The sequence below is a fragment of the Erinaceus europaeus genome, chromosome 10 (genome assembly GCF_950295315.1).
Source record: "Erinaceus europaeus chromosome 10, mEriEur2.1, whole genome shotgun sequence".
Classification (NCBI taxonomy): domain Eukaryota; kingdom Metazoa; phylum Chordata; class Mammalia; order Eulipotyphla; family Erinaceidae; genus Erinaceus; species Erinaceus europaeus.
Genome location: NC_080171.1, coordinates 47,356,129 through 47,500,307, shown reverse-complemented (window position 1 = coordinate 47,500,307; position 144,179 = coordinate 47,356,129).

Genomic DNA, 144,179 nt, shown 5'->3' with positions numbered 1-144,179 from the left:
ACCTTAAAATTATAGCCACCTGCAAAGCGCAAGGGCTGGCACCTGGTTGAGTGCACATGTTACAATACGCAAGGACCCAGTTCGAGCCACCAGCTCCCCACCTGCAGGGGGTTGGCTTCACAGGCGGTGAAGCAGGTCTGCAGGTGTCTATCTTTTTCTCCCCCTCTCTGTCTTCCCTTCCTCTCTCCATTTCTCTCTGTCCTATCCAACAATAACAACAATAATAACAACTACAACAAGAAAAAACAAGGGCAACTAAAAGGGAATAAATAAATTTTAAAAAATTACAACCACCTATAGGCAACATTCTAGTGTTCAAGAGTATAGTCATCAAATACATTCTAGAAATTATGGAATTCTAAATTTCTATTTTGGAAAATTATATAGCTCATTTATATAGTAAGGCTTTCAGAATTCCTAGACATATACAACATTGGTTGTGTCCTCCTCTCTTTACTTTCCTGACCTCGCCTTCTCTATCACTCTCTTTCTTCTGCCCATTTTAGCATTCAGGCAGCAATATAAGCTAACAAAACAGTCCTTGAGTGAAAAGAAATAATAATAATAATAAAATTCAGAATGAACTCAAAACTTCATGAATACAGGATACCACTGTGTACTTATGGACCCAACTTTCCACGTGTGTGTGTATGTGTATGTGAATTTTTTTTGTTTTTAATAAGGAAAGGGGGAAGAGGGAAAGAACAGTAGAAATGCCACAGCACTGCTCCACCACCCATGGAGCTACCTTGGTACCTTCCATAGAGTCCCATATGGAGCCAGGAATTGTACTCAGGTCTTCATACATGGGTAAGCAAATGGTCTGATGGATAAGCTGTCTGCCACACACCTTCCCCAAATCATCCTTATAATAGTTTGTCCCAGAAAAAAAACATCTCACTCAAGTAACTCTCCGTTAAGATTCTATGTATTATAAGAAAAATGGCAACAATATCCAATATGTAAAGAAAATAATCTAGAAAAAAAGTTGCTGGGAAGTGAGTAAAATATACTACATAATATTTCAAAGTTAATTTTAACTCATATAAAAAGAAACATGGCAAATAAAAATGTATATGCAGATATCTGAAGGCGGTTGTTAGTCCTTGATTTTTTTATTTCAACTTACAAGCTATCATGCATTTATATATAAATAATGCGGGGGTCGGGTGGTGGCGCAGTGGGTTAAGCACCCATGGCAAAGCACAAGGACGGGGAGCTCAAGGCTTCCCACCTGCAGGGGAGTTGCTTCACAGGCGGTGAAGCAGGTTTGCCGGTGTCTATCTTTCTCTCCCCCTCTCTGTCTTCTCCTCCTCTCTCCATTTCTCTCTGTCCTATCCAACAACGAACAACATCAACAATGGTAATAATGATAACCACAACGAGGTTACAACAACAAGGGCAACAAAAAAGGGGGGAGAAATGGCCTCCAGGAGCGGTATATTAATGGTGCAGGCCCCGAGCCCAGCAGTAACCCTGGAGGAAAAAAAAATTATATATATATTATAAAATATATATATAGCATTCCCTATTACCTATTAGCCTTTTCACTTTATATTTCTCTATCACACTTTTTTATAATCACCACAATAATATACATCTACAAATTAAGCTTTGAATGAATAGTACTATTTAGTCTGTCCTGAACTTACAACTCTGTGTATGAACAAATGTTGGGTTATCTAAGTCATTCTTCAAAATAGATCAGGCTCTTTCACGTATTTGTGCATCTCCTGGATGTTAGCTAGACTGGGAAGACCCCAGTGAGATGATTGGAATACCTTTGTTCTGCTTCATGTATTTTTCACCCTTAAATATTGCCAGACAAAGCATAATTTGCTGTCACCAAACAGTAAGAACCAGCTTGCCTTTCAGTGCATTTGCATTGACATGCTAATGTCCCATTGGCCAAAGAAGGTCATATGCCCTGCACAGAATCAGTGATGTGAATGCAAAAGGTGAACAATTTGTTTTATTTTTTTTTAATTTTCATATATTGGGACCTTTTAAAAAACTGCTTTGCTATCTTTTACCACCATGGAACCTCTGTGGCATAAGCAATCTTTTAAAAATATTTTAATTAGGGGAGAAAGAAAAAAATTATTATCTGTACTATTTTTATGTGTGCTTTAAAACCAATTCCATTTTTAGTGGAAAGTAAAATAGAACCTCATTTGAAACCAGAGTCTTCAGATCACTCATTCCTTTTTTACTGAGAATATAAATTTCAGCTTAAGGATAAAGTATAATCTTTACAGTAGAAAAATCTGTCAGTTAACTACCAGGTGGTTTCACTCATATGTGGAACCTAGACATCAGAAACACATGAACTTGCAAAAAACAAAACAAAACAGCAGAAGCAAACAAGCTGTTTCTAAGACTGTAAGGACTATGGTAGTTATCACTAGGAAAAGGGGGACACAGAACTGTGGCAGTGGGTGCAGTGTGGAATTATACCCTGCAACCTTACAATCCTGTAAGCCACTACTAATAGCAAAAAATTATCAGAACTTTTCTTCCTTGTATTCATCTACCTAAAGTTTACTAAATATGTATTATGAAGCAGGTTATATACTAGGTGCTAGTGGTTATGGAGAGTATTACCTGCGTGTAGGAAATCTTAGATGAGTTGAAGAACAAATTTATGAAGCAAAACTTAGAGCAATATGATATACAGTATTCTAATGTCCAGATAGTTCTCAGGTGCACAAAGGAAGAAGTATTTAAATATGCCATTAAATGCTAGAAAATTTTAATCTAATTTTGACCTCCATATCTATTTAGACAGATAAAATCTACTTTCTAATACAACATACTTATTTCCAAAAAATATTTTATATAATAATACTATTTAATAGTGGTTAACAAATTATAAAATTTTTCAAGAGTGTAGTTCCATATACATGTATTTGTATGTAATTAACCATATTTACCATCAGAGTTCCTGAGTTCCCACCTTCACCCTTGATAATCACCATAGTTTTCATAAAGTCTAAGACAGTTTATTTGCTATTTCTTTTGTCAGTTTGTTGGCTTCATTCCAGTCCGTATTCCACCTATGAGCAAACCCATTCAGTAGGGTTTTAAACATATATATATATATATATGTGAAGAGGAAAGGGAGAATCAGAATATTTTAGTAAATGTGATCCCAGAGATCAAATCTGGAATCCATCCTTGAGAATTCAATGTTTTATTCACTGTGTTACCTCCTGAGTCACATTTTACTTGGCATAGTCATCTGTAGGTCTACCCACCTATGTCCCAAACAATATACTATCCTTTTTCAAATCTCCTACCTCTGTAGGAGTAGTAGTCTATTAATTATAAATCCGACAAATTCTTTTTTTTATTTGTTTTTTTATTGGGGAATTAATGTTTTACATTCAACAGTAAATACAATAGTTTGTACATGCATAACATTCCCCAGTTTCCCATATAATAATACAACCCCCACTAGGTCCTCTGTCATCCAATCCCACAAATTCTTTCTTTCTTTTTTTTTTTTCCTCTAGGGTTATTGTTTGGGTTCGGTGCCTACACTAAGAATCCACTGCTCCTGGAGGCTATTTTTTCCAATTTTGTTGCCTTTGTTGTTGTATTTATTGTTATTGCTCTTGTTGGATAGGGCAGAGAGAAATCAAGAGAAGAAGGGAAGACAGAGAGGGGAAGAGAAAAACAGACATGAAAACCTGCATCACCACCTGTGAAACGACCCCACTGCAGGTAGAGAGCCAGGGTCTCAATCTTTACGCCAGTCCTTGTACCCGCTGTGCTACTGCTTCCTTCCCGCCTCAACACAACTTCTTTATCCAGCAATCTGTTGATAGGCATCTAGATTGATTTCATTTTTTGTTTTTAACATTTTGTTCACACCATTTAACTTCATTACCCATTTACACATCTGTTCTTTACCTCTTTCTGAATTCTTTTTTTTTATTTTTTATTTTTTATTAAAGAAAGGATTAATTAACAAAACCATAGGGTAGGAGGGGTACAACTCCACACAATTCCCACCACCCAATCTCCATATCCCACCCCCTCCCCTGATAGCTTTCCCATTCTCTATCCCTCTGGGAGCATGGACCCAGGGTCATTGTGGGTTGCAGAAGGTAGAAGGTCTGGCTTCTGTAATTGCTTCCCTGCTGAACATGGACGTTGACTGGTCGGTCCATACTCCCAGTCTGCCTCTCTCTTTCCCTAGTAGGATGGGTCTCTGGGGAAGCTGAGCTCCAGGACACATTGGTGGGGTCTTCAATCCAGAGAAGCCTGGCCGGCATCCTGATGACATCTGGAACCTGGTGACTGAAAAGAGAGTTAACATACGAAGCCAAACAAATTGTTGAGCAATCATGGACCCAAAGCTTGGAATAGTGGAGAGGAAGTGTTAGGGGGGTACTCACTGCAAACTCTAGTGTACTTCTGCTTTCAGGTATATATTTTGCAGTAGTTTATATATACGTGTGAACATATGCTCTCTCTCTCTCACAGAAACTGGTGTATATCTAGGTTTTGGGACTTTGTTAGAAAGTGAACCACCTGAGATGGAATTAGAGTATACTATGAAAGGAAAGGTCTCACCCGAGTAATGAAGCTGAAGGGTTGTTATTCCACACGTGAAGTCTCTGGACACAGTCTGAAGTGAAGCATGTTGAGGTGGCAATCGTTGCATTGGTTAGGTTGTGATCGGCAGATGCAATATTATTTGATATGGATTGGGAGAGGCATACGGGAAAGTGGGCCCTAACCAAGGGTTCCAGGACTGGGGGAAGTAGGGGCTCTATAGTGGAGATGTGAGGTTCCTGCTGTCTTAGGGTTCAAAAAGACAATGGATAGTTATTGTTATCATCGCATTATTTGGTAATTGGGTTAACTTTGAAAAGTCCTTTTCTTAGGGTTTGCTGTACAGTACCCAGTATCTTGTATGTAGCTGTGCTATTTCTTTCTGAATTCTAACTAACCCTTGACAGGAACATTATCATAATTACTTTACTTATACTTATCCCTGTATAAATTGCATAGCATTTATTGTATGTATCGTATTGATGTGAAATGCCTAGAAACATTCTGTGTGTGTGTGTGTGTTGTCACCAGAATTATCACTGGAACTTAATGGATACAGGAATCTACTAGTCCACTATTTCTGGTGACCAGGGTATATGTCAAGGTCTGCTTTCTACTAGGTAAATTATCCACTGGCATCCCTATTGTACAGTTTTTAAATATTGTATCAGAAAAATCATGATGCATTCTTTTTTGCATAGAAAAATATGACTTGGCTTATCTAATAATCCAGTAGATTGTTTAATTCTCCTATTATTTATATTTGTGTGTATAAATGTTTTGAGATTTTGTTTGTCACTTAGTTATGGTGAAGTCTAACAATTTCTGTGTGAGTTGGTTGGTTGTACAGAAATATCTCTATACTTAAAACTGGAATTTATGTACTATAATTAAGTAGGTGGGAAATAAAGGACTGTTTTATATAAAGCTGCAACAACAAACCTATGTTTTTAACAAGTTAAAATGAAACTGAAATTTTTAAGAGGGTTTATAAATGAATATAGGAATATTTTTTAATGCCAGGCTATAAATATATAGGAAATAAAAAGATTTTTCTATAGGTAAAGGAAATGTTGGAAAATTTCATAAAGAAAAAAAGCAAATATGTTTTACCTGCTGTTCTATGACTCCAAGGCAGAACAGTGAGCATTTATTATCTTTCAATTAGTTTTGTGATCTTTACACACCTGCATATCCTATCCATGAGTTCCACAAAACTTCCCTTTAGGGGTAAACTTTGCTTAACATACTTCTTGATGTGTGGGAAACCCCACCAAAGAAACTACAAAACCAGTAAGTCAATTAATTTTGATCTAAAGATTCTGAATCTTACATTTAATGTGGATACCTTTGAAAAAGGTGAAAAACAACTCATCAAATAACCCAGGTATTTACTGAGAAAGGCATGCTAAAAATCATACAAAGTGGTAATAAGAGAAGACAAATTGTTAGCAAGGTAACTAAATCATAATAATTCATTCAGATCCTATATAAAGGGCCTGACTGTAATTCACCTGGTTGAACATACATATTATCATATGCAAAGACTTGGGTTTAAGCCCCTGGTCTCTCCCTATGGCTTCACATTCCCACCAGCAATGCAGGAGGGCTTCTTTACCCCCACAATCTCTCCAGCATTTGTTGTTGCTATTTTTTCTAATGTACAATATTCTAACAGGTGAAATGGTATCTCATTGTGTTAGAATCCATGACTTTGAAAAAATGTTGAATTTGCCATATTCTTTTTTTTTTCTAACATTTTTTCCTTTATTGGGGGATTAATGTCTTACAGTTGCCAATAAATACAATAGTTTGTACATGCATGACATTTCTCAGTTTTCCACATAACAATACAACCCCCACTAGGTCCTCTGTCATCCTTTTCCAGGACCTGTATCTCCATATGTACTTGCCATATTCTATTGAACTCAAAACTTTAAATTTTTTCCTTTTCTTTATGCTACTTTTAAATACTATAAAGGAATGTAGAGGAGATAACATAATGGTTATACAAATGATTTTCATGCAAGAGACTCTGAAGGTCCATATTCACTCCCCCGTACCACCCTAAGCCAGAGATGAGCAGTTTTCTGATAAAAAAAAAAATGAAATAAAAGGATAGCACTAGACCTTATTTGAGCAGGGTAGATAGCATAATGGTTATACAGAAAGACTCTCATACCTGAGGCTCTTGGAACTCCCCGGTTCAATCCTTTCTACCACCATAAACCGGAGTTGAGCAGTGCTCTGGAAAACAAAAACAAAAATAATACAGGTTAGCAGTGAGCTAAGGACATTAGCAGAAACTTAACCAGTGAAGATTTACTGGCGGCAAATAAGCATATAGAAAGATGCTACTCATCAAATGCCATCAGAAAAATACAAATTAAAACATTATATTGCTACATAACTACCTGAATCACCACAATCTGTAACTCTGATAACATCAAATGCAGATGAGAACATGGCACAATAGCAAATAATATTCATTGCTTGTGAAAATGAAAAAATGTTATAGCTATTTTAGAAAACAGTTTTTAGTTTCTTGCCCATTTGAACATATTCTTTACTATAGGGTACAGTAAATATACACCTTATATAAAAGAGTTGTAAGTTAATGTCTATACAAAAGTCTGCATGTGAATATTTATAGTAATTTTAATTGCCAAAGCTTGAAAACAACCAAAATGCTATTAAGAGGGTAAGTAAACCATAGTACACATAGTTGAATATTATTCTGCAACAAAAAAAGGAAAGTATTGTCAAACTGTGGAAGAGAGCCTGAAATGAAAGAAGTCAATCTGAAATGATACATATTTTCTTATTTAAATTACATGATATTATAGAAATGTCATAATCATAGTGATGATATAAAAATCAGTCGTTATCCCAGAGCTAATCAATGCTCTAGTAAAATAAGAAAAAACAGCAGGAGTAGATAGCATAATGGTTATGCAAAAAGACTCTCATGTCTGAGGCTCTGAAGTCCCAGTTTCAATACTCTGAAACACCATAAATCAGAGCTGATCAGTGCTCTGGCAAAAAAAAAAAAAAAACAAAAAAACAGTAGTTATCTAGTATTAGCTGCTGAGAAGGAGTAAAGAATAATAACACAAAGAAATTTTATGGTTCTTAAATTACTCCAAATGATATCATAATGATGGATACTTCTCATAATATATTACATTTGTCAGAATTCATAGGCTGTACAACACAAATATTAAAATATATATATTGTGGGGGTCAGACAGTAGCTCAGTGGGTTAAGCGCATGTGGCACAGAGCGTAGGGACCTGCGTGGGGATCCCTGTTCGAGCCCCGGGTTTCCCACCTGCAGGAGAGTTGCTTCACAGGTAGTGAAGCAGGTCTGCAGGTGTCTTTCTCTCCCCTTCTCTGTCTTCCCCTCCTCTCTCGATTTCTCTCTGTCCTATCCAACAATGAATGACATCCACAACAACAATAATAACCACAACAAGGCTACAACAGGGTAACAAAAGGGAAAAAAAGAAATGGCCCCCCAGGAGCAGTGGATTCATGGTGCAGGCACTGAGCCCCAGCAATAACCCTGGAGGGAAAAAAAAAAAAAAATATATATATATATATATATACACACACATATGTAGTTTTGGGGTGATTATGATATGTCAATATCACATGTAATAAATGTTACCAGAGTTATGTCTGATGCTGGATATTGATAATTGGAATATATAGGAAATCCCATATTTGCAGTGAGCCTAAATGTCTTTTTTTAAAAAATCATTCCATTTTAAGCAGCTATGAATAAAATGAACTATTAGAAAGATATTTTCAACATAAAACACTTACATGGTTGTGTAAGAAAAAGAAATGCATGGTCCAGAAGGTGGCATGGTGGATAAAGCATTAGATTCTCAACCATGAGGTCCTGAGTTTGATCCCGGACAGCACATGTACCAGAGTGATGTCTGGTTCTTTCTCTCCTCCTGTCTTTCTCATGAATAAATAAATAAATTCTTTAAAAAAAAAGAGAAAGAAAGAATGAAAGAATGAAAGAAAGAAAGAAAGAAAGAAAGAAAGGAAGGAAGGAAGGAAGGAAGAAAGGAAGAAAGAAAGAAAGAAAGAAAGAAAGAAAGAAAGAAAGAAAGAAAAGAAAGAAAGAAAGAAAGGAAAAGAAATGCTGGGTCCCAGTGGTGGCGCATCTGACTGAGAATACATTTACAATGTGCCAGGATCTAGGTTTGAGCCCCAGGTCCCCACCTGCATGGGGAAAGCTTTGCAAGTGGTCAAGCAGAGCTGCAGGTGTCTCTCTTCCTCTCTACCATTTCCTTCCCTCTCAATTTCTGGCTGTCTCTATCTAATAAATAAATAAATATTTTTTTAAAAATGAAAAGAAAAAAAAGAAATGCTCTACTCCCTTCTGAGGCCAAATGATGTTTGCTTTTTGTAGGGATAAAGATTCCATTCTGATAGACTTAATGTTTTTATTTTTCAGATTCTTTTGCACTTTTCATTAATAGTACAGGACAGAAACTGGCAACTTAACAGCCCTTTGGTTGCTATAGCCAAATAAATTTGGAACTCCTGGAGAGGAGAGATATTCTACTGGAACAAAACTATATGCAGATGTGAAAGGACTATCAGAATTACAGAAATGCATGTATCTCAGATTATTGTGTATCAACAGTTTCTAATCATATTTGATCAATTTGAATGACATAGACTATTATCCATCAGATGTAAGATCTTCTTGACAGCTACCTAATCCCGATTTTTGAAAAGAGAAGTAATTTTAGAAAATTGGAGTTATCAGGAGAGAGAGAGATGATTATTGCCTAATCTAGACATTTCCTTAATCAGCATTCTTAAATTACAATTGTTCTTTGTATTATTCTGGCATTCATCATTGTTGGAAAAATTTCTTAATTGGAAAGTAAAGTATAAATATTGTCAGAAAAAAATATTCTCAAGAATTTGTGGTGCTTTCCTCACAAATTATATCGGGACAAATCAGTACCAAAACTTACCAATAATTTTAAGTAAATTGTCCATGATGTGGGGGGATGGTGGTGGAAGTGTATTTAATTAAGTTTCATGTGATGTATATTGTAGGTTTAATTTAGAGGTAGGAAAGTGCAGACATTAATGCAGTCCTCAAATACATCACCATCTAGAAACTATGTGCTAAGTGCCTAGCATAAATCTTACCCACAGAAAGCTAACCGGCTGCTCTAAAATTAACTTTTGTCTTTCAAGGAGCAAGTAATGTCCTGGGAATTTTTGAGAAAAACTAAACAAAAAGGATGGAAGTATTTTAAGGAAGGGACTTATGGGTCTCTTGGGGGGAGAAAAAAAGTTTTAAAAAATCCACACTGTAAGTCAACAGACAAAACCACATAAAAATGATAAGAGGAAATACCATGAACTTTTTTTTTTTTTACTTGACCACTGATTAACTGTATGTGAGATTAATATCCTCCTATCTGTAACCAGTAGTACCCCTTTGAAAATAGGACTAGGGGTCAGGAAGCAGCAGGCATGAGTCCGAAATATTTCCCTTTAAATGAAGAAGGAAAAGGCTAGTCTGGATGCAAATATCTATATCCTCTGCTTTACTTAGACAAGATAATTTTCTAAAAATCACTTTGCTCTTCTGTTTCTTTTTTACGTATACAACTAAAAGTCTTCTTTAAGTGACAGTCTATAAAGATATTGAAGTATTTTGGAATATCTAAATACTTCCAGCTGCTATCTTAATTTAAAACTATTTCCTAGAGGGGATTTCCAGCCTATTAGGAGAAAGGAAAAAACATTTTTTCCTTGTTTTTGTTTCTATTATTGGATCTCACAGTGTATTATATAATTTACTTTGAAGTGATGCTAAAATGCAGTTGCCTACAAATTTATAATGTTAATTACTGTTTAAGAGGATATATTTACATTAGTTTGGTATTATTCAAGTTGGTAGAGAATGATATGTACAATTACGCTCCCTACTGAAGCTAGAAAATTGGGACTATTTTGCCAAAGATACAGTCACAGAGATTAAACTAGGGTTAGAAATCAGATGTCTTGCCTTGAGCTCAGAGACTCTCCACAATTCAGTCTTTGTAGTAGCCAACAGTGGAAACTGGGCAGTGGAGGGGGGGGGGGCATAGAGTTCTCAGATTCTCCTTTGTAAAAAAATAAATAAATAAATAAATAACAGAGAAATGCAATTCAATCAATTTCCTCTAATCTAGGCCCTAAATCTCTGATAAACAAACCTGAAGACTAAAGATAGTGCTGGGCTGGGGAGATAGCATAATATTTATATAAAAGTATCATGCCTGAGGCTCTAAAGTCCCAAATCCACCCCCTTGTAAGTCAAAGTTGCCAGTACTCTAACAACAACATATATATGTGTGTGTGTGTGTGTGTGTGTGTGTATCTCAAAAATTAGAGAAACATAGAGCAGATTTTTTTTTTTTTTTTACTATATTAAAGGTACTAGTTGTGTTTCCTCCCAAGCCACCAGCCTAGATAAAAATCTGTAAGATTTATAATCCTGGTCTCTTCCTGTTCACCTAAATTACCTTCACAAGTAGTGAATGCCCAACACAAAGGATGGATTAAATAAAGTCATACATTTTGAAAAAAATGTCATTGAATGAATGAATTTGTAATGTGTAAAGAGGCAAAATAGAATGTCATGTATTCTCTAAGAGAAGGCTGCCATGTGGGATTGGCTTTGTGAGCAGAAAAAAGTTCACAGAAGAGGAAATGTCTCAAGAGAAACAGAGGTGAAAGGTATTACAGCTAGAGAGACAAAAACAAATACTAATTTCAAGAAGTTCCTGAGAGCCTATTGTGTTCTAAGGACTGTGTTCCAATCTGGGAAAGGGTTGGGATATGTAGTAGGATGGTACAACTTCCAAAGATAGGTCTTTGTCCTAATTTATGGAACATGTAAAAGCTATCTTCTTATAAAAAAATGGTACTTGAAAATCTTAGGTAGATCAACTTGAATTACCTGCATGAGTCCTAAAATGTCCTTATGAGAAGAGAAAAAGATTAGACACATAGAAACTGGATCAAAAAGCTGTAATAACAAGGGCAGTGGTTAGAGTGATGTGGCCAAAAGTCAAACTGTCACCAGAAGCTGGAAAGATCAGGGGATGAACTATGTCCTACAAATTCAGATGGAGGTGCAACCATAGAGATAATTTTATTTTTGTTTCTGTGAAACTGATTTCATATGTGTCATATCTAGAACTTCAGGATACTAAATTTCTGACAACTTAAGCTACAGTGCTGTACTAAACAACTATGGTAGCCATAGGAAACCAATACAAGATTTTTACTAGCATGAATAATGCTTTCTGTTCCAATGTAGTTCAAAATCAGTAAGGTAAGGAAAAATGAAACACCCAATTAACTATAAAAAATAACAAATTCCAGATTAAAAGGATCAGTTAACAAAAGACACCAAATTGAAAGGAGAATGAACATATAACACATTCAATTGTAAGTTCTAAGATTTTGTCAAAGAGATGGCATTATAGCTGGGTCATAAAATCAAATATAGTTGTAACTAAAAATATTTTCAAATTCCAGATGGCAAAGTTCACATGTATGAATAATACATTATATCTTCTTCTGTCCTCAAATAAAAATAGTAGTCAGCAGCTAGAAGATGGTTTACCTGAATCTTCTCATGTACAAGGCCTTATAGTTATATCCTGGCAGAGGGTGTGAGCAGCAATAACAAATAACACAACACAACGCAACCACTCCAAGACGAAAAAAATAAAACATTAGCTCTGCTAGACTTTATAATGCTTAACAACATCTAGTTTATCTTTCCTTCCTGAGCACAAAAGGATCTCTCTGACACCTTGCATTTAAGTAGAATCTTGACTAGTTTTTTGTTCATGAAATATATATATAGAAAAGTGTTTCTACTGTGTGCTACTACTGTTTCATTTGGAAACTACTTTTTTTTTTTTCCTATGGTGAACTTCCATGAACCATAGACTATATAAAGCAAAGTACTATTGTATTAAACTTCCACCATTAAGAAATACCTTTTGTTTTGAGTTTCTCCGAAGGGAGGTTGGATAGCATATTCTGCCTATCACCTGAGGATGATAGGTCCTATTATTGGTGCAGCCTGGAATGTTCCTAGCCCTCACCCCGGAATGTAAGCTCAGACAACAGGGATGCAGAGGTTATACTGGCTCCTGTGCTGACTATGAACCACAGATGAAATTGATGGGGGTTGCAGTTAACACTATTTATATACTTTTCCCATATTTGGGAGCTACTCTCTTCCTGATCCAGCTTCCTGGTCCTTTTCCCAGCTATGACTATCCCCCCAGACAATAACTTAGGTTACTTGCATATTAGATGTCAGGCGCAGGCAAAAACTGGTAGGGTCATAGGTCCCTTGGAATATACTTAAAGTAGATCTACTAGCTTTCTCTAAAACAGAGAGCCCAAATCTTTATCCACAATATCCCAGCCTTTAGGTTCATGATTACTCAACAATTTATTCTGCTTTATATCTTAATGCTTTTTTAGCCACCAAGTTCCAGATGCTACCATGTTGCCAGCTGGACTTCCCAGGGCAGAGGACTCTAGCATTGTGTCCTGAAGCTCCTCTTCCCCAGAACCCTGCCCCACTAGGGAAAGAGAGAGACAGGCTGGGAATATGGATCGACCTGTCAGTGCTCATGTTCAGTGGGGAAACAATTACAGAAGCCAGACCTTCCACTTTCTGCACCCCATAATGACTCTGGGTCCATACTCCCAGAGGGATAAAGAATAGGAAAGCTATTAGGGGAGGGAATGGAATATGGTGTTCTGGTGATGGGAATTGTGTGGAATTGTACCCCTCTTATTCTATGGTCTTCTTAGTGTTTCCATTTTATAAATAAATTTAAAAAAACCTTTTGTTGAATTAAGGCATTTAGATATCAGAGCTAATATATTGCTCAAGCATAAAATTATTAATATATAAATCAACCAAGTAAAATATAGAAATTTTGCTTTGGTGGCTAGCAAGATAGTTCATCTGAGAAGGTGATGGCTTTGTCCCTTGCATAAGCCATGTTCAAGCCCAGAGGTCATGGTACTGGGGGAAGCTAAGGTGCTGTGGAGTCTCTCTCTCTCTCTCTCTCTTTCTCTTTCTCTGTCTTTCTAATAACTCAGCCCCAAACAGTGAAATATCAAGGAGAGAAGTTGGTAAAGGGAAAAGAATGCAGTGCCATAAGGCTGAGCTGAAGAAAATTGACCCCTTTTACACTTTATGGAATCTTCTTGCCTGGTATAACTTCCCCCCATCAGTATTACACTTGAGTAAGGTAAGCCATGCTAAAGAAAAATTAGAATACAGAGAATGATAGGAATAAATGAGGATGGGAGTGGCTGAAGCCACTTTAATTAATCAAGAAGATCTAGTAAGTCATAAATAAGATATAAATCTTTGGGTGGAGGTAGATAGCATAATTGTTTTGCAGACTCTCATGCCTGAGGCTTTGAAGTCCCAGGTTCAATCCCCTACATAAGCCAGAGTTGAGCAGTGCTCTGGTTAAAAAAAAAAGATATAAATGTTTATATGATATGTTGTTTTATCTCATGTATTTTGGGGGTCTAAGTATATTTGTCCTGTAGTCAATGTTCTCTGTATTAATGAAGACAAATGTTATATACTTTACACATGTTTAACATATTCAGTCTCTGTTTTGTTTCATAAGTAGTCCAGAGATTATACTCAGGGTCTTCAACATATATTATACTGCTGAGTCACCTCTCTGGCCCAATTTTTATTTTGTATTTTGAGAACGAGAAAGCAATGTATTACTCCATTATCCATGGAGTTACACCTGTGTTTTTTTTTTTTAATTTTATTTATTTTATTTTTGAGAGAGATGCAAAGAGAGACACACATATACAGAGAAACACCAGAGCACTGCTCAGGTCTGGTTTATGGTGGTGTGGGGGATTGAACCTGGGATTAGGAGCCTCTGTTTGCATAACCATTATGCTGTCTCCCAGCCCCACCTGTTTGTTTTTCTTTGGTGCTTTCATGCACTGCAGGGAATTGAACCCCAACCTCAAGTATGGAGAGTATGCTCTACTCTCTGAGGCACTTCCTTTTCAGTTTTTGTTCTTAAAGTCTAGCACAAGTATAAAAGTGTAGTTTATATGGCAAAATAAATCCAAATCTAAAACTTGGATTTGAACTGTGGGAACTTAGGTTGCCAAAGTGGGTTAGGATGCAAGAGACACAAACAGTGGAAGGGGCCCAAATAGATGGAAATGGTGCGATATCTCCACTATTACTTTTGAAGTATGTAAAAGCACTCCTGAAATTCATACACTGATGTAAATCAATGTTAGTTCACTAACAATAGACAAAAAATAAACAAATAACAAGATTGTTCACATTTATGGGGTGTTACCAGAAAAAGTCAACTGTCCATATCTCCATAATTAAGTATAAAAATTATCTTTTTTTATTGTTTTAATACTGTATTATGCACAGAAAGCCAGATAGTGGCTCAAGATAAAGAAATAATATATAGCCTTTTCTAGTTAAATGTAAAGCATAGGTATAATAGAAGGCTACTAGTGTGGTCCGGGTGGTGGCACAGTGGATAAAGCATCGGACTGTCAAGCATGAGGTCCTGAGTACTCAGTACCCAGCAGCATATGTACCAGAGTGATGTCTGGTTCTTTCTCTCTCACCTCCTTTCTCATAAATAAATAAATAAATAAGTAAACAAATAAATTCTTTTTTAAAAAAGAAGGCTACTAGTAATGTCAATGTTGTATTCAAAGTTAATAGGGTTCACAAAGTAGTTTCCAGCTAACTGGTGTGGAAAATCCTCTAAGAAATTCAAACTTCTCTGATAGGGAGCTAACCTAGTCACTAAGCAGACACATTGATGCTTTTTATCCTTAGGTTTTATGCATTTCAAAATTCTCCAGGCACCTAGCACAAGTCTTTGAGGGTTCCCTTGTCCTTAGGCTTATCAACTCTTGCAAATCAATGCCTAAGGCCTTTCTCACCAGAAGCCAGCAAGTCAGCTGGGGCTTTGCATCTCAAAGCCAGTAGAACTCAGCTGGGACCAACCTGCCACACTCAGCTTATAATGATAAAGCTTCTGAGGGTATTTCTGCTGTTATTTAGGATAAATTCATATAAACTGTTCCAAACTATTCCTGCATACATTTGTAGAAAGATGTAGGTCAGAAATATTTAGGAAACATCATGTATCACTTGCTATTATATTTTCTTTTTCAGAAAACTGACATGAAAACTTCAGAATAGGCTGAAATTGTCTAAAAATTTCTGAAATTTCCATTCATAAATGTCTCCTTTTCTTCCCCCTCATATGAATTTCTGTTCTCATCTTTTTTAAAGTTAAAAATTTGATGTTATAAATACAGAAATGGCCAATGACAATGGAAACATATTTTCAATAGGAGAGATGAATTACAAGGGGAATTGTTTTAGATGGATTCCTTTCTCAGAAAAAAAAAATAGCAGGTAAGTCTTGTGAATTCATATATTACTCCCTTTAGAATACTCTTGTTATTTCAATTTAAACCAAAGTTTAGTGAACTATTTCCTATGATTCTGGACTTTCAGTTTAGTCTCACATAAATGATATTATATTGTAATATGTCCGTATTCTAGATAGAGCTAGCTGCTCTATTTATGCATACAGAATTTCCTTGCAAGAGAAGAACTCATTCAGTGATTATTATCTATCCCCAAATATCCAAGAGGAGGAGTCCTTGAGAGGAAGACTCAGGAATAGAGCTTTGACTTTTCTCTTCCTCTAGAATGGTAAGATATGGAAGAATTTGTCTATAGGAACATCACTACCATTCAGATGCTAATCAGGGAAATTCCAAGAGAATTAAAGGCATAAATGAAACTGCCTTAAAAAGTAGGATATGACCCTTTCTGCAAGCCCAAAGGAGTGAGCTTTAGCCACCGGTAAAACTCCTCTGTAGAGTTATTGGAATAGAACTTGGTGAGAGTTCTCATGGAAGAAACCAATATGTATCTTGAGCAGTTTAGGAACATAATTTATATCAATACCTCTTTTTAGGTAAAGAAGTAGTAACAGGAGAAACAGTTGTGAAGAGAGGGGCTGTACACTATGATGGCCAAGAAGCTGTGGGTGTGAGATTATTATTATTGTTATTATTATTACCTCCAAGGTTATTGCTTGGTGCCTGCACTATGACTCCACTGCTCCTGGAGGTCATTTTTCTCATTTGGTTGCCCTTGTTCTTGTTATTGTTGCCATTGCTGCTGTTCTTGAATAGGATAGAAAGAAATCGAGAGAGGAGGGGAAAACAGAGGGGGGGGGAATATAAACACCTGCAGACCTGCTTCACCGCTTGTGAAGCAACATCCCGACAGGTGAGGAGCCAGGGGCTCAAATGGGGATGCTTCCGGGTCCTTGCGCTTGGCTCCTTGTATGCTTAACCCGCAGCGCTACCGCCTGGTCCTCCTACAATTATTATTTTTTAATTGCCAGTAGGGTTACCCTTGGGGCTTGGTACTTGCAGTAAGAATCCACTGTTCCTGCTAGCTTCCTCTCCCCTCCCCTTTCCTCCCCTTTCCTCCCAGCAGGCGGGAGGTAGACTTTGCATATGTAATGTGTGCACTCAATGAGGTGTGAATCTTTAGAGAATCCTACCAGAGGATGCTTTGCAGGGTCTTTCCCCAAACACCTACACACATTATAGGATGAAAAGTTGTCTTATTCCTAAGGTGTGGAGAAAGGAGTAAGTGCAGATCAGTGATGTGAGATGGGGAAAAGGTTGTCATCTGTGTTTACCCCCATCACAGCCATTATTGTTGCTGTTTACGGTCACATTACCATTTGGAGAGTCATCTGGGAGGTTTTACCTAGTCTTCTGGGAAGCAGGTTTGCTTTTAGTATCCTAGGCATTTTGTGAACAAACATCAGAAGGTTTGGTGAAAAAGAGGTTTATGAACAAAGCAATGAATATAAGTTAGGAGAGTTAACAGTGGCATAGGAAATAGACTCCACATGACTGGGTAGTTAGAAAGAAACTGCAGAGATTTGAAAATAAAACTTTGTTTTATTTTCCACTGTCCTATATCCCACACTTCCTAGAGCTGGTCATTGGTCAGATTGTATTCAAACTAGGGACTCTTCTTTCTAATTGGCTGGACTGATTCAGGGGAGGGTCCCTGAACGTGAGAGAGTAGCCAGAGGTTGGTCTCTGACTACTTCTAGGTGTTTTTGATTGTTGTGGCTGATTTAAGCTGGTTTTAGAGACTGCCCCTTGTGAGTGTCACCCCTGACGATGGGGAGCCTGGGCTCCAACCGGGATCCTAGCACTGTCCTTGTGCTTAGTACTATGTGTGCTTAAATGGTCTCACCCCCAGCCCCCCAGACATCTTTTCTATGTAAAATTGTATAATTCACCATGCTCTGGGCACAAGTCTACTTTCATTAACTTTGTAACATTAACTGAGTTACAAAAATACACTTGTTTGAAAACTGCCTTAAAGATTTTACCTTGGCAGTCACACGGGATTAAAAAAAAAAAAAATAGCTTGGGCTGGGTGGTGGCGCATCTGGTTGAGTGCACATGTTGCAGTACACAAGGACTTGGGTTTGAGTCCCCAGTCCCCACTTGGCAGGGAAAAGCTTTGCGAGTGGAGAAGCAAGGCTGCAGGTGTCTCTGTCTCTCTCCCTTCTCTTCCACACCCCTCCCCTCTCAATTTCTGGCAGTCTCTATCCAATAAATAAATGAAGATAATAAAAAATTAAAAAAAAAACTTTTACCTTGGGGACAGGTGGTGGTATGCCTGTTTGCATGTGCATGCTACAGTGCACAAAGACCTGGGTTCAAGTCCCCAGACCCCACCTGCAGGGGGAAAGCATAGCAAGTGGTGAAGCAGTGTTGCAGGTGTCTATGTCTATCTCTCTTCATCTTTATCTCCCTACTTGGTTCCTATTTTCTTTGTTTCTACCCAAATAAATAAAATATTAAAAAAAACTCTGACTAAAATCACTAACCTTAGAAGTTAGTGATTAGAGCTCAATGTTTTGATTTTTCCCAGCTCACTTGAATAGAAAATAAAACCACCTGTTCATCTGCATCTGCAGCCTAAAAAAAATCAGTTAAATCAGTTGATATGCAGCTGTACAAAAACACCTGGAGGAACAAAGGCTCATCAGGTGACAGGAGGAGGTGCCAGTCTTTGTTTCCATCTGTTCTTAGTTATCTGTCTCAACATTTCTGTCAGGCTTCTGTGTCTTCAGTTTGCCTTTGGTTCCAAAACCAGTACTCTTGCATATTTCTTGTGTGAGCATTAGAGTAGAAAATTAGAGTAGAAATCTCTATCATTTCTGACCTACTGCAAGTCAGTGCCGAATTTTTCCCACAACTTCACACAGCTGCCTTGTTATTAAGTGAAAATTTGGATGATTTTGTGGTCTGAGGTTAAGGAGAGCTGCAGTTCTATGACTGAGATGGGAAAATCACATTGACTGTGCAAAGATAATGTTGTTTTTCTGCTGCTGCTGAAACTGGACTTTGGAGCCTCAGGCATGAAAGTCTCTTTGCATAACCATTATGCTATCTACCCCTACCCCTGCTGCTTTCATTGTTAAGAAAACAAAATAAAAAACAGAAACCCAGCCCATCCTGTGAGTTGTTTATTTATTCACTTCTGGTCTTGCTTTCTGGAATGCAAGCTCCCTGAGGGCACTATCTGTTCTCTCTGAAAAATCAGAACTTTGCAAAAGATGAACTGGAAGAAGCCAGCTGAATCCAAGATAGCAACTGAAATGTCCCTTATGTGGATTCTTAGCCTCATTATACCTTCACTGAAATAAAATTTCCATGACAGTTAGGAAGAGTCCCATCTTGCACCTAAGGACAGGACAGTTCTAAAAGAGACAAACATGGTCAGAAAAGAAGAGGGCCTCAAACTTGGTGCCAAATTCCACCTTTTCTCCAAGGTCCTTTTCTCTTCCAGTCCTCTGATGATTAACAATTAACCTGTTGGGTCTAGCCAGTAGTGTGCCTAGCTGAACAAACATGTTACCATGTGCAAGGTCCTGAATTCACGCACCTGCTTCCCACCTGCAGGGGTGAAGTTTCAGGAGCAGTGAAGCAGATCTGCATGTTTCTATCTTTCCTCTCTTGCCCATCTCAATTTCTTTCTGTCCTAGCAAATAAAATAGAAAAAAAAAAAGGGGGAGGGGGATTCATAGTGCTGGCATGGAGTCCCAGGGAATAAAAAACAGAAACAGGGGCCAGGTTGTGGTGCACCTGGTTGAGTGCATACATTACAGTGTGCAAAGACCTGGCATCCAAGCCCTGGGCATCCCCACCTGCAGGGGGCAAGCTTCACAAGTGGTGAAGCAGGGCTGCAGGTGTCTCTCTGTATCTCCCTCTCTATCTCCCCCTTCCTCTCAATTTCTGGCTATCTCTGTCCAATAAATAAATAAATAAAGATAATATATTTTTTAAACTAACCCATTTTCCCCAGGACCACCTCACCTATTTCAGACAGAGTCTATATTATCTGCCTTCCCCACCCCCAAGTGGGAAATGTAGTTCATCCTGGAATCTGCCCACACTCCTTGAGTGTGTCTATTAGCTCCCTTTCCCCCAAATAAATCTGGTCAGTGTGATTCAACCTAGAATCTACTTGCACTCTCCCTTAAATGTACACTGTATATGGTCTTCTGCCCCAATAAAACTGACCTGTCACTTACTTGTGGTGTCTTTGTCCTTGACTTTTTTTTTCTGTTCCATTTTGTTGTTGTTGCTGTTCTTTGCTTTGTTTTTGGCTGAGGCTCTCTGTGTGCACAATTACAGTACTCTCAAAGAGAAAGAGAAGGGGAGACACCATAGCATTGGTTCCACCTGTTGTAAAGCCTCCCCTTTCTGCATTCCGGTAAGAATCTGCATCTGGGCTTGAGGTATACTTTCTCTTGTCTCCCTAGACCCTATCATTTTTCACACTGCAAGCCAGCCTGAGTCCCCATTTGGCAACAGACACAAAACATGTATCCATAAGATGGTGGTTGGTTGACTGGTTGGTTTGTTTCAATGAAGGACTAAAGGGATAAAGAATAGGAAAGTTTTCAAGGGAAGGGATGGGATATGGAGCTCTGGTGGTAGGAATTGTACTATGGTCTTGTCAATATTTCCATTTTATAAGTAAACTAAAAAAATTTTTCATAGGAGTCACAACTACAAAATCCTGGAATTTTATTAAATTTTTATTGAATACTTATTATCATGTTAGCATTGAAGTATTGTGCTAGGTACCTTCTATATGTGGAGGATTTTGTTTAATTTACAAAACTTCAGTAGACTGGGCTGGGTGGTGGCGCACCTGGCTGAGCACATGTATTACAATGCACAAGGACCTGGGTTCAAGACCCCTACAGGGGGCAAGCTTTGTGAGTGGTGAAATAAAGCTGCAGGTCTCTCCCTCTCTCCCTCTCCCTCTCTCTCTCTCTGTCTTTTTATCTCTCTCTCTCCCTATCACCCTCTTGATTTCTGGTGGTCTCTATCCAATAAATAAAGATAATAATTTAAAAAACATTAAAAAGAACTTAAAAAAATAAATAAAAAACTTCAGCAGAGTCAGTGGGAAAATTGTATTTCTGTTTTAGCTGATAAAAGGGAGGATGACAAGAACAAGTAATTTGCTTCAGATTTAGCAAGAGGAATAGATGGGAAAATCCAGCTATATTTTTCCCACAGATCATGCTGCTTTTGTATTGCAAACAATTAATTACTTGTTTGTTTCTACCACTTAAGAGGGTTTCATGAAGTCTAGTAATTGTAAGGAATTAGAAATGAAAACTCAACAAAGACACAGAATTTGGGGACATATATTACATACTAGATAGATTCATAAAATAATAAATAAGCAATATCAGTGTTTTTATTCATAGCTTGGTCTTTTGCTTTGTGATTTAATAAAATTAAATGTCTCAGCCATAACTACTCAAAATGAATTATTTTTTGACATTTGCTAATATAAAAATTATACATACATCTTCTATTGTGGTTACTAGAAAATATACATACATTAACTTGACATACCTTTGCAATTTTTGCTCAGGCCATCAAAATATTTAATAATCAGCTAGTAATACAAGACTGATTGCCACCTGATAGCCTGCTTATAATAAGTTTAGTTGTCTCTTGCTTATCGTTTAAAAGCAGGTCTGTAAGTTCTTTAAGTTACAACAGTTCTTTAATAATTCTATAAGTTCTTATCTAATACTTCTGAAGGAAAAAGTACTATCTTATACTTCATAGCATATAAAAACAATGCTGCTAGTGTAAAGTTTCAACTGTTTTTTGATAAAGAATTTCCTAATTTTTTACTTCACTACTTTTCTTTGTTGATTTTAAGCCTTTCATTCTAAACTTGAAATCACTTTCAAATATATATGTGTGAGGATGCCATGTGTTTTTTTTTTCCCCTTTTAAACCCAAATTTCCTGTATATGGAAACCCTTTAATGTATAGCTTAAATGGTGGTAAGTGAATAGACTTTTTGTGTGTATGTGCAGCATGATAAACCATGAAAATCCTCTTTTCAAGAATAAAACTATGTAAGTTTTAACTTTATTCCATACTGTTGGAAACTAATAATTTACTCTGTGTACTTGTTTTTTGAAATATGTGTTCAAAGTTGATAGAGAAATACAAAATTACTGGTAATGATAGCAAATTACAGATAATGATAGCATCAATTTGACTTCATAAAAAGTATATTAATCATTACACAATAAATATCCTGGTCATATTAAGTGAGATAATCTCAGAAAGCTTTCTATCCAACTTTTTTCTAGTTCTGTGTGTCCAGTTCTCTTCTTTCTTTCTTTCTTTCTTTCTTTCTTTCTTTCTTTCTTTCTTTCTTTCTTTCTTCTTTCTTTTATATTTTTTGCCTCCAGGTTTATTGCCTGCACCTTGAATCCACTGCTCCTGGAGACTTTTTTTTCATGTTTGTTGCCCTTGTTGTTTTATCGTTGTTGTGGTTATTATCATTGTTGTTATTGATGTCGTTGTTGGGTAGGACAGAGAGAGAGGAGGAGAAGACAGAGAGGGGAAGAGAAAGACACCTACAGAACTGCTTCACAACTTGTGAACTGACCCCCTGCAGATGGGGAGCCTAGGGCTCAAACTGGGATCTTTATGCTGGTCCTTGTGCTTGACACCATGTACATTTAACCCAGCTGCGCCACCGCCCAACCCGACCCCCTATTTATTTATTTTTAACCTGAGCACTGCTCAACTCTGGTTTATGTTGGTGCAGGGGATTGAACCTACGATTTTGAAGCCTCAAACATGAGAGTCTCTTTGCATAATTATTATGCTATCTAGTCCCACCCTCTCTTCCCTATTCACAAATCACTTCCTGTTGACTCCAGAATGAACCTCCGAAAGTTTCATTCAGCACTTTTAATTCAAGAATTTGACTCCAACTTATTTATTTATTTATTCCCTTTTGTTGCCCCTTTTTATTGTTGTTGTTATTGATGTCCTGGTTGTTGGATAGGACAGAAAGAAATGGAGAGAGGAGGGGAAGCAGAGAGGGGGAGAGAAAGATAGTCACCTACAGACCTGTTTCACCGCTTGTGAAGCGACTCCCCTTCAGGTGGGAAGCCAAGACTCGAACCGAGATCCTTACGCTGGTCCTTGGGCTTTGTGCCGCCTGTGCTTTAACCCACTGAGCTACCACCCGACTCCGGTCCAACTTATTATCTTAAGGTGAATTCCTTATGTTGTCTATAGTGTGATCTCAGATCCCATGTGTTATGGTTGGACCATGGCCTTTCTCCCATAGAAAGGTAAGGTCTATGCTCCTTATAAAATGGGTCAGCCTTTGTGACTTCAGTCACTTGAATACAGTGGATGTGAAGTTAGGTGACTCCTAAGATTAGACCACAAAAATTCTAGTCTGTCCTTGGAGTGCGCAAGTCTTGAAATGAGCAAGTCCAACTAGTTCATGTGGAACTACCACATAGGAAGGCTGTATTTAGATGTTCTAGCTGACAGCAGACAGAAACCCTTAACCAACAGCCAAGGCTGCATCTTTCCTCAGATTTTGATGGTGACACCTCCAGATGATTTCAGCCTCCAGATACTGACCATATAGCTTTCAAGTTTTCCTAGCTGAGATTTTTTTGGGTATTGTGAAGCAGAGGTAAATAATCACACTGTGCCTTGTTTAAATTCCTGACTCAGAATCTGTAAATAATACAAGATGATTGTTTTATGCCTCTAAGCTTGGGGATAATTTCTTACACAGCAGTAATAACTAGAATTGTTTCTTTCTGCAAATAGCATAACCGCATTTCAACCTAACTCAACCTAGGGAGGGGAATTCTTGTGAGGATACAAGTGCATCTTATCAGAAGGTCTTGAAAGCAGAAACTATTAGTTAAATTTTTCCAGAACAAACTCCAATTGTCTGTGGGTCAGTCTATTTCTGAGAAACCTGAAGGCCTCTACTCTCTCTCTCTGATGAATTTTTCTCTCTTAGCATGTCAACTTTCTCTGTTCTTGTTGTACATAGTGTACTATGATACTTCAATTTTCTCTGCAAGAAAATCGGATTAGTGTTTATTAGTCTAGTTTTATATTTCTGGAAGAGAGGTATTCTTTCAATGTTTTTTTCTGGTCTATTTTTGTTAGTAGGTCAAATATTGATTTACAGGTTTTCACCTCTCTGGGAGTGTTCAGTTAGAAAAGGAATGTTAGTCAGTGGTCTCTGGGTAGTAGAGCCTCAGGCAAGGTTTATAATGTTTTCTTTAGCATGCAGAAGACCAGAATAGCTGGGGAATAAGGAATAAAAGGAGGGGTTTGGGCAGTGGTGCACCCAGTTAAGCACACACTGTACAAGTAAGTGCAAGGACACAAGCTAGGATGGGAGTTCAAGCTTCCAGCTCCCCCACCTGCAGGGGGCATGTTTCACAAGCTGCAGAACAGATCTGCCAGTGTCTTTCTTTGTCATTCCCTCTTTATCTCCCCCTCCTCCCTCAGTTTCTCTCTGTCCTAGCCAATAAAATGGAAAAAAAAAGTGACCACCAGGAACCAGGGGCGGTGAATTTGTAGTGCCAAAACTGAGCTCTAGCAATAACAATGGAGACAAAAAAAAAGAAAGAGAAAAGGACAGTAAGTTAATAAAGATATGAGGAAACCTTACCAAGCTATCACTTTTCATAGGTTGGATGGAGATCACATAAGGCCATTTAGCAGGTAAATTGTCTGCACTGGTGACTTCCTTAGAAGATTCACCCTGGTGGTCTGGGAGGTGCCACAGTCGCTAAGGTGCTGAACTCTCAAGCATGAGGTACTAAGTTCCATCCCTGGCAGCACATGTACCAGAGCAATGTCTGTTCTTTCTCTCTCCTCTTATCCCTCTCATTAATACATAAATAAAACATTTTTTTTAAAAAAAGAAAAAGATTCACCCTGTGAGGAAAACACTTCCTCACACTTAAGGTTAAATCATGAGTTCTCAGTGGTCATTCAGGAAGCCTGATATCAATGACTAACCTCAGAGTGTCATTTCTTTTAATCCAAACATGTAAGGATTATCTAAATGAACAGGATACAAGCAAGAAGGGAGGGGAAAGGAGGCAACCTATGGAATTTAGAAGGTATTTATGATAAGACAGTGGCATTTTAAAGATGTCTATGGCAAAATACTTGAAAACCTAATATGAGGAATTTTTGCACATTTGAATCTTAAAATGGGAAGTGTATTTTGGATTATCTGGGTTGACTCATTCTAACCAGATGAACTCATTAAAGTAGAATGGTTTCTCTGATTGGACTCAGAGGACTGTGCAAGAGACTTAAATTACCTTGCCACTTATAGAGAAGGCACGACAGAGGCATGAGCCCAGGAACAAGGGCAGACTCCTGTCTAAACCCTAGCATGAAGAAGAATCTCAGAACTGCAATTTCAAGGAGTGGAATTTATCCAAAAACTTAGATGAACCAATATACAGATGTACACACAAGCATCCAAAAATGGAGCACAGCTTGCCAACACTTTGGTTTTAGTCACTGAGTCTTTTTTTTTTTTTTTTTTCCTCCTCCAGGGTTATTGCTGGGCTCGGTGCCTGCACCATGAATCCACTGCTCCTGGAGGCCTTTTTTTTTTTCACCCTTTTGTTGCCCTTGTTTGTAGCTTCCTTGTGGCTATTATTATTGCCCTTGTTGACGCAATTCGTTGTTGGATAGGACAGAGAGAAATGGAGAGAGGAGGGGAAGACAGAGAAGGGGAGAGAAAGATAGACACCTGCAGACCTGCTTCACTGCCTGTGAAGCGACTCCCCTGCAGGTGGGGAGCCGGGGGCTCGAACCGGGTTCCTTATGCCGGTCCCTGCGCTTTGCGCCACATGCGCTTAACCCACTGCACCACCGCCCGACCCCCCACTGAGTCTTTTAACAGAGGACCCTGTCAAACGATACTGTACATGAGTTTATGACCTACAAATATATGAAATAATAACTGGATTTTGCCTTAGGTCACTAAAGTTGTAGTCATACATTAAAATTCAAGTGAAAAATTAATGTACTGCATGAGATTCAAATCCCCAAATAGGGTTCTTCCTTTACTGTTCCCCTTCTCTTTTTGTGTGTGCCTGAATCAGTTAAAGGAGTGTGGTTTCTTTGCTCATTGTTAACCAGATTAGCTGCTATATCCTTTTAAAAAATTCTTTGACCTACAATCTCTCACAAACTTATAATGACCTCTATGATTCCTATCTTTTATTTGAAGCCTACTATGCCATTTGGTTACACGTAACTTCCAATTTTTAATAGACTTTACACAGTGTAATTAGTAGTGAGGAAGACTGAATTAAGAGAGAAGCAAAAAACTTAAATCAGGGCTTGAATCTGAAATTTATTTTTTATTAATTCATTTTTAATTAGTGATTTAATATTGATTTACAAAATTATGAGACAAGGGTGTAATCCCATACCATTCTCACCACCAGAGTTCTATGTCTCCATTCTCTCTATGAATCTAAAAATTTTACAAGAAAACAGATAAATATGTTTTAATAAATTTCCATATTTATTATTATACATTTGCTAGATAAAAATACTCTTAATGCACTAAATTCCATTCCAGTTCTTCTCTTTTTATTTTTGTATTTCTTTTTCCTTCCCTTATTTCTTCTCTCCTACTTTTCCTGTATATAGAAAAATTCATGGAAGTACATTAACTACCATGAGCTTCCATATCAATTTACTATGAGAAATTTTGACTAATAAAACTTCTTTCACAGATAATTTCTAAGATTATATTTATTTATTTATGAGAAATGATAGGAGAGAGAAAGAACTAGACATCACTCGGTACATGTGCTGCCAGGGATTGAACTGAAAACTTCAAGCTTGAGAGTCCAGTGCCTTATCCATTGTGCCACCTCCCAGACCACAATAATTTCTTACTATACATGTGAATAAGTGGTATAATAAATTGGTATGATTAAAAGAGTTTAGTTGAAAAAAAAACAGTTGTGTTGGCACCAATCGTAACAGGGATCGTAAGAAGCCCTGAGTTCTTTCAAATGTTTGCTTGCCTAGTTCTTTCTCTCCTATATCTTGTTGAAAAATTGCTGAAGTATGTTACCTGCCTATGAAGTGTTCAAAGGAGAACAGCTCTCTTGGCCTGAGAGTTACTGTTAATTCTCAGGTGTTAGCATCATTGTTACTCTAGGCTTCATGTTGGAAATGCTCTGAAGGAAGATCTTATGTCTTTCTATGGCATAGTCAACACATAAAGTATTCAAAGACTCTCCCAAATTTACTTTTACATTTCTAAATACTGTCAGGTATCAAGCTAGTATCTAGAGGGGTTAACTGTTGAGGCACAGGGGGGAGATTCTCCCACCTACCCCCTGGATTCTTCTTTGACTGGATTAGCAAACCAAACATTAGGCTGATTCATAGGATAGAAGGACTAAAATTTTAATGACTCATATCTAGAGGATTTACATGGGTATACGTTCTTAAGTAATGGATGGGGGTAGAACCAAGAGAATGTTCAGCTGATAAAACATAGCCTTTACCATACACAAAGACCGGACTCCAGCTCCTGGAGCATGTAAGCATCATACAAAGTGGGAGCATTACAACTAGTGAAGTGTTGTGGTGCCACTCTTTATCTTTCTTCCACTCTATCTCTCACTGTCTTACTGTCTTTCTAGGAAAAAGAAAAAGAAAAAGAATTCTAAAGGAAATGGGACAAACCAAGGGTTTATGTTCTGAACTAAGAATTGCGATAGGGACCTGGGGCCACCAAGGAAAGGGTTGGGGTATCTCACATAAAGAGATGGGGAATGGGTTCATAGGACAAAATTTGTCTCTAAATGTTTGCCCTGCCTTAAAATAAATCCTTCTTGATTGGAGAAATAGTTCCCTAGGTAGGGTGCTTGCTTTACATGGACACGGCCCAGCTGTGAGTCCATCATGGGTGGTGCTGTGGCACCAGAGGTTCTGTAGTGTCTAATACTCTCAACTTCTCTCCTTATCTATTTGAATGAAAAAGCAGTCTTGGATCTGTGAAGTTCTAGCTCCTTCAGCAGAGAAAAAGGAAGGAAGAAAGAAAGATATAGAAGAAGAAGGAGAGAAAGAAAGAAATGAAGGATGGAAGGAAGGAAGGATGGAAGGAAGGAAGATAAAGAAGAAAAGAGAAAGGTAGAAAGAAAGGGGGCCTGGTTGGTGGTGCACTTGGTTGATTGAAGCACAGGTCCTTTCCTCCTTCCCTCCCTTCAACCCTCCCCCCCATTGCCCCCTTCCTTCTTTATTTTTCTCTGTATCTATCCAATAAATAATAACTAAAATGTTAAAAAAAGAGGAAGTACTTTAAAAAAGAAAGGAAGGAAGCAGTATCTCCTGCCTCCTTCCCTCCCTCCCTCCCTTCCTTCCTTCCTTTCTTCCTTCCTTTCTCTTTCTTTTGCCTCCAGGGTTATCGCTGAGGCTCAGTGCCTATACTACAAATCCACTGCTCCTAAAGGCCATCTTTTTTTCCCCATTGTTGTTTGTGTTGCTGTTATTATTGTTGTTGCTGCTTCTGGATAGGACAGGTGTGCATACAGCCTGGCCCCTGGAAGCAATCTTTTTTTGATAAAGAAGTTATTTGTGGGCATTACCCTAAATCTAAGTAATTTGCATTTTGCTAAAGGTAACAGTTTTTCCAGAAATACAGAAGGGTTCAGTTAACTTTGGTTCCATGTATCTACCTGATACATTCTGGAAAAAGCAAACTCTTATTTATGTTGGAAAAAAGCTTATCTAAACATTTTGAGGGAGATCAATACTACATAACAAAAAGTCCTTTTCAATTAGTTGCCTGCCACTGTAACTGTTTAGCTTTTTTTTTTTTTAAAGATTTTATTTATTGATTGATAAGAAAGACAGGAGGAGAAAGAGAAAGAACCAGACATCACTCTGGTACATGTGCTGCCAGGGCTTGAACTCAGAACCTCACACTTGAGAGTCAAGTCCTTTATCCACTGCACCACCTCCTGCACCACTGTTCAGCTTTTTCTTTTTGACAAGTTTTGACTCTTCTTTTCAAATGTTTATAGTATTCCAAGGGAAAACAGCTAGTGAATATATAAGGCACAATTCGATGCACAACATCAAAGTTGAAATGTTCATACTTCAGAAACAATTTTATTTATTTATTTATTTATTATCTTTATTTATTTATTGGATAGAGGCAGCCAGAAATTGAGAGGGATGGGGGTGATAGAGAGGGAGAGAGACAGAGAGATACCTGCAACACTGCTTCACCGCTTGTGAAGCTTTCCCCCTGCAGGTCGAAACAATTTTATTTATTAGTTTAACACTGTATGTGGCAGAAGCAAAGCAAGTGTGATGAAAAGTTGTTGTTTTATTTTACAAAAATTCAAACCAAACATATCAGATTGACAACAAAGCTAAAAAATTTCTTGTGCTGTCATAAGGTACGTTTCTTAAACCTGTCACATGAAGCATTCTATATGCTTTAGACTGTTGGAAATAATTTCATGCATAAAATTTTAGGCATAGTCACCCGAGGCAATTTTGTTGTTCAGCAATAGCCTTAGGACAAATACACAGCTAGTAGGCTAAAAAAATAGGTTATCATGTAATTGTAATCACTACTTAGATTGAATAATAGTGCCTCAGTAGAGGGAGAACTACAGTTATGTGGATTAACCTACTTTCACTTTTTAATGCCTATCTCTTCTACCTCAGAGATCAAAAAGTATTTGTCATTGAGAAAATTTCAAACATTCTTTATAAAAAGCACATATCTTCTGAAAAAGTTTATCTGTTTTATATTTATATCACAAGTTTTTCAGAGATAAGAATGCTTTTTTTTTTTTTTTTTTTAACAAACTCAATTATCTAGGAAAGAGACAGTTAAAGAATTCATGGAAATCCAATGCTTTTATGCAGACATGAAAAGAAAAGGCTTTAGTCATCTAGGCATTAGCATAAAGATTTCTTGTGATTCCTCTGTGCCTAAGTGTTTTCTTGAATAGTGACCTTGAGAAAAGAAGTGGAATTGAAGGTCTAGAGGAAGCCAGAGACTCAGACAAAACAATTGTGCTAGATTTCTGCCTCAGAGAATTTCCATTTTTCCTATGGGTGTACTAGTAATTTTGACCCCCAAGTGTTTTTTTTTTTTTTTTCCAGTTTAGGTTGGTTGCTTGAGTTACTGGAATATGATCAGAATCAAAATAAATTCAAACAAGTGTAGAGTTAAATAGAAACAAGGAGAAGTTGTCTAATACTCTTTTTTTCCCCAGTATTTAGTTACTGAGAAGAAAAACTGTACAGAGCACAACTTCACAAAATACAAACAACAAGAACAAAACATTGGGAGAAACACACACACACACACACATTTAGACTGGGTAAAATTTATTTTAACCCTAGATAACATGGAAGAACAAGCTGAGGAAGTTTATTTCCATACTAAATTTTATTTTTTCTGAGGACCTTTTCTACTAATGCTCAGTTTTTCTTTCTTCCTTCCTTCCGTTTTTTTTAATTTATAAAAAGGAAACACTGACAAAATCATAGGATAAGAGGGGTACAACTCCACACAATTCCCACCACCAGAACTCCATATCCCATCCCCTCCTTGATAGCTTTCCTATTTTTTTCTTTCTTTCTTTTTTTAAATCAAAATTATACCCTTTTAAAAAATTATTTATTCCCTTTTGTTGCCCTTGTTGTTATATTGTTATATAGTCGTTGTTGGATAGGACAGAGAGAAATGGAGAGAGGAGGAGCAGACAGAGGGAGGAGAGAAAGACACCTGCAAACCTGCTTCACTGCTTTTGAAGTGACTCCCCTGCAGGTGGGGAGCCAGAGGCTCGGAACAGGGATTCTTAAGCAGGTGCTTGTTCTTTGTGCCATGTGTGCTTAACCTGCTGTGCTACTGTACACCTCCCAGCTTTCCTATTCTTTTTTTTAATTTAATTTTTTATTTATAAAAAGGAAACATTGACTAAACCATAGGATAAGAGGAGTACAACTCCACACATTTCCCACCACCAGAACTCGGTATCCCATCCCCTTCCCTGATAGCTTTCCTATTCTTTAACCCTCTAGGAGTATAGACCCAAGATCATTGTGGGTTGCAGAAGGTTGAAGGTCTGGCTTCTGTAATTGCTTTCCCGATGAACATGGGCGTTGACAGGTCGATCCATACTCCCAGCCTGCCTCTCTCTTTCCCTAGTGTGTGGGGTTCTGCACTACCTTCTGACCCCCACAAGAACCATTTTGAATGCTTCCTTGTCTTCAAAGTCTCCTGTTCAGATCATCTTGTTAAAAATATGGATACTTAATTTTTCTTAGAAGAAATGCTAACTTATTAGACTTGACCTTATGGTACAGTTTCACATCACCCCAACATAGTTGTCAGCACATCTCACTCTCTACCAAATTGTCCTTGAGCATGCAGTGCTGGAGCCCTCACCCTTCACACCCCTATTACCTCCATCTTTTTGTGTCCTTGGATCTGCTGAAATAAACCACAGGTTATTATTGTTTCTAATTGTGTTTTTTCTTTGTTTCATAAGTTCCACCTGTGAGTGACATCATCTGGTATTTGATCTAAAAAGATCAAATTATCTTATTATCTTAGTATTGTTCCCCCAACTCTATCCATGTTGTGGCAAAAGTGATGATCTCACCTTTTCTTAAGGTTGACTTATATTCCACTCTGTGTGGAATTGGTAGCTTCCTTTACCACATACCTATCTTTGGACAATTTAGTTGCTACCAAATTTTGGCTGTTACTAATTGTGCTTCAATGAATGTAGGTATACATAAATCTATCTCTTCAGATGAGTGTTTTGTGTTCTTTGAATAGGTGCTTAGGAGAAGAACTTCTAGGTCATATGGTAGGTCTATTTTTAACATTTTAAGTATGTTATATTAATCTCCAGACTGCTTTCCAGAGGGGCTATACTAATTTAAATTCATATCAGTAGTGGAACAATGCTTCTTTTTGCACCACATCCTTGTCAGCATTTGTTTTTCCTGTCTTTAATTATGACACTCAAACATGTCAAACTATAAATGTATCTCAATTTGACACTGTATGCCACAGTATTACATGGAATGCTTAATTGCACAAACCTTTTCTTTATTCATACTTGCACATTGTATATTTTGTTTAAATCTTGCAGTAAATTTAAATGTGGATCAGAATATTATTATCTGCATTGCTTTAATTCATTAAGAAAAATATGCTATAGATCCCAACAAATACATATTAGAGAGCTGCAAATTGTATTTGAAATTACTGAGATATAATTGCAGTGGACATTGGAGACACTAGAATCTTTTTTTTTTTTTTTTTTTTTTTTACCAGAGCACTTCTCAGCTATGGCTTATAGTGGTGTGGGGGATTGAACCTGGGACCTTAGAGCCTCAGGCATGAGAGTCTGTTTGCATAACCACTGTGTTATTTCCCCCGACCATAGACACTAAAATCTTAACTCCAGCTAGGAAAATGAAGAAAGACTTTGTGAAAAGGTATGGGAATTCAAAGAATATAATTCCAAGAGTTGGCAAGTATTGAGATAATGAAGTAAGTAATACTAAACATATCAAAGAACAGATTTTACTGAGTTACATTATAGAAATGTCTTTATAATCTTTAGAAAGATTTGTTTTCAAATGCTAGTCTTTAGTGGTGAGTATGGTGATGAACACACACATGAATATGTGGGTGTGGAATTATACCCCTGAAATTTTATAATTTTGCAAACCACTTTTAGAGTACTAATAGTAAGAATTACTTTTTAAAATGCAAGGTCTGAAGTTAATGTTCTCTAAGATAGCAATACTGCTGAAATACATAGGCTTCTGTTTATTGACTACTTTGTTGTATCTCTTGTTCTCTGTCAACTCCTCTTGACACATGTGACTTGTCCTTGCTCTTATATAAGACACACAGTCCTACTGACTACAGACTCTCACTCACATATACTTATTGAAGCAAAGAATTACTCTTAAAATTGTCCTCCCTTTTACTTTTCTCTTTTTTTAATCTTCTTTCTTTTCAACAACATTATATAACTATATTATAGCAAACACCAACAAAAAACAACCACATTCCCCACCCCACCCCCATATCACTTTAGTTTCACTCTGCTTCCAAAAATCAGTAGCTTAAACTAGCCGGCATGCTTTTAGCTCATGATTCTGTCAAGTGGCTATTTAGATTTGACTCTGATAGTTCTGCTCTTGATTGAGCTCAGCTATGCATTATGTTTAATTGTCATTTGACTAGGTGACTTTGAAACAATCGATTGCCTGTCTTCTGAATAATAGAGTGAGGTCAACTGTGGAAAAGGAGTGACTAGGACACATGTATTTAGCATCTTCTAGCACACTAATTTGGACTTTTTAAATTTTTTGAAAATTTTATTTTTATTTATTTATTCATTGGATATAGACCACCATAAACAAAAAGGAAGGGGGAGCTAGAGAGGGAAACAGAGTAGTACTGCTTCATCACTCATGAAGATTTTCCCCTGCAGAGGCTCGAACCTGGGTCCTTGCATATTATAACGTGTGCTCAACCAGGTGTGCCACCAATGGCCCCTAATTTGGCATTCTTAACTTTATCATAGGCCAGGTTTCAAGGATATTTGGGGTTAATATGATAAAATTTTATCCTATAATGTGATAATGTGTTTTATGATTATGCAATTTGAATACCTTGTATCTATTCTCTCTTTTTAAAATTTTATTTATCTTTTTTTATTATCGTTACTTATTGGATAGAGACAGCCAGAAATTGAGAGGGAAGGGGAGATAGGGAGACAGAGAGACACATGCAGCTCTGCTTCACCACTCGTGAAGCTTTCCCCCTGCAGGTGGGGACCAGGGGCTTGAACCTGGGATAAAGAGCTCTGGTGGTGGGAATTGTACCCCTCTTATCCTATGGTCTTGTCAGTGTTTCCATTTTATAAATAAATTAATTAAAAATTTTATTAATAGAATAAAAGTCAAATAGTAGTCCTATAGAAGACATTTTAATATAACAAACCATTTCTTAGGTTACTTAGAAGGTGACATTGCAGCTTCTACAAAATCACACAGTGCCATGAGGGATAATTTGCTTAGGGATAATTTACAATTATTTACCTTGTGAAATTTCCCCTGACAGTCCTATAAGATTGAATATAAACGTTCTTCAAAAAGGCATTTAAAAGTCTGAACTTTCTCTAGTACTTCTATTCTAAAAGCAAGTATAAGCTGCATATTCTTTGAAAACAAGAACAGGTGGTATAAAAGTTCCAGAGGAGGGCAGCAAAGATAAAAAGGCAGTAGAATCAGTCAGGTGTTAGAGAATCTTAGTTTTTATAAATATTTTTTCCCCCCAGAACAGTAATCATATCTGTGGTAGAGCATCCTTTTGCTAAATTATTCATTGGTTTTCTAAAATAAGGATAAACAAAGCATGCATAATTGATCTGTCTCTTTGGTTCTGTTTCTTTCATCTCTTTGAAAAGCTTACAGTTGTTTTTACTTCTAAAGAGTATTATGATAAGTTTTCCCAGTTGAAACTAATACTATTTCAACTGTATTTGAAACACATTTAATATTAGTTATCTGTCTTATTTTACACAGGGTTAGGTGGTAAGGATATGACAAAATTTTATTGATGAAATAATACCTGCTTTTCTAAAATTTCTACCTGGTCAGTAAATTATTTACTTTAGTTATATACTGAAATAGATTAATCATTATAACCATGACAACATTGTCCTTGTTCTCTTCTACTCTGACCTCTGACATGAGAATGGAATGAATCTGCCTGAGAAACCAGAATTTGGGCTTAACTTTAGGATGTTTCTAATGGCAAAGCATAGTATTTAGGGACCTTTTTATAACAGTCAGCACATAAAGTTTAAGAACAGAGTTTTATAAATGGCTTTACCTTTCATTCTAGTTAGTATCAGTGTCATTAGGCAACAGATGGGTTATGATAAACAATAGACAAAATTATTGCTAAAGAAAAAGTGGTAAGGCTAAGTTTTAATTTGTTTCTCCATTCTTATTAGAAAGCTGATACTTGGGATATGCCATACTTTATTTTCAGTCTTTAATTTGTTAACTTATTTTAAATTAAAAGGCTAGTTAAAATTTTTGACTGGGGCTGGGGAAATATTGTACTGGTTATGCAAGTAACTTTTATGCCTGACGCTTTGAGTCGCCTGTCCATTTCTAGCACCAACAGAAGTCAGAGCTGATTAAGTGCTCTGACAAAAATAAACAAACAGCATGTACAAACTATTGTATTTACTGTTGAGTGTAAAACATTGATTCCCCAATAAAGAAATTAAAAACAAACAAACAAATATTAGAAGATTCGTCTCATTGTAAGAAGCAAACGTCTTAGTCTGTGATATTTGTAGCATGCACTCAACTGGATGTGCCACCACCCAGCCTTGGCTGTAATGTTTGTATATTGTTATCCAGCTAAAGATAATTACTTATCTTTAATTATGGTGGTGGCTGGGTCATGGCACACCAGGTTGAGCACACACTTTACATTGTGCAAGGACCTGGGTTCAAGCCCCCAGACCCCATCTGCGAGGGGAAAGCTTCATAAGTGGTTAGGCAGTATTATAGGTGTCTATCTCTCTCCCTTTCTATTCCTCCTTTCCTCTCAATTTCTGACTGTCTCTATCCAAAAAATAAATAAATATAATAATTTTTAAAAAAAGATAATTATTTATGAAATAGAGCTATAAAATACTGTACAGTCATAAGGCCTGGAAACATGCTAATATAACATTATTAACTGAACAGTGTGTAATTATATCAATTAACATCCATATGTATTTGTATCATGTATAATGAATGATATGTTATATATGTTATATGTAATGATACAAACATATATGTTCATATATATTTTCATCTATATTTCCAAACTTTATAGTAAAAATGTATAATGTTTTAAATTTAATCATTCTGTGCTATTCTGCTCTTCTTTTGTGTACATGAAGACTAATAATAGCTTGTCAAAACCTACATGTTAAATTGAAATTTACAAAGTAAATGAAATAAATTTAGTAGGTATAGGTACAGTTAACATAATGTAAGAGAGAAACATTTAGTAGAAAACATTAGGGTATATAGTTTATTTAATAATAATACAAATGTTTTGTGACTGGTATAGATTGCATACATAGCTACATATGTATTTTTGATAGATAAGCTTAGTTCCTTAGTTCCTTGTTCCTTAGTTCCTTATTGCTTACAGAATCCTTATCTGCATGATATAAAAGATAAGTTAGTACTGGGTCAGAGATATCCCACTGGGTAAGGCACCTGCCTTGCCATGCACATGACTTAGGCTTGAGCTCAGACAGCACATAGGGGGAAATTTTCCATGGCACTAAGAGATGCTTTGGTTCTTAGGTGTTTTTAATTCTCTGTCTCTGTCTCTCTGAATGAAAAAGTTGACCTGGAATGGGTGAAATTACACATGCATAAGGCACGAACTACACACACACACACACACACATACACACACACACACAGTACTTAATATATGCTTTCTCTCAGAAGTAATCATATGACAAAGGATTACACAGCACTTAGTGGTTAAGCTATACACTGATAGGAAATACTAAAAGTACTTGAGAGCATGAGACTTTTCAAGTTAAAAATACATTGTGCACAATTTAATTTTAATTTTTTGATCATCCGCTGACCTTTTATAAACTCTGTAGACCATAGTTATGATTATCATTTATTAGTGTACAGCAGTGTTTTTAGGAAGATCCAGTTAATAGTGTACTTTAGCTAATAAAAGACTGAAACATGGACGTCGGCAGTAGCGAAGTGGGTTAAGTGCACGCACGCACATGACACGCAGCGCAAGGACCAGCATGAGGATCTCTGTTCACTTGCGGGGGGGGGGGGGGGGGATGGGGGGTCGATTCACAGGCGCAGGTCTGCAGGTGTCTTTCTTTCTCTCCCCTTCTCTGTCTCCTCTCCACTCTCCATTTCTTTCTGTCCTATCCAAAAACAATAACATCAATTGCAACAACAAGGGCAACAAAATGGCAAAAAATGGCCTCTAGGAGCAGTGGATTTTCAGTGCTAGAACCAAGCCCCAGTACTAACCCCGGAGGCAAAAATAAATAGATAAACAAATAAAAAATAAAAAGACGGAAACATTTTCTGTATGTGTATGTAAGCTAGGTTAAAATAAAAGAATTATTATTTTCCATATAGCTCATAGAGGGTATGTTCCATTTTCCCAAAAGACAGAGGGGAAGACTAGTTAAAAATGAGAATTTAAGCCCTCTTTGCTTCAAAACACTGAAAATATCAGATAGTGAAAGACTTGTTTTAGATCAGAAGTTCTTAATTAGGGATCAATGAGTCATACTCAATTTGTATACTTTTAAGTGAGAATTATTTCTTAAACCAACTTAATAACAAATCATTCCATAAAACATCTTTTCACTCGATTATAGTGTTCTAGGAATAGGTATTCTATAATTTAGATAGTTTTAATCATCATGTTATGATGCTACAAGGTCTGAAATATATTTCTGTTTGAAAAAACTAAATAATATTCCATATCAGGTAGAGTACAAATAATACAGTTCCCAACTTTTATGGCTGAGGCTTAGAATTCAGGTTCAACCTTTGTCACACCATAAGCCAAAACTTATGAGCAGAATGAGCAGGCTTTATTCCCCCCCGCACCATTAAAAAACAAATTTAAACACCAATATATATATCACTACATTATACTCGTGGACATGTGTCCTTACCTGCTGACCAACTACAGAGGAAGAGAAGAGAAACTTACATAGTCTATAACCAAAAACATTCTTGTTAGTCATTTGACATGAGCCCTGTGGTAAAGATTCTTGAGAATGGCAAAAGGAAGTTATAAACTTACATGTATTTATCATATATTCCTACCTTGAAAAGTATGTTGACTTGTACATACCTACTGCATAAAAATAATTTTCAATTGAAAAGAATGAAATTTGAAAATCATTCATATTTGTTCATCACTAAATAATACTCAGAGTGGGGTCTGCTGGTGGCACACTCAGTAAAGTGTATATGTTACCATGCATAAATAACTGGGTTTAAGCCTCTGTACTCATCTGCAGGGGGAAGCTTCATAAGTGTGGAGTTGTGATACCAGTTTTACTCTCTCTTTACTCTCTTCTTTTTTCTCTCTCCTGTCTTGTGGGACTATGTGAAAGCTTGGTAGAGCTTAGGGGAGCTCTCCCATCCTTGGATGGAGGTCTGGAAAGACACCCCACTTGTTAGCCTCTCTCCTTATAGAGATGAGCCAAGAGGGAAAAGTCTCCCAGACTCAGTTTCTCCTTGTTAGTCCCTCAAGCTCACAGAAAGCCTTCAAGCCTCTCACACTTAGTTCCCCCTGCTAGCAGGCCAAATGGATACCTGCTTGAGGGTTCATTCAAAGTTCACACATCCACTATAACTTCATCTTTTGATCATATAGGAGAACACACTCTATCATACACCCCTGTCAGTACCAGACAATGAGACCCCATGTTCTATTTCCTTGTGCCCTTTGATATCTGTGATTCACACCAAGTTTTGTTTTTCTTCTTCTCTACCTCACCTTACTGGTTTAACCCCTATGCTTATCTCAAATACCTTTGGATAATTAACTTGCCTGTATCATGGAAACTAATTGTCTTGACCTTTATGTATCTCATCAATTCTTGTTATACCAACCCCCTACCATGGGGGCAAACTGACCTTTAAGAAACCTGTAATTTCTGACATATGTGAAAATGTTCTTTGTTTTACTCAGTATAAAATCCTGTATTCATCTCCAAATAAAAGATATTCGTACCAGAATGTCTCCCCATGCCTCTTTCTAATTCATGCAGCTACTAGAGCTGGTGAGGGAGGGTCGGAAGCTTACCCCCCTCCCCAGTTAGAACCACTCCACATGAGCACCAGCTCTCTCTCTTCCTCTCTATCTTTATCAGAAAAACAAAACAAATGAACAAACAAAAAAGAGGAATTGGGGGAAATGACCACCAGAAGCAGTGGAATAGACATGCAGGCACCCACCCAGTCCCAGTGATAACTCTGGAGGCAAAAAAAAAAAAAGGTAATGAAATGGATGAATTGTAACTAGGAGAAAATATGAGTGAAAATATGAAGCAGTACTCTATACTGCCAGTGTCCTCAAATCCAGAACTATTGACTTTTCTTTTCCAACTTAGAAGAAGACCATGGAAGAACTGATAATGATAGGAAGAAAGTGCTCTTGTCCCTGACAGAAGCCAGCTTTTGGTTTTCACCTGTTTGCATACAGGAAGAAATCCTGTTTTTGTGCATCTCTTTGGGAATATTCAAAGGTCCTTAACTGGTGTAAAATTCTTTGCCAAGCAAAGTTTTCTCTGGATGAAGCATTTGGTATTTTGTAGGTAACAGAACACCTCAAGAGCTTGCAGTCTTTATTCTCCATGGCTTTTGTGAAGAAAATAACTTCACTCACCATTGTGATTTAAGACTTTTCTACATCAGTATACATTTTAATAAAACTAAGCCAGAAATCTTAAACCTCTTTCTTTTTGTGAAAATTGCTGACAATGTGAGAGCTAGCAAATAAATCATTGTTTTGTCACTAAATGGGACTAAATAAATATTTTTAAAATCTAATTCAGAGAAATTTACTAACTTCTTATAGGTCAGATCATGATGTGCTTCACTGGTTTTTGGGCAAAAGATTCACTCATTCTGAATCCCATAAAATGCCTCTGAATAATTTGGAAATAATTACTTACTTCATTAATATGACATATGCACAGATTAGGCCTCATGAATGCACAGTTCAGTGCATTTAAAAATGACTAATGAGATAATTCTCTCATGGTTGTATAACAATCAGGGTGAACATTGCTAAACACTCTGATTTTTTTTGCTAAATGACACTTTGTGATTAGCGGATCATCCTTTAGGATTTCTAGTGCTATGAACATGCTTTCTTGGCTGACTCAGAGGAAATATTGTTTTTTCAATTTCTTTGCAAATATAAATCTGCAGAGCTGTACAAATAGGCAGCACACTTGAAATTTACTGCTTCATTAGTTTCAAAATCTGAGTTTTGTTCCTAATTCGCCAACATAGTAAGCCATGAACAGGCTAACATCATCAAAGACTTCACTGCAAAGCCAGTGTGCATAGTAGTATGTAGTATCTTCTTGGAAAATTGAATCAGAGGAAATTAATTTAAGTCAAATTGTTTTGAAGAGTTCTAGAGTCCTTTAAGTCAGTCTCTCTTGCATGATAAAGTGAACTGTAGGAGATTTACTTCCCTTTGTTCTTTTATTCTTTTTTGGGTCCAGGCATTGAAGACTCACTGACATCAATTTATAAAATTCAATTAGAAAAATATATAATGTAACACAAAAGATAACATATTTTGCCAAAATTGTTATATTTTAAATTTACTGTTTAGATTTGAAGAACTCCTCCCCTATACTTCTTTTTCTTTCTTTTTTTCAGATAATTCAGACACTAGTAGAATAGTGGATCAATAACTTACAATTACTAAAAATATACTTGACATTGGGTATATAACTATATAACATTGTAAAATAACACATAAAGTGTGGTGGCATCACAAATATTACTGTAATTTTAGTGTCTGATTTCTGAGATAATTTGGTAGATTAATTGCTGAAATGACCCCTATTGTTTGCTTCTATTTGTACCTGTGATATTGCAGTTTAATTTCATAGTTTTTCCCACCTAAAGGTGAGATCTATTTCCTCATTTTTTAAATCTAGTCTGATCTCATGACTTTTTCACACTAAGGCATATGGTGAAAATGATGGAATACCAGTTTTGAATTGAGTCTAAATGACATTGCACATTTCCATTCAGCCTTTGGACTCTGGTTTTTTCCTTTTCTTTCTTTTCCCTCAGGCCTGCATTATGACTCCACCGTTCCTGGTAATTACTTTTCCTTCTCTTCCTCCTCTTCCTTCTTTTAATGAAAGAGAAATAGAGAGCAGTGAGAGGGAGAGAGAAAGGGAGAGACTAAGTGTTCAAGATTCTCCCCTGCAGGTAAGGACTGGGGGTTTAAGCTTGGGTACTGGTGCATGGTAATGTATTTCCCCTACTAAATGTGCCATCATCTAGCTCCAGACCCTTATTTTTGCCATGAGGAAATTTGGGCTAAGAAGATAGGGGTTGAGAGACCATGTAACTAAAGCCATATCTTGTATTTTAGGCCATTCTAGTGCACTAAGTATTCAGATAACCTGTTAGCTGCAAGCAGATACCTAAGCAAAACCAACTGAAATGAACTGAGTGCAGCCTAGTTTAGCCAATTTAAACAGTTGCCCCATAAACCAAAGAGAAATAGTGAATAGTGTTTAAGCCTCTGCATTTTGAGGTGGTTTGTTATTCAACTATAGCTATATGATACAAAAGTTTAAGTAAATAGTAGCTCCTTAAAAATAAGAGAATTGTATCTGGGAAAATAGCTCAAATAGTAGAGCTCAAGATTTTCATACCAGAGGCTCCCAGTTCAATCTCCTGTACCACATGTACAGGAGTGGTGTTCTGGTGCCTAGTTCTATGTCTCATGTGAAACTCTATTTATTTCATAATTAATTTTTCAGAAATTAAAAAGGGGCCAGAAGAAATTACACAGACTTCTATGCCTGAGGCACTGGAGGTCTTGGGTGCAAAGCTTGGCACTAATATAAGCCAAACCTGAACAGTGCACTGATTTGAAAAATTACTAATTTTAAAAATAGGAGAGGTAGTAATAATAGCAAATACTATTTATGCCATCTATAAGGCGCTTTGTATATATCATTCTTTTTACCCATAGGCAACATGTTTTTTCTAGTGTACTATGTTACATCTCTAGAGTAACCTACCTGAAATCTTAAGAACTATCTGGCTAGTTCCCACAAATTAGATATATAATTTTCATTTTATTGTTTTTATATTTTATAGGACAGAGAAAATTGGGAGGCAAGGGGGGATGTAGAGGGAGAGAGAAAGAGAGACACCTGCAGCACTGCTTCACTGTTCATGAAGATGCCACCTTCAGGTAGGGACCAGGGGCTTGAGTCTGTGTCCTTGTGCATTGTTATGTGTGCGCTCAACAAAGTGCACCACTACCCAGCCACCTACAAGTGATAATTATTTTTATTTTAATCTTTTATTTGTTTATTATTGGCTAGAGACAGAGATATTGAGGGGGAGTGGTGATATAGAGAGGGAAAGAGACAGACATCTGCAACCCTGCTTCACTTATGAAGCTTTCCCCCTGCAGGTGGGGACCAGGGCCTTGAACCTTGGTCCCTGCACACTGTAATGTGTACATTTGACCACGTGCACCATTGCCTGGTCCCCCTGACAATATTTTAAAAGGAAAAATCTTACCTAGCCACATTTCCTGAATTCATCAAGAAATCGAAATGTGTTGAGGAATGTGAGGGGAAAAAAAAACTGATTAAATGTTTGATCCATTTTTATAGCCTCTGTACAGTCTTTTCCCCCTTTAACAATAATTCTAGTCATACATATGGAATTGTTTCTCACTTCTTATACATATGCATGTAAGAAGTAAGATTAAATAAGTCATCCAAAGAAAAAATGACTCAGGAAAGCTTTTTTATACACTTAATTAACTTCCAAAGAATCTTTATATTTCTCCCTACTAGTCATACTTAATTGCTGTAAACATAAATAGTGGCTTAACTTACTATAATTTACTACACATCTAACAATTGAACAAGCATAGTGGAGATTTTCCAGTATTGAATGACTAGAGATACAGTACTAAATAGAATGAACAAAAGATGATTTTCCAAATTCTTTAATAAATACTAACTGATTTTGGAAGATGAGGCAAATAATCTAATTCTTTACAGCAAGAGGGAGAAATTTGTGTCTGCTTATAACGTTCCCCTCAGTTTGTCTTTAAAATATTTTCTTAGTATAGTATGAACTGGAGGAATCCAGAAACTCTTGAAAATGCTAGAGATTAGAAGGAAAGTGGAAAAAGAAAATAGAGGAGAGAAACCAAATGCATGAATTTTCTTAAAATGTTCTCAGAAGGAGGTATTTGACTTGACACTGGAGCTGTAATGATAAGCTAGATTTCAAGGAGAATTCTTCCCCTTCATACAATCCAATACTAAAGCCATAGGCTTCATTTTAAATTAGATATCACACTAAGGTGTTCTCTGGTACACCTTATGACTAGGATTGTACACTTGCCAATATGAAGAGATAGAGGTCTACCTGCAGGAGGAAGCTTCACAAGTGGTAAAGCAGTCAACACTGCTTTCTCTCTACCTCTCTCTCTCTCCTTAGTCCTTCTCTCTCTAATAGATAAATGAATATAAACAAGTTAAAAAAGAGAGATAAATGTCTTGAGTATTCACATTATCTATTGAGTTCTGAAAACCTAGAACACTGGTTATCTGAGAAAGTACTTTTTTTTGTCTTAACTTTCATAGTTTGCACAGTTTTTCTGTCTTAACTTTCATAGTTTGCACAGTCCTATGCATAGTTTGCATAGGACTTTCCCAGGTTATGCATGGGCATAATGATTATGTAAGTAGGCATGCCTATGTATAAATACCTTGGAACTTGTAAATTTAGTCTTCATTGTTAAACTTCTTGAATCACCTCACTTCTTCCTGACCAGGGGAAAGGCATTAGAATTGGAATCGACTTTGTGGTGTGTGCACTCTACCAGGTGCAGCACTACCCAGCCCCTGTATCCACTTTGTAACCACATCTGTGTAATTATTGAATCTGAGATGTGTATGTGATTTTTGGATTTGTATTTTGCTTTTGAATCCAGACCATTGAAATGAATGGGGATTCTGTCTGGAGCAGTCAAATTCCACTTAATGCCAGTGTTTTTTTTTTTTTTTTTTAGCTTACTTAGGCAGACTCAGCAATTTGAATTATCATTCATTTAACAGAAGCTAGAGTAACCAATTTAGATCCAGACAAGTTAAATATCTTGCTCTGGAAATCTAAATCCAAATTGGGGATTATGTCTTAACTTGATAGTTATTCCAGCCCTTGCTCAGGGTTTTGAGTTACACTGCTTCTGCAGAGCTCTTTCTGGTGTTGGAAGAGTATAAATATATTTGTCAAGTAGTTAATGAACTATTTCTGTTTTAAATTCTTGAAGAGCTCTTGAGAGAAAACATACATTATTATAAAGAGTGGAAAATACACTTTGAGAAGTACTCATCAAATTGGAGTCTTAGCTGTTTGTTACTTGTGGTGCTTTCTTTAAAAAAGTCTAAACATCTTGAGCTCTATCAGTTTCACTCATAAAAATGTATAAACTAGTGCCCACCTTTAAAAGTTATTGTGAAGATTAAATAACACACTGTGTATGCAGTCCTGTCACAATGATTTATATTTAATAGAGAGTTAAAGCAAGTTATATTTTTAGTTTTTAAATCTAGTTTGATTTTCAGCTTTTATCTTTTATCTATAAAGAAATTTATGAACCACTACTGTAATTTCTACACTTTTAGTATTGGGTTTTACTTCTTTCACATTTTGTAGTATTATTTTATTTGTGAAATTGCTATATGCTATTTAGATTTCAGGCTGTGCTGCTCTAGAGGAACGCTGGTTTAAATGGGAGAGAAGAAGTTCTTTTTTTTTTTTTTTCTTTTCTCCCATGCATCACAGTTTAGGGTAGCAAATAATGGCTTAATGAAATTAGGAGACACGATCATTCCATGTTATGATTATGCCCTCCTAGTATGTCATCTTCAGTCAGTGTTAAGGAGATCATTTAGCACACATATCTTCAGTGAAAAATAGGAAGATAAATGTGTGAGTATGTATATTTCTTTTTAAGGATAACATCTGTTTGTTTTTCTGAATCTTGGACCTCATACTTGTATGATTTCACAGTGTCTAAGCCAACATTCTCATTCAGATAGAGACAGAGAAAGAGGAGAAGACACTATGAGAGCATCTCTTGATACCTTGGAATTCCTATGTGGTGGTAGGGTTTGAACCTGGGCTGAAACATGGCAAAGCCGGTGTGCAATATTTCTAGCTTTGGAAAATTATATTTAAATTATTCACATACACACACACACACACACACACACACACACACACCTCCTTCTAAACTCTTATTCACAAGGTTATGTCAAAATGCAAAGGATGCTGGAAACAGTGAGCTGGGGTTTTCCACCAGGTTCAGTTAAAACAATAATTATAGAGGAAGAAATAAATACAATGTGGTATACACAAGGAGTAGGAGTATGGTAATTAGTCTCTACCAAAATATGTTTGAGAGATTATATTTATGAATGGGATAATATGTAATCTTGAGCCAGCAAGATATCTCGTTTACATAATGTATTGCTTTGCCATGCACACTACCCAGATTCTGGCCTGGAGCTTGCATTGAAGAAAGTTTTGGTGCTGTAATTGGTCTCTGTCTATGTCTATCTCTCTCCCTTTATTTCTCTCCCTCCTTTCCTCTTCCCTTTCCTCTCTCTATCCTTCTCCCTCTTTTTCTCTGTTAATGAAAATTCACCCTAGGGACCAGGTGGTGGCACACCTGCTTGAGTGCACATATTAAAATGTTGAACAATGTTTTCCCCTGGTCCGGCCTGCAGGGAAAAAGCTTTGCTAGTGGTGAAGCACACTACAGGCGTCCCTCTGTCTCTCTCCTTCTCTATTGCCCCCTCTCTTCATAATTTCTCTCTGTCTCTATCCAATAGATAAAGATAATAAAATATTTTTAAGAAGATGCTTAGTCACTGAAGTTTAAAAAACACTGTGTTCTGCATATATTAAAAATAAAATTCACCCTGGAGCTGTGAAGCCCCGGTGATGACCAAAAAACATCTGATTCCATAGTGTCATTGAACTATCCTTAGCAAAGTGCACTAACTGTTCTGAAATACTTCACTACCAAGCAGTTGTTTAAAAGTGTTTTTCAATGATTTTTTTACTTATTTAACATCTAAGTTTTTTAAAATGTATACTTTTATTCAGCAACTATTTCTTTTATAGAGGACAACACAGATAGTGAGGAAGAGGGCTTAATAGTAACATTAACATATAATGCTTGTGTGGATGAGGTCCCACATCTCGGAAAGCACCACTAGTCATAGCTCTATGATGTGCTGGCTACAAAAAATGTGAGTTTCAAGATTCGAAAATGAGATGCATCATGCTCTGCATTTGGATTAGGGAACATTTAGAACATTGGTTTTGCAAGCTAGAGGATTTAGAAACCATGGGTTCAATTCCCAATACTACCTGTTGCCAAAGCTGAGCAATATTCTGGGTTCTCTTTTCCTCTTCTCTCATTTTCTCCTTCTCTTTATGATCATTTATGTGTGTGTGTGTGTGTGTGTGTGTGTTATAAATACATGGTGTACATTGTAATAGATGTGCTAGATAACATGGAGAAAAAAACCAAAATAAATAAAGAAAATTGCAGTTGTAGCTATGATGACTAGGATGGGACTCACTGAGAAATGTTATCTGAGTAAGGAAGTGTGGAAGTAAGCTGTGTTCAGAACGAATACCCCAGATAGAAGTCTTGACTAACCCCAATATTCTGTTCTTGGCATGATGAACAGCAAGGTCAATGTGTATTTATTCAGTGAAACAAGATAGCTAGAGAGCAGTGGGAAATTACTTTATAGTGTCAGAAAAAAGCTAGGCCACATGAGGCCTTGTAGACCACAGTAAAGTCCTCAGCTTTGGCTATAGTTTTATATAGAGGCGTGAAGTGACCTATTTGTGTTTCGAAATACTTGTTTTATACCACAGGTCTCAAATTCAACCCCTAGAATCAGAGCAGAGCAATATCCTGATAGAAATAAATAAAAATAAGCAAACAAATAAATTGTAGTACACCATAATTAAAGAGCTCCACATGCATTTTCCTAAAATGTGGAAATGTTAACATTATACTAATTAATATGGTTGGTAAATACTATCTGAGCTATTCTCTACCTTCAGTTAAATGTAGAATTTATTTTCATTTTCTCTGTTATTTTTTTTTATTTTGCTGACTATCTCAGATTTTATTTGTAAAGATATAATTAATGTAAGCAGTCAATAAAATTGGTTTTATATGTTCTTAAATATTTATAGAAAGGTAACATATTTTATTGTGTTCCTATTAAAATGTAGCATTAATACTGGATTCATTTATTAAAAAATTAAGGAAAAATGTTACCATAATCTTTCTAATCTAAAGACTAAGAATTTGCACGCTTTTTCTGAGTTGAGAGTTTACAAATTTAGGTAATTTCAAGAAATTGTCTATGCACTATTGGTAATCATCATGTAGGAATTTTCTTAGTAGGCTCCTATTATACTTAACAAAATTCTTGAATTTCAAAGTTTTAGTTTGAGCAGTTACTCAATATATCTGCAAATGCTATTAAGGCTGTAAAGTCCATTTCTCAATTTCCATCTGCAGATTACTTGTCAGTAAAATGTATATGACCCATAACATATATTTGGTGACATAATGGAGTGCAATTTAATCATGTGGAAAAATGGAACACTATGCATACTTATTTTTGCTTTATGGGTAGAGGTTAGCACATTTTAAAAATGAAAAGTGACAATGACTTGAATTTTACTTGAAATATAATATCTATGCTGCATATTGCAGGTAATATTGACCTCTCTATTCTTTTTATTTTTCTTTGATTCTAGGAGAGTTGTGTTTTTAAGAAAAATGGAAAAGTATATCTTTTCAAACCTGAAATTTCTCCTCTTCAATGTTTCTTACCCAAGGTATTTGCTAATAACATTTTGCATAGTATTTTAATGAAAATTTTCAATGTCATATCTCAACTTATGTATTTGGGCTTTAAATTTGACTCTGTGCTCAATCCAAAGTTTACCTCATTTAAAATGAATTAAAAACAAATATATGGGGAGTTGGGCAGTAGCGCAGTGGGTTAAGCGCATGTGGCGCAAAGCGCAAGGACCAGGTAAGGATCCCAGTTCGAGCCCCCTGCTCCCCACCTGCAGGGGAGTCGCTTCACAGGCGGTGAAGCAGGTCTGCAGGTGTCTATCTTTCTCTCCCCCTCTCTGTCTTCCCCTCCTCTCTACATTTCCATTTCTCTCTGTTGTATGCAACAACAACGACATCAGTAATGACTGCAACAATAAAACAGCAAGGGCCAGCTATCAAGAACAATGAACCCACCTTCTCTGACCCATCTTGGACAGAGCTAGAAGGAATTATGTTAAGTGAACTAAGTCAGAAAGTTAAAGATGAGTATGGGATGATCCCACTCATCAACAGAAGCTGACTTAGAAGATCTGAAAGGGAAACTAAAAGCAGGACCTGATCAAATTGTAAGTAGGGCACCAAAGTAAAAACCCAGTGGTGAGGGGTAGACATGTAGCTTCCTGGGCCAGTGGGGGGGTGGGAGTGGGCGGGAGGGATGGGTCACAGTCCTTTGGTGGTGGGAATGGTGTTTATGTACACTCCTAGCAAAATGTAGACATATAAATCAGTAGTTAATTAATATGAGAGGGGGAAATCAATTGTATGTCTCAAAGTTTCTCAAAAGGCAAACTGAATCTTTTTAATATATAGGCTACGTATTTGATATGCGGACTCTCTCAAAAGCCTAGACCAAGTAGATTAGAAGCTTCCAATAGCACAGCTATATACAAGATACTGGGTACTGTACAGCAAACCATAACAAAGGGACTTTTCAAAGTTAACCCAATTAACAAATAATGTGATAATAATATTAACTATTGATTGTCTTTTTGAACCCTAAGACAGCAGGAACCTCACATCTTCACTATAGAGCCCCTACTTCCCCCAGTCCTGGCACCCTTGGATAGGGCCCACTTTCCCGTATGCATCTCCCAATCCAAAGCAAATAATATTGCATCCGCTGATCACAACCTAACCAAAGCAACGATTGCCATCTCAACATGCTTCACCTCAGACTGTATCCAGAGACATCACGTGTGGAATGACAACCCTTCAGCTTCATTACTCGGGTGAGACCTTTCCTTTAATAGTACACTCTAATTTCATCTCAGGTAGTTCACTTTCTAACAAAGTCCCATAACCTAGATATACACCAGTTTCTGTGAGAGAGAGCTTATGTGCACACGTATCCATAAACTACTGCAAAATATATACCTGAAAGCAGAAGTACACTAGAGTTTGCAGTGAGTACCTCCCTAACACTTCCTCTCCACTATTCCAAGCTTGGGATCCATGATTGCTCAACAAATTGTTTGGCTTCATATGTTAACTCTCTTTTCAATCACCAGGTTCCAGATGCCACCAGGATGCTGGCTAGGCTTCCCTGGATTGAAGACCCCACCAATGTGTCCTGGAGCTCCGCTTCCCCAGAGACACACCCTACTATGGAAAGATAGAGGCAGACTGGGGGTATGGACCAACCAGTCAACGCCCATGTTCAGCGGGGAAGCAATTACAGAAGCCAGACCTTCTACCTTCTGCAACCCTCAACGACCCTAGGTCCATGCTCCCAGAGGGATAGAGAATGGGAAAGCTACCATGGGAGGGGGTGGGTTATGGGGATTGGGTGGTGGGAATTGTGTGGAGTTGTACCCCTCCTACCTTATGCTTTTGTTCACTAATCCTTTCTTAAATAAAAAATTTAAAAATAAAAAAATAAAAAATAAAAATAAAAAAAAAAACAGCAAGGGCAACGAAAGGGAATAAATAAATATTAAAAAAAAACATTAAAAAATAAATATATGGCTTAAGTTTCTGTTTTTTATAATCCATCTTTTATAGTTAATGAGTATAATCATAGAGTTATAAAAAGCAAGAAGAAATGGGATATAGAGTTGTGTTACCACAATAACAATATATTGACATATATGGACCCAGTCTTACCAAGGTTCTTATAAAAATTCTTGACTCATTTTTTAAAAATATACACTATTGGGTCATGAATGACATACAAGAATGTGTATGTTTAGTGAACACAACTGAATGATTTTGCAGATAGTATACATCTGTGAAAACATCATCACAACTCTGCCATAAAGATATCTATCATTTTCTTTTTTTTAATTTTTAAAGAAGTTTTTTAAAATTTATTTTTATTATCTTTATTTATTGGTTAGAGACAGTCAGAAATCCAGAGGGAAGGGGCAGATAGAGAGGGAGAGACACCTCCAGCACTGCTTCACTGCTTGAGAGGCTTTCCCCCCGGAGGTGGGGGTCAAGGGTCTTGAATCTGGATACTTGTACATTGTAACATGTGCGCTCACCTATTGTGCCACCCCCACCCCCACTTTCTTTTAAAATTTATTTTTTATTTAAGAAAGGATAAATTAACAAAACCATAGGGTAGAAGGGGTACAACTCTACACAATTCCCACCACCCAATATCCATATCCCATCCCCTCCCCTGATAGCTTTCCCATTCTCTATCCCTCTGGGAGCATGGACCCAGGGTCATTGTGGGTTGCAGAAGGTAGAAGGTCTGGCTTCTGTAATTGCTTCCCCGCTGAACATGGACGTTGAATGGTTGGTCTATATTCCCAGTCTGCCTCTCTCTTTTCCTAGTAGGGTGGGTCTCTGGGGAAGCGGAGCTCCAGGACACATTGGTGGAGTCTTCAGTCTAGGGAAGCCTGGCCGGCATCCTGATGGCATCTGAAACCTGGTGGCTGAAAAGAGAGTTAACATACAAAGCCAAACAAATTGTTGAGCAATCATGGACCCAAAGGTTGGAATAGTGGAGAGGAAGTGTTGGGGGTGATACTCACTGCAAACTCTAGTGTACTTCTGTTTTCAGGTATATATTTTGCACTTGTTTATGGATATGTGTGAAATACATATGCTCTCTCACACAGAGCCTGGTGTATATCTAGGTTTTGGGACTTTGTTAGAAAGTGATTCAACTGGGATGGAATTAGAGAATGCTATGAAAGGAAAGGTCTCACCCGAGTAATGAAGCTGAAGGGTTGTCATTCCACACCTGGATACAGTCTGAGCTGAAGCATGTTGAGGTAGCAATCATTGCATTGATTAGGTTGCGATTGGCAGATGCAATATTACTTGATATGGATTGGGAGAGGCATGCGGGAAAGTGGGCCCTATCCTAAGGTTCCAGGACTGGGGGAAATATAGGCTCTATAGTGGAGATGTTCCTGCTGTCTTAGGCTTCAAAAAGACAATGTATAGTTAATGTTATCATCACATTATTTGGTAATTGGGTTAACTTTGAAAGGTCCTTTTGTTAGGGTTTGCTGTATAGTACCCAGTATCTTGTAAATAGCTGTGCCACCGGTTGCCTCTGATCTACTTGGTCTAGGCTTTTGAGAGAGTCCGCATATAAAATACACAGCTTATATATTAAGAAGACTCAGTCTGTGTTTTAAAAACTTTGAGACATACAATTAATTTTTCTCCTCTCACATTAATGAACTAGTGATTTATATGACTATACTTTACTAGGAGTGTACATAAACACCATTCCCACCACCAAAAGACTGTGTCCCATCCCTCCCACCCACCGGTCCAGGAAGCCGCAGGTCTACCCCTCACCACAGGGTTTTTACTTCAATTTAGTCAGATCCTGCTTTTAGTTTCCCTTTCAGATCTTCTTTCTCAACTTCTGTTGATGAGTGGGATCATTCCATACTCATCTTTATCTTTCTGACTTAGCTCACTTGACATAATTCCTTCTAGCTCTGTCCAAGATGGGTCAGAGAAGGTGGGTTCATTGTTCTTGATAGCTGCATAGTATTCCATTGTGTATATATACCACAGCTTTCTCAGTCACTCATCTGTTGTTGGGCACCTGGGTTGCTTCCAGGTTTTAGCTATTATGAATTGTGCTGCTATGAACATAGGAGTACACACCTCTTTTTGGTTGGGTGTTATGGAGTCCTTGGGGTATAACCCCAGGAGAGGAATTACTGAATCATATGGAAGGTCCATGTCTAGCCTTCTGAGAGTTTTCCAGACTGCTCTCCACAGAGGCTGGACCAATTTATATTCCCACCAGCAGTGCAGAAGGGTTCCTCTGTCCCCACAGCCTCTCCAGCATTTGTTGCTGCTGTCCTTTTTGATGTATGCCATTCTTACAGGAGTGAGGTGGTACCTCAATGTTGTCTTAATTTGCATTTCTCTGACAATCAGTTTTTCATATGTTTGTTAGTCTTTTGGATCTCCTCTGAGGTGAATGTTTTGTTCATATCCTCTGCTCATTTTTGGATGGGGTCGTTTGCTTTTTTGGTGCTAAGTTTGCTGAGCTCTTTATATATTTTCGTCATTAGTTTCTTGTCTGATGTATGGCATATGAAGATCTTCTCCCATTCTGTGAGAGGTCTCTTTGTTTGTTTAATAGTTTCTTTGGATGTGCAGAATCTTTTCAATTTGATGTAGTCACATTGGTTTGTTTCTGCTTTAGTCTTCAAATTACATCTACAATCATTTATCTGGAACCTGAAAACACTAGAATTGACAAAACCATCTTGAGGAAAAGAAACAGAAATGGAGGCATCACACTCCCAGATCTCAAACTATATTATAAATTCATCATCATCAAAACAGCCTGGTACTGGAACAAAGTTAGGCACACAGACCATTGGAACAGAATTGAAAGCCCAGAAATAAATCCCCACACCTATGGACATCTAATCTTTGATAAGGGAGCCCAAAGGATTAAATGGAAGAAGGAGGCTGTCTTCCATAAATGGTGCTGGGAAAACTGGGTTGTGACATGCAGAAGAATGATATTGAACTGCCTTATCTCACCAGAAACAAAAATCAACTCCAAATGGATCAAAGACCTGGATGTTAGACCAGAAACAATCAAATACTTAGAGGAAAACATTGGCAAAACACTTTCCCACCTACACCCCAAGGACATCTTTTTGAAATAAATTGCAAGGAAGACATCTTGTTCTCTGTTATTTAAGATTCTTACTCTTTCTAACAATGTCCCAAAACCTAGATATACACCAGTTTCTGTGAGAGAGAGCATATGTTCACACGTATCCGTAAACTACTGCAAAATATATACCTGAAAGCAGAAGTACACTAGAGTTTGCAGTGAGTAACCCCCTAACACTTCCTCTCCACAATTCCAAGCTTTGGGTCCATGATTGCTCAACAATTTGTTTGGCTTCGTATGTTAACTCTCTTTTCAGTCACCAGGTTCCAGATGTCATCAGGATGCCGGCCAGGCTTCCCTAGACTGAAGACCCCACCAATGTGTCCTGGAGCTCTGCTTCCCCAAAGACCCACCCTACTAGGGAAAGAGAGAGGCAGACTGGGAGTATGGACTGACCATTCAACGCCCATGTTCAGCGGGGAAGCAATTACAGAAGCCAGACCTTCCACCTTCTGCAACCCACAATGACCCTGGGTCCATGCTCCCAGAGGGATAGAGAATGGGAAATCTATCAGGGGAGGGGGTGGGAAATGGAGATTGGGTGGTGGGAATTGTGTGGAATTGTACCCCTCCTACCCTACGGTTTTGTTAATTAATCCTTTCTTAAATAATAAATAAATAAATAAATAGAATGCACAAGGACACAGGTTTGAGCCCCTGGTCCCCACCTGCAGGGGGAAAGCTTTGTGAGTGGTGAAGCAGGGTTGCAGGTGTCTTTCTTTCTCTCTCCCTCTCTATCATCCCCTCCCATCTCAATTTATGGCTATCTCTATCAAACAAAGTAAACATAATAAAAAATAAATAAAATTAAATATGTGAAAAAAAAAGATTCTTACTCTTGAAATCAAGATTCCATGTTATTAGGAAGTTCAGGTTTACATGGAAGGGCCTTGTGTAGATTTAGAGGCAGATAGAACCAGCTGAGTTTATAGCCGGCATCAGCATCAGTCACCAAACAGGTGAATGAACCCTTCCTTCTTTAAGATAATGTATGCATTACAATTATATGACACCAACTGCATGAGAGACTCTAATGGGGGAGAGAGGGAGAAAGAGAAGGCCCTCTATTTCTGAGTCCACTCCACATCTCGAATTAGGAGAGATAATAATAATGTATGATTATTTCTAATTATACCACTTAATTTGTGCTGATAATATAAGCAGCTAATGATAACTACAGAAGTATGATATTCAAATTATTATTATTATTATTATTATTATTATTATTATTATTATTATTATTATTATTACCAGGTCTATGCTGGGACTCAGTGCTGTGCTGACACTAAGAATCCAGTGGCCATTTTTTCTTTCTTTCTATTTTATTTGACAGGCCAGAGAAAAATTGAGATGGGAGAGGAATATAGAGAGGGAGAAAGACCACCTGCAGCTCTGCTCTATCACTGATGATATGCCCACCCTACATTTGGGGTGTGGGGGCTCAAACCCAAGTCCTAAAGCATGGTGACATGTGCACTCAAGTTGGTGTGCCACTGCCTGGTCCTGCTATTTAAATTTTTAAAAATATATTTTATTTGTTTTAATGAAAGAGTGATACAGAGAGAAAGAGAGAGAGAGAGAGAGAGAGAGGCACATCAGAGCACTGCTCAGCTGTGGCATATGCAGATGCTAGGGACTGAACCTGGGACATTAGAGTCTCAGGCATGAAAGTCTATTGCATAGCCATTATGCTCTCTCCCAACCCTGATAGTTAATTTAAAAAAAAACCTGACCAGTATGTGACTGATTCAGTTTATCATATGTGTGAAATCTTACTGTTTTATTTTTTCTATCTTTTCTGAATATTGGGATAATAGATGCTTTTGATTTACATACTCAAAACAGACTCACATGTAGCAGAAATAGCGAAGGTCAAAAGAGAGACTAATATTTTTGTAATTTGCTTGTACCAAAATTCATTTGTACCTTCTCTCCATCAGATTTTTAAGTTTGCAAAGATCTAAACAGAGGTCTGGGAATCTTAAAGGAAAAGGATCATCAGAATTCTGTAATAGCATTCTCCTTCATGTTAGTCCTTATGTATTTAAATACATTGCTGAAATTTAGGCATATAATTAATTGCCTCTTCAGTCAAAATAGGTAAGTGTGGAAGAAGGTAATTCTTAAGTGCCTTCAAATGAGATTTGTTAGTCACATTCACTAAATCAGCTTAATTAAATTTTTTATTATTATTATTTTACTATTATTTACCAGAGCACTGCTCAGTTATGGTTTATGGTGGTGTGGGGAGTAGAACTGGGGAGCTCAGAGACTCAAGCATTAGAGTCTACGTAATCATGCTATCTTCCCCACCTTCAATTCACATTTTTGTACTGTAACTTTTTTCTGTGTAAATTGAGAACTTTTTTGTTCATTTTATATTGACTTTTGACAAAGATCTAGCAGTAGTGCTAATTTCGTATGTAGAAATCTTGAAGTACCCGTGTATATAAAGGGAAAGATACCACAATTGAATTTACTTTGGATGTTAAACCTTGACTTTATTTAGCAATAATTGTATGAAAATCCACAATTCTGTGTACATTGTCAAGTGTAATAAGCAAAAAGGGGAAATAAACACACCGAAAGATACATTATCCAGGTTGAAGCCCCTGGTCCCCACCTGCAGGGGGAAAACTTCACAAGTGGTGAAGCAGGGCTGCAGGTGTCTCTCTGTCTCTTTCCCTCCCTATCTTCCCTCTCCTCTCAATTTATCTCTGTCTTTATCCAATAATAATTAAATAAAATATTTTTAAAAAGAAAAAGAAAATTACTTTGGTGTGGAGAGCAAACTCTTATTGGAAACCTGAGTTGAAAATAAAGCCCAGTCATTGTACAGGATCATGGTTCTTGCTGTGTGACATCACTGTTTTATAGTTCATCTACCCTAGAATGAAAGAAGGTCCTCTGCAGAGAAGTCGAGGGATCCCTTTGTGTGTGCCCATGAATATTTCTGCCGGCTATCATCACATCATCATGCCTTCCCTCTTGTTTGTTCCCATTTCATTAGTCCCTGCCTTTAACCTAATAATGTTACTTAAGCCTCATCCATTATGAAAATACCACTAACCATTTCCAATCTGTGTTCCTTGATTTTCTCTCCTGATGCAAAGTCCTAGAGTCTACTCAGAGGCAGAAGCAAAGTCTTTACAACCCTATCTGTGTCCGCCTCCTTCTCTGTGCCTTTTTTTTTGTATCTAGAGATACAGATACTTTATTGAAGGGTTTCAGATACATTATGCATTTTAATACTTAACAAGTTTTCAAATTCAAATGAGAGGACTGCAGAGGGAGGGAACAGAAAACATAGCCCTTCACCTATGATCTTTTTTCCTTTCTTTCTTTTCTTTCACTCCTCACATACAAAACAAAAGTTTTCAAGTATGTGAATGGACATGGGATTACTGGAAGAGGAAGTGTAATTAACCCAACAAGCCTCTAGCCAGAAATGTCTGGTTATATGATTCAGAGTTTCCCCAACAACAGGATCTGGAAATACAGTTTTTTACTGCTTTACCTCATGCTCACTGTTATGTGGCCTATATCATGGGAAGTTAAGAGACCTCAAGGGTGGAAAGGAAGAGGGAAAATCAGCTAGATATGTGTCATTATGTCTTTCTACAATAGATGGTGTTGGAGATGATTCTTGAAACATAACTGAAATTTATTTTATTTTACTAAAAATACAGAAATACATTTTCCATTCCCCCTCTATTTTTCTTTTTCTTTGCTCATACTTTTCTTCCTCTCTTTTTACTTGTTTTATTACTGTTAATAAAATAAAATTAAAAAATAAGAGTTTAGCATATATGCTAGAGACAAAAAGATAAAATAAACTTCACCCAAAGCAATAATTAAGGTTTTCCTATTCATATGAAAACTTAACATTGTTTAGCAGCTTTGTCAAATTTTTATATATTAATATAATTTTGCCAAAATTAAAATAAGCCAAATTCAAGTAACTTATTATTTATTCAACTGTATATTTTGCCTATAGGTTTTTTGCCCATTTTTCCCTCTATATGATTTCTCCACTCTTGGTGGGCTCTGTTCTATATAGAATTAGTAAGAAATGGTGTAGAGAGAGATAGAAAGAGGAGGAGAAATGTCACAGCACTAGTCCACCACCCCTGAGTTTTCCCTCTGTATGATATACTTACATGGTAGCCAGAACTTGAACTTGAATCCTCATACATGCTAAAGTGTGTACTCTAACAGGTAAACTATTTTATAGCCACTCAATTTAATACTTCAAGAAAAAAGTATTTATATATTGCTTTCATTTTGCCATATTACTTATTTTGATAGATTTCTGAACCAAAAGTAAAGTTGAAAGTGTAATACAAAGGATTCCACCTACCTACCTACCCTTCATCTGTAATTGCTATTTGTTACTTTTTTGTTTGTTTGTTTGCCACATTTGCTTTTCTGAGAGCATTCTCCTACATACCATTATCATTGTCAGGAAAATTTATAGCACTACAATGATATCTGATATAAAGTCAATACACAAATATTTGTCATTGTCTCAATAATTCTGATCCAAGATATATTGCATTTAATTGCCACCTCTCTATTTCTCTCTCTCTCTCTCTCTCTCTCTCTTCTCTGTTGAGCCTCTTTCCTTTGTTATCTTTACTGACACTAGCAGAAATACTGATGAGGTCTGAGAGAATGCCTTGTAAAAATTCTTTATTCAGATTAAAATTGCTTGCACAGTTTGGTGAAGGTGGTGCATAGATTATGTGCTATATGGCAGTTTTTATTTTTATTTGGAGACTTTGTGTCTTTGATCTTGAAATGAGACATATAATAAAAAAAACACCAAATCACTCCTTAAAGAATTCTCACAATGTAGGGGCCGGTGGTGGCACACCAGGTTAAGTGCACACAGTATGAAGGGCAGTGTGATCCTGGTTCAAGCCCCTGGCTCCCCACCTGCAAGAGGGGAGGGGTCATTTCACAAGCAGTAAAGCAGGTCTGCAGGTTTCTGTCTTTCTCTTTTTTTCTATCCACCTCCCCTCTCAATTTCTCTGTCCTATCCAAAAAATATCAAGAAAAAAAATATGACCATAGGAGCCATGGATTCATAGTATAGACACCAAGCCCCCATGATAACTCAGAGGCAAAAAAAACAAACAAAAAAAACCCCTCAAAACAGGAAGAAAATAATTTGAGATCTATGCTTTCTGCTAATTTACTCCAAGAGATAAGTAAACCTGTAAGCTCACAGAATTTCGGGTTGAGTGAAATTAGCACAAATGACTGATTTTGGTGTTTAGTTTTATTTTGCTTTTATGTTGGGCTAGGATCTCACACAGGCACAATTTCACTGCTTCTATGCCTGCTTTGCATTAGAATAGAAAGAAACTTCCTCTGATGCCATAGTGCTTTTATATGGTTCCAGAGTTGGAACGTTGGTCACATTCATGACAAATCATGTACCCTACCTAGTGAATTTGCTCTCTGAACCAGACAGCTAATTCTCATATTTATTGTTCTGTCATTTAGTAATTATTTAATTTTGGTAAGTTGTTCTGTTTTAACTTCTCTTCTGTTTGCTGTGGGTTTAGAGACTGTCTTTTATTGGCTATTATGATCAAATAAGAGAAATGGGTATAGTTAAAAAAAACAAACTATTGGCTTTGTTGGGGGTCTAAAAAATGGCAGTTTTATTACAATTCAGGTTTATTTAGTACATAAAAATTGTGGCAGCAAAATAAGCAAAAGGGGGAAAGATCGGTTAGCCATGAGGCGCATGCCACAGTCCTTAAGCATTGTTTATCAATGTTCAGAAGAGAGAAATCCAGGTGAACCACAAACAGGAAGAGATTTTCCACCAGACACTCATTTTAATAACTTCTTATACTCAACAATCCCTGGTGAGTTTGTGTATGTCTGTCACATGCTCTTGACTTGATGTCAGGAATATGATAATTACATTCATGTCCCATAATCCATTTTGCTCACCATAAGTAAGAACTAGGTTCTCAACATACGTGAAAGTAATTTAAGTATCATTTAAGTGTGACTCTGTCTTTATGTCCATATGATGTTGAACATCTTAGGTCAAGAAAATATCTCCTTTGCTTTATCATGCACATGACTTCTGTTTGAGCCAGGCCTCTACTGCTTTGAAGGAAACTTTGGTGCTGTGGTCTCTTTCACTCTCTTTCTCTGCTTCTCTTTTACTATCTAGGAAAAAAAAAATTCCTGGAAGGATCTCGATTTCTTTGCAGTTCATCAATAGTTCACTTACTGTCCAGAGGATCACGCCAACATTTCCTACTGTTTATTTCCTGGCTGCCTTGCAACCCAATACTTGCCTATGTACTTTGGTAGAATTGTCATTCCAACTACCCCTTCTGTAGTTGGAATTCTTTGAAACTATATCAGAAAATTCTACTTTTATCAGCAGTTTGTATCTTTATTCTTTAGAGTGGAATGCTATAATACAATTTATTTTCTTGCTAATTTAGCTATAAAGGCAAAATCTCACAGTTAAGCTTTTATCTACTTGTATTCAAACTTTATCCACCAGACATACATTTTGGGAGATACAAATCTGTGAACCTTGTTCTGACATGTATGGAATTACTATTAATGAATGTGAAGAAAGAGAATTTGCCATTACTAGAGTAATACTCTGAAACAGAACATAAGAAAACTTGCTGGCATTATTTTTCTTATACTTAGTGTTGAAATAACACTTTCCTTACCATTTAGAAAGCAGTTTTTAGAAACTGCTGACTAGCATGGAATTCCAAAGAAAGATAAAGATGGAGTTGTAGGAAGTTATATCAGCATATCCTAAACTAGAATCAGGCAGCAGGGATATTCATTAAGTGCTCAATTATAGGGGACCGGGTGGTGGTTCACCTGGTTGAGTGCACATGTTACAGTGCACAAAGACCTAGGTTTAAGCCCCCAGTCCCCACTTGCAGGGGGAAATCTTCACAAGTGGTAAAGCTGTGCTGCAGGTGTCTGTCTATCCTTCTCTCACCACCTTCCCTCTTGATTTCTGGCTATCTTTATTCAATAAATAAATAAAGATAGTTTTAAAAAATAAATGCTTAATTATACTATACTAGGTAGCTACCAAATGTTGTTTGAGGTCGCCAAAAGGGAGCAGGCAAAAGTCATATTAATTTAAATAAAGTTTAGCTAAATAGAAATGAAGAGTTACATAATTATGAGATCAACTATTTCAGCTTCTGCCAACAGAATCATTTTCTGCCTAGAGTGAACTCCCCAGTGTTCATTCTAACTTTAATGACTCGAGTAATGGCTTTTATATGTCTCAGATAATTGAAGAACAATATGAGCATCATCACATGTTATTTCTTATTCAAAACTGTCAAATATATTGTTCCTAGTAGACTGTTTCTATGTAAATCCCTTTTTAATAGCCAACTAGACGACACTCCATTGTTCTCCTTTATTATTATTTTTTTGCTCTACTATTAAAAAAGCAAGAAATGTATCTAATGTACAAAGAAAGAAGAAATGGGAAGGATAAAGGTAATGGAAATATCTTTAAGATATGCAAAATATGATTGTAAACTGAAATTGAGCAACCAATGGCCATATTTCTTTCTGTGAGAAAAGTATACTGTTTTTTATTATGTCTGAAATACTCAGTATGAAAGAATATAGAAAATGTAGTAGCTATATCTTTGTAGATCTTTTAAATGTGTGATAAGACTCATCAACAGTACAATATACAAGATAAATATAAAAAATTTATAGCTTAATAAATTATAATAAAGTGTCATGTGGGTCAAATTTAAGGACATTCCCAGAAACAATTCTCCTTCCAGTTGATATTCAATTCCAAAGATTTGCAAAATATTCTAATGAAAGTATATTATGTATGCACACATTTTTATCTTCTTAATTCTACAATAACTTTGTGATATTAAATTACACACAATGTAGCAATAGAGAACAAAATTTTACTAAATTACAGATTGAGAATAAAGTAGAAAAATTAGTATATCCATTTAGTAAGAAAGTCAACACTCTGACTTTACACTTTTTATTTTTTTATATTTATTTATTTATTCCCTTTTGTTGCCCTTGTTTTATTGTAGTTGTTGATGTCGTCGTGTTGGATAGGACAGAGAAATGGAGAGAGGAGGGGAGACAGAGAGCGGGAGAGAAAGACACCTGAAGACCTGCTTCACCACTTGTGAAGACTCCCTTGCAGGTGGGGAGTTGGGACTCGAACCGGCATCCTTACTCCAGTCCTTGCGCTTTGCGGCCACATGTGTTTAACCCCAGCCACATGTGTTTACCCCGCTGCACTACAGCCTGACTCCCGACTTTACACTTTTTATAGAAGTCAGAAAATCCAAGGTTTTCATAGTGTTTATTTTCATAAGATTTGGAGCCAAAGGCTGAATGATAGCGCACCTGGTTGAGAGCACACATTACAATGTACATAGAAGGACTTGGTTTCAAGCAACCAGTCTCCACTTGCAAGAGTATAGCTTCCTGATTGGTGAAGCTATGCTGCAGGTATCTTTCTTTCTCCCTCTCTATCACCCCCTCCTCGTCTTTCAATTTCTCCCTGTTCTAGTAATGAAAAAAAGAAAAGAAAAGCATGGCTCCCACAATAACCCCGGTAACAATAGTAACAAAAATTACCCTAGTGGCAAAGAAAGTTTATTAGCATCAATCATTTAAATGTTTAATACAAAAGAGTGAAAACAAAATGACAAATATTTTCATGTTTTATTAGTTTAACATTGCATACACTCTCTGATCATAATAATTCAAGATATATTTTCTCTGTTAATGGTCAATTGAGGGACTCCAGGGTCTGGACAAGTTAAGACAACCTGAAGGATAGTTATTTTATGTGTGAGAACCCAATTCATACTCTGTTTCATAAACAAGAACTTATTGTGAAATTTACTGTTAAATTTTCACAGGTATCCTGGGAAGAGAATTATCTCTATTTTTCAGATAAATCTGGTCTTGAAAGATTGTAGATTCTTTACAGTTTATTATTTTAATAAGTTTATTTTGTCTATGTGGTAATTATATGTATTTTTTCCTTTGACACATTATCATCCAAGTCTAATTCTTGCGGTATATATATATTTTTTCTGCTATCAGGGTTTTCACTATGGTTCACTCCCTTCCGTGATTACACTTCTCCAGTTAGTCATTTCTATAATTTTTATTTTCTTTTACTTTTTATTTCATTTAGATAGAGGTTGAGAGACAGACAGAGAGGAAGAAACAGGCAGAGATTACAGCAATTCTTCACTGCTTGTGAAGCACCTGCAGCCTCATCCATGCACTCCCATGTGGTAACCTGGAGCTCAAGATCAGGTCCTTGCACATGGTAATGTGTGTGCCCTACCAGGTAAACTATCTGCCATCCCCTAATATATGTTTTTAATGAATGTACCTTTTTATATTACATATATTCCTTTTAAAATTTTTATCACTGACTTATTATTGATTTACTAAATTATAAGACGAGTATAATTCTGCATTGTCCCCACCACCAGAGTTCTGTATCTCCATTCCCTCCATTGGAAGCTATAGTATTTCTCCCAAGGTTGCAGATATAAGCTATTATTTCTATAACTATCTGTCTATATGTATATATATTTGCCCTCCCCCGCCTCTTCTTTCCCTATGGTCCTGACCTTTCATCCTTTCCAAGTCACACCCACACCTGTTACTACTTTCAAATGTCCTTCCTCTTCTTTCTCTGGGTTCTGATGGAGTTGGAGTTCAGTGCCCTCTGGTCATTTTTCCCTATCATTTCTCCCCTGCTGGCAGTATGGCTTCTGTACTTGGTTGTCTGCTGGACATGAGCATTGGCAGGTTGATCAATAACCCCAGACTGTTTCTATCTTTCCTTCCCTAGTGGGGCAGGGCTCTGGAGAGGTGGGATTCTAGGACACATTGGTGAGGTCTTCTGCCCTAGGAAGTTAGGATGGAATCATAGTAGCATCTGCAACTTGGTGGTTGAAAGGCAGTAAGATATAAAGCAGAACAAAATGACTAGTGAACAGGAACCACAAAGTAAGAGTAGAACAGATGAGAATAGGAATCTTAGGGTGGAAAGAAGCTAGGAAATATATTTTAGGTATTCTCCTAGGGGCCTATGACTTTAGTAATTTTTGCTTCAGTTTGATAACTAATATGGAGAATGATGCTATCAGAGTTGAGAAAAGGTCTAGAAAGTTGGATTAGGGAAGAGAGTAGTTCCCAAACTGGAAGAAAATCTATAAATAAAATTAACAGTTTACCTCATCAACCTGACCCAGGGCCCATATATTTTCATATTCAGCACAGGAGTCTTTAACCTCTGAGTCCCTGACAGTCTGAGCTGAGGACATTTTAGGTGCACTGATTTCAGGACCAGTTTTCCTGGAGTGCCAGTGTAGGATGACCTATCCTCCCTTCAGAGAGTGTGGTAGTTACTTTATTGCATCTGTTCCATAAGGATTTCATTATGTTAGTCAGTTTACTATCAACAGTATTTTATTAGTGAAACATTCCCTTTAATGATGGGATAAAACATAACAAGTTTATTCTCATAATTTATATTCAGGGTACTACATGGCAATGAAATCTATTTTGCAGTACTTTTTCTTTAGAGACTTTTCTATTCTGAATTCTCTCACCTGTTGTTTGTTCTGTCACCCAACTCAAGTTTTATTTTGTTAAGATAACCTATGATTTCCTAGTCATTAGCTTTATAATTCCACAGGAAATTTTTCACTAACTACCTCAGTTGATTTTAAGCGGTATTCTGTATATAGACCACATTACCTATGTTTATGAAGGGATGGTTTGAGAAATAATTCTTAATGCATATTAGACATTACCACACAGTGCCTGGTACCTAGAAAGAGGTGGGTAGTGTGACTTTACCAGCTATTATTGAAAGATATATTATTCTCCAAATAGCTATAGTATTCGTGTTTTTACTGCTTGGATATTATCTTCTTTTAATTTCTTTAAGTTTTATTTATTTCTAACTGTCCCTTCCTTAACAATATATTTTATCATGCAGCTATGTGGTTTTTTTTTTTTTTCTTGCCTCCAGGGTTATCACTGAGGCTGGGTGTAGTGCCTGTGCTACTAATCCATGGCTCCTGGAGGTCATTTTTTCCATTTTTGTTGCCCTTGTTATTGTTGTTGTCATTCCTGTTGCTGTTGGATAGGACAGAAAGAAACTGAGAGAGAAGGGGGAGACAGAGAGGGGGAGAGAAAGATAGACACCTGCAGATCTGCTTCACCGCCTGTGAAGCGACACCCCGGCAGGTGGGGAGCTGGCGGCTCCAACCGGGATCCTTGAGCTTGGTGCCATGTGCGCTTAAACTGCTGTGCTACCACCCGGTCCCCACAACTATGATTTTTATGCTTATATATAACTTGAAAATATATACCTGAAACATAATTGAAAAAAGTCTAGTCTAATGTGTTTACCAACCTTAAAATAGTTCTCTTCTCCTCTTTTCCCCCCCGGTTTGCATTGGAGCTTGGTACCTGCATGACATTAACATGCCTTGAGATTTTTTTTTTTTTTAATCAAGGGTAAGAGATAGAAAGGGAGCGATAGAGAAAAGGAATGACACCATACACAGTACTGTTGGTGATGCTTTATGTGTACAGATGGGGCTTGGACCTTGGTCCTCATTCATGGTAACTTGTGTTCTTTACTGGATGTACTAACACCTGACCACTTTTTCTGTGTTTTAACAATAGATGAAAAAGAAAGCTAAACGGTATCAAGAAGACAGGTATACATTTTCTTATGGTTTAAGGCTAATACAAATATAAATACCACACAGACTGCAGTCAGTTCTCACATGCAGTGCCAGGGATTGAATGTGGGACCTCAGACTTGAAGGTTTTTTTTTTTTTAATTTAAAAAAATTAATTTATAAAATGGAAATATAGACAAGACTATAGGAATAAAAGGGGTACATTTCCACACAATGCCCACCCCCAGAGCTCCATATTCAATCCCCTCCCTTGATAGCTTCCCTATTCTTTATCTCTCTGGGAGCATGGACCTAGGATCATTGTCGTGTGCAGAAGGTGGAAGGTCTGGCTTCTGTAATTGCTTCTCCGTTGAACATGGGCATTAGCAGTTCAATCCAGACTCCCAGCCTGTCTCTCTCTTTCCCTGGTGAGGCAGGGCTCTGGAGAGGCGGGGCTCCAAGACACATGGTGTTGTCTGCCCAAGGAAGTCGGGTTGGCATCATGGTATCATTTGGAACCTGGTGGCTGAAAAAGAGTTAAGATATAATGCAGAACAAATTTTTGACTAACTATGAACCTAACAGCTGGAATATTGCAGATGAAGATTTGAGGTCTCCGTAAATGAGAGCAGTAACAAATGCTGGATAGACTTGAAGTTCTGTATTATAAGGCATAACTATCTTTCTGGTTACATAGACCATAACAAAATTAAGATAAACTAGGTGGCTTATAAAAACTATTTACTTATTTAAGATTTATCTTATTATTTGTGAGTGAGAGGAGAGAGGGAAAGCACCAGAGCACCACTCTGGCACATGAGATGTTGATGATTGATTAACTTGGAATCTCATGCTTGAGAGTCCAAGGTGCCATCTGCCAGCCACAACAAATATTTCTGATAGTTCTGGAGAATGGGATATTCAGTTATAGTCTATCATGCAGCAGGCAGACTTATTATTTCAGCATGCAGGGGGTCCTTTCCTCACTGAAGGTTGTCTTCTCACAGAACCTTACCAGGTGGAAAAGAAAGGAAACTTTTTGGCTCTTAAATAAAGATCCTTATTCATGGGGATTAAAATCACTACCCAAGGACTCCACCTTCACATACCACGGGGTTCGGATTTCAGAATATGAATCCTGGGAGAAACAAACATTCAGAATTTAATAGTCTTTTATATTTACCAGAGAAATGGTGGTATAATTGCTTTTTGGGATGGGTCACAGCTTACAATAGTACATGTAATAATGGAAACCTGGACAGTTACCCAATTTTATTTTATTTTTTTTTTGTAATTTAAAAGCAAATATACTGCTTGAATGAAATTTAGGCATGGTCTAGCCAGAACAAGAAAGGAATTTTCCTTGAGGGTTTACTCTAAGGAGGATACCCTGTAATGTACTTGAACAAAGTCCTCAATAATTTGCTTTCCACTGGCTCAGCAATGAATCTCAAAGGACTGTTTCATGTAATTCTGCTTCATTTAGACCAATAGCATCCCAATGAGGCAAACTCAAAATAAGCAATTGCCTTTATTTCACAGAAGAGCTCATATAAATTGGTAAAAAGATCTAGTAAAAATACAAATAGTCATATTTTGTTCCCTGGAGAGTTTTGAAGTGCTAGGACATAAACCTTTCCCTGCAGAAACCTTTTCTTTGGTACTTTTCTGTATTAAAGGTACATTTTATTTTATTTTTATTTATCATTCTTTTAATTTTTGAAAAATATTTTTATTTACTTGTTACTGGGTAGAGACAGGGTAGGGGGAGACAGAGAGGGAAAGAGACAGAGAAACACCTGCAGCCCTGCTTCACCATTCGTGAAGCTTTTCCCCTGCAGGTGGGGAGAAGGAGCTTGAACCCAGGTCCTTGAACTCTATAATGGTGTGCACTTAACCAGGTGAGCCACTGCCTGGCCCCATTAAAAAAAGTACATTTTAAATTTAAGTATATTGAATACCAAACTACTAAATAAAGTCTAAGAGAAAACATTAAGTTAGAATACAATATTTAAAAAAATAATTTATTTATTTATTAATGAGAGAGATAGGAGAGAGAGAAAGAACCAGACATCACTCTGGTACATGTGCTGCCGGGGATTGAACTCAGGACCTCATGCTTGAGAGACCAACGTTTTATCCACTGCTCCAACTCCCGGACCACACAATACAATATTTATTTTAAATTAGTACATTGGGAAAATCTAAGATAGTATATCTGGTATAAGTATTTGAGAATTGGGATGTAAAATAAAATAATACAAATCTATATATGACTGTCTTCTAAAATATTCTCACTACTTATTCTTTCACAAGTATATTTTTATTTTTCTAATTTTATTGAAATATAATTAACATACAACACTATATAAATTTAAAACATACAGCCCTATGATTTGGCTTACATATATTGTGAAATTAAATAAGTTTAGGTGATATCTGTAATTTCTTTGTATATGGCGCCCTGAACAGGGAACTGGCAAATAGGTACAAAAAGAAAAAAAAACCAAAACTATACCACAGCAAGTATATTTCAAGAGAAGAGATTAAGAAAGAGAGAGGAGACTAAAATTTGTTATATTCTTAGCAAGTACCTTAAAACTTACAAATAAAATACAATTGTCCTTAATTATTTTCATATCATTATAAGGTCATAACATCCTTATTTTAAAATATAACAGGGGTGTGGGAATGTACATTGGTCCAACCCCTGTAGAGAGCAGTCTGAATAACTCTCACAAAGCTAGAAGTGGACCTACCCTATGATCCTGCAATTCCTCTCCTGGGGATATATCCTAAGGAACCAAACACACTCAACCAAAAAGACTTGTGTATCAAAAAGACCAATGTTTACAGCAGCACAATTTGTAATAGCCAAAACCTGGAAGCAACTCAGGTGTCCAACAACAGTTGAGTGGATGAGCAAGTTGTTGTCTACATACACAGTGGAATACTACTCAGCTATTAAAAACGGTGAATTCACCTTCTTCACTTCATCTTGGTTGAAGCTTGAAGGAATCATATTAAGTGAAATAAGCCAGAAAGAGAAGGATGAATATGGAATGATCCCACTCATAGACAGAAGTTGAGAAGTAAGAACAGAAGGGAAAACACTGGAGGAGGTTTGGTGTATTGTACCAGAGTAAAAGACTCTGGGGTTAGGGTTGTGTGTTCAGATCCTGGAACATGATAGTGGTAGTGGAGGAGGTTAGATTGTTATGTGAAAAGCTGAAATGTTATACATGTACCAACTACTGTATTTCACTGTAAACTGTAAACCATTAACCCCCCCCCCCCAATAAAGGTAAAAGAATAGATAATGGGGCAGGGTAGAGTTGTATCTGGTAGAGAACATATTACAATCCTCAAGGACTCAGGCTCAAGCCTCTGGTCTCCACCTGCCTGGGGAAGCTTCTTTAGAGGTTAATCAGTGCTACAGGTGTCTCTGTTTCTTCCTCTATTCCTGCCTCCCTTTTCTATCTTAGTTCCTCCCTCTTTGTATTCAATAAACAAATAAAAATTAAATATTAAAAAAAGATAACAGTGGCAAGTCCTGATTGTCCATCTAAGTGTCAAGAAAAGTAAATGACAAGGAAGATTCTAAATTTATGTTCTTTCTAGGATTTTCATGCAACCCATCAGTAGTTTTATTACTACTTTTCTCAGAGCTCCTTATTGTGTGCTAGTGACCTATCCCTCCTCCCTTTAAGAAAAGGTTTGATTTAGATTATTCTGTTACTGAACATATGCCCCTACTTTAAAAACATTTTTATTTATTTATTTATTTACTTACTTACTTATTTATTTATTTATTACTGAGAGGGATAGGAGGACAGAAAGTACAGACATAACGCTAATACATGTGCTCCTGGGTACTGAACTCAGGATCTTATAGCTTGAGAGTCCAATACTTTATCCACTGCGCCACCTCCTGGACCACTGTCCCTACTTTTTCAGAAGAAAAAGGTATTACTTCAGAACACAAGTCTACTTCACTGATACTTCATTTACTAATTCAAAAATATTCAGGAACCACTTGTATGCTCTTTTAATTTTCTAGAGTATATCAAAGCACAATCCTCAGAAATTTATGGTTTAAATAGTGATTGTTATTCTCACTCATTTTTCCTTCTTTTTTTTTTTTTTTTTAACAGTGTTATCATGGTGGTTCTGTGCCTGCATGATAACACTGATCCAGGTTAATTTCTTTGTGTGTGTGTGTGTGTGTGTGTGTGTGTGTGTGTGTGTTTTAGATAGGTGGCGAGAGAGAGAGAGGAGGGACAACACAGTAGTGCGTCACAGCTTGTGAAGCTGCCATATATGTATATGTATGTGTATGTGTATGTGTATGTGTATGTGTATGTGTATGTGTATGTGTATGTATATGTATATACATATATACATATATTCATATATACATATATATATGTATATATATATATACACATATATATATATATTTGCCTCCAACGTTATTGCTAGGGCTCGGTGCCTGCACTACAAGTCCACTGCTCCTGGAGTCTATTTTTTCCCTTTTGTTGCCCTTGTTGTTTATCATTGTTATTGTTATTGATATCATTGTTGTTGGCTAGGACAGAGAGAAATCGAGAGAGGACAGGAAGATAGAAAGGGGGAGAAAAAGACAGACACCTGCAGACCTGCTTCACCACTTGTGAAGTGATCCCCCTAGCCAGTGGGGATGATGCTAGTTTTGTATGGTGATCAAGGGCTTGAACCTTGGTTTTCACTTATGGTCAAATATATGCTTTCCTGAGTGTTCTCTCTCGCCATTTATATGTATATGTGTGTGTATAATGTGCCATGTACTAATATACTTTATTTTTATCTTTTTTTTCCCCCCCAGAGCTCTTATGGTGGTGCTGAGAATTGAACTTGGGACTTTGGAGCTTCATACATGAGAATCTCTTTGCATAACCACTATACTATCTCCTCCTGCCCCCAGCTCTGGTTTCTGGTGGTGCAGAGAATAGAACCTGGAACCTTGGAGCATCTGGCATGAAAGTATTTTTGCATAATATTAGCTATCTCCCTGCTCTGCACATTTGTTTTTAATTCTGACAACACCATAAGTTGTGCATTACCACTATATGTTGGTTTTGCTGATTACAAAAAGGGATGGGGGGATTGGTGCAGCGGGGCCCAGCAAAATAGCTCACTTGAATAGTACACTGCTTTGTCATGTGCACCACCCAGGCTTGAGCTCAGCTTAAACACATATTAAAGGAAGCTTTGGTGCTGTGGTTCCTTCCTCAATCCTCTCTATCTCTCTGATTGATTTCTTTTATCTGAAAAAGTGGACCTGGAACAGTAAAAAAAAAAAAAAGGATGTAAGAAGTTTGAGGAGCTTTTTTTGAAGTTGTATAATTAGTAGGTCTATTGGGAAGTTCCCCCCACTGCCCAACTTAACTAAACAACCTGAAAATCTTAAAAGGTTACAGTACCACTGCTAAATTATTTCTCATAAATCTGTTTAGATAAACTCTGAATGGTTTTAACTGTGTTTATATTCAACTGGGCTTGAACCCAGACTGCTGATTGGATACGACTCTTCTTTGAGTATTTTTTTTCATTCTGGAGTAAAGAATGACTGCATGTTTTTCTTCTGAAAAAAAAAAAAAAGCTCAAAGGGAGAAGAGAATTACATGGAGGGATTGGTAAATTGTCACTTGCATATATGTTCCAAAGTCATATCAAGTCATATGTTAAACCCAAAGTCAGTCAGGAAGATAATCTCTGATCACATAGAGCATGGCAAAAGTGGAAAGGGAAAGCAGATTTGACTACATAAGGCAGTAACACTGGAATTTAAGCCCAGGGACATCTCCATTTAAACCTAATTTTAACTTCTATGCAATTGTTTTTCATGCATCATTTGCGCATGAAGTCAGGGTTTCTCATATTCACAAGCTCAGTGAGTTGCTTCCCAGCTAAATTTGTAATTCTTTTGAGGGGAGTGGGGAGGGGGTAAGAAAGATACTAAAGCACTACTACACTATCCAGAGAGCTCCTCTAGTGCTGCCCATGGTGCTCCTTTGTGGTGTAGGAACTCAAACTCTATCTCATATACTCTTAAGATAGACACTTTACTGGGTAAGCCTTCTCCTAACCCTACCACAGTAGTTTAGTAAACAGAGGTCTATGTTATCTTCCTTTTGGTTTATGACTAATATTTTCCAAATGTAGTTTCTAGACAAGTGTCGGGCTGAGCTTCACTGACGGGAGACAGACGACCAGAGACTCATGGCTGAGCTGTACGCAGTATCTCTTTATTCATGCAGAACGCAGCGCAATCTAAGCCAAGCTACGCTAAACTAACTAAACGAAAACTAACAATCCTGTCCTTATATATACTTGCCAAGTAGGGTATAAACAGGATATGACATAGAGGGTGGAGCAAAAAGAGATTGGTGAAAATCAGGGTGTGACAAGGACAGGGGGCAGAGCAGGCAAGAATTCTACCACTGAATCACCAGTTCCCTGGAGGGAGGGTGGTGCTTAGTTAACAGTGGTTTATGTAAATAGACCACAGCTTTAAGTGGGATCAAACCAATGCCATGCAGGCATGCTGGTGCTTACTTAACAGTGGTTATGTAAATAGAATACAGTGTTAAGCAGGGGGGACTAAACCAAATGAAACAGAAGGGGTTTTTAGAAGCAGAATTAGAAGCATACCAACAGACAAGGATAAATTTGCTCATTTTTTCTCAACTACTTATATAAATTTTAAGAAAATAACATGTAACTTGAATTACTGACACTTGGAACATTTCAAAAACCTAAAATTTGTGTCTCCAAAGATAGAAACTGTTCACTATTACAGTTAACCTTTGAACAGCAATAGTACAGGTTTATTTATATATGGACTTTTTTCAAAAACTATATTAAATTTTTTGAGCTTTATAACAGTTTGGAAAAAAAGCATGTCATATGGCACAGAAGTAGTGAAAAAATGAACAAGAATGCATATTGTAAGTGCATAGTAGATAATAGCCTATTTTTATCATTTGATACCATGGACTACAGTTCTTTATAAAGATTGAAATATATCAGTATTTACACAGTCAAATACAGACTGGACATGACACCATTAACAGTTGAGGTAAATATAAAGAAGTCTAAAGATGAATTATTAAGTAATTACATAAAATTTTCTATAGTGCATCTTGTAATACTATGAGACATTTATAGCCATCTCATTTTGCTCTTGTAGTTTAAATGTTGTAATTATCTTCTTAAAACTGTGTTCATGGGGCTGGGGGATAGCTCACCTTGTAGAACAATCACTTTACTGTGTGTGAGGATTTGGTTTCAAGCTCCCAGTTGCCAGGGGAGGGCCATGCATGGCATCAGGGGAAGTTTCATAAAAGGTGGTGTAGTGTTGTTGTGTCTCTCCTCCTCTCTGCTTCTCCCTCTCTCATGTGGTGGAGGTAGTGTCTGTTGAAAACAATGGGACCTCACAGACAAACAAAGCCCCAGTAAAGCTCTTGGGCAAAGCAAAACAAAATGAAACAAAATAAAACAAGAAAAATAATTCTGTATTCCTAATTTTATAAAATGATGATTAGCTATGGGATGCTTATCATTGCCATTTGAAAAGTTAATTTCTCCAGTGGAAAAAAAAATAAAAATTTAAGTGGATTTTTGATTTGTGTAAGAGTTCTAACCTTATATTGTTCAAGGGTCAACTGTATGAATACACTGTTAGTCACTGTCATAGTTTATATAAATATATTAGGCTATCACTTTAAGTATTTTGACAATATGGTGAGTAGAGATCTCAGAGAACATTTCCACTAAACTTGGATAAATACAGTTTGAAATTTTTATCACCTGAACAGATACTCTCAGATACTTTGAGGAGTTATGTAAAGTGTTACCAGTACTACATGTAATAATTCTGAAATTTCCACACTGCAAACTCATGGATCAAACCAATTTATTTCTGAGAATTTATATACACATTTATAACTGAAGAAATACAAAAGTTTATTACAACACTATCTAAAAGAGCATAAAGCTATACAGGACACAAAATATCACTCAAAAGGATATATGGTAAATAATTAATTATTATAAACAGTATAATAAATAATAGAAAAACCTACATTCTAATATTTAATAATAACAATATATAATTTTAAGAGAAGGAAGAGTCAGGGTTAGAATAATGTCTTCAGTTTTTATGTAGAGTGGAGATAAATCAGGACATGTATTTTATTTGGTTAGTATAATAGTAATATAAAAATATTTACAGAGTATATGGAGGAAGGCTAGGGAGGAAGTCTTTTTATTGTGTATTTTCATTGTATTGGATGTTGAATCATGTAAATAAAGGAAATATTCCTTATTTAAATCACACTCCAACACCATAGTTTTCATAAGAGATTTTCACACAATATATTTATTTAAAAGTGTATTTACTCATTTTTTAAAATATTTTTTAAACTTTATTTATTTATTATTGGATAGAGATAGAGAGAAATTGAGGGGAAGGGAAGATAGAGATGGAGAGAGACAGGGAGACACCTGCAACCCTGCCCACTACTTGTGAAGCTTTCCCCCTGCAGGTGGGGACCAGGGGCTTGAACACAGGTCCTTGCGCATTGTAGTATGTGCACTTAACCAGGTGCGCCATTGCCTGGTCCTGCAAAATGTATTTACTTCTATTGCTATGAAGTATAAATCTGTTTTATATGATCACTTATTCCTTTTTAGAAAATTTTCTGCATATTCTTGGTAGTGTGTATAAATTTTAAACTATTGGAAAATATCTCATTTCTTTGATCTGTGGCTATATTTGAAAAAATATGGAATTATTTAATCTTTACTGGCATTTATATTTATGTGCATTTTTATAATCATTCTGTCCTTGAGTTCCAGATAAGTGAAGTAATTGAGAATGACTAGGGGGAGCAGGACCTTAGCCCAGAAATTCTTACCAAGAACAGTTATTCAGACACAGCCTGGTTAACTTTGGTGCCAAAACTTACTTTTGAAGTTTAAGTTTTTTTTTAATGAGAAAGAAAGAGAGAGAATGATACCATGGCCAGATGACTGCTCAACTCTGGCTTAAGATGGTGTAGGGAGTTGAACCTGAGACTTTGGAGCCTCAGGCATGAAAGTTTTTGCATAACCATTATGCTATCTCCCCCACCCTAAGACTGCAGTTTTAAAGTCAAGCAGGGTATTCTAGGTAAATAGTAGAACTGATAAACAGCAGAAGACATGGACAAAGGACCTGGAAGAAAGAGATAAAGTCTCTCTCTAGAACAAAAGGAAAAAAACAAAATTCCCAACTTTGTCCAAATGGAAGAGTCCTTGAGTTACAGAAATGTCTAATTACCTAATTATAACTCTGATTGAGCTTGGTACCTGCACTACAAATCCACCACTTCTGTTGGTCATCTTTTCCTGTTTATTTGTTTAACAGGACAGGCTGAAATTGAGAGGGAAGGGAAGATAGAGAGGGAGACAGAGAGACACCTGCAGTATTTGCTTCACTGCTTGTGTATCATCCCCCCTGCAGGGGGTTGCACCCAGATCCTTGTACATGCTAACATGTGCACTTAACCAGCTACACCACTGCCCTCCTCCACCACTGAGCTTTCTTCCCATGCAGAAAGTCCACATCTAATCTCTTATTTCTTTGTTATGCTACAACACTAGACTGTCCTGTGTTCTTGCAATGTCTATTACCATCTGTGCTTTAGGACAGCTTTACTGGGTTTGAGTAGAGAAATTTCAGCTCAATTCCTATGACTAAGTTATTGAAACCTGTACTTTATTCTCTTTTGATTTTGGTTTTTGGAAGAAACTGTCCTTATATGTCAGCTATTGGGCACTTTAGCTCACAAAATCCTCTACCACCTCCACACACTGGAAATGTGACTCTGACTATGACACAGGAAGTTTCAACCCTGTATCTGCTCCCTGCTACTCTCCTGACTTAGGTCTATGAAGGGATTCTCTTTCTTTAGAAAGATTTAGCTGGATGTAGCTAAATTTAGCTAACGATTTCTTTGTTGTCTTTATTCATCTCTGAATCCAGAAACTGAGGAATTGAGGGTTCATGATTTCTGTCAGTGTTTCCAGTGTATATGGGCATAATAGCATCAGAGTAACTGCCAAATTCATGGCAGCATGGTCTGATAATGGGACTCTGAAGTATTGGAAGCCAAGCTATCTGGAGCAAGGTGCTCTTCAAAGGTACAGCTGGTGGCTAGCTATGTAACTGTACCTCCAATGACAACTTTATTGTCTCATCATGATGTCTGTAAAAGAATACTTTGCCAGACTATCAGCAAGAAATCCTTGGTGGGAGACTGCATTCAACTTTAAACTCAAGCCACTGTACTATTGGGATTTCCATTTCCATTTTGGGAGTTTCCTGGTTTACTGGCTCTCAGGATGTTTCTTGATGACATCTGAGGAGCTGGGAACTCCATAGACTTAACTATTTCCCTCAGCCCTTTGACTCTTCAGTTTTAACTCTCACATCTTTATCCCGTGGGATCATTGTTATTTTATTGTCAATGTCTCCTAGGATTTAACACTCTCATTCCTTGGCTTATTTCCTGCCTGACTCTGCTGCTGCTCTGAACTGCCCATTTTGCCACTAGTCCCTAAGCCCCAGAATAATCCATCTGTGCCATGGTCTTCATATGTGTGAAGGGTGTGAGGGGTGTGAAGGGTGTGAGGAGTTGATAAATCTAACTGTTCTTCTTGCCTGAGAGACCTGTGAATTTCAGTGCTTTCTGTCCTTCCTCGCCTACAGGTGAAGGGACACAATGAAGACTAAGCAGGGCTAGAACTATTTGTTTGTTTGTTTATGTGATCACCTGTCTTCCCCATCTGTGTGAGGGGTTCTTTCAACAATGTGGCAGTTCTGTGGTGTCTCTCTTCTTTCTGATTTTCACTCTCCAAGGGGTGAGGGTGATGGGGGTGGTGGTGCAGAGAATCTGCTAGAGTTCAGGAACAGTGAAATTGTGCAGGCACAAAGACACAGTGACACCTTGGTAGAGGAAAAATGCTATTCTTTCTTTCTTTCTTTCTTTCTTTCTTTCTTTCTTTCTTTCTTTCTTCCTTTCTTTCCTTCTTTCACTTCACCACTTCTCCTGAAACTTACGTACTGCAAGTGGGGTTCAGGGACTCACAACTTGTGTCCTTGCCCATGGTAACATGTGCACTCAGTGGAGAAGACCACTGCCTGGCCCCTACATTAATATTCTATATAAAAATAAGTCTTCATGGAAGTCAGGTGGTAGCACACCAGGTTAAGCACATATGGCATGAAGCACAAGGACTGGAGTAAGGATCCCGGTTGGAGCCCCCTCCTCCCCATCTACAAAGGGGTCGCTTCACAAGTGGTGAAGCAGGTTTGCAGGTGTCTACCTTTTCCTCCTCTCTGTCTTATCCTCCTCTCTCCATTTCTCTTTGTTCTATCCAACAACAACATCAATTGCAAAAATAACAATAACGACAACAACAAGGGCAACAAAATGGGGAAAAAAAGGCCTCTAGGAGCAGTGGATTTGTGGTGCAGGTATGGAGCACCAGCGATAACCCTGGAGGCAAAAAAAAAAAAAAATCAATCAATCTTCATGTTTTAAGGGAAGAAAGTGAAACACAGATGGGGAAATTATTAACAAATTATCATTATTATTTACAAATTATTAACAAGTATTTTGTCTGCTGTCTTACTACCGTATTTTTTAAATATTTATTTATTCCCTTTTGTTGCCCTTGTTGTTTCATTGTTGTCGTCGTTGTTGGACAGGACAGAGAGAAATGGAGAGAGGAGGGGAAGACAGAGAGGAGGAGAGAAAGATAGATACCTGGAGACCTGCTTCACCGCCTGTGAAGCGACTCCCCTGCAGGTGGGGAACCAGGGGCTCAAACCCGGATCCTTAAGCCGGTTCTTGAACTTCGCATCACGTGAGCTTAACCCGCTACATTATCACCTGACTCCTGGAATTATAATTTTTTTAAGAGGGTGAATTTAGTTCCTTTTCTGTTTATCAGAAGCATTCACTCTTAACAGCCCATGATAAGTATCACGTGTGGAATAAGTTAAATTGTTTTACTTACATGGTTTTGGATTTTTATTTTGTTTCTGCTCAAGAATTTTCAAGTACACTCTTCATTTTGAACTTAATTATAAAATACCTGCAAGGCAAATGTGTTGGCGCCTGCAGGTGCAGTAAGTGACTTCAGGTGTGTTGCATCTCCCTGTTTGGGAGCAGGTACGTGGACTGGCGCCAAGACATTTTCACAGTGACCGCTCCCGCCCCCTCCCCCCAGCCCAATCTTGTGGGATCTTGGAAATCCTATAGAGATACCAGTGGTCTACAGATGAGGGAAGTTGGGGACTCTTGGTGCCAGAGATTTTTTAATATCAGCTAGTCCGTGACAAATATGGTGCACGTCACGGATGAAGTAAACTCCAGTCCGCTGGGAGCCTTGTCTCCCAGCAGCTCAGGCACAGAGCCCACGGCCTCCTCTGAGGGGCCGGCCGCTGCGGGAACATGGGCACCAGCTTCAGGGTTGTACTGTGCGGCAGTCCGAGGCAGGAGTGGACTGCACATGCGCAGGCGCGGTCTAGCGCTTTCTGGAAGGTCCAGACCCAGGACCAGCCACCGTGACTTTTGGGCCAAAACCTGGGGGCCTGCTTCTGAGTCTGCTGAGTTGTGGGGGGCCCACGGGGAACCTACCGCACTTCCTTCAGGCCTGTGTTGCACTTTTCATTACATACAGTCAGTACTTTGCACATCCTCCCTTATGTTTCTTCAACCCGTTAAGTATGGAGACTTCACCTCTCAGTTTCCTTGCTCTTCAGAGGGGATAACTTAACTATAAAAAATACTTAAGGCGTTTGCAGATACTAAACAGGACAACACTTGCAAAAGCATGAATTTGTTACACGCATGTGAGGTGCAAGTTTTATAAGTTGATGTTAATAATGGTGTACTGGACTCTTGTTTTCACGGATAAATTTTCTTATCACCTGGTGACAGGTGTCTGTGTAGCATTCCCGTCATCATCTTAAGTCTTTCTCCATCATCGAGCTCTTGGTTACCCAGTGTCCTTTCTCGACCTTATTGTCCTCCCCGCCCCTGAGCCTTTCTTTTGCTTTGCTGCAATACACCACGCCCAGTCCAAGTTTCACCCAGCGTTTTCCCAAATGGTGTTTAATTTAACAGTACCCAGCTCTAAACTCTAAATCCATATTTATAAGGGTGGGACGACACTTAATAGAGCATATTACTGGGGGAGGCTCCTCCTCCCCCTCCTCCTTTTTCCCCTCCTCTCTTTGGTGTGATATACGTTGTCAGAAGGAAAACACTGTAGGGAATAGCCTCTGGTCTTTGGTCCTTCAAAACTGCCAAGGATATTCTCGCTTTACAGGACAGTATGATTCATACAGAGGCAGGTAGTCCTGCAGCTTCTGTTGTTGGGGCCCCAGCATCCTTGGCTGCGACTCCCAAGACTGTGATGCTGGATATCTAGTAGCTTCCCACCTGAGAGAGCTCCGGTCTGAAGCCTTCATGCCGCCTTGGTGAATTCTTCATGTATTCGGTCGTTTATGAAACCAGACATCAAACCCTGTTCTTATAGTCAGAGGAGTCACTGCTACATTTGTGCAACTCCCCTCCTTTGACCTAGTCCCTTTTTTTCTCTAAGGAGCACAGAGCTTAATATCCGTCTCATAAAATAACCTTGATAAGGTTGGACAACAGATAATTAAAGTTTATGTATTTATTTATTTATTTATTTATTTTTGTATGAGGGTAAGCAAATCATGAGAGCAACTTGGAAATTCTGAGAAATGTAGAGGGCAAAGTTACCTTTAAATTTTTCTGCTCATCTCTTCCAAATCAGGTAAGCAGAAAAATTGTTTAGTCAAGTATCCTACTACAAATGTCTATTATTTAGCAGAGGGTGAATAGGTGGAGCAGGCATATGTTCATCGAGATTCTCTTTTTAAAATAAATGTATTTTTTGTAAATTTGATTGCACAGAAAAAAACTTGAGAGGGGTGGAGAAGATAGGGAGTAAGAGTGAGATACATGCAGTAGGTGGGGACACCTGGGCTTGAACCAGGGTCTTTGCATATGGTAATGTGTGTGCTCACTTGAATGTGCCACAACCCAGCCCTAAGAAGTTAACTCTTATATTTTGTTATTGTGCAGTCCTAGACTGAAACATGGCAAGCTACCTAAAATTACATGATGAATATCTACCTTGGCTCCTAATAAATTCAAGGAACAAGTCTTTATTTTGGAGAGTGTCTGGTGAGGAGGAAGCTGCCCCAAGTTCCTGAAATACCCTTTGGCCTCTGTGGTATTATGTTATCAACTGCATATATATATATATATATATATATATATATATATATATCTTAGCTCTATCACTTATTTATATTTTATTTCATTTTATTTCAGTTTAGTTTGTTTTATTTTTGCCTCCAGGGTTATCGCTGGGGATCGGTGCCTGCACTACGAATCTACTGCTCCTGGAAGCCATTTATCTCATTTTGTTGTTCTTGTTGTTAGGCTTGTTGTAGTTGTTATTGTTGTTGTTGTATAGGACAGAGAGAAATAGAGAGAGGAGGGAAAGACAGAGAGGAGGAGGGAAAGATAGACACGTGTAGACCTGCTTCACTGCTTGTGAGGTGACTCCCTGCAAGTGGGGAGCCTGAGGCTAGAACCAGGATCCTTACGCCAGTCCTTGTGCTTTGTGCTATGTGTGCTTAGCCCACTCAGCTCCCACTCTATCATTTATTAATTATGAGATAATGGGCCACTGATTTCTACTTTTCCTGAGTTTCCTGCCAGGTCGGAATTTTAATTCTTGATTTCTTAAGGCTTCTGTGATAATTGAGTGAAATAGCAAATTTATAGTAGTTAGCATAGTTTTGGGCACGTAGTCATTGGTGAAAAATTTTTAGTATCATAATTACTAACCATTTACTCTGCACCACCATACATTTTATACCCCAGATTTTAGTGATATTCTCGCTTGTGGCATAATGTTTTTTCTCAGATCTGATTCTTGGAGCACTTTTTAATTGCTCGCCTTTGCCAATCCACTAGATGGATTCTCTGGTTATGTTGCTTTTCTAAAGTTCTGAGTAAGTCACTTCCAGTTACTCTTACTTTGCAGACTACATTGGATACACTTTCAATGTATTCATTCCAGCTCTCCCTGTGAAACTCTGATTCATATAATTCCCTTTGGCTCATTCTAATGGTTATCATCTTTCTGCTGCTCAGAATATTAGAAGAGAGATATTGCTCCTACCACAGAGTATATATGCTCTGTTTGTAGTATTGCAAATTACATTCCTTACTTCTAACCCTCCTATGTTCTCATGTGTGATGAAAACTTTTTACCCAGACACTTCCAGAAACAATTACAGTATTAATAGTAAAATCCAGTGAGCATGGGGTACAGTAAGTTAAGCAAAGACATTACCTAATTGCCATACATGGAAAAGATAGTGGGGTTAATCTGTCAGTCCATCAGACAACTCAGAGATTGAAGTAGTTAATGTTTACTGTACATAACAGTGTCTTTCCTCTCTTTGTGGCTTCTCTTACTAATATTGAACAATATATAACATATGAGAATCATACTACTTCCGTAGGATTTTTTTTCATGATAGATGATTTTTTAATTTTAATTTTTTAATTTTATTGTTGTAGTTAATATTGTTGTTGTTATTGATGTCTTCATTGTTGGATAGGACAGAGAGAAATGAAGAGAGGAGGGGAAGACAGAGAGGGGGAGAGAAAGATAGACACCTGCAGACGTGCTTCACTGCTTGTGAAACAACTCCTCTGCAGGTGGGGAGCCCAGGGCTTGAACCGGGATCCTTATGCTGGTCCTTGCACTTTGCGCTGTCTGCACTTAACCCGCTGTGCTACCGCTGACTCGGATAGATGATTTTTCATTTCTTTTTCTTTTTCTTTTTCTTTTTTTTTTTTTTTTACCAGAGTACTGCTTAGTTCTGGCTTATGGTGGTGTAGGGGATTGAACTTGGAGCCTCAGGCATGAGAATCTTTTGCATAACCATTATGCTATTTACTCACGCCCTTTAATTTGTTTTTATAAAGAGTAATTTTGGCTAGGCCACACCAAGTTAAATCCCTCTACCATCATTATAGGCATGATAGTTAAAGATTGCAAATGACTACTGCACTTGCTAAAATGCTTTCAAGTATGTACTTAATTATATAGTTCACTTGCTTTGAAAAACAGAAAACTTGGAAGTGAAGGATACAGTATATGTGACATCGAGGAGGGGAGGATAAAAACATTTGGGGTTTAAATTTTCTTAGATATAAATGGAAATGAAATCTACTGTGCTTACCTTTTAATGACAAAACAAAATGAAGAATATAGAATTTTCATAAAACTAAACACACATTAATTGCTATTCATGTTATATGCTCTGTTCATCATTGTTTCTTTGCATTCAATGATTAACCCTATTGTTTGAATTCTATAGTAGTTTACTAATCAACCATAGCTACAAACTAGAATCTGGGTAGCCTTTTTAAAAAGTATTATACTCTCTCCCCTCAGATTACCCTAATCCCCTCTCACCTGGAGACTCCAGGGCATCTCTGGGGCTGTGTGCTTACATGATTCCACCATTCCTAGTGAAGTACTTTTTTTTTTTTCAGATAGAGAGACAGAGCAAAGCAGTCTAGACAGCTTATATAGCACTGCTTCACTGCTTGTAGAGAACTCCCCCCCCCCTTTTGTTGTTTTTATTGTGATCACGGTTAATCACTGGGGTTCTGTGCCAGCTCTATGAGTCCACCACTCTTGGTGGCCATTTTTTCCTTTTTTTTCTCTCTCTCTTTTAATTTTTATTAGATAGGACAGAGAGAAATAGAGAGGGGGGATGGGGAGATAGAGAGAGGGAGAGAAAGACACCTGCAGAACTGCTTCACCTCTAGGTGAGGAGCCTGCAGTTAGGGTGTGTGGGCTCAAACCCGTGTCCTTGTGCTTGGTAGGGTGCGTGGGCTCAAACCCGTGTCCTTGTGCTTGTTAATATGTGCGTTTAACGGGCCACTGCCTGGCCCCTAAAGGTTCCCCTTTGTATGGAGCTCCCATGTGGTGGTTAGTGTAAATTCTACCAGGTGAGCCACCTCCTGAGAGTATTATACTTTTAATGCTCAAGAAATAACCCAGGAAGTGAGTGGTGGTGGACTTGGAGTACAAGGACACAGGTTCAAGCCCCATCCCCACCTGAGGGGGAGGAAAGCTTAACAAGTGGTGAAGCAGTACTATATGTCTGCCTGTCTATCTGTCTGTCTGTCTGTCTGTCCGTCTGTCCGTCCATCTGTCTCTCTCTCTCTCTCTCTCCCTTTTTATTTTCTCTTTCCCTCCTAATGTCTCTGTCTGTACCCAATAAATAATAAATAAATAAAATATTTAAAGAAATATCCCAGAATTTCTACAAATAGGGTCTAGGCATTTCCAAGATTAAGTAAAGTCAAGGTTGAGAGAATCTGCTATTACAAAGGAACCACCCACCCTTCTTTATGGTTAAGGTGTGCTAATTGAGGATTTTTAATGCAGAAAAATTGATCCAAATTAAGCTATGACTTTGATAAAGTGATTGAGAGGTTACCCAAGTCTGAGAGGGTCCTAAAGACATGCACCTTCAGTACTAAACTGACAAAGTCACAAACAAGGTTGAATTCATTATCATAGATTCAAATGTTGTAGGTGACTTGTGCAATTTGAGAAAGATTTTATTCCTTCCTAACTCAAGGGATTGATTTAACTACAAATACTTTTTTTGGGGCGGGCCAAGTGGTGGCGCACCTGATTAAGCTCACATGTTACAATGTGCAAGGACCCAGGTTCAAGTCCCCAGTCTACACCTGCAGGGGGAAAGCTTTGCGAGAGGTGAAGCAGTGCTGCAGGTGTCTCTCTGTCTCTCTCCCTCTCTATCTCTTCCTACCCTCTGTTTCTATCTCTATCTAATAAATAAGGATAATAAAAAATTATTATTATTATTTTTGGTGGAACTTTTATGACTACAAACACTGTCATTCTCTTTGGCTTGTTTTGAGGACTAACATCTTTCTACTGTCCAGAGCATTAAAGATTAGAATTATATTTAGAAATGATGCTGTGACTGTTACTACCTCAGTAATCTGCAGCTATGAGAAGAATGTCAAGAATACCATAAAGAACGTGGACTTGGAGCTTTGCCATGGTTGAACAGCTAAACCAAAGGATTTTGCCTACTTCTAGAATTCTTGTCATGTGAGAATGTTAGTTTAAATCACGGAATTGTTTTGCCCTTTGTAGGATAAATTCTTAGTGTATTGAGGGCCATAACCATAGAAACTTTATACAATCAGACATTTGTTCTTCATCTCAGAAACGTCTCTAAATCTTACTCAACTCTGTCAGCTTCAAGCCTTCATCTGTGTTAGCTGTCTTGATTTTCTGTTTTATTTGGCTTGTTATTCCCCTACCCCTAACCACTACAACTATCCACCCTTCATTGGAATGTACACTGTCGTCCTAACTGTGAACAGCATACCCTAGAGAGAATGACAAGTTTGGGAGCACACACCTTGGCACCACCCTAACAGTTGTCAAGCAACAGCAGCCTTTCCACCACTGCTTGATGAGGCCTTTAGTTTGTCTACTATTTTGTTTTTTCTTGTGAAGAGAGAAATCACACATCTTTGATGTCATTTCATTGAATTTCTGCTGTTTACATAATGCCAAAATGTTGTCAGTTAACACTTGGTAACCATATTGAAAACAAACTATCAGAGCAAAACTATACTTTAGAACTTGTTCTAAGTATTAACCATAAGCATTCTTTTTTCATTAATGTCTCATCAGGCAGAAGTGAATATCTCACTTGATCTGATCTATCCTCGTTGACTTTAAAAATTATGTACCAGACTCTTAACTTCAGATAATGGAACTAAGCCTGTGAAACCAAGTGTGTGTGTGTGTGTTTATAGAGAATAGGAATGCAAATGCTGTCAAGCTTGCTTTGCTCTTTTCCTGTTAATTCTTACCAAAAGCATGTGTGGCTTGCTGAAAGATTCGCATATGCAAGTTCTGATTTAACTGCTCTCTGGACTTCGGAGGCGGTTCCAACAGGGGCTCAGACTACTTTAAAGTGTTTTCACCTCATCTCTCAGCCAATTTCTTTCCACTATTATAAGGGAGTTTTAAGTTGGTCAGGACAACTTTTTTGTGGTAAAGTTTAAATCATTCTTTCCACTATAGCATCATTCCTCTAACATTTAGTTAACTAAAGTTCATAGATTAGTAAAGCTACTGTCAGCTGGTGGGAGGCAGTTTACTTCATTTATGTGATGTGGAGTTTATAATGTGGAAATGCGTATAGATTTTATAAACACAATGAGTAAAAGACATGAGAATTCTGAACATGTAATTATACACATGAGAACACTGTTGGTCATAGGGGACTTGAATATCTAACAGGTGATTTTTTTTCAGCATGCTAACATCCTAGCCATACCTATAATGTTTGGAAGGATGGAAAGATACTGCTTAGTATGAAAATAACTTATTGTGGCCAAACATACTTAACATACTTAATGAACATACTTAACATACAATACTTAAGAACAGGTATGTGTCAAAGAATTTTTACTTTACCTTTCATTAAGAAATCAGGTCATAACAAAAACTTCTCTATTTCTTGTTTTATGTTCTCTCTCCTTTTGCCTTCTTCCTCTGAGTCCTTGCCCTGGCTCCTGTGGTTTATTTCTACCCATTCTTTTTTTTTCTTTTTTTTTCTTTTCCTTACTGGGGAAGGCATACTGTACCTTTTACTTGCTTAGCTCCCCTTCTCTGACTCAAGACCCTATTCCAACTCTCTAGCTTAACTGATGTTTCTGTCTTCTGAATTCTTCCTGGTCTCTAAAAGGGTTAAGTTTGTTCAGTCTCAAGACATCATGAAATAATTTTTATTTAGCTACTACTTCATTTGTATTTTCTAGTAAACTATAGGTAAACTGAGGACAGTAATACTATCACAGTCTTTTAGTCTCTGGTGTTATTGGTAGTACCCACAAATTGATAAGGGTTTGTTAAAGTACCAAGAAAACATTTTTTCTACAGCTTTCTAGTTGGAGAATATATATATATATATCACATAGGATTGTTAAAAAGAGGCTTACGTATGTGACATGCATGACCAAGTAAATATTAAAATATCAATTTTGTTTCCTTGTCTCTACCAGTTTTTTCCTAGGGCTTTTGGTTATTTGGTGACCAGGATATGTTTTTAGTATGGAAATGATATGTAATAAAAACAGAAACTAGAGCAAGTTCACTTATTTGACTGAAAGTTTATAATACCAAAACCATATATGTTAGAAATTATATAGAATGATTTCTTTTTAAATTTTTTTAAAAAAATTATTTATTTTCCCTTTTGTTGCCCTTGTTGTTTTATTGTTATTGTAGTTATTATTATTGTTGTTATTGATGTCATTGTTGTTAGATAGGACAGAGAGAAATGGAGAGAGGAGGGGAAGACAGAGAGGGGGAGAGAAAGATAGACATGTGCAGACCTGCTTCACTGCCTGTGAAGCGACTCCCCTGCAGGTGGGGAGCTGGGCTCAAACCAGGATATTTAAGCCGGTCCTTGAGCTTTGCACCAATGCGCTTAACCCAGGACTCCCTATAGAATGATTTCTGATAGGCTAGTAGGAAAAAAAAAAAGATAATTCAGAATGCCTGGGAGAAAAGGCAAAAACTTTGAAATTCATGCTGTTTTTAAATTATTATTTTTTCCATATTCATTTTTCAAAGTGTTAAATTAGGCTTTTATTTCTATTTCATCTTATATTTACTACTGACTATTAAAAATATTTACGATCACTAAAATTTCTTCTTAGCTTATCTGATTATAAGTAGTTGGCAGTATTGTAACATAAAGTTACGACTAAATTTTATCAGAGTAATCTTTTGGGTTATATATTATAATAGTATTATCAGAATAATTGAACATTGTTTACATTATTTTTTATGTTTTTTTGTGATTTTGGACACAGATAGTTTGAGTGTTTCACTTTCTGATGTATACTTATAGCTACATTTAAAACTCTTCTTTTTGACATTCTTCTTCACTGAGTGTTTTATTACTACATTAGAGTGGAAATATAGCCAAATTCTTGCTCTCCAGATGGTCTGTAAAGATTTGGATGACTGTTAAGTGGAAAAACTGAACAACTGTAGTGAAACCTCCTGAAATTCTCATCTTTGTACTAATGTTACAGAAAAGAAACCCTTTTTTATAGGAATTTTTTTTATTTTGTACCTTTCCTAGCCACCTGTATTTCAGTTTAATGTCTTTCAATCCACAGTGAAAGTTAATTTGTTTCTTCATTTTTGTTTTTCACCTTGTTATTACAGAACAATTCAAACACTATTTGAATTAGAATAGGATAGTGAATCTTTATGTCCCAACCACAAAGATCAACATAGTCAACTCATAACAGCCTGGTTTCTTCTAAATTTACTTCTTCTCTCATCTGTCTCTCTTCATTCTTTCCTGCATTTCTTTTCTCTTTTTTTCTTTTCTTTTGTTGTTGTTGTTCTTCTTCTTTTTGTTAATCTTACTGCTTCTGTTGTCTTCACAGGACTTTACTACCCAGGCTGCCTGCATGACAAATACAGTGCTCCTGGCATCCTGTCTTTCTCCCCATCCCCTTTCCTGAACTGATCAGAATTGAGAAATTGAGAGGGGAGGGAAAGATAGGGAGAGAAAGAGAGAGGGAGAGAGAGAGAGAGAGGAGAAAAAAAGATACCTGCAGTACTGCTTCACTGCTCATGAAGGGAAAGATAGGGAGAGAAAGAGAGAGGGAGAGAGAGAGAGAGAGGAGAAAAAAAGACACCTGCAGTACTGCTTCACTGCTCATGAAGGGAAAGATAGGGAGAGAAAGGGAGAGAGAGAGAGAGAGAAAGAGAGAGAGGAGAAAAAACACCTGCAGTACTGCTTCACTGCTCATGAAGGGAAAGATAGGGAGAGATAGAGAGAGGGAGGGAGAGGGAGAGAGAGAGAAGAGAGAGAAGAAGAAAAAAAGACACCTGCAGTACTGCTTCACTGCTCATGAAGTTCCTCCGCTCTTCCCTGCAGGTGAGAGCTAGGTGTTTGAATCAAGGTCCTTGAATATGGTGGTGTGTATGTGTTCTCCAACCAGGTGTGCCAATGCTTAGCCCCACAATTTGATTTCTTATATTTCTTATTTTTCCTTTGGTTGTTTCACCTTTGCTAATCTTCATTTTCTCAATTTATCTTATTTCTGAGTATTTCAATTTGTGGTTATCTTGTTCTTTCATATTATTATTATTATTATTAGAAATTTCAGCTTGTTTTAAAGATCATTTTAGCAATTCTCAGCTAATTTAAGAGCATTTGTTTTTATTTCTGATGTACTTTATTGCCTGTAGTGGAATTAAATGCTTCTAATTTGCATCCTTTCTCTCTTTCTCAGATTCGATCATAACTATTTTCTTCTGCTTACTTGCTTGTGTTTAAGTAAATTAAGTTTGTGGCTTGTGTTGAACTAGACAACTTTTCTAGCCTCATTGCTTTGAAATGAAGCATATGCGTGGTTAAAATTATTGAGCAGCCATATTAGAAAGGTGATAGGTACAGGTGAAATGAATTTAATTTAATTTAATTTTATTATTTAAAAAATATTTGTTTATTTTCCCTTTTGTTGCCCTTGTTTTTTATTGTTGTTATAATTATTGTTGTTATTGATGTCATCATTGTTAGATAGGACAGAGAGAAATGGAGAGAGGAGGAGAAGACAGAAAGGGGGAGAGAAAGATAGACACCTGCAGACCTGCTTCACCGCCTGTGAAGCGACTCCCCTGCAGGTGGGGAGCCGGGGGCTTGAACTGGGATCCTTATGCTGGTCCTTGCGCTTTGCGCCACATGCGCTTAACCCGCTGTACTACCACCCGACTTCCATGAAATTAATTTAATAGTGGAGTTTATTTAAACCAAGAATATCCACAATTAAATGTTAACTGTTAATTGTATAAGATGTATGTGAATTACTAAAAGCAATGCATTATCAAAATAATGCTTACTAATGTTACTCAATATGAAAGTAGTACTTCATATTCCCCTTTCTTTTCTTTCTCCCTTCCTTCCTTCCTTCCTTCCTTCCTTCCTTCCTTCCTTCCTTCCTTCCTCCCTCCCTCCCTCCCTCCCTTCCTTCCTTCCTTCCTTCCTTCCTTTCTTTCTTTCTTTTTTATGACTAGTGAGAGACAGAAATAGGGAGAGAGACTCATAGTGAAAGATTGGCACTAGCAGCACTGCTCTTTTACTCTTGAAGCTTCTTTCCTGCAGGAGAGGACACGGAGTTGGAATCTGAGTCCTTACATATGGTAACATGTGCCTTCTACCATGTGAACTACTGCTTGGCTTCTTTAGTGATTCATTAGAAGTGATGTAGAGGAGTTGTGGCGAAACACTAAATTTTGATTCCTGTAATTGGGTAAATGTTGGAAATGAGAATAGGGAATTGTGGAAAGCAAACATATTTGAGGCATAAAGGTTAGGAGTTGGATTCCTACAAATTCAGAATGCAGTGCCTTTGTGGTAATCATTCCTTGATATCAAATAACCATTTGTGTATTTTTTGAGTATTATGTCTACACAAGTGCAAGAATCATTGTGTGCTGGTTCTGAGTCTTACTCAGCTGAGGAAAACACATCTGTTTCTTGACTCAGAGCCATCAAGTTTTTTCTCCCTTTCTTAAAGAAAGTTCCCTGGTTGATAATTTTGAATCTTCCAATTTCAGTTATGTTTCATTATCTGTTCAAATCCTCACCTTTGAGTCCTCTATATCTATGCAATATTCAGTAGTTTAATAAGTTTTATTGTAAAGAAAGATTCTTGACTTTTACATGACAAGATCACATAATTCAGCCCTTTATTTCCTCCTATAAACATATCATTGGTAATGAGAATAAAAGTAATTTTATAGTTACCATATATAAGTAGGAAGCTAAGGCCATAATGTTAAAAAATTTTAAAGTTATGCTATTACTTTTTTTAATAAATTTTATTTATTTCCCCTTTTTTTGTTGCCCTTGTAGTTATTATTGTTATTGATGTCATTATTGTTGGATAGGACAGAGAGAAATGGAGAGAGGAGGGGAAGACAGAGGGGGGAGAGAAAGATAGACACCTGCAGACCTGCATCACTACTTGTGAAGTGACTCCCCTCCAGGTGGGGAGCCAGGGGCTCAAAACGGGATCTTTACCCTGGTCCTTGCGCTTTGTGCCACCTGCGCTTAACCTACTGAGCTACCACCCAACCCCCAAGTTATGCTATTACTATGAAGGGGGGGTGGGTAGCTTCATGAGTGGTGAAGTGGTATTCAGATGTTTCTCTTTCTCCCTCTCTATCTCTACCTCCCCTCTCAATTTCTCTCTGTACTATTGAAAAAAAAAATGAAAAGGAAAGAAAAAAAGGAAGGAAGAAAGAGAGAAAGAAAGAAAAAAAAAAGTGGCTGCTTGTCACTGTGGGTTCATTGTTTTCTATTGTCTTGCCCTTCTCTTCCAAGTCACACCCATGCCTATTACTACTTCTGGATGTCCTTCTTTTGTTTTTTCCTCTTCTCTTTCTGGGTCCTTATGGAGCTAGAGGTCAGAATCCTCTGGTCATCTTCCCCAATCATTTCTCCTTCACTGGGATTAAGGACCAAAATTCTTTTTGGGTGCAGAAGGCAGAAGTTATGGCTTCTGTAATAGCTTCTATGCGGGCATGTGCATTGGCAAGTGGATATATACCGCCCCCCTCGCCTGTTTCTAACTTTCCCTAGTAGGGAAGGGCTCTGGAGAGGTGAGGTTCTGGGGCATATTGGGAAGTCTAGCCAGGGAAGTCAGGATGGAATTATAGTAGCACCTGCAACTTGGTGGTTGAACGGTGGTAAGATATAAAGCAGGACAAAATTAGTGAACAGGAACCAAGAAGTAGAAATAGAGCAGATGAAAATAGGGGTGTTAGGGTAAAAAGAAGCTAAGAAGTATATTTTAGGTATGTTTTTAGGAGCCCATGACTTTTGCAGTTTTTGCTTGAATTTGATTACCTAACATGGAGGTAAACAAAAATATTGTCTGGAAAGATGGTGTCAGAGTTGAGAATAGACTAGAAAACTAGATTAGTTCAGAGAGTAGTTCCCAAACTTGAAGAAAATCTATGAATAAAATTCACTGTTTACCCCATCCACTTGAGCCAGGGCCCATATATATTAATATTTAGCACAGAAGTCTGTAATCTCTGAGTCCCTCTTGGTCTGAGCTCGAGGTCATGGTCACCGATGGAGACATTCTAGGCTGCACTCATTTCACGACCAGTGCTCGTTGAATGGCAAAGTAGGATAACCCAGCCTTCCTTCAGAGAGTGAAGCAGTCCCTACCATTGATACTTTACTTGGAAGGATAAGTTCCTGAAGTGGCCCACGAGAGGACTTATGATGTCATTCCTGATGAGCTCCAGTGTTTAAATATCATGTCCATAGTATGCCATTACATATTTACCCATTAAATAACTTCCTGAATTTTGCCTCTTAAAGCAGCTAGACACTCTCATATTCATAAAATCTTCCCTTTATGTAGAAGCTGAGTGCTTTTTCATTTCTTTTATAAGCAATAACCCTCCTTCCTTAAGAAACCTCATTTCTTGCTTTGTTATGAAGTAATTTGAATTTGTGACTGCCTTTCTTTTTTTTAATATTTATTTTATTTATTTATTCCCTTTTGTTGCCCTTGTTGTTCTATTATTGTAGTTATTATTGTTGTTGTCGTTGTTGGATAGGACAGAGAAATGGAGAGGGGAGGGGAAGACAGAGAGAAGGAGAGAAAGATAGACACCTGCAGACCTGCTTCACCGCCTGTGAAGCGACTCCCCTGCAGGCGGGGAGCCGGGGTTCGAACAGGGATCCTTATGCCAGTCCTTGTGCTTTGCGTGTGACTGCCTTTCTTCATTGAAACACTATTTTAATTAAAGAGAAAACCCTTATAGACTATGATTGACTTTTATTAATAGCAATATACTATGGAGGCTTATGTGTGTATTATATATACATCAGTAACAATAAACTCAGAATTTACACATGTGTATATAACAAAAGATATAGACTTCTAAATATAGACTTCTAAGAAAATTAGCTGAATGATTCTAATTACAAAGATTCATGAAATTAACTATAACTATGCATATTACATAAAATTAAATATAAAGGTTTTATACATTTATAGAATTATATGAAAAATATTAAGAATAACTGACTTTCTTAAGCATAAGTGTTTTGCTCTATTTTCTAGTTCACTAATCTATTCAATCTAGTTTTAATTAAATTCACTCCCTCATGAAATCTTAGACTAATCCTTGAAAATGAGAGACATGACAAATATAAAGGAAAGTAGTTCTTGTTGATAGATGGTAGAAAACAATATCTGGACTTTACAGTTTATTACCTGCTAGTTTCTCAAGTCTGGATTATTCTCCAACAGCTCTCTGATATTTTGTTTCATCCTCAGATAAGGGGCTGTAGATTGCCATACTGATTCATGTAGTTTATTTTTGACTTTGGTACTTCTCTAGTATTGCTGAAGATCCATTTGAACAAGAATATGAATAAAAATAAGAATATTGATCACAGTGATGATCTTCAAACTGAGATTGTTGATACTTCCAAAGACCTGGCTTTAAATCCTATCTAGGTTATTGCCCTTAAGAATAAATTATAGGGAGTCAGGTGGTAGTGCAGCGGGTTAATCACACATGGCACAAAGCGCAAGGACCGGTTTAAGGATCCCAGTTCAAGCCCCTGGCTCCCCACCTGCAGGGCGGGGAAGCAGATCTGCAGGTGTCTGTCTTTCTCTCCCCCTCTCTGTCTTCCCCTCCTCTCTCTATTTCTCTCTGTCCTAACAACGACATCAATAACTACAACAATAATGACTACAACAACAATAAAAAAAACAAGGGCAACAAAAAGGAAAATAAATGAATAAAAAGAAAAAAGAATAAATTATAGCTGAGTTAATTAAGTATCTTTGCCTGGATCAGAGTCTAGGTACTCTACATAAAGGGTGTATTGTTTGTCTATCTTCCCTAGATAGCAGTTATCTGTATTCAGATCCTATAGTAAAATACTACCTAAAGTGTAAGCTACTATATATCTTACACACAGTATAATGTGACAACTCTCTCTCTCTCTCTCTCTCTCTCTGTGTGTGTGTGTGTGTGTGTGTGTGTGTGTGTGTGTGTGTGTGTGTGTGTTGTAGAGGGGCTAGGGAAATGAGTTGGAGGGAGCAATCAATCTCTTGTGGAAGTTTCTTAAACATGGTGACAAGTTTGGTATAAACATTATTATCATTCCCATAGGATGACTTTAAAAATTACAAAGATGATATTTACATTTTGTTCTAGTTTTTATCAAGATTCTCACATACACAGTAGTCATTCTGATGAATTTTATCTATAAACTTGTTTAGCTGAAACTGCCAGAAGATCTTAATTCCATGGCAGATGGAATTCCGTATATTATTTCCAATATAAGGACAAACTTAACCTTTCTTTTAATTTTCCCAATTCAATGCATTTGTAAATTCAGCAGTCTCTTTCTTTTTGTTCCCTCAGGTTTAGCTCTAGGGCTGAGTGCCTGCACTATGAATCCACTGTTGCTGGCGGCCGTTTCTTCTTCTTTGGATAGAACAGATAGAAATTGAGAGAGGAAGGGGGATAGAGAGGGAGACTGAAAGGTAGACACCTGCAGACCTGCAGACCTGTTTCACTTTTTGTGAAGCGCCCCCCTGCAGATGAGTAGCTGGGGGCTTGAACTGGAATCCTTGAGTGGGTCCTTGGCTTTGTACTATGTGCGCTTAACCTGTTTTTCCATTACAATTTATTATCATTATTTCATCTATTAATATCAGAAAAATGAAAGGTTAACTTTAAGAGTCCCCATGTGCAAGTATGCTGTATTTTAATTTATTATTTGTATTTTATATACTTTGTTAAGTGGTGTTGTTGCAGGAGCTTAGTTCTATAGTTCCCTGGGAGAGATCTGAGTGTCTCCTGCAGTGTTCTGTACATCAGGGTAGTTTCAGTGAAGAATCTGGAGACACTGTGAAAAGGACATAGCTCGTCCACAGAGCTAAGTTTACTGGAGAATGTGACACCTTGCTGATTTTTCCTTGGCATTTTATGACCTTGTTATATCCTTGGGATCTCTACCCCCTCTATGTGCCCCACCCCAGACAGTTCCCTTCTTTTTCTGTTAGATGCAGGTGTCTAGTCAGAAACCACCCTGGAATGCCCAAAGACAAACACAAAAACAGAGTCCTGTAATTAAATCATTTTAGCCACCCACTATAGAATGTTCATATGACTGCTAGCCTAGGGCCTTCTTAGAATTAATTTACCTCTAGCAGTTTTATATTTTAAAAAATGTAATATTTTAAGTTGGAAAATTTCAGAATTCACTTGAAGCCATATGACAGAAAGGATAAATGTCTTGTGAATATTACCAGCAAAGTAAATATTGGCTGTCAATATGTTGATAGATGTCCCAAATACACTTTTTGTTTTTTCACATTTCAGAGGATACTTTGATTTTATAGGAAAGAAAAAAAAAAGTCATAGAATAATGAAAGTGCTTATCCCCAAAAATATAATTAGTGGCAGAGCTAGAATTTTGACCAATTTTAATTTATGTCTCCTTGGAGATGTGTTTATTTATTTTTTAAAAAAACTTTTGATAAGGTATTTGTTTTGCATTTAGCTAACTAACTAAATAAACATGTATTCCTAAAACATTAAACATATTGAAATATGTCTGTGGGAATCTTAGGAGATGTGTACTTGGTTGTGAATTCTGAAAATATCACTTTGAAACTTAAAGATTTGTATATGAAGAACATGAATCATGACTGCGGGAAATTTCTTCCCCATTTATTATTTGGGTTTGATCAAAGTAGCTTGAAAACTCTTCATCTTTTCACCTGTCTATACTTCAGTATAACCTGAAGTTCTTTCTCTACAAATGAAGGAATAAAAGTCTGAGAATTTAGAAAGTGCCTTGGGATGCTCATTCTAAAGGAGAATTCAGAAGGATATAAGATGGAGTAGACAAACTTGACCAACTAACCAATTTGGCTTAAAAAATTCATGGCAATAAATATTAAGAGCACAAAAATTAGGATGGATATAAATGACTGTTTTTATTTCAAATAGGCTATTGATGAAAAATCAATTTGGAATGGTAAGCCTCTAACAGATCAGGAGCTTGACTTTTTTTTTTTTTAACCACAGAACTGTCTCACTAAAACAACAGGTATAGGAACAATGGCTCTTATGCCAACATGCATTTTTGTTGTTGTTTGACTTACTCTCGGGCTTCTCTTGATTGAACAAGAAACAAGCTCTATTGACACCTGCTGGGAAATTGAACCCTGCCGCCCAGGGTTCAGCTTCTCCTGAGATACAAGAGTTAAGAGATACGTGCTTACAACCTAAATGCCCTAAGCGATTTGCAGTCAGCACCCAAACTTCTGTCCCTGCAGACATGTGCTCAGTCCCTTCTGCGGCTTCCATGACCCCTTCACCCACAGACACGTGTTCAGTTCCTTCTGCTTCTCTGGCCCCACCCCCTGTTTCCCCTGAGGCTTCCGGTTCTCTAGCCCCTCCTCCTACCGCCCCGGTTTGGCTTCCCCTGAGGCTTCTGCTTCTCTGACGCCACCCCCTGCTGATACGTCATCATTAAGAGACCTTGTGGCTGAGATACGAGAGTTAAAGGATATTTTTTCAGCATTTAAGGACCTTAAACCATTTGCTCGTGCTGCACTCCCAGACCCCCTCTACCTACAGTGGAAGGCATACTTCCGCAATGAGTGCTCTAGACAGTCGCAGGAAAATAGTAACAAACAGGTAGAATGGGATTCAGATGCTTTGTTTGGAGAAGGAGCTGATGAATCTGGAGCTCAGCAGGCAGAAGCCAGGTTTCCAACCGGTTATTTTGAACAGATACGCATCTGCGCAACACAAGCATGGGAAAGGGTGACCCCCACCCAGTGTAGATTCGTCAGTTCCCATTAACTCTATTTGCCAAGGCACTGATGAATCATTAGCGAGCTTCATCTCAAGGGTGAAGACAAGCTTAGAGAGAAAGGTTTATAATCCTGACATCCGCTCACTACTCCTGCGCTCTATTGTCTGGGAAGGCATGATACCACAATTCCGTCAGGCATGCCTTAATCTTAAACACCTACACCCAGATAATTGGATTTTAGCGATACAGGAACTTACATCAGGCAATTATGGGGCATCCGCTATGACACAGGTTTATGCAGTTACCCCACGTAATCACAATGGGGCTTGCTTTCAGTGCGGTCGCCAAGACATTGGCGTAACCAATGTCCTGATAAACTGAGACCACGCCTCCAGTGAGAGCAACCCCGCTTTCAGTCAGGGAGCCAGAGGCCACGTACTGTTTGTCCAAGATGTCATAAGGGGTTTCATTGGAAGAGAGATTGTTGGTCCCAATTTCATAAAGATGGTTCGCCCCTGAATGGTACAAATTCGGGGCCTGAGATTTTGTGGACCACTCCTGTTCTAGAACAAGGTAACCCTTCTGTGACAGTAAAGATTGGCAATATTCCTTTTAAATTTTTGATTGACATGGGGGCAGCAAAGACGATTTTAAGGCAAGAAGAGGTTCCCCAAGATTGGGAACTCATCCCTGGACCCAGTATACATGGAGTAGGAGGGGTGACCCAATCATTTTGCACATGAGACTCGCTCATGTGGGAAGACCCGGAAGGTTCTACCGGACACTTCCGCCCTTTGGTAGCTAATATTAGCACCAACCTATTGGGCAGGGATCTTCTGGAATGTCTTGATGTTAGGATATCCACAGACGCCTCTGCAGAGCGTAAAACTCGTTCCCGCAATACCAGGTCTATTCAGGACCCCCAATACAAATGCCACTGTTCGTAGCCAAATACCCCGCTTAAGCTGGCTTTCTAATGAGCCTGTCTGGGAGGAACAGTGGCCTTTACCTAGGGATAAACTAGAAATTTTAAAAGAGCTCGTCCAAGACCAGTTGTCCTTAGGACACATTCGCCATTCTCGAAGCCCATGGAATACTCCTGTCTTTGTGATTAAAAAGCGATTGGGAAAATGGCGCCTCCTTCAAGATCTCCGTGCAGTAAATAAAACCATGCAGGTCTGGAGCTCCCCCCAAAGGGGTTTGCCTCTTGCTTCTGCAATTCCCACAGGAATTCCAATCATAGCTATTGATATACAAGATTGTTTTTTCTCTATTCCCTTGCATCCACAAGATTGTAAACATTTTGCCTTCTCTGTTCCTTCTATTAATAACACCAGCCCTGCTGACAGATTTGAATGGGTGGTGCTGCCCCAGGGTATGGCCAACAGTCCTATAATTTGTCAGGAGGCTGTTAAATCTGCCCTTGTCCCATATATTCATAAGGGCCTTAATGTTTTTCATTATACAGATGATATTTTAATATGGGGAAAATCAGATACAGATCTCTATGCCTTACGTGATTTTCTCATTCCTGCATTAAAGAAAAGTGGCCTTAATGTTGCTCCTGAGAAGATACAGCTAATTCCTCCAATATCTTTCTTAGGTTCAGAGATTTCTTTAACGCAAATTCGTCCCTTAAAACCTAATGTCACCTTTGCTTCTAACCTTACTCTTGCTTCTTTACAAAGTTTTCTAGGAAATTTAAATTGGCTTAGGCAGTATCTCTATCTGCCTACAAGCTGCCTCCAACCACTGTTTGACCTGTTAAAAGGAAACAAACAGCCCTCCTCAAAACGTAAGTTAACTCCCGAGGCCTCCTTGGCACTGGAAAGGGTTAACCAGGCCCTCCAGGGCATGTACCTTGTTCGATTCTCCCCCTCCTCTCTGGTAAACCTTCTAATCTTCAACTCCACCCCCACAGTAGTAGGGGCATTGTGGCAAGACCGTGGGGTTCTTGAGTGGCTTCACACACCAGTAGGAGGAGCTCCAAGACTCCTCACTGAGATAGACGCGTTAGCATTCATGGTTCGCCAAGGGAGAAATAGGTCTGTGCAGGTCTTAGGGAAAGAACCGGATTTAATTATTCTGCCCTTTTCTCTCACAGATACAGAGTGGATTATACGCCATCATTCCCGCTTTGCCATAGCTTCCTGGGGTTTCCAGGACAAATAGATAACCATTTTCCTTCCCTTCATGTTGCTGGTTTTTCATAGACTGACCCTGAGTAGTTCATAGACTTTACACATTGTTGCCCTGGGCATTAGATAAAAGGAAAGGGGGAGATGCTGGGAAATTGTGCCAATGCAGTCACATCTGCCATGTTGTCCCCTCAGGCTACTGCTAGTTCCCTGGAGAGATGGGACATTCTTGGAGTGCCTGTTCAGCCATGTTGTGCCCTCAGGACATTGTCTATATCCCCGCAATATCTGGAGTGCTCTGGTTACTCCTCCCCCCTCCCATTCTCATGAGAGTTATCATCCTATCCTGGAGTGCTATGGTTACTCCTCCCCCTTCCCATTCTCGCGAAAGCTACTCCTATAAAAACCCTTCGTTTTCCGCACCTCACTCTCTTGCCGGTGCTCCACTCTGGTGTTCAGACGCAGGAAAGGTTACTGCATGAGGCGGCCATTTTCTCTACCTCCACGTGGCCCAACCTGCTTCTCTAACACCCAACTCTGAGGTGCCAGCGCGAATAAAGATTTGTGTTTCCTCTTCGCTCCGGACCCTCTCTCTCTCTTCTCTGTGGCCCGCGCACTACAACATCTAGCTCTACAACATTAGAAGGTGCTAGGAAGTTTATTTTAGGTATGTTCCCAGGGACCTATGACTTTAAAAAAAAAATATTTGTAAAAATGAAACGCTGACAAAAAAAAATAGGATAAGAGGGGTACAACTCCACACAGTTCCCACCACTAGAACTCCATTTCCCATCCCTTCCCCTGATAGATTTTCTGTTCTTTATCTCTGTGAGAGTATGGACCCAGGGTCATTATGCAGTGCATAAGGTAGATGGTCTGGTTTCTGTAATTGCTTCCCCACTGAACATAGGCATTGGCAGGTTGATCCATATTCCCAGCCTGTCTCTCTCTTTCCCTAGTAGGGCAGGGCTCTGGAGAAGTGGGGACTCCAGAACACATTGGTAGCGTCATCTGTCCAGGGAAGTCTGGTTGGCATCATGTTAACATCTAGAACCTGGTGGCTGAAAAGAGTTAACATATAGAGCCGAATGAATTGGTGACTTATCATGAACCTAAAGGCTGGAATAGTTGAGATGAAGAGTTGGGGTCATCTCTGTTTTGTAGGTAGTTAGTAGTCCTATTTTAGTTATATTCTAAAGAGCCTATGACTATACTAGTTTTTTTTTTTTCCCTGAGCCTGACATCTGATATCCGGATTAATCCAAATTATAGTCTAGGGAGATGATGTCATGGCTGGAGAAAGGACCAGAAAGCTAGATCAGGGAAGAGAGTAACTCCCAAATATGGGAAAGGTGATCTGATCTGATCTGGGGCCCATATTCAGCTTAGGAACCTATGCGACCTCTGCATCCCTATAGATCTGAGCTCACATTCTGTGGTCATGAGTAGGAATGTTCCAAGCTGCCCAGATATCAGGACCCATCTTCCTCAGGTGGAAAAGAGTGTGTTGTCCAGCCTCCCTTCAGAGGATGGAACATTTTCAACTTTTGTTGATCCACATTGAGGGCAAGGTCCTATAGGTGCCCACAAAGGGGTCTATTGTGTTGTTTCTGATAGAGACAACCAGTAACAACGGAGAGACGGATCTATTGGAGGTCTAGGCCCATCATGTCTGTGTGGGAATCTCAGGACTCCCCTACTAGAGCCCCAGCTGATAAGATAGCCTGATAGTGACTAAAGAGTCATCGTTAAAGTATGCTAGTCTCTTGCCCTTATTTAGCTTTTGCAGTTCTTACTTTGATAAGGTTAGCTTTAAAGTGAGTGAGGGAAATATAATAGGAAGTAGGTGAGGAGGGTATCTAAGTCTAGGTAGACACTATTTCATTATGAAGTTTATGGTGTCTTTTTAGGTCATTCTACTTGATTGCTGCATATACTGATTCACTGCAGGCTATTGTGCACTTTTGCTTTCAGGTATATATTTTGCCCTAATTTATGGATACATGTGAACATATGCCCTATCTCATGGGACCTGGTATATATCTAGGTTTGGAATTCCTTTGTTAGGAAATGAACCACCTGAAATGGAATTAGAGAAGCCTGTGAAAAAGGAAAGATCTAACTGAGTAATGAGGTTGAAGGGTTGACATTCCATGCCTGACATCGCTGGACATAGTCTGAAGTGAAGCATGCTGAGTTGGTACTTGTTGCATTGATTAGGTTGGATCAGCAGATGCAATATCATTTGGTATGACTTGAGAGAGGCATGTAGGAAAGTGAGCCCCATCTTAGAGGTTCCAGGACTGGGGAAAATATAGGCTCTATAGAGGAAGTGGGAGGTTCCTGCTGTCTTAGGGTTTAAGAAGGCAATAGATTTGCTGTAATCAAATTATTTGTCATTTGGGTGAACTTTGAAAAAATTCCTTTGTTAGTATTTGCTGTATCATACACAACATCACCATAATTTATGTCCTCTGACATTATTTGTATATAGCTCTGTATTATAGAGTAATGCCACCAGTTGTTTCTGTTCTCCCTGGTCTAAGCTTTTAAGAGAGACAACATTTCAAAGACTTAGCCTATAGTCTGTGCATTAAAAAGTTTGAGACATTCAATCAATTTTTCCACTCTCATATTAATTAAATAATTATATGTTAATAACAGTGTACATAAAGGGGCCTATGACTTTACTAATTTTTGCCTGAGCCCAACAGCTAACATGCATGTGGGCTAGGTATTTTGCCAGAGTTGAAGATAGGAGTAGGAAACTGGATCAGAATAGAGAGAAGCTTCCAAATATGGGAAAGTTATATAAATGCCATTAACTATAATCACCATCGATCTGACCTAGGGCCCATGTCTATTTGTATTTAGCACAGGAGCCTGTGTAACCTTTGTATCCCTGTCAGTCTGAGCTCACATTCAATGGTCATGGCTAGGAACATTCAAGGCTGACTCATTTCAGGACCAGTCTTTCTTGATTGGCAAAGTATGTTGACCCAGCCCTATCTTTCAAGAGTGGGGCAATTTCTACCATTGTTGTTCTACATTGAGGACAATGTCCTGTAGAGGCCCACAAGAGCACTTATGATGTTCCTGAAGAAGATGACCAGTGATGGTGAAGAGAGGTCTAGGCCCATCATATATATGTAGGAATTCCAGGATTCCCTGACTGCAGGCCCAGATGATGAGGTAACCTGGTATTGACCAAAAGGGCCATCATTAAAGTGTACCAGTCTCTTGCCCTTTTCCAGTTTTTTTCATCTGAAAAGTTAGACTTAGAGTGATTGAGGGAAGCGAAATAGGAAGTAGGTGAGGAAGGTATCTAGGTCTAAGTAGAAAATACTTGATTAAATACTTTATGGTGTCTTAAAAAAAATAATTTTAAAAAGGAAGCACTGACCAAAACCATAGGATACGAGGGGTGCAACTTCACATAGTTCCCACCATCAGAACTCAGTATCCCATCCCCCCTGATAGCTTTCCTATTCTTTATCCCTCTGGGATTATGGATCCAGGGTCATTATGCAGTGCAGTAGGTGGAAGGTCTGGCTTCTTTAATTGCTTCCCCTCTGAAGATGGGCATTAGCAGGTCAATCCATACTCCTAGCCTCTCTCTCTCTTTCCCTAGTGGGGCAGGGCTCTGGGAAAGTGGGGCTCCAGGACACATTAGTGGGGTCGTCTGTCCAGGGAAGTCTGTTTGGCATCATGTTAACATCTGGAACCTGGTGGCTGAAAAAGAGTTAAGATAGAAAGAAGAAAAAATTGTTGACTAATCATGACCTAAAGGCAAGAATATTGCAGATGAAGATTTGGGGTCTCCGTTCTGGAAAAAGCTAGTAGGTCTATTTTAGGTATATTCCAAGGGGCCCATGACTTTACTAGCCTGACATTTAATAGGCAGGTGAACCCAAGTTATTGTCTGGGGAGATGATGTCATGACTATAAACCCTATAAATTTGATTTGGGGCCCATATTCAGCATAGGAGCCTATGTAACCTCTGCATCCCTGTGGGTCCGAGTTCACATTCTGTGGTCTATAGGATTGTTCCAGGCTGTACCAATTTCAGGACCCATCTTCCTCAGGTGGTAGATAGAGTATGTTATCTAGCCTTCCTTTGGAGGATGGAACATTCTCTACTGTTGTTGATCCACATTGAGGGCAAAGACCTATGGGGGCCCACAAAGGGGTCTATTGTGTTGTTTCTGATGGAGATGCCCAGTGACAATGGAGAGACATATTTAGTCGAGGTCTAGGCCCATCATGTCTGTGTGGGAATCTCAGGCTTCCCGAGTAGGGCCCCAACTGATGAGGTGGACTGATAGTGAACCAAGAGTCATCGTTAAAGTATGCCAGTCTCTTGCCCTTATTCAGCTTTTGTAGTCCTTACTTTGTCTGGGCTTTATAGGAAGTGGGAGGTTCCTGCTGTCTTAGGGTTTAAGAAAGCAATAGATAGTTATTACTATAATCAAATTATTTGGCAGTTGGGTTAACTTTGAAGATCCCATTGTTAGAATTTGCTATATCATACACGACATCATATGGTGTCTTTCTACTTTTTTGTTGCACTTATTGATTCATTGTAGACTATTGCACACTTTTACTTTAACATAACATATATATTTTCCCCAGTTAATGTATACATGACTCATGGGCCCTGGTCTATATCTAGGTTAGGTAACTTTGTTAGGAAGTGCACAACCCGAAATGGAGTCCTATAAGTTAGGAAAGGTCTCACCAGAGAATTGGAGCTGGAGGGCTGACATCTTAGGCCTGGCGTCTTTGGACACAGTCCCAAGTGAAACATGTCGAAGTGGCACTGGTTGCATTGATTTGGTTGAGATCAGCAGATGCAGTATCAGATGGTATGGGCCAAGAGAAGCATGAAGAAAAATGAGCAAAGCCATAGAGGTTCCATGACTAGGAGAAATATGGGTTTATAGAGAATGAGGAAAGTTCCTTGCTGTCTTAGAGTTTAAGAAGGCAATAGATACTTATTATTATAACTAAGTAATTTGGGAACTTGGTTTACTTTGAAAATCCCATGGGACTACACATTTATTAATATGTATAATCAGGCAGCATTGTAGGAGTTTAAAAAACAGGAAGAAAGAAAAAAAACACTAAAATGTTTATGAAGGTTAAAAGAGTCGTTAGAGTCTAAGAGATGATAAAAATAATGTTTTCGCGGAGTGGTCAAAGGAGACTTCATAGAGATAATGGGATTTTAAGCCAGTTTAAAGTTTTATCTGATATACACTGTAATGGAAAACAGTAGAGGGTGCCATGGGATTAACAAGAGAAGTTCATGGTTCAGTCTGAGTTCAGAGTTCATGAGTAGTTTTCTGGAAAGAGATCTAGGAGCTGAGTCTTAAGTATGAGTCAGCATAGTCAAGATTTACAAGATTGCAAGCAGAGGAAACATAATAGACATCAGCATGCACAATTCATCATTATTTGCTCAGGAAATAGAGTAAATCTGGTATTGCTAGATTATAATGTGAAAGAGAAAATAAGTAAAAACCAGTGTTGTGTGCCTTGCAATGGGTTTTTACTTTTCTCATAGATAATGTGTTGCCTTTGGAAGGTGTTACATAACAATGAATAAAATTGAACTTAGAAAGATTGTTTTTGGCTGGTTGGGGAAAAATATGACTAATCGATTAATAAAGGTATAATATGCAATATTTGTTGATCCTATAGTTTATACTTCTTCCCCTGTTTTTTTTTTTTTTTTTTTTTCCCCTCCAGGGTTATCACTGGGGCTTGGTGCCTGAGCCAGGAATCCACTGCTCCTGGCGGCCATCTTTTTTCCATTGTTGTTGCTGGTGTTGGACAGGACAGAAATTGTGAGAGAGGAGGGGAAAACAGAGATGGGGGAGAGACACGTGCAGACCTCCCTCACCACTTATGTATCAAGCCCCCTGAAGGTGGGGAACTGGGGGATCAAACGGGGATCCTTGTACTGGTTCTTGCACTTCACAGTATGTGCTTAACCTGGTGCACCACTGCCAGGCCCCCCTTCTATCCCTTGTTTAGTCTGTGATTGTACTTTTCTCCCAGTGCAGAGCTGCTTTAAGCAAAATGGTGAAGAAGATATTGAGGGCCAGGTGATGGTACACCTGGTAAAGATCATATGTAAAGCCCTGGTTCAAACTCCAGGATCCCACCTGCAGAGGATGTTTGGGGGTGGGGGGAAGCTTCACAAACATTGAAGCAATGCTTTGTCTCTCTTTTTGTGTGTGTCCTTCTCCCCTTTCAATTTCTCTGTTTTTATCAACAAAAGAAGAAAAATCAAAACAGAAGAAAATGGCCACTGGGAGTGGTGTATTCATAGTGCAGGCATCAAACCCAGTGTGGTAATAGAGATAAATAAATAAATAAATAAATAAATTCCTGAGAAGAGAACAATATGAAAACACAGGAGAGAAAAAAATCTCTTTTTGAGCCTTTGATGATGCACTACATAGTGAACCAGATGTTTTTCAGATATGGGTTTAGGCTATCAAATACTTTTTTCTTTTATAATATTCTTGTTCCTGAGTATTGGCACATTGTTGAAAATTATGAGTTTCCTGTATAACTAGTGGAAAATGCAATTTAATTTCATCTTTTTGCAGTGGTACTTAAATCATGACAGAATTCAAAACCCAGTCTTAACAGATCACATACAAATATCAAATGGTCATCCCAAGAAAATTTTTATCAAAATTCCTTTTATTCAATTAAATGATAACATTTTAGAAGGATAATAGTAACACAGTAATGTTTATGATAGAACCATCAGTACAGTGAATGCAGTAGACTTCCAAATGTTACTAGATAAAAATGATGAATAAATAAATTATTAGGGCCCAGGTGGTGGCACACCTGTTTGAGTGCATGTTACAATGTGTAAGGACCCAAGTTCAAGTCCTGTACCCCACCTGCAGGGGGAAAGCTTCAAGAGTGGTGAAGTAGTTATGCAGGTGTCTCTCTGTCTCTCTTCCTCTCTATCCCACCCTTCCCTCTCAATTTCTGGCTGTCTCTGTCCACTAAATAAAGATAATTTAAAGAAAATATTTAAAAGTATCCTTTAACTACTATTACAGAGAAACATGTGAAGGACAGTTAATATCATTGATGCAATATGCAGATATTTCCCCTCTTCTAAATAGGATTTTAATGCATATTTCTCATGACTTTATATTAGAATTTCTCCCCACCCCCTTTTTTGGTAAGTTTCCCAAAGGGAAGGTTGAGATTAATTTGATTTTGAAAAAACTTCTTTGCTAACATTTCTGTCACAGGGAAAGGGAGGACTGATGAGGTTTAAAACTCCATAAACTCTTACTCCATCACTAGTCTTATTCCTATGTTAAAATTTAAATATCCTCTTCTTGACTACCTAACTACAAGTAACAATATAAATGGCTTCACAAAACTCCAAATTAAAGGACTAGAGTGGGGATTTGGGAAAATGAAGCTTTTTACTTCCAAGCAGTAATTAATTACGCTCCAGTGAGGAACAAATTCATAAAATAAATTAAAGTTTGTGTCAATATAGTGACAGGTTTAGTTGAAAGAGAAAAAACAATATGCAGTTCTTGCTTTTTTTTTTTTGAGGAGTGCATTATTTATTTGCTTACTTATTTATTTTTACTAGAGCACTGCTTAGCTCTGGCTTATAGTGCTGCAGAGATCTGAACCTGGGGCTTTGGAACCTCAGGTATGAAGGTATGAAAGTCTTTTGCATAACCATTATGCTTTCTCCCCTGCCATAGGAATATTTTTTATAGAAAATTTCAGAAATGCAAAAGAATAGACAATCTAATAATGTGAGTTACTTTTAACATATTTGCCCATTTTTCTGTCTCAGTTTTATTAAGATGAAATCTTTATTTAATCTGTGAATATTTTTTGTTGTTGATCAAGACAGAAAGTCATAAATAGAGAGGGAGAGTGAAATGAGGCCACAACACCAAAGCTTTTTTTTTTTTTTTAATGTTTTGGAAGCCAGGTTATAACCTGTGTCACATACGTACATGGCAAAGCAGCATACTATCGAAGTGAGCTATTTGTCCTATCCAGTCACAGTTCTTGAACTTGGGCTATTTCTCCACTATTGGGATTTATAGGACATGTGTTTGTAACAGTTGATCCTACTTTTAATTAATTCATTTAATTAAATTAATTAGTTAATTAATTCTCCAGGGTTATCACTGGGGCTTGGTGCCTGCACTATGAATCCACTGGTCCTAGAAGCTATTTTTTCCCTTTTGTTGTTCTTGTTGTCTATCATTGTTATTATTATTTTGGTATTGCTGTCATTGTTGTTGGATAAAACAGAGAGAGATGGAGAGAGGAAGGGAAAAGAGAGGGGGAGAGAAAGATAGACACCTGCAGACCTGCTCTACTGCTTGTGAAGCGACCTCCCTGCAGGTGGGGAGCCAGGGGCTGGATCTTTGCTCCAGTTTTTGTGCTTCATGCCATGTGCGCTTTATCCGCTGCACTACAGCCCGACCTCCATACTTTTTTTTTTGTTTTAAAATAATGTGTATCTATATCTGTATACATTCATATACACTGTATGTGTCTCTAAATGTGAATGTGTATTTATATTTCTTTCTAGAATAAGTCTGAAATGTAACTTTACTCAATAATTGTTTGATGGAAGTAGTTACCCATTTAACAAAAATGGATTCATCCGTTTTCTTGAATTTTGCAAATAATTTGCTTACCTTTATTAGTTTCTGAGATATTATATTTTAGTGCTTAAAAAGGATTGCTTTGTTTGTTTTTGAAATTTTTAATTTCAAAATGTATTTTAATTTAAAATGTATTTTTAAAAATACATTTTCTAAAACAAACAAAAATAAATAAAATTTCACTTCTTTTATTATTTCTTTAACATTCTTAATTTTTAGTGGGAGCTTTGTCTTTAACACTTGTATTGTTTAGATAAGAACACATGATTTCCTTGGGATAGATTTATTCTGACTTACATACAGTGGGTGGGTTATAAAATATTTACAGGGAAGGAAATAACTGATGGTAATATTAAGATAAGAAATAAAAGTACTAAAGTCCACTTTTAGTATTTACAGATTTAGGGCTATCTCTGTAGAAATGATCTCTAATTGCACCAAAATAAAAGATTCTGGGGTTTGGGGTGGGGAGAATACAGGTCCAAAAAAAAAAGATAAAGGACCTAGTGGGGGTTGTATTGTTATATGGAAAACTGGCAAATGTTATGCATGTAGAAACTATTATGTTTACTGTCTAATGTAAAACATTAATTCCCCAATAAAGAAATAAAAAAAAAGAAATGAACTCCAAAGTTTTATTACAGGTTTCTTTGTATTTTTGCAAAGAGAAAAATGTCTGCAAATAACCCTTTTTTCTTGGATATGGAAACTTAAATATTATCAAGAGACAGCCACATTCCACAAAGCTATTAACTTTCAAGACATGTCTCAGGGTGGTACTGCTACTGGTAGGATTTCTCCATGCCATTTGTAGATTTTATGCAACTTTTATCATGTTGTTTACATAAAAATAAGGTCATCATATTAGTTAATGTGTCAGAGAAAAGGGTACCTTCAAAAAAAAAACTCAGTTGTAATTCTTCTAGGTACAATCCCCGCTGGACTAGGCAGGGAGTCATATGCCATATCTGACAGGAAGATAGCTGTTGCACTTCGCATGGTTTTGTTGCAGTGAAATGATCAGGCTTCTCCTGTTTTATCTTAAGCTTGTGGAGAAGGTTTATATTTCTGATGAGGGCAGACAGATAATGCACTGGTAATCCAAGCCTATTTATCCTCTGGCTATGGAGTATGTTATGTTATACTTCATCTTTCAGCCCCAAGGGATGATCTAAATTATAAGGTGTTACGTGCTTCTCTTGAACTGAGGTCCATCTTTCAGATTAGCGTTGGCAACCTCAATGTTAAAATGAGTTTTCCTTCTAGTGTTTGGAGAAGGGGAATTTGTGGTAGGGTTCAGTGAGTTAGCATAATCACTTATATTTTACCTTTATTCTCCCCCCCCCACCCCGCATTGCATATTGTCACTACTGCTAATCTTATTATCCACCTCTTCATACTTGTCTTAGTTTGAGGCACTGATTCCCATTAGCTTTTCAAACTATAAAACTGTAAATCACTGATTATTTTTTAATGGAGGTGGGGGGGAATTTATGGTATACAGTAGATGCAGTTGTTTGTACATGTGTAGAATTTCTCAGTTTTCTGCAAAATTCTTCTCACTGAATTTGAATTTATAGTTTCATCTCCATCTCCCACTCTGTCCCCATAATTTGTTTCCAACATGTTTAATACAAAATTCCATAGAAGAGAATTAAATACCTTTTATAAGCAAAGAATATCGTTGTTTTATATTAATTTTATTTTGGATAGAGATAGAGAAAATTGAGAGGAAAGGGTAAGATAGAGAGGGAGGGAAGTAAAAGAGTCACTGATTGTGAAGTCTCCACTCTTTAGGTGGGATGGGGGTTTGAAACCAGGTCCTTGCTCTTTGTAAAGTGTGCAGTCAACCAGGTGTGCCACTGCCTGCCCCCATGAAAAAATATTTCTAAACTGTGCTACTTTTTGTAAAACAAACAAAAATGTAGAATGAGAAAGGAATTTTAGTTTCCCAAACATTTATCTAAGGAATTCTAGTATTAGGAAAATTGAATCATTTTATAGGTTATAAAAAGAAGGATGAGATTTTTAAAAATAATTTTGAAAAAATTAAGTAATTAATTAATATGGGAGAGAAAGAACCTGAGTGGGACAGGGGATAGAGGGAGAGAGAGAGAGAGATGCTTGTAGCACTTCTTCACCACTTATGAAGCTTCCCCAGTATAGGTGGGGACCAGGGGCACTTAGCTAAGTGCATCACGGCTAGACCCATAGGTTATAAAAAAGAATATTTGAAAACATTAAATTATAATCCAGTGACTTTTTAAAAAATAATTTTGATTAATAACATCTTAGTGCTATCTTAAAAATTACTGAATATGTAATGATAATGTATATATTATTAGAAAATTTAAAAGAAAAATTACAACAAATACTGTATTTCAGAAAACACTAAAACCAAGAAAGAGACTAAAATTTACCCTTAAGTATGATGTAAAACTGTAAATAATTAAAAAGTAAATTGCACTGAATCTTAATAGCAAAATGATGGTAGAATGAAGCATATCATTTCCCACTTATGTTTATTAATATAATCTAACACAAGTAAACAGACATGCTTCAGTGATTTAAGAATTACTTTCAAGTTTTATGCATTTATGGAATATGAAACCCTTTATTTATTTGAGATAACATCTCTTTTATGGTACTGTCCCTTCTTTGAATCACAGAACTACAGTGTTCTCAGATAAAACTGCTGATACCTTATGAAATTCGTAAGTAATTACTCTATTTATTTATTATTTTGTGGACCTGGATGGGCGGTAGACTCATGGCCTTTGGCCTGTATTATTATTATTATTACTATTACTGTTATTGTTATTTTAATTTGGAGAGTGAGAAGAGGGAGTAAGGAAGAGAATAGGAGAGAGGGGGCAGAAATAAACACCGCGTTGTACCACCAAACATGGAGGGTCCCTCAGTACTGTCTGTGGTGTTTAGACTTGAACGCAGGACATTGCAATGTTCAGGTATGTACTTTACTAGGTGAACTATGTCCCAGTTCTTAGATTTTTTCTTTCTTTTTTACTCTTTTTCCCCTGTTGTTGTTTTTCTTCTTTCTTCTTTCTCCTCCTCCTCCTTCATCTGATTTTTATGGAGGGAATGAATCATAAATCCATTGTTTCAGGATTCCAGTTTTACATATTCTCAAAATGTGTGCTAGCCAAAATATATAACCAAAATATATAAAGAGCTCACCAAAATCAGTAGCAAAAAACCAAGTGACCCCATCCAAAAATGGGGAGAGGATATGAAGAGAATATTCATCAAAGAAGAGATTCAAAATGCCATCAGACATATGAAAAAATGCTCCAAGTCATTGATTGTCAGAGAAATGCAAATAAAGATAACAATGAGATACTACTTCACTCCTGTGAGAATGTCACACAGCAGAAAAGGCAGCAAATATAAATGCTGGAGAGGTAGCCAGGAGAAAAGAACCCTCCTGCACTGCTGGTGGGAATGTAAATTAGTCCAACCCCTGGCGAGAGCAGTCTGGAGAACTCTCACAAGGCTAGAAGTGGACCTATCCTATGACCCTGCAATTTCTCTCCTGGGCTGCTTCTTCTAGCGTTTGCCCTTCTTCTGTAGCCAGTCAACAGTGTCAGGTTGAGCCTGATGTAAAGTTTCGAGACCTCCTTTGAATCTGGAGAGGTGGCAGTCGTTGACTATGTGGGTCATAGTCTGTCTGTAGCCACAGGGGCAGTTTGGGTTGTCTCTGGCTCCCCAGCGATGGAACATAGAGGCGCACCGGCCATGGCCTGTTCGATAGCGATTGAGGAGGGCCCAGTCATAACGTGTTAGGTCAAGGCTGGGTTGACGCTTGCAGGGGTCCGTGATGAGGTGTTTGTTCTTTACCTCAGCTGACTGCCAACTCTGTTTCCAAGAGTCTGGAACAGAGAAGTTCAGTGTAGGCATAGGAGACCAGATTGGGTGACGAGACGTCAAGCGTTGAACAGGGTGGGTGAAGATATCCGCGTATATTGGCAGGTCCGGTCGAGCGTAGACGTGGGAAATGAACTTAGATGATGCCGCATCCTGACGAATATCTGGTGGGGCGATGTTGCTAAGAACTGGCAGCCATGGAACCGGGGTGGAACAGATGGTTCCAGAAATTATCCTCATGGAGGAATATAATTTGGAATTGACCAAGTGGACATGGGGGCTACGGAACCATACTGGGGCACAGTATTCTGCAGTGGAATAGCATAATGCCAGAGATGATGATCGTAGTGTGGAAGCGCTCACGCCCCATGAGGAGCTGGACAGTCTTGCAATGATGTTATTCCTCGCGCCCATCTTTGCTGCAGTTTTTATGAGATGTTCGTGAAATGACAGAGTGCGATCGAGAGTAACGCCAAGATAGACTGGCTGGGCTTCATGCCGGATTCTCTTATCGCCAAGCTGCACATTAAGCTCACACGAGGCCAAGGCATGGTGTAGATGGAAAACAGATGATACCGTTTTTGCAGTGCTAGGGATTAGTCGCCATTTTTTACAGTAATCAGATATCAGAGACATGTCTTTCGTGAGTGTTTCCTTGAGGATGTCGAACTTGGATGCCTGAGTTGCACAGCAGATGTCATCGGCGTAGATGAACTTCCTTGAAGAAGTTTCCGGGAGGTCATTGATGCAAATATTAAATAGTGTAGGAGCCAGAACAGAGCCCTGGGGGAGGCCACTTGAGACAAGTCTCCATCTGCTAGACTTGTTACCCAGATGCACCTGGAATCTTCTGTTTTGGAGAAGAAATGATGCCATGGAGGCAGGCATCTTGAGATCTTGACTAGGAGACCACGGTGCCAAACCGTGTCATAGGCTGCTGTGAGATCAACAGACAGCACCCGTCTTTAAATTCTTCTGGAATCCATTTTCAATGTAAGTTGAGAGGGCCAGGGCTTGTTCGCAGGTAGATCTTTCTGGGCGGAAATCAGCCTGGGCGGGTGATAGGAATTTCTCTGTAAGAGGAGAAATACGTGACAGAAGCAGCCTCTCAAGGAGTTTGTAACACACGGAGAGGAGAGAAATTGGTCTATAGCTGGAGGCCAGTGTTGGGTCTTTCTTTGGTTTCAAAACCGCTATAATCTTCACACTATGCCAAGCTTTGGGCATAGACTCAGATTCCAAGATGTTGGACAGGAATGAAGTAAGCCACTTCTTTGCCGCGGGACCCAGGTTAAGAATGAATTCTGGGGTGATGTTATCATAGCCAGCAGCTGTACCCAGTTTAACCCTCTTCAAAGCGTCTTCCAGTTCAGACAGTGTAAAGGGAGAGAGTTTTGGAGATGGACAAGATAACCTGAAGTGGGATGACCACTCATGGGCAATTTCTCTTTTCCAGACTGGGTCGATCTTAGCACGTCCAACTTGAGTTAGGTGACTGGCCACTGAGTTTGGAGATGCGGGAGGATGGGAGACGGGAGGGGGTTGGCTATTGGCACCCAGTCTGTGAAGAAGCTCCCAGGCCTTCCTACTTGAGTGGATGAAATTCAGACTTTCCGTGAGTTGTTGCCAGCGGGCTTGGTGTGCTGCATCCAGGGAGGCAATGAGATGGTCAGCCACATCTGGGTCGCCCGACTCTTCATACTGCTTTAGTAGTTGCTCGCATTCAGCATCAAGACAAGGCGTATAGTAAGCACGTCTCCCACGAGGAATGGCTTGGGAAGCTGCTTTGAAGATGGCTTGGCGGAAGCGCCTGTAGGAATCTTCAGAGGGGATAGAGTTAATTGGAATTACAGGAATAGATTTGTTGGTAAGATCACTGAACAGACGCCAGTTTGCTTTCCGAAAGTTCCATCTTAGTTTCTCCGAGCACAGAATCAGTGGGAGCTGGAGACCAATGTGGATGATAGCTGGGCGGTGATGACTGTGCGGGAAGATCTTGAGAACTTGTCTCGTAGCGGGAAAGGCTTGGCTGACTGTGCTAATCCAGCACAGGTTGGGTGACAAGTCTTTATTCCATCTAGCACTGTGAAAAGAGCCTGGCTGTTTGGGATCGTATAGTAGGGAGAGGTCATTCGCTGAAGCCCAGTCGGCTAAGATAGAGCCGTCAGCACGAGTGGAGGAATATCCCCAGTCTTGGTGATGACTATTAAAGTCTCCAACGTAAACGGCTGGGTGATTCGGGCTAGGCAGGACCTCGTTATCCCATGAGGCAGTGGGAGGCTTATATACGTTGACAAGCTGAATAGTTCCAATAGTAATGGAGTTGTAGAAGGTTGAAGAGGCCGTATGGTAAACGTCCGCAAGACATGATTTGGCATAGATGGCTCGGCCATGTTTAGGATGGAGATTATAGCATATTAAATCGAATCCACAGATGGTGAATCGAGCAGCTTCATCGACTGCTATATGTGTTTCTTGTAGGCAGATAACATCTGCCTGATGCTGTATCACCAATTGACCAATAAGAACGTGTTTGGCAAAGGACAGCCCCTCAACATTAAGTTGGAGGACTTGAAGAGCAGGACCAACAGCTTGAAAGCTGTCAGGAGCTGCTTGTTGCTGGCTTTGAAAGTGACTGGGATCCATGTCGGCTAGGAAGGATCGTCAGTTTCCCCAATGAATGGGTACTCACGAGATGCACCACGGGAAAGTCGATCCAATGCATCCCCTCTCTCTTGGGCTTAGATCCTATAGAACTAAACACACCTATTCAAAAAAAAGATTTGTGTAAGCCTATGTTCATAGCTGCACACTTTGTAATAGCCAAAACCTGGGAACAACCCAGGTGTCCAACAACAGATGAATGACTAAGTTGTGGTATACATACATAACAGAACACTACTCAGCAATTAAAAATGGTAAGTTTACCTTCTTCACCTCATCATGGATGGAGCATGAAGGAATCATGTTAAGTGAGATAAACCAGAAAGAGAAGGATGAATATGAGATGACTTCACTCATGGACAGAAATTGAAAAACAAGGACAGAAGGGAAAACACAAAGCAGATCTTGAACTGGAGTTGGCATATTTTACCAAAGTAAAGGATTCTGGGGTAGAGGGGGGGTTCAGGTCCTTGAACATGATGACAGAGGAATACCTAGTGGAGGTTATATTGGTATGTGGAAACTTTGGAAATGATATGCATGTACAAATTACTATATATTACTGTCAACTATAAACCACTGATCCCCCCAATAAAAAAAATGTGTGCTAGCCCACCTTGCCTACCACCAATGTGCCTTTTCTCTCCAGTGCAGGACAAACCTTTCCACCCTTCCTTTGACAACCACCACCCTGTTAATGACTGTAGATGTGTAGCTCCTTCAGAGCCTGAACACATTTCAGAATTGATTATCCTGGGAAACTAAAGCATCGTTAACTAATGTTTTTAAGCATCATTAATTAATGTTTTTACCTACCAGATGAAAAGATAATGCTTGAAAGTGATCTGGTTACAGAGAGTTTTAGCATAAGTATGACTGTGAAGCTAAATTACTTTATGCAGAATTGAAATTATAGAAATTGTGTATTTTTAATTTAGCACATAAAATTCTTTAAAATGATTTTTGACTGTGGCAGGGCAAAGTCATACAAGTATCTCTAATATGAAGTGCCAGAATAATTACAAAAAGGGAAATAAAAAATCTAAAAAACAAAGATAAAATCTTTGTCCTTCTCTACTATGTTTTATTTCCCTCTAAAATCTAACTTGTGATTCAGTGTATAGAGCCATTGTATTCCATTCATAATTAAAATATTATAAATTCCTTTTCTTTTGTGCTGAGTCCCTTAGGTGACTTAGGATTTGCTTTAAGGATTATCCTATAATTGAATCTGTGATAAACAAAGGAAAGCATGCTCTCTTTCTCCAGTAGCTCTATAAATATCAGGCACTTCCTATTCAGATTAGTAGTTAGAGTTGAGATTACTCTGAAACAAATCAATTTTTTACTGTAGAATAAAACACAAAATGTTGGCCAGTCTCTTCATGCCTGCCAAATTGCTGTAGATTATTTAGAACAGGGAGTATTTACTGCATACAGGTGAATTGTACACAAGTATAAAAAGCTGTAAAAGAACTAACTAGGTCAAAGTTCACAATGGCTTAATGAATAAACAAGAGTCACAAAAGTTGGAAATACAAGCAGTTTTACCAAGCTTCACATTTCTGCTGACTCAAGTTTAAGAAAAACAAAGGATTAGGTGTCAGTAACTAAGCAGTGTGTTCTTTTTTAAGGTGTGTGTTTGTATGTGTACACCACAGTATAAAAGTTTTCTGTGAATTCATTCAACAAAATCATAGAGTTTAAAACTGATGAGAAAGAAATAATGATTTCACCTACTTGGTGAATATAGAGATTTAAGCAGTTCACATTTATATAGAATATAAAGTCTAATGTGATAAGTATTTTGATATAATGAGGGTGATATGAAATACACACAAAAAGAGACAGCAATGATACTGCTTGGTAAAATAAGATACATTATACGGACCTTAACAAGGCATTCAATTTTCTCATGCAGGTCTTTTTGCTGTTGTTACTAATGCTTGAATTGAGTTGGTTTTGGGGAGAAGATGGACTAGCTCTGATTTAAATCTTTTTCTGTCTGCTTTCACTGAATTTCCTAACTTGTAATTTAAATCTATTTACTGTCAAATATTCTGTTACTTTCTTATTGATATTCTGTATGTTTCAGACCTTCTGAATAAGGTGATTTTTATTGAGGAAATATTTCTTACAGAATGTGTTTTAAGGATAAAATTTCACTTCTAAGATATGTGCTAGCCCACGTTTTCCAGTGTAGGGCACTCAGTCTTTTGCCCCTAATACCCTTACCCCCATCTTTAGTGGCTCTAGGTCCATGCCCTTGCTTTATTTCCTAAATTCTGCGTTTGGGTGAGATCTTTGCTATTTGTATTCTTTCTATCTCTTTTTTCAAAAGTGTTTTGCTATCTTTACTTATTGTGTATAAACAGCCAGAAATCAAGAGGGAAGGGGGAGAGATAGAGGGAGGAAGCAGACAAGTTCCTAGAAAAAAGCAAAGAACAAACAAAACAAATCTGACTAATTAGAAATCAGTATGCATAGGAACAGAAAAAGTTTATGAAATCCCAGAATCACTGGGCTAATTTGCAGTGTTCTTTCTCTATAGGAAGCCAATCCATTAAGACTGCCAGAGATGGCTGCTTTTTCAAAAATTTGGTTACCTGCTCAATTACAGGTAACTTAAAGAGTCATAATCAAGTAGTCCAATCAAAGGAACAAAATAAATCTGTAGATACCAATCCAAAAAGAAATAGAGCTACCATAGAATACATAAAGAAGTCATGAAGTTTGATAAAATCTGAAAAATAATGCATCAACAAAATAAGAATTCAGAGAGAAGATATTTTAATTAAAAAACAAAGATTGAAATTAAAGATTATAGTAACTGAACTGAAAGTTCAGTATAGTTATTCAGCAACAGACTTTATCAGACATAAAGAAAATTCAGTAAACTTGAAGGCAAGTCATTTAAAATTATTCACTAAGAAGAGAAAAAATGGGAGTCGGGCGGTAGTGCAGCAGGTTAAGCGCACGTGGCGCAAAGCACAAGGACCGGCATAAAGATCCCGGTTCGAGCCCTGGGCTCCCCATCTGCAGGGGGGTCGCTTCACAGGTGGTGAAGCAGGTCTGCAGGTGTCTTTCTCTCCCCCCTCTGTCTTACCTTCCTCTCTCCATTTCTGTCTGTCCTGTCTAACAAGGACGACATCAACAACAACAACAATAACTACAACAATGAAAAACAAGGGCAACAAAAAGGGAAAATAAATAAATATAAAAAAAGAAAAGAAAAAATAGTATAATTAATAAAGCATAAGAAAGAAATGCAGTACCATCATGTGAATCAACATTTATACCGTGAGAATCTCACAGAAATTCGTCTCAACAAAGCACCAGACTTTGGAAGCCGCAAGAGCCAGTTTTGATCCCAGCCACAGCATATGCCAGAGCTAAGCAATGCTGTGGTATTTCTTTAATTATCAGTTATTATTTTAGATAGATTTCACTTGTTAGGAGAGTCAAATATATATATCATTATTGATCCTACTTAACCTCAATTTTATATTGTGCTGAATGTACTATAAGAAGTGATAGTTCTAGAACCAGAACAAACACCTTGTTCTTGAGATATCTAGACATTTAGAACTCTAATATCCATACAGAAGGGGATATTGCATAGGAGAGTGGAAAGACTGGCTGTGAAACTTTTTCTACTGTTATCTTTGGCCTTTATTGTACCAAAAGAAGAATGTAATAGACTGCTCTGTAGTTCTAAGAATGCTCCCATAAACATGTTTTTTTTTTTTTTTTGGTTTTGTCCAGTTATAAGTAAACTACATAAAAAATTTATGTGATAGAAGTCTGGAATAATTTAATTTTCCATTTTTATTTTATTTCTGTTCTGTATATTTATTTTATGTACACTATCCTATTTACTTTTATAGTGTAGGGCACATTTCATTAGCCAGAACTTAGTCACACAGAAACCTCACATCTGTAAGGAAATGTAAAATGAGTTTTGAAATGAGATTTGAGAGCTAGGTGGTGGTACACCTAGTTAAGTGCACACATTAAAGTGCACACAGAACCAGGTTCAAGCCCCTGGTCCTCACCTACAGAATGGAAGTTTCACAAGTGCTACAGTAGTGCTGCAGATATCTCTCTTTTTCCTCTTTATCTTCCCCATCAGAGTTTCTCTCTGTCTCTATCCAAAATGTATAAATGAAATTATTTTAAAAAAGAAAAAAATGAAGTTTGTAGTTTATAGAAAATGAAAAAAGATTTGTAAATCAAGTCACTGGAAGTACAGTAATGTTATGCTATATATTTGAGGGATAATTCAAATTTGAGAATAAAGAAAAAGAACTGTCTCTTTCCATTCATTTTGTAGTTTTCATGTCAATTACTAATACCAAAACAAGTTTACTATGAGTATAAAAAAAAGTTCACGTCAAACTAAATAATACCCACAAATTCAGAATACCTAAAAGAAATGTAATAAACTTATCTGGGTAGTGTGCCTATCTTCATGTACATGACCCAAGTTTGAGCCTTGCCCCACCCTGTACTGTAGGAAATTTAGGTGTTGTGGTGTATTTTCCCCTTTCTTTCTGTCGCTGTATCTGTGTCTTTCTTTGTCTGAAAAAAAAAAAAAGGCCTGAAGTAGTGAAATTCTAATGACAATTAAAAAAAATTGTAGTTGGGTGGTGGTGCACTTGGTTGAATGCCCATGTACAATGTGCAAAGACTTAGGTTCAAGCCCCTGGTACCCACCTGCAGTGGAGAAGCTTCATAAGCAGTGAAGCAGTGTCTTCCTGCCTCTTTACCCCCCCTTTTAATTTATTGTCTTTATTTATTTATTGGGTAGAAACATTCAGAAATCAAGAGGGAATAGGGTGATAGAAAGAGAAAGACAGAGAAACATCTGCTTCACCACTCAAAAAACCTTCCCCCTGCACGTGCAGACTGGAGGCTTAAACCTGGTCCTTAAACATTGTCATTGTAACGTGTGTTCAACAGGGTGCGACACCACCTGGCGCCCCTCTCTTTATCTCTCTATATTCCCCTCCCCTCTCTAATTCTCTCTGTCTCTACACAGAATAAATACATAAAAATATTAATGTTAACAAAACATAAAAATACATTTAAAAAAATTAAGTGGCTGAGGAAGTGACTCAGTCTTATATCACAGAAGACTTTCATGCATGAAACCCCAGGTTTAATTCCCAACATTGCATATGTTGGAGGACATCTCTGATTTTCTCTTTCATAAAATACCTAAATCTTCTAGTAATTGTTAATAATATTTGACAAGAAAAAAACTGTTATTAATTTCCAATAACATACAGAATAGTCAAAATAAAAATTTTGAGACCAAGATGGTGATTCAGAAGTAGAATGTATGCATTGTGGAGTGGGACCTGAGTTTAATCTCTAGTAGGGCATAAAATTAAGAAATACACAAAAGGAAAATAGGAAGTTACTAATTGTGGAATATTTCTTTTTTTCTCTTTAAAAAAATATTTTATTTATTTATTTATTCACAAGAAAGACAGGAGGAGAGAAAGAACCAGACATCACTTTGGCATATGTGCTGCTGCGGATTGAACTCAGGACCTCATGCTTGAGAGTTCAAAGCCTTACCCACTGCACCAACTCCTGGATCATGATGATTTTTTAAAAACTATTTATTTATTCCCTTTTTTTGCCCTTGTTGTTTTATTGTTGTAGTTATTACTGATGTCGTTGTTGTTGGATAGGATAGAGAGAAATGGAAAGAGGAGGGGAAGACAGGGGGGAGAGAAAGATAGATACCTGCAGACCTGCTTCACCACTTGCGAAGCGACTCCTCTGCAGGTAGAGTGCCGGTAGAGTGTCTAACCAGTTTCATAATCTTTTTTTTTTTTAAAAAAAGATTTTATTATTAATGAGAAAGATAGGAGGAGAGAGAAAGAACCAGACATCACTCTGGCACATGTGTCACCGGGGATCGAACTCAGGACCTCATGCTTGAGAGACTAATTGTGGAATATTTCTTTTTAGTCTCACACAATTAAAAAATTCTCAATAAATAAATGATACAAAATAATAGTTCAGCAAATTTGGATATATATATGTGTGTGTATAAATGCAATATACATATTGCATTTTTCTCTATAGCAGCAACATGGAATTACAGGTGAATAAAAAAAGATGTCATGGGGCCAGGCAGTAGCACACATGGTTAAGTGCACACACTACAGTGCACAAGGACCCAGGTTCAAGCCCCTCGTCCCCACCTGCAGGGGGAAAGCTTCACAAGTGGTGAAGCAGGGCTGTGGGTGTCTCTCCCCATCTCTTATCTCCCCTTCCCCTCAATTTCTCTCTGTCTCTATCCAATAATAAATAAATAAAGTTTAAAAAATAATTTTAAAATATTGAAAAATAAAGATGTCATGGGGGGAGTACGGTGGTAGCACAGCTGGTTAAGTGCACATGGCGAGAAGTTCAAGGACCAGTGTAAGGATCCCGGTTGGAGATCCGGTTCCCCACCTGCAGGGGAGTTGCATCACAGGCGCTGTAGCAGGTCTGCAGGTGTCTATCTTTCTCTCCCCCCTCTCTATCTTAGCCCCTCTCCATTTCTCTCTGTCCTATCTAACAACAACGACATCATCAACAACAATAATAACTATAATAATAATAATAATAATAAAGATGTGATAGGTGAAGGAACTTGCCATAAAATATGGTGAAATAGACTATGCCAAGGAAAGGTCCTGTTTAAACATAACCAGAAACAACTCATGCAATGTATTGCCAGAGGATAACTAAACAGTGTTACATGGGTTTGTGAAGATGGCTAGTCAAAAACTCACAGGGGATAGAAAAATAGGAAGAGGGCTGTTGGAGCTCTGGCCACAACCTCTCCAAAGCAGAGAATAATGTTGTTGTGGGTGTGAATTGTCCACCAAGCATGGGGTGGAGTAGATCATTGGGGAACTCAAATTCCATGATTACAGTGAGTTACTTTACTAAGAAGCATAAAAGTTTTGTAGCTTCCTAAAACTATGTACTAAGTATTGAAACCAGAATCTGAATGCCAGCTATTGGTATTTAAGTAGAGCAACTGTAGTCCATCCTAGGCAATTTAGGGAGTTCTGCTTGAAGATAAGCTTTATAGCCTCAAGCTTCAGAAGCCAACACTATTGCTCCTGCTAGCAGAGTCCCATGGATAGGTAGATTATGGTCCAAGTAGGAAAAAGGCCAGAATTTGGGGGCATGCAAGTTTCTAGGGCTCTGGAGAGCAAATTCATAATGGGGAGAAAGATTTATGTTGCTACCAGAAAGTGGATTCTGTAAGTGCGTGTAAAGTTCCAGTAATTTTAGCATGACAGGTGAAGTCCACTCCCCTTGCTCTTTAAGAGTTAAGCCCATAACCCGATATCCACATCCCACCCTCTCCCCTGATAGCCTTCCCATTCTCTATCTCTCTGGGAGTATGGATCCAGGGTCCTTGTGGGTTGCAGAGGGTGGAAGGTCTGGCTTCTGTAATTGCTTCCCCGCTGAACGTTTTGTTAATGTCTCCTTTCTTAAATAAATAAATAAATAAATAAATAAATAAATAAATAAATAAAGGGAAAGAAAAAAATAGGACAGCTATCAGGGGAGGGGGTGGGATAAGGAGTTCTGGTGGTGGGAACTGTGTGGAGTTGTACTCCTCTTATCCTATGGTTTTTGTCAGTGTTTCCTTTTTATAAATAAAAATTAAAATATATATATTGTACATCTATGTTCACAAACCTTTAAGCAAAATTTCACATGTTTTATCACCACTGTAGTAATAGCAATATTGGCCTTGTCACTTTATAATTGCTGTTAATATCATTAAAGCTCATTGCTATTTAGAAATTAAAAAAAAAAGAGTTAAGCCCACAGAGTTTTAGAAACACATTTCTTTTTAGGACTCAAGGGGTCTCTTTTAGATTCAGGAAACTGTAGTTGGATGTTATAAGTAGACATTGAACCCCAGCAGTTGTAGCAGGCATGGCTGGCACAATGAGCCACTTCATTCTCCTACATCATGCCTCCATACAGAAAATCAAGAGAAGTCTCTTACCAGAGTAATCCAATAACTGAATCAGATAACTGCACCTTATTGTTTTTGTAAAAGCTTCTGGGAGCACAAACATTAAACACAGAGTACAGATACAAGAGGAAGAGGGCATCAAGGGACCTTATACTCAACAATCCTTTCTACCCAGAGTAGTAACTGAAAGAATCCCTCTTACCAGATGTACCCTTCTTCCCCAAGATTTTGCAAAGCAAAATAGCTTTGTGGTGACAGAGAAGGAGCACAGGACTGCTTCTATACTTATATCTGTGGAAATGTAAATTGGTCCAACCCCTGTAGAAGATAATCTGGTGATACTTTATAACTTTAGAAATGGACTTATCCTATGATTTGGCAATCTCTCTCCTAGGAATCTACCAAAACAAAAACAAAAACAAAAACAAGAAGACTTACCCAAAGAGAACTATATTCATAACAACACTATTTGTAATAACCCAAACATAGCAACTTAGATGCCCAATGACATATGAATGGTTAAAATGATTTTTAAAACGTTGTTATATATAAACAATAGAATACTTACTACTCAGCTATTAAAATTTGTGAAGTCATCTCCCCTGCCTCTTCTTAGATGGAACTTGAAGAAGTCATGGTGAGATCAACCAGAAGAATGAATACCAGATGACCTCAGTTATATGTTACACAAAAGAAACAAGAAGGGAAAGATAAAACAGGGTGAAACCTGGACTACATGTGGTCTACTGAAGCAAGGCTAAGGATGTGGGGGGCTGGGGTTGAGTCATTATTGGGGACTCAATGTGTGATGGGGAAAGAGGACATAAGTGATGGGAGTAGTGTTTAGATTTCCCTATCAGGGAAAGATGAGAAATTATACCCATGTGACAATTGTCATGTAAATATTAATTTTCTTAATAAAAATAAATAAATGAATTAAAAAAGAACAACTGTCCAGTGGAAGCTAGAAACAAACCTATTCTATAACACAGCAATTCCTTTCCTGATGATATATCCTAAGAAAATAAAACATACCCACCCACAGAGATCTGTATATACCTATGCGCATAGCAGCACAATCTGTAACAGCCCAAACTCAGAATCGACATAGGTGTCCAACAACAGATGAATGGCTAAGAAAGTTGTAGTATGTATACACAGTGGAATACTATTAAGCTATTATGAATGATGAACTCACCTTCTTCACCATCTGGCAGTTGTCTTTCACCTCCTTACTTATTTCACTAAGCAGTTATCAAAAGTTGCATCAATTATAGCTCAAAGAACACAGTATAAAAATTCAAAATTGTAGAGTAGTATTTTCTTGAATATATGTCCCATAGCTGCTTTATCTAGACATATGTCAATAGGCATTTCATCTGCTTCACCCCTTGGCTATTGTAAATAATGCAGCTATGAATATAGGGGTGCGTGTGTCCCTTCAAATTAGTGCTATCATGTCCTTTGGATATATGCCTGTCAATACTATATTACTGGATTCATCATATGGATTTTCTCTTTCATTTGTTGGAGGATTCTCCATTGCTTCTGTCCATAAAGGCTGAACCAGTTTTCATTCCCAGCAAGGGTGTAACAGAGTTCCTTTTTCTCCATGTCCACTCCAGAATTTACCTCCTGATTTGTTGATATGACCTATTCTCACAGAGTGAAGTAGTATCTCATTGTGTGGCTTGTAATTACTTACTTACTTACTTTTTATTTGCACCAGGCTCAGTGCCAGCACTGCAAATCCACCACTTCAGGGAGTTGGGCGGTAGCACAGCGGGTTAAGCGTACGTGGTGCAAAGTGCAGGGACCAGCATATAAGGATCCTGGTTTGAGCCCCCAGCTCCCCTCCTGCAGGGGATTCACTTCATAGGCAGTGAAGCAGGTCTATAGGTGTCTATCTTTCTCTCCCCCTCTCTGTCTTCCCCATCTCTCTCCATTTCTCTCTGTCCTATCCAATAACAATAATAATAACTACAATAATAAAACAAGTGCAACAAAAGGGAATAAGTAAATATAAATTTTTTTTAAAAGCCCAACAAATTCACCACTTCCAGTAGCCACCCCCCCTTTATTCCTTTCTATTTCATTTGATAGGACAGAGAGAAATTGAGAGAGGTAAGTGGAGATAGGTAGAGGGAAAGACACTTGCAGTCCTGCTTTACCTCCCACTCATGAAGCTTTCTCCCTGCAGGTAGGGACCAGGCGCTTGAACCTGGGTTCTTGTGCTCTGTAATGTGTGTCTTTAACTAGGTGTGCCACTACTTGGTCCCTAATTTACATTTCTCTAATGATAAAAGAAGTACATCATGGCTTCATGCTTAAGTGGACAATACATATTTTCTTTAGGAAGCAATCTATTCTGATATTTTTTATTCGATTATTTTGTTGTTGATTTTGAGCTGTATAAGTTCTTTATAGTTGTTTGATATGAATCCTTTCTCATATTATTGATTTGCAAATATCTTCCCCCTGTTGCTGCTGTCTGCTTCCCCTTGTATAATTTTCTGTTGGTAAGTAGAAGCTTTTCAATTTATTGTAGTCCTGTTTATTTAATCATGTTTAATTTCACTTGCCCATAGGCTTGAGTTTTCAAATACATCTTTGATACTCAGTTCCAAAAGTGTTTCACAGATATTTTTAGTGTATTTTATAGTTTTAGGTATAATATCCAGGTATTTAATTCAGTCTAAGTTATTTTGGTTGATAGTGATAAGTGGTCTCTTTCTTTTTTGTTGTCATCTTCTTTCTTTTTTTTTTTCCTTTTCCTGTCTTCCTTTCCTTTCTCCTCCTCCTTCCCCTCATCCCCTCCTATTCTTCCTCCTCCTCCTCCTTCTTCATCTTCAATAAATGGCTATCTTTTCCCCCAGCTCTATTTACTGAAGGGGTCTTCTTTTTTTCCCCATTGAATAATTTTTCCCCTTGTTATATATTAGGTGTGCATATATGTGTGGGTTTAATTCTGGGCTCTCTATTCCATTCTACTGGTCTGAGGGCTCATTTTTGTTCTAATACTACATTGTTTTAATCAGTATTACTGTGTAATATAAATTGAAGTAAGGGAGCTTGACTTCTCCATTTTTTCTCTCTTTTTCTCAGTATGATGTGGATATTTGTGGTGTGTGTGTAGTTTCACATGAACTTTTGGATAAGTCATTGGGGAATTGCATTGAATCTGTAGATTAGAATTTGCAAAATTGAAGTGTCCAACTGGAATGAGGTAAGACTTGGTTTTGTGGTTAAATCAGTAATCAGAGGTTTCTTTTTTTTTTTCTTTTTTAAACAGATCCACTGAAGATTGAAAGGATGTAGATATATTAAAACTCTGAAAACATTTCTCTAGCTATTTTAGAAATCCAGAATAATTAAACAATTGGCCATATTAAACATTAGTAAGGATATAAAGCAAGGGATACTTATTCTCTGTAGTGCCAAGTGTCAATTGATAAGATACAGCTGAAAACATTTTGCTATTTTCTTTATTTTTTTAAAAAAGATTTTATATATTTATTCATGAAGAATGATAGGCAGAGAGAGAGAAAGAACCAGATATCACTCTAGTACATGTGCTGCCAGGGATCGAACTACAGACTCACACTTGAGAGTCCCACACTTTATCCACTGTGCCACCTCCTAGACCATGATATTATCTAGTAATTTGAAGACATACATTCTTTATCACCCTGGGATTCTACTCTTGATATTCACTTACAGAGGAAAACCCATAAGATTAGCAGCAGATTTCTCCACACAAACACTACAGACCAGAAGAGAATGGCAAGATATCTATCGAATGCTTAATGAGAAAGGCTTGCAACCAGGACTGCTGTATCCTGCTAGACTGTCATTCAGACTAGATAGAGGCATAAAAACCTTCTCAGACAAGTAACAGTTGAAGTAATCAACTATCACCATGCTTTCCCTGAAAGAAGTTCTGGATGATCTCCTATAAACAATCATATCACTATAATCATGCACTCTAAAAATATATATCAGAACACTCTAAAAATATCAGAACACTCTAAAAATCTACAATAGTGGCATTAAAGTATCTTCAATCTATAATATCAATAAATATCAATGGCCTAAATTCATCTATTAAAAGGAACAGAGTAGGAAAATGGATCAGAAAACATAAACCAACAATATTCTGTCTGCAGGAATCCCACCTAACTCTACAAAACAAACACAGACTCAAAGTGGAAGGATGGAAAATTACCATATAAGCCAATGGAACACACACACACACACACACACACACACACACACACACACACACACACACACACACAAAAGCAGGAGCTGTTCTCATATCTGACATGATAGACCTTAAAATAAAGAAAATTTAAAAAGATAGGAATGGACATTACTTAGTGCTCAGAGCATCAATCAGTCAAGAGGATTTAATCTTCTTCTAGCGTTTGCCAGAGGACTTAATAATTATCAACATCTATGCATGCACCCAAGAGGCCATCTAAATACATCAAACCTCTACTGAAAGAGCTACAGCAACATATTGACAGCAACACAGTAATAGTAGGGGACTTAAACACCCCACTCTCTCAGCTTGAGAGATCATCTAGGCAGAAAAAATTAACAAAGAAATGAAGGAGCTCAATGATGAGATAGATAAACTACAACTATTGGATATTTTCAGAGTAAAAATGGTGATTTCACTGTTTCAACGCATCTTAGATGGAGCTTGAGGAAATCATGTTAAGTGAAATCAGTCAGAAATAGAAGGATGAATATGGGATGATCTTATTCACTGGCAGAAGTTTAAAAACAAGATCAGAAGAGAAAACACTAAGCAGAACTTCAACTGGGGTTGATATCTTGCACCATACTAAGAGACTCTGGGTTGGGGGTTCAGGTCCTGGAACAGGGTTGCAGAGGACCTAGTGGAGGTTGTATTGTTATGTGGAAAACTGAGAAATGTTTGCATATACAAACTATTGTATTTACTGTCGACTGTAAAATATTAATCCCCTAATAAAGAAATTTAAAAAAATTTAAAAATAGAGCACCTACAAATAGGTACTATCTCTGATATAAATGATAGCAATCCAAATGTTTATTTAATACATACCATATAGATAAAATGACTCATGGCATATAATACATTACACTATTAAAATACAAAGTATATAGCTAAACAAACAGCACAGAAGAATTCTAGCACCATAATGTTGAGTGAAAGAAATCAGAAACAGTGTTTTATTACTTAACTTATATTATGAACATAAAGACAATGACTTTTTGTTTTCAAATAATGTATGTTTATATAGACTTTTGTGACCCTGCGACTTTTCTTTTTTTTTTTTTTTGTGGATTGGGCATACAGATTTACTTTCAGAAATAAAAAATGTGGTTTTATTTTCATTGAGAAATTTAAAATTACAAGACAGTGTAAAATCTTTTGGGAGTAGTCAATATATATCTTGAATGTTAAATGTAATTTTATGTAATATGTAAAGTAATATGAGTATTTCTATTATAGTTTTGAGATAGTGTGTGCCAGAATATAATACTTTTCTATTGATAGTCTTCATTGGACTATAACAAGGATATAATATTAAGTGCTTACCTACATGTAAATTAACTACAATAGTTAGAATGTCTTTTTACCTCTGTTCTAGAGGTAAATTGATTAACTTACCTAATATTTGAAAGTTATTATTTAAATACAAATTGACAATAAAACAAAACAATACACTCCTTATATATACATAGAACATGACTGCGTACAAATCCTGAGGCAATAACAACAAATAGCATTTGTTGTTACAATGTGCATGCATGATGTTGTATGGTCTTATAGCAACATTGAAGAAATATACTGTTATTATTATGTTTCAATGTGGTAACATTATGTTATAAAAGAGATTGTTACTGTCACAACAAAGTCTCATTTGGGTAAACCAGGGCTTTAAGAAATAAAGTAACTTCCCAAGTCAATGAAAGAAAGACAGATAATGTTTTGCTATCACATGTGAAATCTAAGAAAAGACAAACTGACAAACAGAATGATAGTGATCAGGACTTAGGGGGTCAGGAAAGGTAGGAGATATTGATGAAAGGATACTATTTTTACCATGATAAGATTGACAGTTTAGATATGTAATGTATAGCATGGTGATCATAGCTAATAGCACTGTATTATATACTTGAATGTTACTAGGATATTAAACCTTAGGGCTCTGATCACACACAGAATTTAACTTTGTGACAGATAAGATGGAGTTGATAATACCATTGTAGTAATCATTTTGCTATTTTTAAGTATCAAGTCAACAGATTGTATACTTTAAATTTTTACAGTCTTACCTATATCTTAATAAGTTTGGGGATAAAAATAACTTCCCTAGGAGCCAGGTGGAACTTGTATTTTAATTTTTTATTAATTATTTTATTCTTTGTAATTTTTATTAGGACATAGAAATTGAGAGAGATGAGGGAGATAGAGAAAAAGACACCTGCAAACCTGCTTCATTACTCGTGAAGCGTCCCCCCTGCAGTGGGGGAGCAGGTCCTTGTACTTGTTAATATGTGCACTTAACCAGAGGCACCACCACTTGGCCCCCATGGAACCTGTGTTTTTAGGCAGCTTCACTATGGCCTGTCTTAATCCAAACTATTTTCTTTTTATTACTCTGGAAGCTAGACTATTACTTAGATGCCAATAAAGCCAACCCCCACCCCCTATCTCATTTGGACTAATGGTGCAAACATTTTTCTTTTCTTCTTCTTCTTTTTTTACAGAAAGGAAATGGATTTGTTTTTCCACCTGCCTATTCCAAATCAGACAGAACCCACTCTCCTCTCACTATGATGATCACATTTCAGTGACCTAAACTCTTTTTCTCCCAACAAAGTTTTAAATTATTCATTGTGGAAATAAAAAATCAGCTACATTTTACAGGTGGGGAAACCAGTTCTCAATGATATTCTATGAACCAGAGTCAAATAAACATATTTTTATTGAATTGATTTATTTCTACATGCAGATGCTTGAGTCCTGTGCTTTACTAATGAACCACTTCCAGGACCTAACTGCAAAGATAATCAAAATACAGGGAAGTACAGGGGAAAACTAAGTCCAATAAGAATATAATTATTAACATTTTTTTTCTTTACTAAGAGAAAGTAAGTATGTGAACTTTATTGCTATCACAGGCAAACAGGCTTTGCTTTCATCTTAATTAGTGGGACTTTTACCCTCTCTGGAAAAAGAAATTTAACACCATCCCAGAGGAAGGGATTTTTCCTCCCTAGATTTCCTGATGTGAAATCCATTCCTCTAGTATTTTCCACTGGCTTAGGGTATTATACAGCTAAATAACATTTATTATCCCACCAATCTATAAGACACAAGTAAAAAAACATCTTTTTTATCTCAGTTCATTTAAAATGATTATTTTGTTACTATTAGACTTTTTTTGCCTTAGATTATGGAAACAAAATAGTCCTATGTGAAAGAACTAAACTTATTTTCTGTGTATGCTTTAGAGAAGAATTAGAAGGGACTGAGTGTTTAAGGAAGATTTGTATATAGAAAGGAGCAAAGTACTACATTTTGAGTAAAAACATTGAAAAGAGTCGAGCATAATTTTAGTTAAAAATGAAGACATTATCTATTCCTTCAACCTGCAGATCATGATTTCAGCTTTTAAGCTTTATGTAAGGACATAAAAATAACTGGCGCTGGCACAATGCTCTGCCTAGCTGCACAAGCATAAAGTTTCTCTGTATTTAGAAAACTAAGAAGTGCAGGCTTCAGCATGATCAAAGAACTGTTCTCCTATCAGCCTGAGAAAATTTGGAAAAAATTACTGATAGGTCATTTTCCCAAGGGACTCATTTGAAAACACTTGGCAAACTTACAAAGAAACTGGAAATAGCATATGAAGGCAAACATGCTAAACAGGTGCCATTGAGTATTTTAATATTTACAGTGTCTCTTAGGATAACTAAATGACTGTGACTGGAACTGATTTATCTGCAGTTGGTTATTATGAACCAAGTACTAGGTTACAGTTTGAACCAATGATTTAAAGGAGCCAATACAGATTTACAAGCTGGTGAAACCAAATATTTCCTTTATGGGGCTGATATTTTCTTGAAATTTGATTAACTCAACTACTCGAAGTTCATCACAATATGGTAACAATTTTAATCAAGGCAACTTGCCAACTTTAATAGTTATGGGAGATCTCTGCTTAATTGGATTTTCTCAAAGAAACTTCTTGAAGATGTAGCTCCACATAATCAAGAAGAAAGAACTGTTGATGTATTTGAAACACTGGCTCCTTTACTAGAATGCATCCATAATTAGGGTACTAATAAATGCAGTTTTATGGCTAAATATTGGTAAAATAAATATCTTCAAGAATTTTGCTAAAAATTCAACCCTACTCTAGATGAACTGAATCCTTAATTGAAAAAAATTAGTAAGTATCTATTTTATTTTATTTTTTGGATCTATATATATAGAGAGAGAGAAATTGGGAGGGAAGGGGCAAGATAGAGACAGAGACACCATTAACCATTTGTGAAACTTCCCCACTGCTGATGGGGCAGAGGGATTTGTTCCTGGATTTCATCCCTGAGTACTGTAATGTATGCAGTACTGGGTGCACCATTGTCTGTCTGACCCCTGAATTGAAAAATTTGAAGAAAGGGAGATGGTCCTAGAAATCTGTTTTAGATGACTCTCATGCAAATTAGTTTGAAAGCCACTGTGCTAGAGTCTTTTATGGATATATTTTATTTACTAAAGGGAGTCCTTTATTGATATATGATACAGGAGTTTTGTCAAGGTGAAGTGATATAGTTCATGTATTTTTTTTCTAATTTGTTAATAATATGGTGTTTTGTGTTTAGCTCATTATTTTGATTATTATATTAAAATATTTTCAAATATCTTTGTACTTTCAGGACAACCTCTACTAATTCATGATACATTTTTGTGGTTATGAATGATATTAAATTTATTTTAGTAGTTTAATATGAAAATAGTAAAGCTATAAGTTCTAAATGGCATTCCAATTATCTTAGAAATTCCATACTGTTTCCACCACCAGATTTCTGTGTTCCTATTCTCTCCATTGGAAACTGCAGTAGTTTCCCCAAGGTCACAGTTATGGGTTGACTATTGTTTCTTTTAAAAAATATATTTTTATTCATTTACTATTGGATATAGACAGAGAGAAATTGAAAGGGGAGGGGGGAGATAGAAAGGGAAAGAGAGAGATATCTGCAGCCCTGCTTCACCACTCTGAAGCTTTCCCTCTGCCTGTGGGGGAACCAGGGCTTGAACCTGAATCCTTATGTACTTTAATGAGCCACCTGGCTCAACTATTTTTTCTATCATTTTATGTGTGTGTGTGTGTGTATATATATATGTTTGCCTGTCTTTCCTTCAGTTTTAAGTCACAGCTTGATCTAGTACTACTTCTGAATGTCTTTCCTTTTCCCACCTTCTTTCTCTGGGTCTTGATGGAATTGGGTTTCAGAGCCTTCTTAATTATTAATTAAGCCCCTAGTATTTCTTCCCTTCTGGGAGTATGGACCAAAGTTCTTTTTAGGGTGCAGAAGGTAGGATTTCTGGCTTCTGTAATTGCTTCTCTGCTGGACATGGGTATTGGCAGGTTGATCTAGCCATACCCCCATTCTGTTTCTATCTTTCCCTAGTGGAGTAGAGCTCTGGAGAGGTGAGGTTCTAGAACACATTGGTGAAATCATCAGCCCATGGAGTTCAGGATGGAGTCATAGTGGCATCTACAACTTGGTGTCTAAAAGGCAGAATGTGATGGGACAAACAAAATGTTTAGTAAACAGGAACCAGGAAATAGGAATAGAGCAGGTGAGAATAGGGGTTTTAGGGTAGTAAGAAGCAGGGAAGTCTACTTCAGGTGTGCTCCTAGGAGCCCATGGGTTTAGTGAGTTTTGCTTGATCAACATGGAGGTATGCAAAAATATTGTCTGGGAAGATGGTGTCTGTTAAGAATAGAACTAGAAAGCTGGATTTTGGCAGAGTAGCTTTCAGACTTGAAGAAAATATATAAATACAATGAACAGTTTACCCCATCAATCTGACCCAGGGCCCATATATACTCAAACTTAGCACAGGAGCCTGTCCCTGTCAGTCTGAGCTTGCAAATTAATGGTCACAGATGGGGACATTATAGGCTGCACTCATTTCAGGACCAGTGTTCCTGGAGTGGCGGAGTAGGATAACCCAGCCTCCCTTTGCTCCCCTACTATTGCAACGTTATAGTGAGGGCAAGGTCCTGGAGAGGCTCACAAGAGGGCTTATGATGACGTTCCTGATGGATGTAATCAGTGATGGTGTAGAGATGAGTCTGTTAAGAGTTCTAGACTCATTGTATCTACAGGAGAATCTTTGGATTTCCAAGGGCAGTTTATTAATAACAAATAATCCTGCACATCTGGGAAAGAGCATGAAATTCCAAGTAACTCAAAATGTGGCCCACGATGTGATTCTAAATAGCTTTGCTAATTTACAGGATTTTGAGAAGAAAGGGATAATCTATTTGAGTTACCAGGAAAAAAAACTGTGTGTATGTCACAGGTAAGGAAATATAGGAATGCAGAGTTACGTTTTGCTTTCTCCATTAATTAGAAATATGGGGGATAGTATTATTGGAGAAAGTTCACTGTACAGAGAACTCTTCTTATATGTGGTATTATTTGTCTGAAGGCCTCCTACACCTGGAATTCTGAATCTCTCCTGTGAAATTAATCTTTTGCCATAAATATTTTATAAGATTTGCCCCCCAATGAGTAGTGGATTTATCTTACAGGCACTGAGTCCCAATGATAACTCTTGTGGCAATAAAAAAAAAAGAAAATTGTATAATTGATGCCAATAGCATCATATTTACTATCTTCATAGCATGTATCCTAGGTTGCAGTTTGTTTGTATTGTGTCTGCTTTGCTGTCAGTCTGTTAGTTCTGTTATCACTTGTAACTTAACCCACCTTTGCCAAGTTGCCCATTGTCATCACAGTGCCTCCTGAAAAGCTTGTAAATGTGCTGGAGAAATGAGACCTCTCAGGTGGTTTATGTTTTGGGATAGGTCCACAAGACAGGTTGGATTCTCCTTTACTTCCTATAATCTTTACTCTGCTTTTTTACTTCCCCTAAGGAGAAGCAGTCAATAGCCTACTGTCTGCATGTATTCTACATTTTGTCATACATCTGAATGAGACTTTGGTTTCTGTATTTTCAGAGAATGTATTTTTTGTAAGCTACAAACAGGTCCCAAGAATATTTTGAAATCATGTATGCTGAGAAGAAGTTGCTTAAAGGTAAACAGACTTGATTTTAGCCACATACTTTAATTTTGGGCATATTGCTCCAAACTCCATCTTAGTGAGTTGTCTCCTCGCTTGTGATGTGAGATAATAATATATACCTTTCCCAGTATTGTTAGATGTATTCTGATTAAATGAGAAATTACAAGTTCACATATATTGATTGCTGGCTTTGTACCCAGTATTATTTTTAGAACTTCATATGCATGTGCTCATTTAGCCAAAGAGATATGTGAATATGGCATATATGGTTCAGTCTCTAGCACAAAATAAATGATAAAACAAAACACACACACACACACCCAAAGGTTTTGGTCACAGGGCAATAGCACAACAATTCTTTCATGCCTGAGGCTCAGAAGTTCAGTCCCATCACCAACTTTAGCTGAAGCTGAAAGTATTCTGAGTCTCCCTTTCTTTCATAAAAATAAATAAAAATCTATTTTCCCCCCACCAGGTTTATTGCTGGGGCTGTGTGTTGGTACTATAAATCCACTGCTCCTTTTTTTTTCTATTTTATTTTATTTTTTTCCTATCTATTTTATTTGATAGGACAGAGAGAAATTGTGAAGGGAGGGGAGAGAGGGAGAGAGAAAGACATCTGCAGACCTGCCTCACCACTTGTGAAGTGCCATTCTTGCAGGAGGGAAGCCAAGGAGTTCGGGGGGAGGTAAGGGGAAAGAAAGGTGGGAGGGGGGGTCAAGCCAGGGACCTTGTACAAGGTGATATGTGCATTTAACTAGGTGTTCTGATGCCCAGCCCCCTAATAAATAAAAATCTTGAAAATAACTTTTACAAATTGTTCAATGAGAATATTAGTTGTAGATAGGAACATATCAGGCACATTAAAATGAATTTAAAATAATTTAGAAATTGATAAAACAGCACTCACCTTTAGGAGCTTCAGGTATAATTGCTATTATGTGGTGGGCTTCATCAAATAATTGACTGAAAGACCATTGTGATTTTTTATAACCTTTATTTGTATTTGTAATTTCCTACATGTGACAAGTGAAGAACACCAGTTAATGTTAGTTTAAATTATATTGTATTTATTTAGATACAGCAAGAATAGGTGATCAAAATAGAAAATTCTCATGTGGGTGATTACAGAGTTTGAAAGGGCAAACAATAATTTATGGAACTTTTTATTTCTGTTGCAAGAACTGAAGTCAGTCTATTAGAAAATTCACTGTGGGTGTGGTGACCCCTTAGTGAAGACAATGGAATCATAGAAAAGAAAGAGGTTGGGAGTCTTGAATCACTCACCACAGTAAGTTTGTGTTAAGTTTTAAAACTCTGTCCAAGACAAACAGCTAGCATAGCAACTTAAGAGTTATGCAATCAAAACTTGTCTTTGTCAGTAGCCAGCCTTACACTAAAAGAAAATGAAAGAAGCATTGCCATTTAACTTTACTCATAAGCAATCCATCATAGAGTTTTCTCAGATATATATAATTACTACAATTGAGCTGGCTTTACATAAATGATGATCCACTTAGAGTTGTACAGGATACACTTAGGCAATATGACTTTTAAAGCTGTGGACTCCTGCAGTGTTTGACCTATGAACAATGCCTGCACTCTGTAATGTGTGGCTCAGAAAGGAATGAGTCAAGCTGTTTCAGACCTTGATGTGTGATTAATGGTGTATTTTATGTTCTTTCCTCAATTTATTTTCACATATATTTGTTGGTAGGTAGATTTTACTCCTCTGAAGAGTTGCTTTTATTGTGATGCCTTTGACACAAGACTTTCCAAATTGAGTATTATCCTAGATATATATATTACTATAACATATTTATTTACCTTCCAGTAAATATTTATTGAGCTTCTGCAATGTGCCTGGTGCTTTCCTAGGTGGTAAGGAAGGCACTGCAGGTAACAAAATAAAAGCAATATTCTTTGTTTTCATACTTTGGCCTCTCATAAATAGTAGTATAGTAGTATATCTGTATCTGTAGTAGTATAGTAGCTAGGTGTCTTAAATGCTCCTTTAATTCTTTCAAGTTATGCCTATCTAACTACTAGTGATACAAATCTCAACTTAAAAAACACTTTTTTTTTTTACAATAGCCTGATATATTGCTGGTGCTTGCATGATTTCACCCGTCTCAGCTGCCTTTTATTCTATTTCCTTTAGATAGAGGGTGAGAGACAGAAAGAAGCAGACAGGGAAAGGACAGAGAAAGAAGGGAAGAAATAGCAGCACTGTGCCGCAGCATGTGGAGCTTTCCCCTGGCAGGTGCTCCTGTGTAGTAACTCTGGGCTTGAACTAGTATCCTTGCAAATGGTAAGATGTGTCTTCTGCTGAATGAGATGCCTGCTGACCTTGTAAATACTACTTTTTTTAATTAGGGGATTTTAAAAAAATATGTATTTTTTATCTTTATGAGAGTTATAGCAGAGTATCATTGGCTTTGGTCTATGTGGTACTGCATGTTGATTTAGGTTCTCATGCTGCAAGTCATGACAGTGGCATGGCATATAAGTCAATGTAAATTTGACATATGTATATGGATTTCAGGACAAACTTTGCTTGAGCTGACAATCAGAAAGAAATATTAGAAAATTATGTGTCAGTGAAGATGACACTCCCTAGATTACCTTTCTCTCATCTTGTTGTCCATTACCCCCTGACATATTTTAATGCAGACCAGAAATATATAGTAGTTATTCTGGAAATAATTTTTTCTGCAGCAATTCATTTAATATAGAGCTAGATCCTTTCAGTGTGGTTTGGCAAACCATTATGACTTAGAAGTTCAAAGAATGTGATTACGAATTCAAGTAACAAGAACTCAGGAAAATCAGTGTTGATTTTACCCACACAAGCAGACAGAACCACAAAACTATATATTTTCACTTGTACTTTCAGTGGTGGATCCAAAGTTGGATAAACCAGAAGACAGAAATATTCACGATGGCAAGTAAAGAGATGTGGTGTTCATATTTGTCAGAAGAGAGGAAACAGGAGTAAGGAGAAGGAAACTGATGAAAAGAACGGTGGGTGGGATTAAAAGAAAGTCACCCTTCTAGATGTGTGACTTGGGCAGCCAGGCCTAAGGAGGAGAGATTAAGGAAGAAAAATAAAGGAAGTACTGAAATGAAAAAAAAAACAAGAAAAATTTCTCTTTAAGTGTGGTTTGGCAAATCATCAAAACTTAGAAGCTCTTTTACCCTAGCTAAGATTAAATAAATTAGAGGTGAGGAACCTGGTGGTGACTCACTAGGTAGAATACACATGCTACCAAATTCAAGTCACTAGGGGCCCAATTGCAGGGGGTTAGTTTCAAGATTGGCAGTGCGGTACTGCAGGTGTCTGTCCTATACTCTGTCTCTTTTTCCTTTCTTCCTAGTCTCTCACTATCAAAAAGAAGGGAAAAATAGTGCTACCATGAGTGGTGGTACTATGCAGGCAACAAGCCACAGCTATAACCCTGATAGTATAAAAATACAGAAAGAAATTAGGAGTGAAATGAATTAGGAGTGAAAATTGCTCAGTGAATATGGCACAATATTAAGTTGAGTGTATCTCAAGAAATTGGGGATCACAAGATATTTAGAGATGGGGCTTGGGCGGTAGCAGTGGGTTAAGTGCACATGGTGCAAAGCTCAAGGACCTGTGTAATGATCCCAGTTAGAGGCCCTGCTTCGAGCCCCTGGCACCCCACCTGCAGGGGAGTCGCTCCACAGGCCGTGAAGCAGGTCTGCAGGTATCTGTCTTTCTTTCCCCCTATTTTCCCCTCCTCTCTCCATTTCTCTGTCCTATCCAATAACAATGATATCAGTAGCAATGATAATAATAACCACGTGCACCATTGTATGGCCCCTACACTTTTATTTATTTATTTGTTTAATATTTATTCCCTTTGGTTGCCCTTGTTTTATTGTTGTAGTTATTATTGCTATTGTTATTGATGTCGTCGTTGCTGGATAGGACAGAGAGAAATGGAGAGAGGAGGGGAAGACAGAGAGGGGGAGAGAAAGATAGACACCTGCAGACCTGCTTCACTACCTGTGAACTGACTCCCCGGCAGGTGGGGAGCTGGGGGGCTCTAACCGGGATCTTTATGTCGGTCCTTTTCCTTTGTGCCACATGTGCTTAACCCATTGCTCTACCGCCCGACTCCCTACACTTTTATTCTTAAAGTGTATTTATTTTGTTAGATTGAAACACAAAGCTAGAGAAAGAGAGATCACAGCACCAAATCTTTCTTCAGTACTGTGGGTTCAGTGCTCAAACCCTAGTATGCACATACCAAAGCAGAATGCTATCCAAATGAGTTAGATTTTCATCCTCTTTAGATAAATTTATTAGATGAAAATTGATGTTTTTTTTTTTTTTTTCAACTAGTCATACCTGTATCCTAACTTTTTTGGTGAAATTATCTCCTAGGTTCTGAAATTTCAGAGATCAGGAGTTTTGAACTTAAATTTCAAACATTTTGATTTATGGCCTAGTGAGCTTCCTTTGCTTATACTTACAAACATTGTTTAATTTTTTTATTGTGAAATATATAAGAACATCATACCTCTGTTAACAGTTTTTGTAGTAATAAACCCCAGACACTAAATAAGACTAAAACTAGGACCAAATAGCTTAATATTACATTTCCTTTGCTAGTTTCTGTTATTTTATATTTTACTTGCTTATCATCTATTTATTTATTTATTTACTTACTTATTTTACATCAGTCTTGGTTTGATTATACTTAACTATGCCCTTGAATCCCTTTCTATGATAAAACCCAACTAATAGTTTTTCACAGGAAACATTGTACAGGATTTTTTAATGATTATTGATTCAATAATGATCAATAAGACCACAACAGTGGTAAAACAACCAGGGTAACAAAAAGGAAAAAACGGCCTCCAGGAGCAGTGGATTCATGGTGCAGGCACTGAGCCCCCGCAATAACCCTGGAGGCAAAAAAAAAAGACCATAGGATAAGAGGGGTACATTTCCACACATTACCCACCCCCAGAGCTCCATATCCAATCCCCCTTCCTTGATAGCTTCCCTATTCTTTATCTCTCTGAGAGTATGGACTCAGGATCATTATGGGGTGCAGAAAGTGGAAGGTCTGGCTTCTGAAATTGCTTCTCTGCTGAACATAGGTGTTGGCAGGTAGAGCCATACTTCCAGCCTATTTTTCTTTCTCTAGGGAGGCAGGACTCTGGAGTGGTGGGGTTCCAGGGTACATTGGCAAGGTAGTCTGCCCAGGAAAGTCAGGATGGTGTGTTTTTTCCCCTTTTTTGCCTCCAGGGTTATTGCTGGGGCTTGGTGCCAGCACTACAAATCCACTGCTCCTGAATGCTATTTTTTCCCTTTTGTTGCCCTTGTTGTTTATCATTGTTGTGGTTGTTATTACTGCCATTGTTGTTTGTGTTAGCGAGCAAAATCAAACCACCATCCACTGCAAGGAAGCAAAAGATGTTTATTTATGAATTCGAATCTGGGCCGAGTGGTGACTGACAGCAGTCCACCAGCTCGACCCTGAACAAGGCTCAAACCACACAATTTATAGGATTCTAGAGTACATTCGGGGTGGGGAATATGTAAAACTAGAATTTTATCACACACTCAATAGCATTTTACAGAAAACGCAGGATCCAATCATTTCAGACATTAAAATACCCTAAGCAGCCTATAAGAATTGTCTAATTTCAAGCCTTTATGCAAAATAGGGTCACCACACTTTCTCGTTGTCAGCTGAGACCACCTGGCTATCAGCTCCCTCAACCTTGAGCAAATGGTTGGGTTTCAAGGACTTGGTTAGGCTAGCTGTTCTCTTTAAGACAAACAACAGGTGGCTTACATCTTGGTAAGTGGGTTTTGTCTAGCCCCTTTTTTCATAAATGGGAGGTACAGGAATTTTCCACTGCAAGCAGAAAAGCAACTATACTTATAACTCATGCTTAAAATTCTACTTAAAGCAATTCTAGAGTTACTGCTTCTAACAGTTTGGATAGGTCAGAGAGAAATCGAGAGAGGAGGGGAAGACAGAGAGGGGGAGAGAAAGACACCTACAGACCTGCTTGACCCCCCCCCTACAGGTGGGGTGCCGGGGGCTCTAACCGGGATCCTTATGCAGGTCCTTGCGCTTCGCACTATGTGCGCTTAATCTGCTGTGCTACCGCCTGGCCATCAGGATGGTGTTTTTAAGGTAATCTATGTTTATTATAGCAAATTTAGCAACTATCAGATATAAAATAAATAAATAATCAATTCTGATTTTGCTACCCTTATTGACTTTTAACACTGTTTAATAACTAAATTGTTAACACTTTAATATTTTACTCTTAATATTTTTCTGGATATAAACTTTACAAATATGGTGTCATTCTGACAAATAATGTCAAAGCCTTCTTTTGTCATTTAACTTTATACCATGATGATTTTCCCCATGTGCTTAACCTAAATTTCCAGAAAACACAGAGCCTAGTATTTCATTTTGGTGTATAGTCTAGGGAGCAGGGAGGAAAAGATTAAAAGAAGTAACACAAGATGGAATAAAGTTAGTATAAATTTATGAGAGCAAGTTGATTGATAAAAATGGAAATAATTGAAGCCAGACCTTCCACCTTCTGCACCCCATAGTGACCCTGGGTCCATACTCCCGGACGGATAAAGAATAGGAAAGCTATCAGGGGAGAGGCTGTGATATGAGTTCTGGTAGTAGGAATTATGTGGAGTTGTACCCCTCTTTTCCTATGGTTTTTGTTAGTGTTTCATTTTTATAAATAAAAATCAAAAAAGGGGAAATAACTTAGGATCCTAAAATATCTCTCATAGACATTTACCTAAAGAATACAAAAACATTAATTAGAAAAAATATAAACATGAATGTGTCATACCAGCACTACTCATTATATCCAAAACATAGAGTCAAGCTATATTCCCATCAGCAGATAACTGAACAAAGAAACTATGCAATATATACTCAGTGGATAAGTACTTGACCATTAAAAAAAGATTGCCTGTGAGAGTTGGACGGTAGCACAACGGGTTAAATGCAAGTGGTGCAAAGCACAAGGACCAGTATAAGGATCCCAGTTCGAGCCCCCGGGATAGGAGTTGTGAAGCAACTCCCCTGCAGGTGGGGAGCCGGGGGCTCAAACCTTACAATGGTCCTTGCTACGTGCGCTTAACCCACTGCCAGTAATATTTATTTTAAAATAAATTCAGGTGTCCAGTAGGTGGTGCAGCAGATAAAGTGTTGAACTCACAAACATGAGGTCCAGAATATAATTTCTGGCATCATATGTGCCAGAGTGATGCTCTTTTTTGCTCTCTCCCTCTGCCTCATCAATCAATCAGTCAACCAATCAATCAATCAGTAAATAAACAAATTAAAACATTTTTTAAAATGAGTTCAGAATATCTCAGTCTTTTCTAACTCTAAAGAATTTGCAGAAAGACTTCCAGGAGGCGTGGCCATGGACTGACTGGGACCAAATCACCTCTCCTCCCAAAACAACAACTAAATACAACAAGAGACCAACTGAAGTCATAATCTACAGCTGAAAGTTCTACAGCATCAGGTGGGTGCTCAAGTGTGGTTGGAGCAAAAAGGGGTGCAGGTTGAAGAACAGCAAAGTCAAATCAGAGCTCTGGGCTGAGCAGGTGCAGAGCTGTGCCATTTTGGAAATTTCACTTTAAGTACAGCAAGCAAGTAACATTGTTCCTAGTGCTGGAAGAAAAAGACAGGGGCTTAAAACCTCTCAATCTTTGACTCAAGGGGGTTTTTGCCTTCTGAATTTAAAGCAAGGTCACAGCATAAAACAGGGCATTTTGTGACCACAAAACAGCCCAAAGCAACCACCTCCCCACCCCATCCCACAGATCATACAAACAAGAGAAACCTAATGATCACAATAGCACCACCTGCTGACCATCAATAACCAGCACAAAAAATGAGCAAGCAGAGAAAAAGAACTAAACAGCCAACTATGGCGTATCAGCCAGACAGAAATGAAATACAGGAAATCCAAGGAATCACAGATTTAGAGAGACTCTCAGAGACAGACTACACAAAGCTTATTATGAAGACTCTCCAAAAATTTAAGCAAGAATTAAAAGAGCATGTTACTATGGAATTAAAACACACAAGAGAGGAATTTAGAATTCACTAAGAATCTTCAGATCTTGAAAGAAGAACTTCAATCAGAACTCCAGGGAGTAAAAGACACTTTAACTAAAATCCATGCCCAAGTAGAAGGCTTAGGAAGTAGATCCACACATTCAGAAGAAATAATCTCCAATCTAGGAGGTACAACCAGCCTACTCTTTTAATTCAAAGATGAGGGAGAGGAATGGTTTAGAAAGACTGAAGCAACTCTCTGAAACTGCAGACTCCATCAGAAGTTCAAATATAAGAGTGAAAGGTATATCTGAAGAGGAGGGAAAAGCCAAAGGCCCAGAGTTCATTTTCAGAGCAATTTTAGCTAAGAATTTCCCTCATCTAGGAAACCATCATTCTCATTCAAGAGGCAGAACAATCACCAAGACTTATAAATAGAAAAAAGACCAACATCCAGGCACATTATTGTAAAACTATCAAAAGTCAGCGACAAGGAAAAAATTTTCTGGCTTCTAGGGAAAGGAAAGAAGTTACATACAAAGAGCTATAAGACTTTCATCAGATTTCTCTTCACAAACTCTAGAAGCAAGGAGAGAATGAAATGACATATTCAAATTTCTAAAGGAGGGGGAATTCCAGCCACAAATATTATATCCAGCAAAATTATCCTTCAAATAGGGAAAAATAAAGGTTCTTTCAAATATTCAAGAACTAAAGGAATTTGTCACAATCAACCCCACCTTACAAGAACTACTGAACCAAGTCCCACAAGAAAAGAGGAAGCAAAGGAATACACATTCCAAAAACCAAGTTGCAGATGCTGCCATGATGACAACTTGACTTGGCTGGACAACATCACCAATGTACCCTGGAACCACCTCTCCAGAGCACTGCCCCAGTAGGGAAAGATAGGGACAAGCTGGGAGTATGGATCAACCTGTCAATACCCATGTCCATTGGAGAAGTAATTACAGAAGCGAGACTTCCCACCTTCTGTACCCCATAATGACCCTGGGTCCATGCTCCCAGAGGGGTAAAGAATAGAAAAGCTTCCAATGGAGGGGATGGGATATGGACCTCTGGTGGTGTGAAATGTGTGGAATTTCACGCGCCTCTTAATCTATGGGGTTTTTTTTATATTTTCTATTTTGATCTTATTAATAAGAAAAGAATAGAGGCAGGACCATAGAAAAAATTGCCAAGTATATATAACTAGAGATAGATAACTACAGAAATAATAGTCAACCTATATCTGTAACCTTGGGAGAATTACTGTAGTTTCCAGTGGAGGGAATAGTGACACAAAATTTTGGTGGTGGGAATGGTGTGGAATTATACTCATATTATCTCATAATTTTTAAATAAAAAATAAATCACTAATAAAATTTTTAAACAAGAATTTTCTTTTTAAGTTAATATAAAAGAAAAGATCAAATCAACACAAAGAGAAGATAGGGTAGAAAGAATTCTCAAAGGTATGAAATTGTATGGCCAAAAGGAAAGACATAATAATAAAACAGAAAACTTTGCCTATATTAGTGAGGAACTGAAGGAAATTAAAATAAAAGTAAACTGAAATAGAGGAAAATGAAGTTCCTGAAAATTAAGCAAACGTTGTTTATAATTATAGAAGGTAATGCTATTATAGCTGAGTAACAGATCTAAATTATTTTATTTAGTAACAGATCTAAATAATTATCTAAATTATTTCTTTGCTTCTCCTATACCCTCCCTTCAAAACTGGTTCTATCCCAAAACATTGAACCAATAGGACACAGAACTGATAGGAGTGGAACAACTTAAGCAACTTTCTGTCTCAGGATCAGACAGTTAATTACCTTTATAATATTATGGAGTTTTTTCTTTTCTTTTTGGGCGGTTGGATTTTTGGTTTTGCTTTCTTCTTCTTTTTCTTCTTCTCCTCTTCTTCTTCTTCCTCCTCCTCCTCCTCCTCCTCCCTGTATTTTTTTTTCATGGCTATGCTGGGGTTTCACATAGGCACAATTCCACTGTTCCCAGTTGACATATATTCTGTTTTCCAAATACAGAGTGAGAGACTGAGAAAGAGATACAAAGGAGAGATATTTCACTATTCCACCACTTGCACCATTCCCTTTTGCATGATGTTCCTATTGGGATAGGAAAATTATTGTTGCATGGCAAAATACTTTAAAGTCTACTCAAAAGTAGTCTTTGTGTTTTCTGAAGTATATATATAACCTGTACTACCTTCAGCTACAACTTATGTTGAGATCTAGTCTGAGAAGAGATCTATATAATTATAATAATAAGTCTCTTTAAGATAAAAAAACAAAAGGCTTTCTGATCTACTATGTGATTCAGTTCCCTCAGGTAACTTTGGCATCTGCAACATGTAGCTATTCAAGATTGCTGTTTCAATTCTCATACATAAGCTCACTAAACAGAAAGACAATTTGAAGCAAATGCCAGGAACATAGGTTACAATGAAGAAGCTGAGTATTCAGCAAAAACAATGTGCAATTCATTCCTCTTACTAATAAGTCATTTCCCCTTCGGGTAAATTATTTCACAAATGTATGATAATGAAGAGTTTCAGTCAGACCTTTTTGACAAATTGAACATGCTGTTGGACAAGTGCCATTACCTTAGAAACAAAGACAAGGCTTTTACAATAGAACTTTCTCACAGAGCAACCTAAAAAGAGAACATACAATTTCATCAGCTCCAGATTATCTGATATGAAAGTTCAGAGGATTTCCTTGAGACCAAAAAGACAAGGCATTTGGAAAGTAAAGAGAAACCTAAGATTTACAGAGAAAAACAAAGTTAGAAACAAATGTAATTAGTGACTATATTGATAAGATATATACTATAGAAAATGATGATTATAAATATTACTCTCTTAAATACTTCCTGATTCTTATCATATATATGTATATATATATTTGTAAGTAGTGATAGATATAGAGAAGGCAGGATCATAGAAAAAATGAACTAACATATATATAAATATAGACAGATAGTTATAGAAATAATAGTTATCTGATATCTGCAATCTTGGGAGAAGTACTATAGCTTCCAATGGAGGTAATAGGGATACAGAACTCTGGTGGTGAGAAAGGTGCAGATTTAAGCCCCTGTTATCTTATAACTTTGTAAATAAATATGAAGTCACTAATAAAATTAAGAAAAAAAAGAAAACAAAGCAGTGGGAATCTTACATTATTGCTTTGAGAAGTCCCACACCATACATAATTTGGCAGCTTCTCCTTTCACTCTGTCCCATTTTATAGGATTTTATGGCTTTAATCATTTTAGGAAAGGAATTGCAATAAAGGAGCAGTGTGATTTTCTAAATACACAGACATTAATTCCTATGAAGATTTTGGAATAGAGAACATAACTACTTTCTGAAAAATAACCACTAGAGTACCCTTCTACAACTTTGATTATTCTAACCAGCAATTACATTGTATCAGTCAATTATTGTTGGTATTCTTCGTGGTGGTGATAGGACTAAAACATAAAATTTCTAGTTATTCATATCTGTGTTGGTGAGTCAAGAGATAGCTCACCCAGTAGAGTGCACACATTGCTGTATGTGAGGGTCTGGATTCGAGTTTTGGCACCACATGGGAATCCCATAGACAATACTGGGATAAAATGGTACTATGGTGTTTCTCCTCTCTTTCTCTCTTTTCCTATCTCCCTTCCCTTTAACAAAAATATTTATTAAATTGTTTATTTCCATATTTATTTCACTTAGCACAAATACCCTAATTTCTTTAATCTGTCCTATAATAGCACCTCAGCACAATAGTACATCATCTCATTATTATTATTATAAATAGCCACTATTTATTTAATAGTGATTCAGAGCAACAGTATTGACTCAGGGAGACCTCTTAGTGACCTCTTAGTGGTGCATTCAAAAGGCTCAGAGTTCACCCCTAGCAATATCTTAACAATTATGCATACTAAAATTAGGATATCAAATGTGAACTATGTGAACTGTGACATTCATCTATCACTAGAATCATCAGAGTATAAAACATTGATTTTTATTTACCTCATAAAATTTTCAACTTCACAAAAAAACCCCCACAAAAATGTTTAGATATTTTGATGCCCAACATTAGAAAGCTGACTTTCTCCCTTCTACCATTAAGTACAATGCCACCTTAGCATAACAAAGAGAAGACCTGACTCACATCCTAGCAGAGAGGATTAATTCCCATTATGGCAATATGAGAAGTTTGGAAAATAACATTTTATCATGCTTCTATGTACTATTACTACTGCTGAGACATCACATTAAATCCAATCACCCTAAAGTGAAAAAACATTCTGCCACAAAAAACTGCATTACTTCCTACCTGACCTGAATATTTTAGATCTATAATTTTTGTTTTGGACTAAACCACCTTTTTCAAGCTACAAATAAGCTGTTTTGTTTTCACATATGTAACTTATG